This window comes from Camelina sativa, chromosome 5 (genome assembly GCF_030686135.1).
Source record: "Camelina sativa cultivar CO46 ecotype springtype chromosome 5, ASM3068613v1".
NCBI lineage: Eukaryota > Viridiplantae > Streptophyta > Magnoliopsida > Brassicales > Brassicaceae > Camelina > Camelina sativa.
Genome location: NC_141884.1, coordinates 11,877,536 through 12,001,137, shown reverse-complemented (window position 1 = coordinate 12,001,137; position 123,602 = coordinate 11,877,536). Strand labels below are relative to the sequence as shown.

At 34.9% G+C, this 123,602-nt stretch overlaps 16 protein-coding genes, 3 long non-coding RNA genes and 3 pseudogenes across 43 annotated transcripts; 8 read left to right on the top strand and 14 right to left on the bottom strand.

Annotated features, from left to right (window-relative positions):
• Positions 1–13,881: 13,881 nt before the first annotated feature.
• Positions 13,882–16,616, bottom strand: LOC104786576 (putative 3-hydroxyisobutyryl-CoA hydrolase 3). Its single transcript, XM_010512006.2, has 13 exons — positions 16,599–16,616; positions 16,454–16,534; positions 16,243–16,375; positions 16,075–16,154; positions 15,899–15,982; positions 15,721–15,805; positions 15,523–15,608; positions 15,109–15,230; positions 14,850–14,910; positions 14,642–14,740; positions 14,472–14,573; positions 14,333–14,374; positions 13,882–14,216 (listed from the first exon to the last, which is right to left on the bottom strand). The coding sequence occupies exons 1-13, from the start codon at positions 16,614–16,616 to the stop codon at positions 14,082–14,084; spliced, it is 1,128 nt and encodes a 375-aa protein (XP_010510308.2). The 3' UTR covers positions 13,882–14,081.
• A 1,553-nt stretch (positions 16,617–18,169) lies between these two features.
• On the top strand, positions 18,170–37,591 carry LOC109133083 (uncharacterized). 16 transcript variants are annotated; one of them, XR_015556719.1, is made up of 16 exons: positions 18,170–18,322; positions 18,441–18,521; positions 18,692–18,735; positions 18,828–19,026; positions 19,117–19,331; positions 28,643–28,698; positions 28,863–28,918; positions 29,016–29,072; positions 29,160–29,209; positions 29,291–29,378; positions 29,503–29,532; positions 29,644–29,723; positions 29,852–30,959; positions 34,055–34,132; positions 34,507–37,009; positions 37,300–37,591. It is a non-coding gene; the product is annotated as an uncharacterized LOC109133083 (long non-coding RNA). The 16 variants fall into 16 exon arrangements; XR_015556722.1 differs by lacking the exon at positions 28,863–28,918 and having other exon boundaries at positions 28,643–28,693; positions 28,946–29,072; XR_015556718.1 differs by lacking the exon at positions 18,170–18,322 and having other exon boundaries at positions 18,348–18,521.
• LOC147943631 (uncharacterized) lies at positions 20,293–22,033 on the bottom strand. The gene is made up of 2 exons (XM_087449956.1): positions 20,957–22,033; positions 20,293–20,873 (listed from the first exon to the last, which is right to left on the bottom strand). The coding sequence occupies exons 1-2, from the start codon at positions 21,972–21,974 to the stop codon at positions 20,293–20,295; spliced, it is 1,599 nt and encodes a 532-aa protein (XP_087306082.1). The 5' UTR covers positions 21,975–22,033.
• On the bottom strand, positions 22,118–23,577 carry LOC147943630 (uncharacterized; annotated as a pseudogene).
• On the bottom strand, positions 23,549–25,476 carry LOC147943629 (uncharacterized; annotated as a pseudogene).
• LOC147943628 (replication protein A 70 kDa DNA-binding subunit A-like) lies at positions 31,990–34,126 on the bottom strand. Its single transcript, XM_087512302.1, has 9 exons — positions 33,986–34,126; positions 33,730–33,788; positions 33,510–33,634; positions 33,342–33,426; positions 33,124–33,256; positions 32,836–33,014; positions 32,636–32,759; positions 32,342–32,554; positions 31,990–32,238 (listed from the first exon to the last, which is right to left on the bottom strand). The coding sequence occupies exons 1-9, from the start codon at positions 34,124–34,126 to the stop codon at positions 31,990–31,992; spliced, it is 1,308 nt and encodes a 435-aa protein (XP_087368428.1).
• On the top strand, positions 36,369–38,805 carry LOC147943627 (uncharacterized). Its single transcript, XM_087512301.1, has 4 exons — positions 36,369–36,726; positions 36,809–37,330; positions 37,548–37,729; positions 37,837–38,805. The coding sequence occupies exons 1-4, from the start codon at positions 36,369–36,371 to the stop codon at positions 38,803–38,805; spliced, it is 2,031 nt and encodes a 676-aa protein (XP_087368427.1).
• Positions 38,806–44,108: 5,303 nt separating this feature from the next.
• Positions 44,109–49,405, bottom strand: LOC104786574 (putative 3-hydroxyisobutyryl-CoA hydrolase 3; annotated as a pseudogene). Its single transcript, XR_015556711.1, has 11 exons — positions 49,163–49,405; positions 49,008–49,088; positions 48,782–48,914; positions 48,623–48,702; positions 48,467–48,549; positions 48,297–48,381; positions 47,783–47,868; positions 44,676–44,797; positions 44,528–44,588; positions 44,334–44,432; positions 44,109–44,267 (listed from the first exon to the last, which is right to left on the bottom strand). The product of XR_015556711.1 is annotated as a putative 3-hydroxyisobutyryl-CoA hydrolase 3 (transcript).
• Positions 45,723–47,656, bottom strand: LOC147943626 (uncharacterized). Its single transcript, XR_015556712.1, has 3 exons — positions 46,676–47,656; positions 46,397–46,518; positions 45,723–46,276 (listed from the first exon to the last, which is right to left on the bottom strand). It is a non-coding gene; the product is annotated as an uncharacterized LOC147943626 (long non-coding RNA).
• Positions 49,406–53,842: 4,437 nt separating the features above from the next.
• LOC104786573 (putative indole-3-pyruvate monooxygenase YUCCA5) lies at positions 53,843–55,832 on the top strand. 2 transcript variants are annotated; one of them, XM_010512004.2, is made up of 3 exons: positions 53,843–54,684; positions 54,839–55,210; positions 55,301–55,832. In XM_010512004.2, the coding sequence occupies exons 1-3, from the start codon at positions 54,253–54,255 to the stop codon at positions 55,526–55,528; spliced, it is 1,032 nt and encodes a 343-aa protein (XP_010510306.2). In that variant the 5' UTR covers positions 53,843–54,252; the 3' UTR covers positions 55,529–55,832. The 2 variants fall into 2 exon arrangements, with proteins under 2 accessions (XP_010510306.2, XP_087308220.1); XM_087452094.1 differs by lacking the exon at positions 53,843–54,684 and having other exon boundaries at positions 55,301–55,533.
• Positions 55,833–61,665: 5,833 nt separating this feature from the next.
• On the top strand, positions 61,666–63,266 carry LOC104786572 (uncharacterized). The gene is made up of 3 exons (XR_767546.3): positions 61,666–61,879; positions 62,334–62,457; positions 63,068–63,266. It is a non-coding gene; the product is annotated as an uncharacterized LOC104786572 (long non-coding RNA).
• A 1,078-nt stretch (positions 63,267–64,344) lies between these two features.
• LOC104786571 (callose synthase 2-like) lies at positions 64,345–66,002 on the top strand. The gene is made up of 6 exons (XM_010512003.3): positions 64,345–64,576; positions 64,729–64,856; positions 64,960–65,098; positions 65,309–65,390; positions 65,491–65,575; positions 65,663–66,002. Exons 1-6 carry the CDS (start codon positions 64,447–64,449, stop codon positions 65,726–65,728), a joined length of 630 nt encoding a protein of 209 aa, XP_010510305.1. The 5' UTR covers positions 64,345–64,446; the 3' UTR covers positions 65,729–66,002.
• A 17,482-nt stretch (positions 66,003–83,484) lies between these two features.
• LOC104786570 (putative myosin-binding protein 4) lies at positions 83,485–87,316 on the top strand. 2 transcript variants are annotated; one of them, XM_087449950.1, is made up of 3 exons: positions 83,485–83,656; positions 83,815–84,867; positions 84,961–87,316. In XM_087449950.1, the coding sequence occupies exons 2-3, from the start codon at positions 83,841–83,843 to the stop codon at positions 86,667–86,669; spliced, it is 2,736 nt and encodes a 911-aa protein (XP_087306076.1). In that variant the 5' UTR covers positions 83,485–83,656; positions 83,815–83,840; the 3' UTR covers positions 86,670–87,316. The 2 variants fall into 2 exon arrangements, with proteins under 2 accessions (XP_087306076.1, XP_010510304.2); XM_010512002.3 differs by having other exon boundaries at positions 83,655–84,867.
• On the bottom strand, positions 86,906–90,051 carry LOC104786569 (uncharacterized). Of its 3 annotated transcripts, none has more exons than XM_087449952.1 (9): positions 89,865–89,995; positions 89,570–89,666; positions 89,355–89,443; positions 89,203–89,249; positions 89,021–89,094; positions 88,758–88,886; positions 87,949–88,050; positions 87,416–87,558; positions 86,906–87,093 (listed from the first exon to the last, which is right to left on the bottom strand). In XM_087449952.1, exons 2-8 carry the CDS (start codon positions 89,618–89,620, stop codon positions 87,436–87,438), a joined length of 615 nt encoding a protein of 204 aa, XP_087306078.1. In that variant the 5' UTR covers positions 89,621–89,666; positions 89,865–89,995; the 3' UTR covers positions 86,906–87,093; positions 87,416–87,435. The 3 variants fall into 3 exon arrangements, with proteins under 3 accessions (XP_087306078.1, XP_010510302.2, XP_087306077.1); XM_010512000.3 differs by lacking the exon at positions 86,906–87,093 and adding an exon at positions 88,320–88,333 and having other exon boundaries at positions 87,294–87,558; positions 88,778–88,886; XM_087449951.1 differs by lacking the exon at positions 86,906–87,093 and having other exon boundaries at positions 87,294–87,558; positions 89,865–90,051.
• A 400-nt stretch (positions 90,052–90,451) lies between these two features.
• Positions 90,452–93,955, bottom strand: LOC104786568 (putative GPI-anchored protein At1g61900). Its single transcript, XM_010511997.3, has 7 exons — positions 93,669–93,955; positions 91,717–92,571; positions 91,383–91,628; positions 91,240–91,257; positions 90,996–91,136; positions 90,824–90,871; positions 90,452–90,708 (listed from the first exon to the last, which is right to left on the bottom strand). Exons 1-7 carry the CDS (start codon positions 93,682–93,684, stop codon positions 90,632–90,634), a joined length of 1,401 nt encoding a protein of 466 aa, XP_010510299.1. The 5' UTR covers positions 93,685–93,955; the 3' UTR covers positions 90,452–90,631.
• Positions 93,956–94,582: 627 nt separating this feature from the next.
• Positions 94,583–97,878, bottom strand: LOC104786567 (GTPase-activating protein gyp1). 2 transcript variants are annotated; one of them, XM_087449948.1, is made up of 10 exons: positions 97,491–97,878; positions 97,227–97,371; positions 96,966–97,146; positions 96,811–96,881; positions 96,424–96,561; positions 96,248–96,339; positions 95,864–96,135; positions 95,328–95,413; positions 95,108–95,209; positions 94,583–95,004 (listed from the first exon to the last, which is right to left on the bottom strand). In XM_087449948.1, the coding sequence occupies exons 1-10, from the start codon at positions 97,562–97,564 to the stop codon at positions 94,843–94,845; spliced, it is 1,323 nt and encodes a 440-aa protein (XP_087306074.1). In that variant the 5' UTR covers positions 97,565–97,878; the 3' UTR covers positions 94,583–94,842. The 2 variants fall into 2 exon arrangements, with proteins under 2 accessions (XP_087306074.1, XP_087306075.1); XM_087449949.1 differs by lacking the exons at positions 96,966–97,146; positions 97,227–97,371; positions 97,491–97,878 and having other exon boundaries at positions 96,424–96,539.
• LOC104786566 (acyl-coenzyme A thioesterase 4, mitochondrial) lies at positions 97,861–100,428 on the bottom strand. 2 transcript variants are annotated; one of them, XM_010511995.2, is made up of 5 exons: positions 99,729–100,428; positions 99,388–99,559; positions 98,443–98,915; positions 98,228–98,356; positions 97,861–98,139 (listed from the first exon to the last, which is right to left on the bottom strand). In XM_010511995.2, exons 1-5 carry the CDS (start codon positions 100,209–100,211, stop codon positions 97,990–97,992), a joined length of 1,407 nt encoding a protein of 468 aa, XP_010510297.1. In that variant the 5' UTR covers positions 100,212–100,428; the 3' UTR covers positions 97,861–97,989. The 2 variants fall into 2 exon arrangements, with proteins under 2 accessions (XP_010510297.1, XP_087306073.1); XM_087449947.1 differs by having other exon boundaries at positions 99,657–100,354.
• Positions 100,429–100,600: 172 nt separating this feature from the next.
• On the bottom strand, positions 100,601–101,442 carry LOC147943625 (uncharacterized). Its single transcript, XM_087512299.1, has 2 exons — positions 101,372–101,442; positions 100,601–101,201 (listed from the first exon to the last, which is right to left on the bottom strand). Exons 1-2 carry the CDS (start codon positions 101,440–101,442, stop codon positions 100,601–100,603), a joined length of 672 nt encoding a protein of 223 aa, XP_087368425.1.
• A 1,963-nt stretch (positions 101,443–103,405) lies between these two features.
• On the top strand, positions 103,406–105,505 carry LOC104786564 (protein CYTOSOLIC ABA RECEPTOR KINASE 8-like). Its single transcript, XM_010511994.3, has 7 exons — positions 103,406–103,629; positions 103,878–104,107; positions 104,192–104,318; positions 104,411–104,684; positions 104,787–104,919; positions 105,000–105,086; positions 105,205–105,505. Exons 1-7 carry the CDS (start codon positions 103,542–103,544, stop codon positions 105,310–105,312), a joined length of 1,047 nt encoding a protein of 348 aa, XP_010510296.1. The 5' UTR covers positions 103,406–103,541; the 3' UTR covers positions 105,313–105,505.
• A 117-nt stretch (positions 105,506–105,622) lies between these two features.
• Positions 105,623–111,873, top strand: LOC104786559 (protein CYTOSOLIC ABA RECEPTOR KINASE 8). 3 transcript variants are annotated; one of them, XM_010511988.3, is made up of 8 exons: positions 105,623–105,919; positions 109,802–109,927; positions 110,079–110,332; positions 110,429–110,555; positions 110,648–110,921; positions 111,011–111,143; positions 111,236–111,322; positions 111,466–111,873. In XM_010511988.3, exons 2-8 carry the CDS (start codon positions 109,834–109,836, stop codon positions 111,589–111,591), a joined length of 1,095 nt encoding a protein of 364 aa, XP_010510290.2. In that variant the 5' UTR covers positions 105,623–105,919; positions 109,802–109,833; the 3' UTR covers positions 111,592–111,873. The 3 variants fall into 3 exon arrangements, with proteins under 3 accessions (XP_010510290.2, XP_010510291.2, XP_010510292.2); XM_010511989.3 differs by having other exon boundaries at positions 105,672–105,954; XM_010511990.3 differs by lacking the exon at positions 105,623–105,919 and adding an exon at positions 109,397–109,654.
• LOC147943624 (uncharacterized) lies at positions 106,227–108,413 on the bottom strand. Its single transcript, XM_087449954.1, has 2 exons — positions 108,116–108,413; positions 106,227–108,056 (listed from the first exon to the last, which is right to left on the bottom strand). Exons 1-2 carry the CDS (start codon positions 108,116–108,118, stop codon positions 106,254–106,256), a joined length of 1,806 nt encoding a protein of 601 aa, XP_087306080.1. The 5' UTR covers positions 108,119–108,413; the 3' UTR covers positions 106,227–106,253.
• Positions 111,874–112,239: 366 nt separating the features above from the next.
• On the bottom strand, positions 112,240–114,500 carry LOC104786560 (cytochrome P450 71A12). The gene is made up of 4 exons (XM_010511991.3): positions 113,913–114,500; positions 113,248–113,739; positions 112,857–113,141; positions 112,240–112,700 (listed from the first exon to the last, which is right to left on the bottom strand). The coding sequence occupies exons 1-4, from the start codon at positions 114,408–114,410 to the stop codon at positions 112,371–112,373; spliced, it is 1,605 nt and encodes a 534-aa protein (XP_010510293.2). The 5' UTR covers positions 114,411–114,500; the 3' UTR covers positions 112,240–112,370.
• Between the last annotated feature and the right edge of the window lie 9,102 nt (positions 114,501–123,602).

Below are 123,602 nucleotides of genomic sequence, written 5' to 3'. Positions count from 1 at the left end.
TTGTCAAGGATTGTTTACTAATGGAAAATGTTTTCTTGGCGTCTGAAATCGTCAAAGATTATCACAAAGAGTCGATCTCTCCTCAGAGTGCTATCAAGATTGATATCTCGAAGGCTTTTGATTCCGTCCAATGGCCCTTTCTGCTAAGTACTCTCTCTGCAATGAATCTCCCTAAACGATTCATAAAGTGGATAGAACTCTGTATTTCTACGGCATCTTTCTCAGTGCAAGTTAATGGTGAATTATGTGGTTTGTTCGGCAGTCAGAGGGGTCTCCGTCAGGGCTGCTCGCTCTCTCCATATCTGTTTGTGATTTGTATGCAAGTTTCATCAACTATGCTTGACAAAGCTGCCCTGCAACAACTGATCAGCTACCATCCTTGTTGCCAAAACCTGTGGCTGACACACTTGTGCTTTGCTGACGACCTTTTGGTCTTCAATTGCTGGCAACAAACTATCTATTGAGGGGATACTGCAGATATTTGATCATTTCGCAGAGTTCTCAGGGTTAAAGATCAGTCTTGAGAAGTCAACCTTGTACATGGCAGGGGTGCGGGAGAGTGACAAGGAGGACATCCTCCGCTGCTTTACCTTTGCTTTGGGTTCTTTACCCGTACGCTACCTTGGTCTCCCATTGTTAAGAAAACGAATGACAACATCGGACTACGCTCTTCTTCTTGAGATAAGGGACAGAATTGGGAGTTGGACAGCTCGACACCTCTCTTTCGCAGAACGCTTACAACTTATAAGCTCAGTGATCCACAGTCTTACCAATTTTTGGATGTCTGCATTTCGTTTACCGAAAGCGTGCATTAGAGAAATAGACAGTTTGTGCTCTGCCTTCCTATGGTCGAGTCCGGATTTGAATAGGAAGAAAGCAAAAGTGTCGTGGGCTGATGTATGCACACCCAAGGAGGAAGGAGGGCTTGGTCTCCGATCCCTTGCAGAGGTGAATACGGTCAGTTGTCTGAAACTAATTTGGCGAATGTTATCCTCTAACTCGTTGTGGGTGCAATGGTTGAGACACTACCTACTCCATAAGGGTTCTTTCTGGTCGCTTAGTGCTAGTTCCACTCTTGGCTCCTAGATGTGGAAAAGTTGCTTAAATACCGTCCTATCGCTGTTGAGTTTGTGTTGTATGAAGTTAAGAATGGACAAAGCGTTTCTTTCTGGCATGACTAATGGTCTCCTTTAGGGCCTCTTTTCGCTCTAACATGGCGGAGGGGCTTTATAAACATGGGAATTGGTCTCCATGACACGGTTTTCCAGGTTTTCTTGACACATAGAACACGAAGACATAGGTCGGACCATCTCAACCAAATGGAAAATTTGTTAGGGGAGATTCGATCAAAAGGGCTAAGGGATACGACTGACGTGGTTCTCTGGAAAGGAAAAAGAGGTCTTTTTAAAGCTTCTTTTAACACGAAAGAGGTCTGGCAGGCAATCCGGTCTGTGCAACCGTCTAAGGAGTGGCATCGTGGGATTTGGTTCACTCATGCCACGCCAAAATACTCTTTCTTGGCTTGGCTCGCCATACATAATCGTTTAACAACAGGAGATAGAATGCTCTCTTGGAACGTCTATGTTAGGCTTCCTTGGAAACACGGGACCACATCTACTTCAGTTGTCCGTATTCACGTGAAGTATGATCTGGCTTAACCTCAAAGCTCTTAAACTCTGTTTTCTCAGCGGAATGGGTTGTTATCATCCAGCTTCTCACTGATACATCATTGGGGGAAGAACGTTTATTCCTACTGCGATATTGCTTTCAACTACTGGCTCATTCACTTTGGCGGGAGCGCAATAACAGAAGACATAGAGAGGGACCAATTCCAGCATCCCATCTAACCAGAAGGCTGGACAAAGATGTTCTGAACAGACTCACCTCCATTAGAGAGCAAGGCGACTAACGATATGAGCAGTGTATGGCGATTTGGTTTGACACAAGATAAGCAGATTTCTTAAACAAATGTTCTCTTTCTTAAAGACAATACTATAGCAGCACTTGATGTAAAAACGTTTATTTTTTTTAAATAAATTTTTTATTTTATTCAAAAAAAGAAAAGAAAAAAAAAATACAATGACTCAAAATGAAAGTTGATAAATAGAAAACGAAGACTGGAATAATCCGTTTCGAATGCCGAAGGTTCCGTGTAGGGAAGATGCCATACATGATCTTTTCAACGTTGTGCAACTCTCTTTCTTTATAATAAAAATATTTCTAAATTGATGGTTCTTTAAAATAGTTTCTCCTTTCTTTGTTTTTCTTGATTTAATTAAAGTTTTAGTGAACTATAATCTATCATTCTATCTCATTAAGCTCTAAGAGGTAGAAACTATTGTTTTCCCTATGAATCTACTTGTACTAACCACATTCCACAATCTACACTACTTTGTGCTTTGTCTAAATTTCACATTCCTACTCTAGCATCAACAAGACATGTGACAACATTAAGACTACTTGTGCCTAATATCCTTCGTCATGATATTAAATAAATGGCATTATATGCGCCTAACCTTTCTAACATGACATTTGCCTAATAACTAAATGACAAAGACATGTGCGTAATGACTACTAATTATTTTCCTATGGATATACTTGTACTAATCACTATCTACACCACGTTTATAGGGGGGTTGAAAGTTGTCAGCTCATACCATTCCTACAAGGGAGTTTTGGCTCAATTTCACAATGCTACTCTATCATCATTAAGACATGACAACATTGACACACTACATGTGCGTAATTAACTCTCGTCATGATATATTGATACATTTTCCTCTGTTTTCAAAAACATATAGTTTTTATTGTATCAGTTTAGTTAGAAATATTTGTTTTACTTCTCTAGTCGACTCATCTTTTGCATTTGCATTTTTTCAAACAGGAAAAAATTACGTTAAGAAACGCCTTTTTAAAAAAAAAAAAAATTTATCACTCATCTTCCTTATTTGTGGGTTGGATTGATGCCTACGTAACACTAAACAATAAAAAGGTGGTTTTGCTATCTTGGTCCAATCAGTCATATAAAGACATATATTAAAATTTAAAAGCCAATCGAGACGCATTGATTAAGGCACTAGGAGGCTAACAGCTAACTGTTAGTGTTAAATCCCGTCAATTAGAATCTGATCATATAAAGCTTAAGGATAAAAACAGCGAATTTCGATAGATGTCATTAGAGGAAAGTAAATCAAGAGAAACAATACATATAAAGGTTTGGACGTTGTCAACATATGGGCTGATTACTTCGGAAAGACCCGTAGGTTCGAACATAAAACAATCAAACCATACAAATAAGAAAATCCAATGGAGGCTTAATTGTGCATACTTAGAGGTGTCAAAAGGGGTCAAGACTAATGAATCAACTCAACTCATGAATCATAATGAATTGAAAATATTGACCCTAATGAGTTAACGAGTTAAATGAGTTGATAACTAAATGAGTTAATGAGTCAAATGAGTTTGGTTATAATAGGTTTATAAGTTGTGACACCCCGGCTTGCGGAGAGGTTTAAAAGAATTGATTTGGCCACCTGTGTCACCAAAGTGGACTTATCTTTTCGGTCAAGGGGCCTGAGAAAACTTCAGAGTTAAGCTTACTTGAGCTGGAATAGTCTCAGGATGAGTGACCTTCCGGGAAATGACTGTCGGAACTGTGCGAGTGAGAACAAAACACAGGGAAAGATCATGTGGTAATTTGTAGGGACGGTAACAAGTCTTTAAAGTCTCCCGGACGTAGCAAACCGACCGTTGGATATAGATGGGCTCACGGGCCTAGTGACAGGACGTGAGGCCATTAAGGAAGGTGGGCCCATGGACTGGAATTGGACATGGGCCTTACTAAGAGGTGGCGGTCAGGGCGTTACAACTTACAAGTGGTATCAGAGCCGAACCCAGACGAGTGTGGAGTTGAGTGGACTCACACCGTCGGGGGAGGGGGGGGGGGGGGCGGGACGCTCTTGGTGCGCAACGAGGACGTTGCGATCTGTTATTGGGGGTGAATTGTGACACCCCGGCTTGCGGAAAGGTTTAAAAGAATTGATTTGGCCACCTGTGTCACTAAAGTGCACTTATTTTTCGTTCAAGGGGCCTAAGAGAACTCTTGAGTTGAGCGTGTTTGAGCTGGAGTAGTCTCAGGATGGGTGAGCTTCCGGGAAGTGACAGTCGGAACTGTGTGAGTTAGGACAAAACACAGAGAAAGATCATGTGGTGATTTGTAGGGACGGTAGCAAGTCTTTAAAGCATCCCGAACGTAGCAAACCGACCGTCGGATATAGATGGGCTCATGGGCCTAGTGAGAGAACGTGAAGCCCATTAAGGACGGTGGGTCCATGGACTGGAATTGGACATGGGTCCCACTAAGAGGTGGCGGTCGGAGCGTTACAAGAGGTAACCACTAACCCATCAATTTTCTTCATTATCAAATCATACTATCATCATCACATACTATCATCATCATCATCATCATCATCATCATCATCATCATTATCATCATCATCATCATCATCCTACCATCATCATACTATCATCATGATGATGATTATCATCATACTACCATCATCATAATTTTCCCGCCAAAAAATGTAAACCATAGTTTTCCTGCCAAAAACATAAACCCATAATTTTTCCGTCAAAAACATAGAATTCAAAGTCATTAAGGATAGATTATTCAGAAATTTAATTTTCGGTCGGGTCTATTTGTTACAATTACCCAAAATTTGACAATCGGATCCAAAATGGGTTTGGTTATAATTCATATTAGATATTATCCTTTTATTAATTTTAATTAATTTAATAAGAATTTAGCAATTAAAAGAGGTTTCTCAGTGGAAAGTCTTATATTTATGAAATTAATTATAAAAATAAGAATTAACCAATATTTATGGAAATCAATTAATATTGTTACCATAAAAGCAAAATTATTAAATTTGAAATTTTATATCTAATGTAAACATATTTAATGTGGTTATATATGTTAAGATATTTATGGAAATCTAATTTAATATTAATAACAAATCATTTTTATTTTTTTATTTTTAAAGTTTTATTATCTAAAATATGATAATTAATTTGGATTAATACGAATATATATGTTACACACTTTCTTCAAACAAAACAAATAATAAAAATTATATACCAAATTAGTAACAAATTTACATTTACAACCAAAATCAGAACTGCTTGAATAAAACAAGCTAAAGATCTGATTGGTAACGTACATGACTTATTGAAATTAAGTTGCAGAGAAAATTATAATTTGATGTAATTTGCAGTAAATATTATGTGGTAAAAACATCAGATGTAATGAATCTCTATAAAAAAGTATACACAATTTCAACTAAAATCAGTTATTCTTTTGATATATATATAATCCTTACTCAAATCGAATATATATGTTATTTAACACAAATGTATGATTTATTGTAATCGACTACACTATAATAAAATAAATATGTAACATATTGAATTATGACAAATATCCGTAAATATTCTCCCGCGCTGTAGCGCAGATCTGGTCCTAGTTGACTGATTAAAATAAAGGCTCGAGATACTAAATAAATGAGAGGAAGGTCATCAAGGAGAAGTATTTTTGTTGTACGTAAAAACCCTAGGAAGATACATTTGTACTATACAATTTCTTGGTGTTTAATACACATTTTTTGTTTCATTTTTTTGTTAGATAAATTTTTGTTCTAGCATCCTTCTAATTGGAGATATCAAGAAAGATTAACTCCAGTTTATGCTTATATTCACACCATTGTCGGAGCCAGATCCCACACTTTTTGATATTAGTGATCGAGCCAGATTTCAAGAAAAAAGTGTGTGAAGAAAATGTGTATTATAGAGTTTTTCCGATGTGGGATATACTCTAACACACCTGTGAGAACTAAAAATAATTCTCTCCTTCCGAAGTGATTTAAGTGTGGAGGAGTTTGACACTGTTAAAAGTTCCGAACTGAATTGAGAGTGTTTGAGTACTAGAAATTGTATTGCATTGCTTTTGGAAAAAAAAAATGTTCGATCCTCTCAAATGACTCCCCCCCCCCCTACATATTTATACAGACCAATTTATTACCCCATTAATGCGTAATTAATGAGACATGATTTCCGCGTCCTAATTAATCCTCTTGAATGCGGGAATCTTTTGTAAGTGCAGATATTGCTGGAACAAGTTTTGAGCTGTTTTAACAGAAGATGAGGTCGAGACGTTACATAGCATATAACGAAACATGAAGACTTGAAGGCCACGTGAGCATGGGCCTTTGTACAAGTTAAGCCCAATTGCTTGTAGAGACTTGAAGTGTTGCTTAAGTCGTCTAGGGCTTTTGGCACTCGATATATATACCAAGAGACGGTGACATGAAGACTTGCGCGTCTAGGGTTTATCGAGAGAGGCACACATGTGTGTGACATTGCCCCATCAAGAAGATAGAGAGATCTTTTGATGGTTTTGTTGAAGATCTATACTTGTCGGAAAAGACAGTAGTAGTTCTTCTTTCATTGTAATTCTAGAAAAGAGTATAGCAATTGTAGGTTGCGGACTTTTCTAGTGAATGGTTTCTGGACTAGGTCCTGGGGATGTAGGTTAACCGACCCCGTTAACAAATCCCTTATGTCTAATTTACTTTATGCACGCACATACACTCGTGAATCATACAAAACTATGACTCTAGCACACATACGTATTTACAATTGGTATCAGAGCGGAAACCGATCTGAGATTACTATCTCTAACAGGTTAGATCTTGGATGTGCTGCTAGATAAGAGATAAGACAAGCTCTATATAGTTTGAGAAGAAAATTCAGAGTATCTTAAGTTTGGTGAAATTGAAGAAACAAAGAGAAACGGAGAAAGATGAGGATGATTGAATTGATGTCAAGTCATTGGAGTTGTCAGTTTAGTCCACCGAAATTCTCCGGGAAGCGTGAATAAGAAAAAAGTAGATGATCGAGGAATTTTTGTGAACTCTGTTGTTTTCTAGAGAGAGTTGCAGGCAAAGAAGATGTCACTGGATGATCAAAGTTGATGACCAGAATCTGGGTTGAGTCCTAGTTCTGCGTCTCTGAAGGTGAAGAGAGAGACAAAGTGCTGTTGTTACTTTCTGGTAAGAGAAGAAGTCGTTCATCTCACGCTCATCGATAGCGCCGCAGAGGATTCAATGTCTGCTTGATTGGTTTTGTGCAATCACAAGTGTTTCTCTTGTTGGGAAATTTACAGAAAGAGTTAATAACACACCCTCATGTTATTTTTCTCCGATTTGAAAAGAAAGAAAGTGAGTCTAGCTCGACAAGAGGTTTCATGTTTGTCGACTTTAATCGAGAAGGGAAAGCAATGAAGCTGAGGATAGTCAGTTGCAAAGTGTGGTGTTTTGTCAGTCGTTGAAAATTATATTTGAGAAGTTTGGTTTTATCTCCACCCATGTTTTCAGACAGAGACAAAGACTTGTGCATACTGCCTTCGATCGTTTTGGATATCTACAGAGGTTGAGCACCAAAATTGGTGTTATTGTTGGTGGTGTGTTCTGCAGAGAAGTATTGGATTGTTTTGAGTTTCTTAAATCAACAATCTCAGTTTTGTGTATGAATGAAAGTCTGTGAGATGAGCTCTGTTTTCTCTATTGAGATTGAGACTTAGTTTTTTTCTTGGTGTGTACTTCATTTCACTTGAAGTTGGTTTAATTGTGGCTGGTTTACTTCTCTTGAATCAAGAAATTGCAAGTTTGACTGTTTGATCAAGAAAGCGGAAGAAAATCGCAGGTTGTGATATGGAAAAACATTGGAACTTGGCATCAGTATTGGTTTATTAGAGAAGGAGCTCTTGTTAGGTTGTGACTCGAGCGTTAGCATATGAATCTTGTCACCATTATGAAGATTCAAGGTTTGGTGCATCTTTCTCTGTGTCTTATGATAAGCATCCTTGGTTGGTTGTTGTTGTACGTGTCATGCTTTTTTTATACACGCAAACAAGAAGGGGGAGAAGAAGGTTAAGAATGCTGAAACCAATAGCTTCATAGTTCTCTTAATCGTCGGGCAGAGATGAAGGAAGATAGGATGGTTGTTTCATCATGGGTTTCTTTGGGATTTTTGGCCCAATATCTTGCTGAACTAAATCAGGCCCAGAAGAATTGGAAACGTGTTGGTTTGGGATTTTTGAAAAGGCAGTGATCTCAATAGAAAGTTGCAGTTAGGCTTCTTTGGTGTTCTAGGGTGTATCGAATCCAAAAGTGAGAGAGAGAGAACTACAATTTGTGAATCTTGATTTGATTCACAGTTTGTTGAGTTTGTGTGTTACATGTGGAATTTTGGAGGAGCTAGGAGATAAATCTTCACAATTTCATCATGAGGTTTAAGGATTGCATTGATGGCAAAGGAGACAACTTGAGCCGGAATAAAATCTTGTATTGGATTCCAGATTTGGTGAGAAGTTTTTGAAACATGGAGAAAAGATTGATAGTCACCATCATGGAAGAAAATGGCGATTTTGTGAAAAAATAGGAGAGATGAATCTCATGGTAGATTCAAATCTAAATGACAGAAAGGAGCTGGTAAATTTCCAAGTTCCAAGCACAGGATCAAAATCAATAATTCTGGATTTCGGTAGACCGTAGGTGAAGAGTGAGGCTCTCAATCTGTGTACACTGGTTTGACGAGAGGAAGTTTTTTTTGTGCTGTTTGATCTGGGAAATTTGGTCGATGTCTTTTGTGGTTCTTGTTTTTCCTTGTTGGTTGAGCTGTTATAGAATCAACGAGAAGAAGTTTTTTGTTCAGTTGTTGGGACTCATAAATCAATTATTTTGGGGCTGTTCTTCAAAGTATTTTCGATAATGAGAGTTCCAAGTGATTATGGTGTCTGAATATTCTTGGAATGTTGGCTGGTTTTAGGATCAATAGAGCTTTGTCGCTGAATTTGAATTTGACAGTGGTTGAGAAATTTTCTGCGGGTATCGTGAAGTTAATTTCAGGTTGCTAAGGACTGTTTTTCTTGGCTGTAGTTTGGCGCTATAGTGTGAACCTGCAATTTTGTGAAGATGATTTCAAAAGGAGCTTACAGTTGGTCTTGGAATTAGAGATAGGAGTGAGATGCCTGTGATATTATTTTCAGAGTCAAAAGTTGTGAGTGTTATAAGCTTGAACGAAATCAGTGTGTAATGTGGCTGCAAAGAAGAGAGGCTGGATTTCAAGAGAAAGAGATTTTTGGTCTTGATGCGACAATATCAATGGTTCATGCTGTAAAAAGAAGAAGAGATGTTCAAAATACAAGGTCTCATGATGTGGTTTATGGCGCTTATAGCTGTCGTTGGTATTTGAGAAGAGATCAGACGAGAGACTACAGTTTTTTTTGATATGGTTCTGTCTTCTGTTGGATACTTTCTTCTTCGTTTTATTTGGCTACAGACCTCAGATTTTAGCTCTGAAAGATGTTCTGAAATCTTGAAAACAAGATCTTTCCAAGGATATAGAGATATTCTTCTGGTTCCTTGTGGTTTGATGGGAAATTTCTCTCAAAATTGGATGCTCGCAGGTCGTATTAGTCTGGATCTGTCTTGGGAAATTTGATGTAGCTCTCAAACCGTAACTCCGAATCGTGATCCGTTTTTTGCTGTGGCTTCGTGTGACTGTTGTTGATATTCCCACCAAATTTTGTAATTTTCTGGGTTGGTTTGCTACTCCGTTTGTCCTCTGCATCGAGACAGACGCAAATGCTTCAGTCAAGAGTTCCCTGTTTTGGAAAATTTTCAATACAAGTCTTTGACATCTGTGGAGTGATGGACAGTGTTTATAAAGGTTCGTCAAGATGTGCTTTTGATACGTTTAATGGTTCTCAGAGTGTTGTTCCAAAGGTTTTTGTGAGGAAAGGTTTTAAAGCAAGTTTTACAAAGGCTCAATGAGATATCAGGTTGCTGCAAGTTAAGAAAGGGAGAAAAAGGCATGAGTTAAGGTCAGTCTGTCAAAGGGATGAAAATCATGATTATAACATTTTCGGAGAGGTTTTAAGTTTGATTTTCCGCTGCAAATTTTCAAGGTTGATCGATGATCCAGTCTCTATGAAATGGCCTTATACTTCTGTTGATATAAGAAGCTCAGTTTGTTGTGATCAAGCATTGTTATGGAAGTTCTACTGCTGTGAAGGATGGTGTTTGGTTTAGTGTCACTCTTGTAAACTCAAGGAGAGCTGTGGGTGACTGTGGTTACAAAAGGTTCCTAGAAAAGAAAGAAATGTCTCTGATTATTGGAAGAAGAAAGAGAAGAGAGCACTCAATTATTGAAGTTCAGGAGAAGGATTCATTTTCACTATTAGTATAAGATGGTCGGGATCAATCTGAGGTAGAATACTCAGAGTTGTGTAACTCCGATTCAGTTCTGCAAGGTTAGCTTAAGTGACATCTGCAAGGAGATGTTGGTCAGGATCAATCTGAGGTAGAATACTCAGAGTTGAGTAACTCCGGTTAAGGTGTAACCCAGGAAGCTGAAGTGTCTTGTAGGTGAAAGTTGGGACATCGCTTTTGAAATTCAAGAAGTTGTTGTTGCTCTAGCACTTAAACTCTGAAGGAATTTATATGAGAATCTGTGTTTGTTGAAGCTGGATGTACACATACTACAATGACAGCTGCTTCAGATTTTGCAATTGCCTGTTTCATTCATTGGCTTACTGTTTGACATGAAAGGTGTTGTGTAAAGACTATCACAAGGTATGTTCATCTGGTTTTTTATCTAACGTTGTTCTCAACAGAATTGTGAATTTCTGGTTGGTCTTGGGTTGGTTTCATTGGCTGTTTTGAGTATTGAACCGAGCTAGAAGGGAGAGATCAAAGATATTCCCATATGCTAGATGTGATTGTGAGAGCAGTTTAATACAAGAGCTCTGTTGGTGATTGTTCTATGGCTTGGTTATAGGATGGTTTGAAGTTTTTGGAAATTGTCTCTGCATTTTGTTCTTAGAATTGCTCTCACATCCGATGAGACTGTTCTGTGCGTACGGCAGGCTTAGATCCTATTCCTATTGGCGACAGCGGTTTCTTGTTGATTGTGAAGCAACTTCTTCTGAGATTTGAAGGTGATGTCGCAGGTGTTTCACAGGTGATGTTGTTGGTTTGACAGTGTTGTATAGCTGCTAAGAGTTGTCTTAATTGTTCTTGTTTACCAGCATGCTGCTTACGTCTCTCTGAGGATTCTGGTCGGAGTATGTTTGCAAAAAGGTAATAAAAAGGGGCAATCTCTGCATGGTTTAGCAGGAGTTTGGTCATGCTCTTGCATTCAAATTTGAGTATATATGCTTAATAAACACTGCAGGTGGGAAAGTTTTGTGTAGTGTGAGGTTTTATCTTAGTTGTGCACTCAAGCAGGGGGAGTGAAAGCCTTGGTGATGTTATGTATTCTTTTAGATAAAGCTAGCAGCGTGGTTTGAGGGGGAGCAAGAATCTCTCCACAGCATCTTGGAGTCGTGATCGGTCTATTGTCTTATAATTCCTGTATGGGCTGCTTGCGCATCAAACTAATATAAAAAGGGGGAGACTGAAGATGGTAAATCGTGTGAGCTACAACTCAGCCATCAAGGGGGAGATTGTTGGTATTTATGTGATGGTGCTGAGTTGTGTAGATGTTGACAGATGTTGTGATGCAACTGCAGTGACAGAAGAAACAAAGACTTTATGTTAGAATCATCACATATGCAGTGACAACTTAGAGAGAGAGAGTATGAAGAAGTATTAAAGCTTGAAGATCATCAAAGTGCAAAGTTACAAGACAAGGGAGTTGAAACAGAGGTAGATATGTGTGTGATTACATAGAGCTTTTTCACGTGGTTGAGCATACAAGCAGGGAGAGAATGTGATGCATTGGTGTAGGGGGAGTGTTATCCATCATGTAGCAGCTCATATGGTTGATTCGGTGTAAATACTCTTGATGGATGTTGATCTTGGTTTGTACTGTTCAGTTAACGCTTCATTGTACTACAAGATTTGGGAGGATGAAAATCTTTGTAGAGCTCAAAGGGGAAGGCGTTTCTGACAATGGAGTAGAGGTGTTTGACAATGGAATATGCCCCAATAGGTATGAGTAAGCTTCTTCTGCACTTAGAGTTTTAACAGAGTTTTATCACTCAAGCAGGGGGAGATTGAGAAGGTTATGGAACATAATTTAAGCATGATGGTATATGATTAAGGGAGAGCTTTATATCATGTTTATTGATTGGTATGCGTGTTTGACATGGAGAGCTTGAGTTGTAAAACTCAGTCAAAAAGGGAGAGATTGTAAGTGCAGATATTGCTGGAACAAGTTTTGAGCTGTTTTAACAGAAGATGAGGTCGAGACGTTACATAGCATATAACGTAACATGAAGACTTGAAGGCCACGTGAGCATGGGCCTTTGTACAAGTTAAGCCCAATTGCTTGTAGAGACTTGAAGTGTTGCTTAAGTCGTCTAGGGCTTTTGGCACTCGATATATATACCAAGAGACGGTGACATGAAGACTTGCGCGTCTAGGGTTTATCGAGAGAGGCACACATGTGTGTGACATTGCTCCATCAAGAAGATAGAGAGATCTTTTGATGGTTTTGTTGAAGATCTATACTTGTCGGAAAAGACAATGAGTAGTAGTTCTTCTTTCATTGTAATTCTAGAAAAGAGTGGTGGATGCCATATAGCAATTGTAGGTTGCGGACTTTTCTAGTGAATGGTTTCTGGACTAGGTCCCGGGGATGTAGGTTAACCGAACCCCGTTAACAAATCCCTTATGTCTAATTTACTTTATGCACGCACATACACTCGTGAATCATACAAAACTATGACTCTAGCACACATACGTATTTACATCTTTGACCAAGCTCGAGCTGCGAGCTAACTAGCGCAACGCTCCTTCACGCTCTCTTCTTCTCTCCGGGCTTGACGGGCCAACCAGTGATACGCCTTTGGCCCATTAGTCGTTCTCGGCCCAGGCTCTTTGCCTATTTCCCGAGATGACGAATCGTGGGTACAACAACACCCCCCTCATGCTCAAGACTGGACATATGTAGCGTAAAGTTTGTGGGATTGGACATCTACGGGTGGTAGTCCACAATCGAGAAGAATAGGCCTTAGCTCTGATACAATATTAGTAATGGACCTAACTCAACACCCAAAAGCTAGCTCAAGGGAGGAGGGTTGCCACATATGCCACATACTATATATATATTGCCCAAGGAACTCTGTTTCTTCCGTGGGATATACTCTAACAACAATGGCGTATATTTACAATTATTTCACTAATTAAACACAACTATTCTCCATTAATACGTCTGTTTTGATCCTTGCATTTAAATCGTAACGTTTGAATCTCCGACTTGACCGAATCTCTTCATAACACAAGAATCTCTCTGAAATGCCGGACTTCTCGGATTCCTCGGTGTCCGAACTCGGTTCTCAAGTTGAAAGGTATCGAAGTGAGCCACCTCATCGTCGAACTCAACGTGTCCAAAAAAGGGGACACAAAGTCAACAGTTGGGCATGTGACCGAGAACCCGAACCCGGAGGAGATTTTGGTCCCAACAACCGTTTTTGGAACCGGATCTTACATCCACCATATATGCACGGATTAATACCACAAATCGTGATGATCTACTTAAATCGATATATGTGATTGAAGGATGATTGGTTTTGATACCAAAAAATGAAATGAAGGTTCATATATGTGATGAAGGATGATTGGTTTTGATCAAAAGCGAAATGAAGGTTCATATACCACTTAATCGACCACCAATCAATGCTTGTATAAGAGAACAAGTATACACGATTTCTTTAGGACTTATTTTTGATGTTCTATTAAGTAGTGAACTTGGAAATAGAAGTTTCTACATACATGGAAGCAGATTGCAGAAAGGGAAATAATTGAAACGTGAGATGCTGTGCTCCTAGAAAGGAGGACACAAAGCACGTTTATTCTTATTTGCGACAACATAAGAAATAACGGAAGAATTATTAAAATACTTAATCTTGATATTTTCGGTTTGGTCTTCTTGCTTGGTTTGGTCTTCTTGCTTGGTTTGGTCTTCTTGCTTGGTTTGGTCAATGGTTTATATGTCTCATTACGCATCCTTTCGTGTCTTTACAGCTTTGCAGCGATTGATGAAGCATGCAAGTTGTTCCTTGGCGGAAACTTTAGATCCTCCAATCCCTCCAATCTCTCAAAGTACTGATCTACCATTCTATCCTTGATGTCCTCAAGTCGCCTTGGCTCCCACTATAATTTCAGCAATATAACATTATATCAACAATATGACAAAATATATATATATATATATATATATATATATATATATATATATATATATATACCAAATAGAGAGATTTTTTAACCTGTGGGTTCTTATCTTTGTCTACCAGTATGGCTCTGTACGCCTATACATAAGTAAGACACGTTGTAATTACGTCTACAGAAGTACAATATGATTATATGAGGAGGAAGATATATACAAAATGGAACAGCCGACAAAACCTCCACTACATCTTTGCTTAAATCTCCCTTCATCACATGACAAACCATTCTATACTCACGGACAAGGCACTCCCCCACCCCCTGCAATCGTCCTTCTCTTATCTGAAATTTATAAACACAATCAGTTTTTTTTTCTCTCATTATTGCATATGACACATTTGGGAACTAACCGATCTAAGAGAAATTTTAAGACTTAATGGTGAAGCCTTCTTCAATGCTTGAGTGGTATTTGAGATCCAATCATCTGGTTTCTGAGTGACCTCTCTCTCCTAACCAATACATATATGATATATGATGGTAGAGTGCAATGTAAAAGTAACTCAGTGAACTCATGATCCCAAGTCAACATTTCCTATATAATTATAATGAAAAACTTACAAGGGCAGATATAATTTCCTCCACTGTTCTTCTCGAGAAGCACCTATCAATGACATCTAACCTGTGTAAAGAAACAAATTTTCCATTGAAGATCTTCTATGACATGGATTCTATGAAAGCTGATACCAATAAAGGTTGAAATTAATAAAACTTGTAACGTACTCATAACCAAGAATAGAGAAACTGTATTAGCACATTACTTAGAATGCTTGTGATGTTGGAATGACAAAAGATATTCGGAAAAATAATATACACTTGCCTGTGGTAAGCACTGTTCTGTTGAACGTGCGGATGCTCAGTGTATGCATCAAGAATTGTTGACGCAAAGCTTGGATCACTTGAACCAACTGTGCAAAGACCTGCTTCTAGTGCAGTTAACCTCTGTGGAAAGGAGTACTCTTACTAAGTAACGATCCTTGCCGAAGAAAATAGTGCTTTACATTACAATAGTAGGTATTATCTATAGAAAAATTTGAAGTAAATAGTCTTTTATAATGTCGGAGGAAATAGAGACAATAAGATATTTTACAGATGGCAAGTTTGCCACATATTTGTAAAGTGTTGCTCCATATTTATTTTAAATATTACGAGAGCCCTACTTTTAGCCTAAACATGGCATTGTTGCCGACAATAGGGAAATACTAATTACGATGTAAGAAAAAGAATTTCATACTGTTGAATGCACAAAATGAGTTGCAAGACCACAAGCAAGCATTTCGGCACCATCTAACCTAGCTCCTGTGAGGCCAACATACTCTCCTAGTATAAATCAAAGAAGAAGACATGAAAGATGAGACGTCTATATATATATATATATATATATAGGCTCGAATTTTTTGGATATGGAAAACATATTAATGACTTTTGTTACCAAAAAATCCAGGTAGCCTTGACAAGAAATAGGAGGCGCCTACATCTGGAAAGAGCCCAACAGCTGCCTCAGGCATGGCAAAAACCTTGGAGAAACGCATACGATATGGAAGTGAAATGAGCATATTTCAGATCGATATCCATTTGTCATCCATGCACGGACATATATATTTCAGTACCGTATTCTCAGTTGCAATGCGAAATCGACCATGGATGGAGACACCAGCTCCACCCCCCATGACAATACCATTTAAAATTGAAACCTACAATTCCAAAACAGCATGGAAAACGAATTAATGAGCTTACACACTTTGAGTAGACAAATTCACTAAAAGGACAGTATGTATGCTGAGACCTGAGCTTTGCTATACGTGGCCAGAACATAGTTGAGCGTGTATTGATCATAGAAAAAAGCGGCACCGAGTCTCCATTTGCCTAGTCCACGTAGTATGGAGAGTTTAGAAGTTTAAATAAGCAAACGGAAACAGAAACATGGTTATGGGAGGGTGATGTTGATACATACCTTGTACGATGTTATTAAGAACAGGCGGAATGTCGCCACCAGCACAAAAGGCTCTTCCCTGACCCTTGAGAATGACAAGTTTCACACCAGGGTCTTCCTCATATGCAAGGAACAGTTGTAGCAACCGAGAGATCTAGAGAAGATTGATGCAAGCCAATATGTAACTAGTGCACGAAATGGAGGAGGAAACTACAAGGGAAAGATGTAATACCATGTCGAAGCACAGAGCATTCAGCTGCTTGGGTTTGTTTAATGTCAAGATTCTAACACTCGATTTCTCTTCCGCCAAAACCTGTGATCAATATTGATTCAGAGAGAGAAGAATTGATTGTCGTAGTTAAGAGGATAAAACAGACCTTAGACTGAGAGGCCATCTTGTTGGACGTCATCTTCTTCTCCTCTTCTTTCTTAGGGGTCCAAAATATATATTATTTTTTTCCGTACGTTAAATTTAAAATACTCTTCTTTTTTTTTTCTGTAGAAAAATAATTGTTTCGCCAACACATCGAAATATCAATATCTACACAAATAATTGAATATGCATGGTAACATGTCTAGATAAACATAAAATTCTATTACTTATGCAACACAATAACCAATTGAATATGCATGGCAAAGACAACATGTTAAATTAGGGTTTAATATGGGCTTCCAACTCAAAACTAATTGGCAGAGTGGAGATACCCTAACCCTTTATATATACTTAAGTTCTTTCACATCTATCCGTGGAATCTTTTCTCCACAATCCCCCGACTCTTCTTGCCATTAATCTTGACAGAATCCATCATGTCCCCTTAAGATAATATTTTATTTTTTCAGCTATCTCGATGGAATTGGATCTTCCTTTGGGCCATCAATTAATGGAGTGATCTAGCTTCTTTCTAGGTCGGATTAATTAACGGACCAGCATGTGTAGGCTCTGATACCATGTTAAATAAAGATTTAATATAGGCTTTCAACTCAAAACCAATTGACAATTAATTGGAGAGACTATAACCATTTATATATTACGGAAGTTCTTTCACATATGATGTGTGATCTTTTCTCCACACAACACAACAATAACCATTATTTCTTTTCTTTTTTTCATATGACCCTATAAATCCAAACTAACATGTTTTTTAATTTTTTCATATGATCCGAGAGACGTTGTATCATTCAGGGATATAAATTTTTACTTGATCACTACTTCTTTCTTATTTCTTATCATGTGATAAGAAATTACACTCATTGTATTTTACATTTTTCTCATTGTTTAGGTCTTATTCTTATGTATTGGTTTTGGTACAACTGTTATAAAAAAGAAGAACAAAGTTATCGGATCAAACCAAAAAGATAAGATATGATGGTAGTCACAGGATACAAATTATTTTGGTTTATGGAATTCAATAATTTGAGAGAAAGTCTGTAAAATACCATACATTTTGGTAAAGTGACGAATGAAAAAAGGTAAAAACATGTTAATTTGGATTGTGAGATATTGTTGTTGCCGGTGCCATTAACGGAAGTATTACTGCTAAAGGGACGTGAGCGACAGACACATGAAAATACAGCCATGATTCGGCCTGACAGGCCCATTTGGTTTATAAAGCGTCGTCATACACGCTTGTGACATTGTAAGTGTAACATTTTCTTTGAAATTAATTTTTCTCATCTATATATATGTTCAAACGGCCCATTAATATTATTTCATATGTAATGGATTTCATTTGCTTTCCTACAAATTATGTTTCTATTGGGCCAGGCCTTTTTGGTTATTAGCAAATTAAATAAAAATTAATAATTTTGTAAGAAAAAAATAGTAAGACAAAGGGAAAAAAGAATTGGGAACGACACTATCTGTTCTTGTTTCGACACTATCTGGTCTGATTTTACTTTTTAATTTACATAATTAATTTTTAAAATAAAAAATAATATTATTTTTTTCAGGGGACCAATTGTGAGGGACACCAATGCTCATACCAAAATTAAGAAACTCTAAAAATAAAATTAAAATATTTGAAGGACCAAATTTTTGTCCCAACCAATGCTCATGGTCTCACCCTCTTCTTCCTTCCTCTTTTCCTATTGATTTAAGAAAGTAAGTTCTCTATTTCGTTTTAATTATTCTGAAACACTCCATCGATTTGCTATATCAGAAAACTAAGAAAGAAAATTTTCCTTCTATCCAATACGGTGCTTACGGCTACATCATCTAGACGATCGATTTGAACTAAATCGGTTTAAATACGGAGGTGTTTTGGGATTTTGATAATTCAGGGAACCAATCGATCATCTGGGTAAGCAACTTATCAAATCTTTCTGAATAATCTCTACTTGTACGATTTTTAGCATTTACGGTTATATTGTGGTGTGCTCACCGATTTGAATAAGACTTTTTGTACCGTTTAATTAACAAAATTGGCTCACTGATTTAACCTGTAATTTCTGTTTTGTTCATCTTCCGGAGGAAACAACTGTTGGATACTGAAACTTTCTATCAACCGATGCTTGGTAATAACTTCCATTTTCTGATAACTATTTTAAGATCTTTCCGATGAATTTTGTGATTATATTCACTTACGACCTGTTTTCTACTGGATCAGGCTCTTACATTTTTTTGAAGATAAACTACAATCAGATAAGTATTTGGGTCGATGGAAATTTTTTATTAACCGAAAGTAATTGCTTATGTCTATTGGAATGCTTACTGGCTGTTTAATTTAAATGTGTAGGTAACAACTGAAAAACTTCTTTAAGGAAACCGTGGAAGACAACTGAGAAGTTTCATCATCATAGAGAGGAGTAAGTTAACTTCATAAAATAAACATTTTAAGCTCTTTCTGGTGAAATTTATGTTTGTACTGACTTAAACTTTGGTTTCTTATCGATTAGACTCTTCCATTGTGTTGGAGATAAACTACAATAAGATAAGTATTTTGATTCTTGGAAAATTTATATTAACAGAAGTCCCATGCTCATCTTCTTATAATAATGCTAAGTGGCTGTTAATTATATCTTTGTAGATGACCAAAATACATAATATAATTACCTAAATCAAAGGCGTGGAACTTGCTTCATCATAAAGAGGAGTAACTTCATTTCAGAAGGTTCGTTTTCTCGAACCCTCACTTAGGATAATTGTATCAAACTATGTTATTGAAATTTAAGTTCAATAAAATCTTATTTCTAACAGATAAGTAAATAAAAATATTAAAAAATTTCACCCTATCTAGATGCTTCCACACATCATTCCTCGAGTAAACCTCTGGCCAAACATGCTTCCTTGTATGAGTCGTAGAGCACACCATTGTAGGTCCTCAAATCTTCATCATTCCTTGGTCCCTTCAAATACCTGAAAAGGAGTTTCAAACAAACATTACCATGAAGGTTGCTTGAAATATCTGTTGTCCTTCGTTTCCCGAGTGTTAATTGCTTTCTTTCAAAAAGTTTCAGCTTCTGTTTCCATGAAAAAAACTGAGGGATTTCTTCAAAAGTAAGATCTCTAGCCTCCGAACACGTAACATTCAGATCAAACCAAGCCCGAATAAGTGGATCTTGATTGTTTTTCATATTATTTGTTCTCTTAGAGAGGAAGAGGTTTACTTTTTTTTTTGCTTATGTGTTTGATTGTTAGAACCTTACATAGATTTTTATACTATTCAGCTTTTTAGGGTTTTATTCCAAATTTATTTAAAATTAAGCAGGATATACCGCAATTTCAATCGGAATAAAATATTCTACAACGATTTTAGTAAACAGATTTGGTGAGAACGTAATAATAGGAAAACAAAAAAAGAAGGAAAATATTTTGTTGATTTTTCTGGTAAAGGACAATATTTTGACGAAATTATTTCCATCTGAGTATTAAGATAATTAATATTGGTTTATAATGAAATTTTCTTCTGGGTTAAATACTCTAATCTTTTTTAAAAAACATCCATATCTCTTAACGATTCATGAAAACCTAGACCAATGTTTTTAAAAAATAAAGACTTCGCTTTCAAAACTCATACATAGCTTTGTTTTAATTAGATTCTGAAATCTGTTAACCGATGTTGGATACCCAAACTATTTCCATAGATTCTGAAATATTTCCTTGAAAACGACATTCATTGTCTGCTTCTGTGGCTCCCCTTCTTTATCCACGATAAGCACTTTCAAACCCTTCTTTGATGTCACCCTTGACAAAGTTACGTATAGCTGTCCATGAGAAAACACAGGTCGAGGAAGAAACAAACCCACTTCTTCTAGTGATTGTCCTTGACTCTTGTTAATTGTCATTGCAAAAGCCACTGCTAATGGAAAATGTCTTCTCCTCATCCTAAAAGGCAGCTTAGTATCTGATGGTTTAATTAAGATCTTAGGAATCAAAACTTTGTCTCCAACTCTGTCCCCTGTAATAACGCAAGCTTCTAAAACATTATTCCCCATTTGTGTAATCTGCAATCTTGTACCATTGCATAAACCACCTTTAGGATCAATATTCCGTAGCAACATGACAGGAGCACCAATTTTAAGACGTAAACTGTGATTTGGCAATCCAGATAGTCTTATACTATTCAAAAAATCAGAACTGAATACTTGGTTGTTTAGTGATTCGCTATCCTGAGGATCAATACTATCAGCACTTAAGTACACCATTTCTTCTCCTGTATATAATAAATTTAGAACATATTTATTATTTCATGAGCAAGCTGCTGCAAAAAAACAATATAGTTGAGTATTTACTAACTTTGAAGCTTTTCAAGCAATCGTTCATTTATAGTGTGAACATCTTTGTTTGTTGGACATAAGATGGCTCTGGTCTGAAAAAATTTAGGATCCTTTTCGTTGTGCAACATTTCCAAATTTCCATACACGGCTCTGCTTATAGCATCGATCGGATCACCAACATTCTTGATTAGGAATTCATCTGGAATATCAATTAGAGCTTCCCCATCGTTAGGCTCATTTATTTTCCCATCCCCAACTGCTAATATCCAATCAGAAAACTCCTTTATACTTTCTGCTTTACTATCAGACACTCCATTTGACATAAGCCGCATGTTCTTTGTCAAAGTTAGAACCTTACAATGTTCCCACAGATATGATGAATTTAAAGAGGCTAGAACAATTTGAGCCCTACCAGCACCGTTGATAACTGGGAGAACTTGTCTGAAATCACCTCCAAACACAACAACCTTTCCACCAAAGGGCTTAGTATCACCATTTCTCATAATATCTGACAAACTTCTATCCAAATTCTCAAAACAATATCTGCTCATCATTGGTGCTTCATCCCATATGATCAAAGATGTTTCTTTCAACATGTTAGCAAGATCTGAAGTAGGATTGATATTACACATTGAAAAATCATCAGGGTTTATTGGGATACAAAACCTTGAATGTGCAGTCCTTCCACCCTCCAACAACAAAGACGCAATACCGCTTGATGCGACATTTATTGCTATCAATCCTCTATATCTCACAGCAGCAGACAAAGTTTTCCACATAAAAGTCTTTCCAGTCCCTCCAAAGCCGTATACAAAAAACACTCCGCCATTGTCTTTCAAAACAGCACACATGATCTCTTCATATATAACTCGTTGTTCTGATGTCATCTTACTTATCCATTCATCATGTTTCTCTTTCAAATAATCACGATTGTAGTTCTTTTCTTCTGTAATGAGACGGTTGGAATGATCAACACCCATATCAGTTGGCTTAGGCATATCGTCGAATGCTTGTAGAGTTCCACCATTGCTTAACATCAACTCTTCTATCTCATAGAGAGTATAATTCTTCTTCTCATCCTCTGTTAAATTCAATGCTGCAGATGATATTACATGTTAGTGATATAATAGTTGGCACAATCTAATTCTTCCTAGACAGACCTATAATAACTTTAAAACTCTTATTTAAAAAAAAAACAGATTCTCAAACCTGGATTATTGTATTGTTCTCTTTTCCTGTTCTCGATGTCTTCTGATAATACTTGCCAAGTTGTTTCCCACACATGCTCAGGTCTTGATAAACAACCATCTAAAAGCATCATTGTAAATAAATTACGCAGCTGCGGTCCAAAAAACCATGCCCTTGCTTCTAAAATACTGTCTATATAAGCCTGGTCGTCTTCCAAAATACTACGTGCCCAACATGCTTTTTTGTATGTATCATAGACAACACCTCTGTATGTTCTAATATCTTCATCACTTTTAGGACCAGTCACTATACCAAGAAGTATTCTCATGTAATATTCAGCTTCCATCTTCTGTAGTACATAATTGATTCTTCCTATAGAGAAACCTCTCTCTCTAAGCTTCCATTGCTTTATTTTACCATCCCAAGTAAAATATTTTGGTATTTCAGCATAAGTGAACTGTCTAGCAAACTCGTTAACCTGATTCAGTTTAAGGTAGGCCATGAACATAGAATCCACATTAGCTCTTCTTTCCAAAACATCTTCAATGTTCTCTTTTCCTTTGTAATAAACTGGTTGCTTTCCTGGAGGATGGAATGGAAGTTTCATCACTGGTATGCTTCTATACTGTATTGGAAATTTGAAAAGCCTCCAAGCTGCTTCCGAAGCTGAAACATATCTTTAAAAAGCCAAAAATGTGAATATCAATTTTTCTACACAAACGCTCAATAATCAGTATATATTTTTAAATTTTTAAAATAATGGGGAAAGCAAATACCTGCAATCAAACCAATGTTTTACTTCATCTTTCTTCTTTTCTTCGAGATTTATAGAAGATGAAGTATGTCCAGTCCCTGCTTCCTTTGTGATGTTAGAACCATTACCCTCGCCATTATCAACTGAAGTAGTTTGTTTTTTAGGTTCTATCACAAATGCTACACGATCTTGTCCCTTGTTAATATACTTAAATAAGTACTTGATGGAACCAGATTGGTTGCACCACTCAACATTGATGTGAGCCCGATAGCGCAATGATAGGAGACGATTATAAGGAACAACATATCTGTTATCACACTTTATATCATTCTTCTCTACATAAGTCGTAGATACTCTTCTCCTATAAACTGGATATCCATCTTTGCCAACACTTGTATCTTCAACATGGACCTTAGGGTAAAATTTAGAACACTTTCCATCAACCATACATGGTGAATTTGGTTTAGCAGCACCACACGGTCCGTGGATCATGCAATCCTTGACAACATCGTATAGTTCAGGATCTTGAAGCTTATATGGAATCTCAGCAGATATGATCTTGTTAATATCATCGCCTGTTGGTAATTTACAACTTTGATCCATGAATAGAAGGATATGAGCATGGGGTAGTCCTCTTTTCTGAAATTCAATGGTGTACATTGCTGCATTAGTAGCAAACAGATTGTTAGTAAAATCTTAGACCAGAATTTAATTTAGGAAGCTCAACAAAATACTTACCCGCTGTAGTCTTCCCTAGTATATGTTCTTCTGTTAAATCTCTCATAAGAGACTCAAGTTTTATCTTGAACATCCGGCACATAATGTATGGTCTATCATCTGAATTCAATTTGTTCTTCTTCAAGTACCTTGTTATTTCTGGCCACTTGGGATTACATGTAAAAGTAATGAATAAGTCGGGAAACCCATACTGTTTACATGTAGTCATGGCATCATAATAACTCTACAACATATAGCGAGGTCCACCAGTAAAAGAGGCAAGGATTCGAACTTGCTTCCCTTGCTCTTCCATGTTATTGTTTCCACCTTCGGCCGCTGCTTCAAGAGATGCGTAATTATCACATCTTAGATTCGACTGGTTAAATTTAATATACTTCAACCTGTTTGATTCCAAACTGGTGTATGCATCTACCAAAAACTGTTGGAATAGACGCTTAGACGTTAACAGAGTTTGGGATTCATTCTCTCTTTCTTGGATCCTGAAAGCAAACCACTGTCTAAGACTAATAAACTTTTTTTCTGTATCTGTTTTGTCACCTCTAAAGCCCTTCTCTATTCCAATTCTGAAACCATCTTCACCATAGGGAAAAATTAGAGGATATTGTAGTGCCAAGTAAGAAACATGTACTTCACTTATTCTTTGTAGCCTTCCACTACTCTTCTCTTGCACAACAATATCACGTTCAGGCATTTCAGGACGAAAATCTCCTGGAATCAATGCAGCAACTTCAGATGCAGTTAGCATATAATATGTTCTACCATCCTTGTAACGCCCCCGAACCGCTCTATGACCACCAAGGTCATCGGGCAGCCACGAGACGCCACTTGCGGAACTGCACCGAGGTGATCCGGCCGAGGGACGGAAGCTGCAGACTTCCCGACCGGTCCTCCCTAGCACAATACCACCCGCTACCGAGGTTACTTAGGCTTTTCAAGCCTCGCGGCCTGGTGCGTTGTGTTGGTCCGGACAAGGCCGAGTATCATTTGCAACTTGCCATGCTTTCCTGAAAACCGAATATATCACTTTAATAAAATATTTCCTCGAAAATAAATCATCAAAGTAATACATATAGATAGTCGGAAAACTTTACTCTTAGTCGTTTAAGAAAATATAGGGTTTTACAAGAAACACAAGAAAACCCTATCCGGTACCCTAACGTTTGCTCCGGCTCTAGACTCACTTAGGCTTCCCTGCAAAGCCAAAACGAAGAGTCATGAGTAATCTAGGATTACTCAGTGAGTCTGGGTACCCCCTTCTATCCTAACCAGGATACTACTCTTCCCAAGCCGACTACCCCGGCAACCAAAGAAAGCTAGCAAGCCACAAGCGATAACATCAAAGCAACGCAACAAAAGCTATAGCGGAAGCTTTCTGTCCACTACCAATGACCATGCAACAGAGATTAGATCACCACGATCTGTCTCGAACCATTCCAATCTGCCACCAGCAGAGGAAGGCAATTCTTAAGCCACAAGAGAAAATCACTTGGGTCTTAAACTCGTGTCTCCCACACGCAACTTACTAAGACGTCTAATTCCAAGACTCTTAGACATCACACAACTTACTAAGACGTCTAGCATAAGACGCTTAGACTTCACACCACCACACGCAACACGCAACATGCAAGGACGACTAGACATAACAAGAAACACTTAAATACTCTAGACTCTGTACTCCTAGGGCCCTTCGATACCCTGTTCCATTCCAACACCTGCTCCATGCCGAGACCACACAGGTCACCAGCATGAGCCCACACACACTCATGCCACATCGTCATGCAGCAGTCACGCCGGTAGCTAGCCAGCCGTGATAGTATCCCTGCGCGAGTGGTCTTCGGGAACTCACGCGTGACACTCATAATTGGAACAGCGGATCGATACCTTACTAGCTAAGACTCAAGAAACGATTTCAAGAGACTAAGCTACCACCACACCCACATCATGCTCAATTCAAGCCGTGATATATCAAGCACACCAGCTTTATATCACGCAAGAAAAGCTAACATAGAATAATCCATAAGAAGCGAGAAAGCAAATCAAGCAACTTTAAGATTATTTTACATGCATGCACCCTTCATGCTTAAACCATTCAAACCCACATCTCGCATGTAGATTCAGTCGCTTTAGCCACTTACATCCCTTATAAGCAACTCACGCATGCGATCAATCTCAACCAAATTTTATGCATCAACATGCAATCCACTTTACTTATCAATTCATGCATGAACCCGATTTTAAGCAAAGCTTAATATTTTTGAATCCCTCTAGATTCGATCATGCATGTAACTCTTAAACCACCTTTTAAGAGTTTAATCTACCCAATCTCTTCTTTAACCGCACCTCAAGTGAATTCCCCTTATTCACCGTGCAAATCACTTATTCTCGCATGCATGCAATATCCTTTAACCGCAACAAAAAGGGAAGCGACTCTACATGCTTACCACAGACTCACCTTTACGCGTCGATGATTTCCCTCGGACTTCACTGCACCTCACGATCAGACAGCTTTTCCTCTTGATCACCTCGATCCACAACCAACTCCTTGACACCAATGCCTCTCCTTCGATCTCTTCCTCGATCGTTCTCGACCTCCTCCTCGATAATTACTTCGACACAATGTCGATGATTTCTTTCTCTCTCGATGATCTCTTCTTATTTCTCTCTCGAAATAACTTAAGAGCTTTTGAGTGTTTTTGTGCTAAACACCCAAATGAAATCGTTTGCCTTGTATTTATAGGCAAACTTTCGAGGCTTCCTCCTTAATGCCCTTCGACAAGTGTCACCTACACCCCTTGCATGGGCTGCGTGAATCCCACCTCCAATGGGAGCTCGCCATTAATCCACTAATCCCCCTTGTATTAGTGCATGAAAACTCCTCCATTAGTGCATGTAAAGCTTCTTATTAGTGCATGTCACTTAATCAAGGCTTAATCTTAGCTCTCAGCCAATAGAATTCTGCCAAATCCTCTTAATCAGCTTGATTAAGTTAATCCTCCCACTATCTCCTCTTAATCACCTTGAATTTTTAATTCTCCCACTAACTCTTCTTTGATTATTTTAATTCTCCACTTTCCTCAATTTTTATTGGTCAAAATTTTGAGGAAACACTATTTTCCCCAAAATATTTGATTCTTCGTCCGGCACCTTCGACGTTCCCTCCGGTACTTCTCGACTCGGTCAGATCATTTTCTCGACCGTCCGGACGTCTGCTCGGTACGTGCGGCAGTCTCTCGGGCAGACCATACGCCTCGGCGATACGTCTCGGGCAACTTCGACTATACGTCTCGGATATCTCGACACTTTCTCGAGTCATCGGCAGATTCCCTCGAGCTTTCGACAATTTTCTCGGGTACTCGGCAACTCCCTCAAGTCTCGACAATTTTCTCGAGTACTTGGCAACTCCTTCGATCCTCCACAAATTTTCTCGTGTCCTCGGCCTTCTCGGCCCATTCTTCTGGCTCCTGATCGGTCTTAGGGTCTCGGTCGTACGTCCGGTTACTCCGGTTTTTGGCTCGGCCATTGTCCAACTTACGAATATTTTCTCGGACTTCCTTGGGCCATTCTCCTTTATTTCCCTTCTTCTTCTTTCTTACGTCTTTTCCGGGCCATTTCTCTGATCTTTCATTTTAAGATTTCTACTCTTGGTGAGGGTCACTATAATCCTTCCCTACACGATCACTAAGTATGCGCAAATGGAATTTATCTTCTTCATTAGCATCAAACTTATCTTTAGCTTGTCTAAATGCATGGACATAAGGGTTTACGTCATCCAACATTTTAATTAGTCTCGCAATGAGTTCCTTTCTTATACCCTTTTTCCCTGTGAATCTTTCTCTTTGTTTTCCTTTGCTATACATTTTAAAATGAGCTCTAAATTAGATTATGCTAAGAAGATTATTAATTTGATAGTACAATAAAACTTAAAGTAAATTTAATAGGATAAATGGAGTTTGAAATTGGTGTACCTCATAACAGATGATTTGTTTTCAACCTCATTCTCTGTATCTACTATATACAGCTGTGAAAACTTTGCATAATCTCCATCTTCTGGTTTCATACTTCCAATTTTGTGGAAATTCTGGCCATGTAGTTTGAATTGCTTAGTACCTTTACCTTTCTCAACTGTACGATCAACTTGACCACCGAGAGAAGTAAATGCAAAGAGCATATTATATGCTCGTATATTTTCTCTAAAATGCCTACTTAGAGCATCGTCCTTACTAAGCAATTCTCTAATGAGCTCTGGTGCCTCTCTAAGGAATGGTAATTTGACTGTTCCTTGTAAACAACAGAGAGAGAATTTAGGTTTTCTTGATCTTCTTCGTTTGTTTACTCTCTCATCATACCACATCATAGCTCCACAGTAAGCACACTTGTATGTTGGATCTCCATGATTTAAATATTCAGTTCCTACATCACGAATCAGAAATTATCGATTAGATTATAACAAAACTTTAAAAAACAGCGGGTCCTGTTGTTATTATTTCTCAAATATTACCTTCTGGTCTGTTCTGAGATATATTGTCACCTTTTGAATTCAATTTTCTGGATCCACCTAAAGACAATGATTTAACATTGAAACCTTTACGTCGTCTCTTATATCTCTCGCTAATTTTCTGGACCATCAGCCGAATTTCTGATTCAATGGAGACGTCACTACTGGCCACTGAATTATCTGAGTCACTGTCTTCTTGACTACTAACATCAAAGTTCTGTTCATTATCTGTCAGATCATAACCGCTTATTAAGTATCCAAGTCAACATTGTAATAGATTCATTTTTAAAATTGCTTTTCAAATAATCAGATTCATTTAATTTTTATATTACCTTCACTTGAAGAAGCATAAGTAGTTTCCTCAAGAAAATCCTCCAAATTGGGAGCCTTTTTTTTGTTTTTTCTCACTTTATGGTTAGAACCATCTTGTACATGCATATCTATTGGTATATATTACAAAGTCAATATTACTCAAGTGACTGTTGCTATGAAGATAAAAACAAGCTCATACATTTTACCATATATCGCAGGCTTTTAGTATTACCTTTTGGAGGATTGTCTTCACTCTGTCTTCTCACAAAGTGAGGTTGGTTTGTAATGTCTTGTAAAACCCGATTTACTACTCTTTTATTCTTGCTTTTACCACCTTGTACTTGCATATCTATCAGTATATATTTGTTGTCAATATCACTCAAGTAAATGTTTCAATCAAGCTTAAAACAAACTTATCTCTCAGACAATATTTTGCAGGTTTTCCGTATTACCTTTTTCTGGATTGTCTTGCGTATGTCTTCTCATAAAGTGAGGTTGGTTTGTAATGTCTTCTAAAACAGGATTTACTACTCTTTTCTTCTTCCTTTTACCCTCATTTTTGTTGGGCTGACGGGTTGTCCTTACATCTAGACAATATTGAATAAGGATCATTTGAGCATGATTGAAAAATTCCTTTAGTAAAGAAAGGTATTTAACATACCTTCAGCAATTACAGTTTCTCCAGACCCAAATAGATTAGTACATAATCCAGGGTCATCTCTTGCGAAATTGTAGTGTGTCTTATGTAATCCCTCTTCGAAAGTAGCTGGTTTTGTACAGTAAAGGTTAGGGAAGCACTTAAACTCTACTTCTTTTATAAACGTACTATACATGTTTTGCTTACATTTTTTAGCTTCCTTTCGCAGATCATCAATACGATGGTTTGTTCCCACTGGAGTGTAGTATTGTCGTATATGAACGACAGACAGATTAGAGTTACCATCTGCAAAACAGGTAACTACCAGCAAGCAAACATTTGTGTAATCTCCTTTATTTTCTTACACATTTATATTGTAAGAAAGTAATTTACCTTTCTTAGAGGTGTTTCGTATTGACTCAAAGAAATCATGATCTGCAGGTGATGCATATGTTTGGTTTATCTTCACAGGTGTGTAATTCCCATAAAGATCAATGTTTTGGTCTACCCCTGTCACTTCAAAAATTACAGCTTATGTTATTTAAACAGATTGACTTGAACAATTAAATTTTTTTATGGTAGATATAGTGGAATACATACACGTTGATGATGGAGTTGCTAAAGTATCTATTTGGAAATTTGCTCCACCCATACTCGCTAAGGTAGGAGACTTGTATATGTTGGTATTGACTGGACCTAAACTTTGTTGGATGGGAATTGGTGATAAATTATTGTTTTGATCTTTTTTTTTTTTTTTTTTTGTGCACCAAATTCTTCATTCAAACTAAAGAGTTACAAGAGGATAAGCTATCGGACACATCCGAATCGCAGTCTTGAAAAATAAAATACAATAAACCAGCAAGTAACAAAGATAGAGACACAAGCATAACAATGCTTGATAGAGAACCAGGAGCAATGTCAAACACAAAGACCTCAACTGGTAGTGCGGGGGAGTCACCAAACATTGTGACTTTAATACAGATTTTGAGCCGATACAAGTGGCTACAGGTTGAAGGCAACCTCGATGAACACCAGAAGCAGAGCCGGTGATCAAGCATCGTCCAACCGGTACGGAATCTAAACCAACATCAGTGGTACTATATTGAAGGCTAACTGGACCCGCCGGAGAAGTATCCGATGCAGGCAGAGAGGAGCAGGAGAAGTATCCAATGCTCTGGGAGGTGATGGCGGGAGGAAAGGGGCAGAACAGAATGACACTTTGGTTGGACCAGAGACCCAATAGATCCACTAAGGAGTCAAGAGTAGCAGAGGCCGCGCCAGAAGGCATCTGGTTCTTCAGGCTAGGAGCAGAGGCGGAGGCTGAAATGCTGGAAATTGGGAGGAGGCATATCCGGAAAATCACAGAAGTAGCCCAGAAGGAGAGAGGCGGTTGAGAGCTTAGACGGGAGGCGGAAGCCGACGGGTTGGGAGAGGAAGGGTCTCCATAGGCTCATCGAGGAGATCTCAGCCCCAGAAACTGACTGAAGAGCGAGAGCAGAAGGGCAAACCCCGGAGAAGTATCCGAAGAACCCACAACACCAATAGGCGAGCGGAGGTGAAAGGCCACCAGAGGCGAGAGGAGGAGACAACTCACGACGGAAATAACGCCGGAGAAGACACCGCAAGTGCGGTTTAGACGAGATCTTGGAACGAGACGGACTTGGATTTGACGGGAGAACAACGGAGCAGCAAGACGAGGACAAGGTCCGACGCCGGCAAGCTGAAGCTATACCGGCGCCGGAGAGCGGAGGCTCTTTCGTAGATCTGAAAATGACGGCTAGGGCGAACGCTACCGAAGAGAGAGAAGAGAGAGAATATTGTTTTGATCTTTAAGAAACACATTTCCTACAGGTACCAGGGATACATTAGCAAAAGTTTGTGGACTAAAAAGATAACAGGTAAACACAATAAACTATTTACCTTTTATTCCTTGATTACTCTTGTTTCCTGTTGGATAGATTGATTCTTCAATAGAAACCGTATTTAACTTAGCCAAATCTGTGAAAACCCTTGCATAAACCCCTTTAAGATTGATAGTATAGTTTTTTTTTCTTGAATAGTATTAGAATTCTCATGAATAACCACGCCTTCTCTGGTTTTAGATGAACATTTCCTCTTTCTCTCTTCACTTTCATGATCAACTCCATTGCCTGACAAATCTCTCTTCTTCTTCATTCTTCACTCTCTAATTTGTTTTACTAATAATCTCATTAAAACAAAGTTGATAGAAGTTCTTTTCCAATGATGTTGTTTAATGTTTTAATAATATCTATATACAAATCCGTAATTTAAGCCCTAATTTTCTTTGATTGAATTAATACTGAAAATATATCTCAAACGCAGTTGAAGTATTTGTCTTGTTACAGATTTGTTTGCAAATATATTTTTCAGTTTATACAAACATGGTATACTATTTATGTGCAAGATTAGTTGTGTAGATATTACTGTTCTATTGCATAGATTTTCAAGTAATTCTATTTTTAATTTATTTCTATACTTATACATAAGAATATAAATCTATACTTATACATAAAAATATATATATTATAAAGATTTTATGTTTAGAGTAATCTAGGTCAGGATTAATTATCTTAAACTATTAACATAAAATACTATCCACGGAAATTCTTTCTTACTAATTATATTAAATGGTACGCTAAATTCTTTTAGATATAGAGTCAAACAATTTGATGTAACTTTCTACTGCTATCACGTTCTTAAAAATGTTTGAAATCAAAATAATCTTCGAAAAATAAGCTTCATGAAAACAAAATGTATTAATTTGTAAGGCAAACGATAACAAAGGGGAAACCAAGTAGCAGATATTATTATGAAGAGATTCCAAACCATAGAATCAATTATTTCATACTTAAAAAGGAAATTGAAACTGCAAAGTCAAAGCTTAAACAAACAGTAATTGTGACCATGTCACTTCTTCTCGCCAGCAGCCCCCTTGCTTCCTCCATCCTTCCCAGGAACAGCCTTCTTTGCCGCAGCCAAAAGCTCAGCCTTTGTGAGCTTCTCCTTTTTGATGTTAACAACGTTGATGTGGTCCAAACAAAGTTTCTTAGTAGCTGAAGATGTTTCGACAGGAAGTTCTGGATGAACACTTGATCTCTTTGAAGAAGGAGTTGTAGACTCAGAAACATCTTCACTACTTATAAGCAACAGGCTTGCCTAATAACAGAATAAAAAATTTATATTACAGTTTTAGAAAATCTCGTGATAAAAGATCATAGAATACGATTTAAGTTTAATTTTAGGGTTGGCATTAACATACCTGATCACCGGTGCTATCATCAGGTGGATTATCTCCACCATTGGAGAGGTCATTCACATCATCATCGAGAACTCCATCTTTAGAAAGCACTTTTGAAACCTTGTAGGTATCATAGTCATTCCACAAGTTGTCATGTTGAATATTCACCAGGAATTTAAAGGTTTTTCCAACCAAACTTTTGATGGCGGATGGCAAATTTTCTGGATCTTCCATCTGTAATAGTTTAGATTACTACTCTAGTATATATATTTCATGTCAATGGATTTGAAATCTTACTTTCTCAAATAAGGTTACCTCATCAAAAGGTCCATCAATAAGATTATTGGCTGGACAGCCAACAATCTCAGCAGCTGGGCTATCAAAAATAAACAGTTTCATCTCTCCTGTTTCGTCCATGACATTGACATGTGTCTTGTACCTAAACATATGACAACATTTTTAACATAGTGATAATTAATTTAAAAGTAGGTGTATAAGTAGTTCAGTTGTATTACCTAGCTAACACATTGATCACTTGTCGATCGCAAGTCTCACAATACCATTTCGGTTTGCCTACCAAGGCAGCACTTCCAGCTGTGTTTGGCTTCACCTTAGTCACCTTCTTGTTACACTTTTTACATGCTATGTAATACCACGCCCAATCACAGTCGATAGCATAAATAGTACAGACCAGCTTCACCCTACCAACTTATGCCATTATCGAAAACTCTTATTTTCACGGGTTATAACATATGATAAAGCGCAATTTCTGTGAGTTTTATATGAGGGTTTTATAGGAATACCTCGTGGGCTTCTAGGATTTCTTTGATTGTCCTACTCGGAAACTGTTGGTAGAACTCTCTGTTGTTGGCTAACTGTAGTTCACGATTTGGATTGCCCTCAAGGATAGTGAGAGCAAGTCCATCATTTGGCAACCTACATTAAGAATTTCAATAATCAAATAGTATTCTATGCCTTCGTGACAAACATAAAAAACATTTCCATCTTCATTAATACTTACTTTCCCATGAACTCTATAACCTCAACGTAGTCTGGATTAATAATAAGTTGAGACGCATGGAACGCATTTGAGATAGTCCTCACATCTATGAAGGCGTGGTTAACAAAAGCAAAATTTAATCTTGGAATATATTATATCCAACAGTTTCATAAACCAGCAAATACTCACCATTATAGAGTCTGATCTTTGCAAATCTAAGAAGACAAATCACCCTGTGCACATCAACTTCTTGGCAAGCAGCATAGATTTGAACAGCAAATGATGCCCACAAAGTACATGTTATCCTCACATCACTATAATTTGAAACAAACTATTATTAGTTTAAATGTAAAAATCAATCAACTATAAGCCGCGAGGTTTACGAGTCGCTAATACGCATGCTAAGTACCTCTCATCCCTGAGTTCAAAGTCAATCTTGTGTGTGGGCTTGTTATTGACATCTATCGTCTGCATCTCACCAACATTAACCACTTGACCAATAACCATTGTCCAGCAGTGAGCCTGTTCTCGAACCGGCAGATGAGATCTTTTTTGCACGAAGCATGGATTTTTGTCCCCTGTAAATGACCCGCAAATAAATTAGGAATATGTATATGGTTATTATATGTGTACATATTAGAAAAGTATATGATCTTTATACTTACTTGGACATCAGCGAGTACCATGTCAAAAGTTTCACCAAATTGTGTGGTGTATGTTTTCCATATATGCAGGACCCTAACCTGCACCTTCCACGAAGTCTTGAAAGGTTTGATGTCGCGGAGGAAAGCGTAGGAAGCAGCCATTGTGAGGTTTGTGTTTGAAACTTTGTTCTCGAGAAATATTGACTGTGAGATAATTTAGTTTATGCGTTTGTTGACGATATTTATAGGTGAATGGGTAGATTGCATGTATAAAGCATAAAATCTTAGATACGTTTAAGATCAAGGTTTATTTGGTTGTTAGGTTTGATATAAGGGAAGTTTAGATTATGCAATACTAACATTTAGGGATTTTTGGAGATTAAGATGCTATAATTTTTGAATGATTGATTGAGCGAATATCTTTTATTAGCGATGATAAAGCCGTGATTGTTGTGGTTTGAAACTGACGAAGATCCTCAGAAATTATGAAACAGTTTGGAAAAATATATTTTCGTAATGGGCTTTTTTGTTTTCGTTTGCAGGCTTTTTTGGGAGGAATTTTGTTATGTACGCCCGGTCCAAAATAACTACAAAGTCGGGTTTCTGGAAAAAGACGCGGATCCTCATCCAAGCGGGTCGGGTAATCTTTTTTATGTATAAGCCGAAGAATTTGCCCTTTTTAATTTTTAGAAACGTTTTAGTTTTGCCATAATTGAGTGGCAATTTGAGTAAATATAAGGAAGATTTCGGACATTTATCCAAACGTACTCCTCTTTTAATTATATAGAGATTGGCAAAGCTAACACAAATCAATGATTTCACACAAGTTGATGTCAGTTAATCACAATTACTTGTGTAATAGTTAAATCTTGCTAACTATTAGTAGTAAAAGTTAAATGATATTTAAAAGAAAAATACTCTGCATGATTTTGTACAAAGCGAGTCAATATTAATTGTCTTTGTTTTGTTACGTTACATTCTTTATTTAACTTCAAAACAACATGTATAATGTTTAATGAAAGATATTTTTTGAATGAGAAACTTTCCATTAGCTTTTTTTTTTTTTTTCAACATCAACTATTCATTAACCAAGAAATTACATTCAAATCAAAATTACTTAACATTCCACTCTAAAGAATTGGACCAAATGCAATGAATCGGTCAAATAAAACTCTGAATCACTAGCAGATCCAACGCTACCTAATCTGAGAAATATTGTATTTTTCTATCACAGACAGATAACACACCACAATTCGGTGTGCTAACTTTCCATTAGCTTTTAATTAGGATGTAGATTTTTTATTTGGCTGTGTATATAAAAACTAATATTTTTAAAGCAAAAACGCGAGTCAATAAAAAATCTTTGATTGGAAAAACGACAAAACCTCCACTATGTCTTTGGTGGCTGCGTCTCATACCGTCCCATATATTCTAGTCAAACTAATTTTGTAGACTTGAAGAAATTAGAAACCCACAAAATTTGGGATGTGGGTTTGAGTATTATATATATTATTTTGTAGACTTGTAGTAGACGTAGTGGAAGTGCAACTGTATAATTAAAAAATTCAGAAAATATATAATATATCTAAAGAAATACTTTGTAAGAAGTTGATCATCTGAATGGCAGTTTTCTTGCCAAGGATTGTTTAATAGGTTAAACATCAGTATCAAAACAAGTTATTAGGACTAAGATATATGTTAATCTTCTATTTCCTATATTTACGTGGGTACAAAGTTATCTCCTAGTTAGGCAACTACGATTGTATAGATACTTGTTTCTTCTATTGAATATACACACAGATTTGCACATTACTTTTTCTTATTTGCTATCGAATCTATAACCTAATTTTTTTTTAACAAGCCGCCGCCGCTGTTGTTTTTACACAACCGCCGCCACCGCACAAGAACTCTTTTTCTTTTCTTGCCGCCGCTGTTCTTTGTTCTACAGTCGCCGCAACATGTCTATTACCCCTCAAAACCCTTCCACACAGGTAGCTGTTGCAGCACCACCTTCTCCGTACCAGCTAAGTCCTTCTGACAATCCAGGAGCTTTTATATCCTCTATTATTTTGCAAGAGGATAATTATGTTGAGTGGGTTACGGAATTGCAGAACTCTCTTTAAGCAAAGCATAAGCTCGGTTTTATAGATGGATCTACTCCAAAACCGACTTCTGAACCTGATCTCAGCATGTGGCGTGCGGCCAATTCCATGATCGTGGGTTGGATCAGGACCTCTATTGATCCTAAGCTTCGTTCCACTGTTTCTTTCATTGCCGAGGCGTCAACCTTGTGGGAGAGTCTTCGGTCTCGTTTCTCTGTTGGTAATTAATGGAGTTCGCAAGCAAGTTCTCAAAGATGAGATTGCGGAGTGCAAACAAAACGGACAATCAGTGTTGGAATATTATGGCCGTTTGTCCAAACTATGGGAGGAGCTGCAGCACTATAAAACGGGTTGAGTGTACCTGTGCTGCCGCACCAGATATTGCCAAGGAACGTGAAGATGACCGTGTTCACCAATTCCTCTTCGGTCTTGATCTTCCCCGGTTCAGCAACATCTGTTCTACAATCACCGGTGAAGATCCCAAGCCTCCACTCACTCAAGTTTATTCTCGTGTCATCCGTGAGGAACAAAATCTCAATGTTGCACGGTCCAAAGAAACAACTAAAACAGAGGCGATTGGGTTCACGGTGAAAACAAAGGTTCCACCACAAGCGGTTGCCGTCTCTGCTCCTCGCTTCCGTGATCGCTCAACTCTCTCGTGTACTCATTGTCGTCGTCAGGGACACGATGTCTCTGAATGTTTTCAACTCCGGGTATCTGGAGTGGTTCTTTGAACAAAAAGGCAGACCTCTTTCCGACAACAACCAACCATCTCGGTTTGTTCAACGTGGTGGTCGTCCAACAAGGGGGTCTGGTCGCGGAAGAGGTCGTGTCAACGCGGCTCGTGTGGTCTCTCCGTCCGACTTTGGAAATACTCAAATCATGCAGCTAATCAACCTTCTCGAAGCTCAACGCTCCAATACCTCTTCCGAAAAACTGTCTGGTAAAACTCACTTAACCGATGTAGTCTTAGATACTGGCTCCTCTCACCACATGACTGGTGATCTTTCTATTTTGGTGAATGTGTTTGACATTATTCCTTCACCGGTTACTAAACCTGATGGGCAAGCCTCTCGTGCCACTAACTGTGGTTCTCTTCCATTAAGCTCAGCCTACCTTCTGACTGATGTGTTGTTTGTTCCGGATTATAATTGCACTTTAATCTCCGTCTCCAAACTTTTGAAGCAAACTGGCTCCATTGATATATTTACTGACACATTGTGCTTCTTGCAGGACCGTTTTTCGAGGCCTTTGATTGGAGCAGGTAGAGCTTGAGGGAGTGTACTATTTTATGGGACTCTTGGCGTCATGGTCTCCCAAATTATCGGTTCATCATCTTTCATCGAGTGCTTTGTGGCATCGCAGACTTGGCCATCCTTCTCTTGATGTTTTAGTTTCTTTATCTGAGTGTGTTCCATCTCCTAGAAATGTTGGAGATATCAAAAGTTGTGACATTTGTTTTCGTTCTAAACAAATAAAAGATGTTTTTCATGATAGTAGTAATAAAGCTTTTGATTGCTTTTCACTTGTTCATTGCGACGTATGGGGTCCTTATCGCACTCCTACGAATGGTGCTACTTATTTTCTTACTCTTGTTGATGATTATTCACGGGCCGTCCAGACTTATCTCATGACTCCAAATCTGAGGTTCCTCAGCTCATATGTAATTTTTGTGCAATGTCCACACGACAATTTGGCAAACTGGTCAAATCGTTTCGCACCGATAATGGGACATAATTCATGTGTCTTACGTCTTATTTTCAAGAACAGGGTATCTTCCATCAGACTTCTTGCGTAGATACTCCTCAACAAAACGGTCGCGTTGAACACAAACACCGTCATATCCTTAATGTTGTGCGTGCATGTCTTTTCCAAAGTCATATGCCAGTAAAGTTTTGGGGCGAAAGTGTCCTTACTGCGACGCATTTGATAAACCGAACACCATCGTCTATCTTGAAGAACAAGACTCCGTACGAGTTGTTGTTTGGCCAGCACCCGTCGTATTCTATGATACGAATGTTCGGTTGTTTATGCTACGCGCATCTACGCTCCCGCGATAAAGACAAGTTTGGTCCTCGTAGCCGGAAATGTGTTTTTGTTGGGTATCCCTATGGGAAAAAGGGGTGGCGCCTATTTGATCTTGCCTCCAAAAAAAATTTCGTTTGTAGAGATGTACGGTTTGAAGAAGAAATTTTTCCTTTCATGCATGTCGAGTCTCCTCATTCGTTACCCGTACCACAACCTGTTGTTGTTGATGATGACTGGGTCACACCTTCTACTTTACCGTCCGGTGCAGTTGTTCCTCCAAACTTATCTCGGTCCGACCTCAGTTCGACACCGGATGTTCCACCCACAGAGGAACCCACTACGCCTACTACACCGTCACCTTTGGTTCTGTCTCCGCCTACGGTTACGGTTCTTGTTAAAGATTTTGTTGTCCCTCCTGTACACTCTTCCTCTCACGCTATTGCCACTGATCTCTCCGACTTACTGTCCTCGTCTACGGTCTCGGGTACGGTTCTTTATCATATCACTAAGTTTTTGTCTAATGCGGGTTTCTCTGCGAACCACATTGCTTTTATGGCTACGGGTTTAGACAGTAACAAGCCAAAACATTTCAAGGATGCAATAAAGATCAAAGAATGGTGTGAAGCAATGCGGAAAGAAATTGATGCATTGGAGGCACCGACTTGCCACCAGGAAAGAAAGCAATCAATAGTAAATGGATTTACAAGTTAAAATTTTGAGCTGATGGTTCTCTCGAACGACACAAAGCGCGACTCGTTGCTATGGGTAATCATCAAAAAGAAGGTGTTGATTTTAAAGAAACATTTGTCCCGGTGGCAAAGATGGCTACGGTACGGTCTCTTCTCGGTGTTGCCGCTGCCAAAGACTGGGAGGTCCACCAAATGGATGTCCATAATGCTTTTTTCCATGGTGATCTCAAGGAAGAGGTTTACATGAAGCTCCCTCCAGGTTTTCAGTCGTCTGATCCACACAAAGTGTGTCGTCTCCGTAAGTCGTTGTATGGTCTTAAGTAGGCACCACGGTGTTGGTTCTCAAAGCTCTCCACTGCTCTTCACAAATTTGGTTTTAAGCAAAGTTACCAAGACTACTCATTGTTCTCTTTCATCCGTGGGCCGATGGTGATTCACATCCTTGTCTATGTGGATGATTTTGTTATTGCCGGGAATAATCTAGAAGCTATTGATCAGTTCAAAGGTCAGCTCAGCCAGTGTTTTCACATGAAAGATCTTGGTAAGCTGAAGTATTTTTGCGCATTGAGGTCTCTCGTGGCAAAGACGGATTTTGTTTGTCCCAGCGGAAGTACACCCTCAATATCATTCATGAGGCTGGTCTGTTGGGTACCAAACCAGCTCCAACACCAATGGAAATTAATCACCAGCTTGGATCGGTCAAGAGTCCTTTGTATGCTGATCCCGAACAGTATCGTCGTTTGGTCGGTCGATTCATTTATTTAACTATCACATGATCTGATTTGAGCTAACCTGTTCACATCCTATCTCAGTTCATGAAGACTCCACTTGTAGCTCATTGGGAAGCTGCACTTTGCCTTGTTCGTTATCTCAAGGGCACTCCTGATCAAGGCATTCTTCTCCGCTCCGATAGACTCTTGACTCTAACGGCTTATTGCGACTCTGACCTTTCTGCCTGTCCGCGCACTCGCTGCTCCCTGTCCGCTTATGTTATTTATTTGGGTGATTCCCCCATTTCTTGGAAGACCAAGAAACAAGATACTGTCTCAAGTTCCTCTGCTGAAGCCGAATACCATGCCATGGCTTACACTCTTAAGGAGATAAAGTGGTTAAAAGGACTCATGGAGGATCTAGGAGTGGCACCATCATCTCTGATTCCTCTGCATTGTGATAGTCAGGCAGCCATCCACATTGCTGCTAATCCTGTTTTCCACGAACGCACCAAACATATCAAACGTGACTGTCATCAAGTCCGTGATGCTGTACAAGATAAGTTGATTACTACCGTTCATATATCCACTCATGACCAAGTTGCTGATCTCTTAACCAAGGCTTTGCCTGCTCCTCAGTTTCAACGGCTTATGTCCACGTTAGGTGTTCGAGATTCATACACTGACTATTAATCAGTAGAGGGATCTTCAATTATACTAAACGCAACAGTATTAATAACCCAATTGCGCTGCCTCCACCAGTTACAAGAGCGTTCATACCTCGAATACTCCATCTTTGATCCATTTTTGTTTGCTGTGACCTGTGAGTATCAATGGCTAGAGATACCACATAATATATAGAGACAAATCTATACTAATAAAAGTTGAAGCTATAAGCTCCTAATACTGTCCACATGGGATTTTAAACCACCAATAGGAATTAGACATATCACTAATTAACATTTTTGCTTAAGGTGTCCACATAGTATTAAAAACAATTAATAGAAATTAGACAATTCATTTATTAACATTTTTGAAAATATAGTAGTTTTCTGTATTATCAAGTTGTTTTAGAAAATGGAAAAATTTAAATCTATGAAAATAAAAGACATATATATATAACGTCCCATATTGGCTAGAAAAGTTTTAGACAATGGTTCAACACCATTATAAATAAGACTAATATGCTTTCAACAACGAATAAACAGAAAAGCTTGATTGATTTATCAAGCGACTAATTCTAAAAATTTATCGGTTTAATCTGATGTTTTATTTGAGCAAATAAAAGCATTAAAAGTTTCTAAATATTAGTATAACATTTAAAATTTTAAAAAGTTTAAATATTATAAATATTGAAACTTTTAAAAGTTCTTAGCTTTTACAAAATTTTAAAAATGAACAGGAAGCTTGATTTATCAGGCATCCAAATTTAAAAGTTTAATTCGGTTTATTTTGGTTCTTTATTCTAGAGAATTTAAACTTTAAATATTATCAAAATTGAAACCTTTAAAAGTGAAGCTTGATTTATCAGGCATCCAAATTTAAAAGTTTAATTTGGTTTATTTTGGTTATTTATTTTAGAGAATTTAAAATTTTTAATATTTAAACGATAATAAAATTTCCAACAATTTAAATTACATATACAACTGATTTCCTGTTCTTTATTATAGACAATAATAAAATTTCTAACAATTTATAACAAAAAGTAAGTTGTGTAGTACTTCCAAAACAAAAAGGTTTTGAATGATTATTCAGTGATAGAAAATGAGAAAGCAGACGAGGACGAGGAAGAATAAAAGTATAATGAAAAAGCGGACGGAAGTTATGTGGTAATTTAAAACAAAATGTTCTCAATAATTATCCAGTGGAAGAAAGCGGAAAATCAGACAAGAAAAAAAAGAACAAGAGTATAACGAAAAAACAACGGTGAAAATAACGATTACAACTACCATGCAAAATTGAAATGAAGATGATGAGAAAGAATATAAAGAGTAAATGAAAAAAACACAAAGACATAAGTGGTGGTTCACGATTCTTTTGATCAAATTTTCTTAACTTAAGATTTTCTTATTAAAATTATTATCTAAATAATTACATAAAATTTTTAGAAGTTAATATTTTATAATTGTCAACAATTATATATAATTTCATCTAAATATATTAAATAAACCCACGTGTAGCGTGGATTCAAAACTTAGTTAGATAAAATACTAGTAGCAAATGACCTTTCGGAGAGTGAAGACATGACGCAGCAACTAAAGAAAAATGCCAGTGACTTAATTAAATAAAAAGAAATTAAATTGAAAGTAGTTAAAACACAATTTGCTAAAGAAAATATCAAGCAAACAGATTTTTTAGAATAGATATTTCAATATTCTAATTTTTCTTTTCATTTAAATGTTTCAGAATATATGAATTTATTTTCTGTGTTGTATTATTATTTAGTAAATGTCAAATTTTATTTCTATTTCCACTTTCTCGACTTTGAACGCACAAACTCTAATTTCCATTCAGCTAGTTAATCACATGTCTATATAACAAAATATTATACTACGAAAAAAGTTACATGTCATATAATAGTGAAATAAATATACACGCAAATTTCCAATGAAATTACTTCAAAGCTATTAGAATATCTTGTCATATTAATAATTAACTTACGAGACAAAATTTTTTTTTACTTAATTTAGATTTTTTTTTTAATCTCTGCAAGTACCATAAGATTTACTATAATAAACTAATTTATTTTAATAAAAATTTAATTATGTCACGCTTATAAAATTACTTCAAATTTATTGTTAAAAATTTGATAAACCAAAAAACCTTATTTTTAATCTCTGCAAGTATCCTAAGATTTACTCTAATAAACTAATATATTTTAATAAAAACTTAATTATGTCACGCTTATTAAAATTTTTTTATTAAACATAAATTTGTAAATATATCATTTTCTACTTATTTAATCTTCGATTTTCCTAAATAAAAATCATAGATATTCGTTGACAAAAAAAAAAAAAAAAAAAATCATAGATATTCGCTCATCTCCAAATTAAGATTATATCATTATGGAACAATGATTTTGACACATGTTAGCTTATTAGATATAGAAATACGTTCAGCATCCATGAACTATACATATTTTTAAAAAGTCTAAAAGGCATAAATAAATAATAGTTTATTAAGCTATTGTTTCTTGTACGATACTTTCGTCTACATAATAAATCATACATGTATAACTCCCAAATGGCCAAAAGTTTATAGGAAATTAGGAATAATAGATAGTATGTATTATCTGACACTATTTTCCAAAACAATCAATACATAGGTTAGGTGTGTACATAGGGTAAAATGGTACATATGATACATAGATTAGAGACGCCAAAATGGTACATAGGGTTAGTGCGTGAACGGAAAAATAAAGCAAAGTGTAATAGCAAAAGAATCGAATAAGTGAAAAAAAAAATGAGAGAACTTCTATCATAGCAGTTCTTCTATGTGAAGATGAGAGGAGATAAAATATTTAATGACGACTTAAACATAGATAAGTAACATGCATGCATTGGTCAAGAAAAGTAGAAAGGAAGACTCAAATGATCGAAAAAAATAAGAAAAAAATATTTAAATGGAAGTTGACAAATAGAAACTAAGACTGAAAGATCGGTGTCTATAATGCAAAAGGTTCCGTGCATGAAGATGCCACGCAATCTTTCCAATACTAGCTAGAGTTTGGAGATTGAAATTTAAGTTGACCAAATTAATCAGTTATATGACGGGTCATAATTTTACTCACACCAACTTGGAATTATGGATGTTGCATCGGGGCGGACCCACATAGGTTGGAGGGGGTGCAACTGCACCAGATGACATATAAAACTTGTTTGATTTTTCATTATCATTGCTGATATAAATGGTCTAGTGGTAATTTGATATTCTGGTTATTACCGAAATATATGATGAACGATTGGCGCTTTTGATCAAAAGCAATGAATATAATTGATACGAAGCGTATAAGAACAAGAGCCTCCATTCAAAACGTATAAGAACAAGAGCACAAATATTTTACCTTTATTTTTGTTTTCTTTTCACTAAATAGGACATTTAGAAGTACAAGTTCCCTACATACACATGAAAGAAAATTGCATATAACAAAGGAAGAAACAAGACACGTCTATTTTTTCTTTGCTAACATAAGCCATAAAGAACTAAAAAGAACAACAATTGTTCAGACACATAACCTTAATATTTCGGGTTGGTCATTGAAGTGGAAAAGAACATCAATCTGCTTTTCCACTTCACAGCTTTGCTGCAATTGCTGACGCAGGCAAGTTGTTCCTTGGTGGAAACTTAAGATCCTTCCATTCCTCCTCTTCACCCATTCTCTCAAAATACTGATCTACCATGCTATCCTTCATGTCCTCTAGTCGCCTTGGCTCCCACTATAATTTCAGCAATACGACCTTATATTAACTGTCATTAGTATGACATGATAGATATATATTTATGTATATATAGAAGAAAAAAAAATGAAGAGATTTGTTATACCTTTGGTTTCCTATCTTTGTCTATCAATATGGCTCTACACCCCTGCATAAGTAAGACATGCTGTTTTCGTAATGTCGGCAACAACAAGGACAATTTATGAGGAATATACAATCGAGAAAGCTAAATTAACCTCCAAAAAGTCTTTACTGATTTCTCCCTTGAACACATGACATGCCATTCTATACTCACGGATAAGACACTGCCCCACCCCTTGCAATCTTCCTTCTCTTATCTGAAATAGTTTATACACACATTCAGCACTTTCCCATCATTGCATGTGACGCATTCTAGAACTAACCAATCGAAGAGATATTTTAAGGCTTGATGGTGAAGCCTCCTTCAATGCTCGAATGGTGGTTGAGATCCAATCATTTGGTTCGTGAGTGGCCTCTCTTTCCTAACCAACACAGACGATAGTAGAGTGCATTGTCAATTGTAACTTAGGTTCGTATAAACTCGTAGGTCCAATCTATTAATGAAAAAAACTTATACAAGTGCAGATATAATTTCTTCGACTGTTCTTCTCGGGAAGCACTTATTGATAACATCTAACCTGTTAAAAAAACGAACGGAAAGATAAGCAACAGCGGACACAAAGGTACAAGAAAGAGTAAAAGAGATTAAATCATATACACTTAACATGTGGTAAGCACTCTGCTGTTTCAGGTGGGGATGCTGAGTGTATGAATCAATAATTGTTGAGACGACGTTTGGATCGCTTGAACCAACTTTGCAAAGATCTGCTTCTAATGCACTCAACCTCTGTGAAAAGGACTAACCTTACTCAGTAACAATCCTTGGCGATGAAAACATTGGGCTTAATAGTAGTAGCTAGGTATATGAAAATTTTATAGTAAATAGTAAAAGACACGCAGAGAAACCTTAAACAAAAAGTTTTACATTACCAGTTGTAGTTGTGATATCAGTGTACGGTTTTTTTTTTATTTTTTGGCTCTGGTTTCGGTTTCAGTTTTACAAAAATTGAAACCATATGAAAATCATATGTATCTCGGTTTTATTTGGTTTCGGTTTGGTTCAAGTTTTAAAAAAAATATATATATATATATATATATATATATATTTGATGCATAAATAAAAGTAGACTTAAAATAGAAATAATACATCAATCAATATGTTAAACATAATTCAAAGAATATAATCTAATTCTTGTTTTATGAACCCAAGTAATATAAACCCAAAAAAACTAAAAGAATAGAATCCACAAAATATATTCAAATATTTGTAAGACAATAAATAAAAATTTGAAGAACATTATTAAACACAATATAAACTCATTATTCCAAACTTTTAGCAAACCCAAAAAAAAGAGCATTCGGTTTTATGGTTTTTAATACCTAAACCGAAAAAACTAATGAAAATGACAACTAAGAGGGGGTATTGAATTTAACATTCTAAAAGATTTTAAAGTATTCTTAAAATCATTTGTTATTCAATTGATGATTTTTAAAAATCTTTCAGAATCCAATGTTATTCAAGTTGACATTCATATAAAATCATTTAAAATAATACACAGTCTTTTGTTATTCAATCAATAATTTATAAAACTTACTTGAAATCTACTGTTATTCAAACATTACAACATTTTTAAAAAAATGTTATTTTGAATGATTTTAAGAGACTTTATGTTGTTTTTTAGTTGAAAAATATGAATGATGAAATCATACCCTTTTAGCTAGAATTTTGATGGATTTCAAAAAGAAAAACTATCACAACTTACCTCAAGCAAAGTGCAGAGAGACCACGGACAGGTAATTTGGTTTCTCTTTTTTTACTTACTTGTTCTTCTTCTTCATCTCTCTCTCTCTCCCAAATCACTCACGCTCGAAAAAATGTAAAGGCAAAAAAAAAAAAAGATTTGGCTCTCCTGATATGTTGATGCTCTCAAGTCTCAACTGGGTGACGATGATGGTGAAACTTGAATATGCCGCACTGTGCATGATGTTGTTACACAAATGCAGTTTCTTTTGAAATCTGTTGAACATTTGGCCAGCCGCGGTCATTTGCACGATGCTTTCAAAACCTTTTCTCTTCTTGTCTTCAATCTTATTCGTATGCAGTTTTGAGATGACCTTGTTCTGCACTCCGCGACTTCCCTCTTATCCGCCTGTATTGATGTTCGTGCATTTCTGCCAGGGCTGCAAGTTCACGCTCACTGTGTTACATCGGGTGTTGAATACCACTCTGCTTTGGTTCCAAAGCTGGTTGCTTTCTGCTTTTAATCTACACAGTGAAGCTCAATCGATTAATGAGAACTCACACATTTTGCATCCCTTGCCTTGGAATGTACTCATATCTTCGTATGCCAAAAACAAGCTATTTGAGGAGGCTGTTGTTGCTTACAAGAGAATGGTGAGCAAAGGAATTAGACCTGATGCCTTCACCTTTTTATCTGTTCTCAAGGCTTGCTGGCTTGCTGGCTTACACTTGCTAGCATTCTCCCTCTTTGTGCTCGGATTGCAAACCTACAACATGGGAAAGAGTTTCATTGCTACATCCTAAGGCGCAAGTGCTTGAAGGACAATACAATGCTTTGGAACTCCCTTGTCGATGTTTATGCAAAATCGGGAAAAATCGTAGCTGCAAAGCGAGTATCTAACTTTATGAGACGAAGTAACATACACGTCCTTGATAGATGGATACGGAATTCAGGGTGAAGGTAGAGTTGCATTGGCCCTGTTCGAGGAGATGATCAGTTCCGGTATTAAACCTGACCATGTAACTATGGTTGCAGTTCTATCGGCCTGCAGTCATTCCAAGTTAGTCCATGAAGGCCATAAGCTGTTTATGAAGATGGAGTGTGAATATGGTATACGTCCTTGTCTTCAACACTTATTTTTTTGCAGATAACTGATTGGTTGTAGAGGTGACATGAGCAGAGCATGGACGAGACCAAAAAGTCATGACTTGATAAGCTCGTCAGTACAGATCCAAGCTTCATAATGTCACCCAAAAAGACGGTTTAGTTGAAGCGTCGTTACCTTAGAATTAAAGGAGCTGATAATGTCAATAATCCTACGTAACTCGTTAGAGCATATTTGCTTATCTCTCTCTCAAGTTTGCCTCTCTCTCTATCACGTTTGCTTCTCTCTCTCCTTACTCTGTTTTTGTGTTCTTGTCTAGATAGACAGTCTATGGAGTTTAGTGATTAATTAAGCTAGAAAAAATGCTGAAGCTGGAAGGTGGAAGCCATGATGAACGTAAAAGACTCGGCAAAACAAAAAACAGTGGCCGGACAGCTTTTTAGCTTAATTACTCTGTTTTTGTTTTTGTTCTGGTCTATATAGACAGTTCTTCACAAATAAGCGATTAATAAAAATCAATAGCAATCAAAATCTCATAAAATCTGATAGAATCACATTTCATTTTCTAAAATAAAAATAAAAATAAAAATAAATCTAAAATACAATCAAATCTCCCAAACATCTCCTAAATCTTACAAAATTCTAAAATATTAAAATCTTACAAAATCCTTAAAACAAGTTGAATACCCCCCTCTAAATGGGGTTTTAGGCTAAACAAACCATAACCAAACTAACTTATTTCTATATGTTTAGTTTGGTTCGGTTTTTGGGTTATGGTTTTTTACTTTTTTTCACCCCTAACCAACTTTCACAGACCACTAGTTCCAAAAATAAAATTTAAAAGTCATTTTTGTTTTAGCATCTTGTTAAGTTGGGGAGTGGGCCAGTGGGGGACACTAATTACGTAAGCAAAAGAACTTCTTACCATTGAAGGCACAAAATGAGTAGCAAGCCCACAAGTAAACATTTCCGCGCCATCTAACCTAGCTCCTGTGAGGCCAACATACTCTCCTAAACAAGAAGACAAGACGACAAGAACGATGAGAGAGAGGGAAATAAGAACTTTTGTGGACATGCTAAAACCAGGGCCAGCCCTGAAGATAAAGATTCCTAGCTAATGCATTAAAAAAAGAAAAAGAAAAAAATACTTCAGAAACTCAGTAAGAAACAAAGTCAAATTTTGGCCAAAAAAGAAAAAACAAAGTCAAACAAAAAAACATTGTCCAAAAATCTATGACATAATATTAGTTTATGTTTTAAGAAGTATATTAAAAATTTGACAAGTATTACACTTAAATTGAGGAATGCATAAAAAAATCTGTAAAACAATGTCTATAAACATGGATTTTGCGAGCTGTCGGCAACGGCCAGCCTTTTGCCAGCTTTAGGCAACGGCCAGCCCTACAAATTATATAAAAAAAATGGTTTAATATTGTTACCAAAAAATCCAGGAAGTCTTGGCAAAAAGTAGGAGGCGCCTACATCTGGAAAGAGCCCCAAAGCTGTCTCAGGCATTGCAAAAACCTTGGGGAAACTCAAAAGATATATATAATCATATTTAAAAGCTATCTCTATTTTTCATCCATGGACATGTATAAGAAAAGAATACCGTGTTCTCAGTTGCAATAGAAATCTACCATGGATGGAGAGACCAGCTCCACCTCCCATGACAATACCATTCAAAATTGATACCTATAATTTCAAAACGAATTAATTAACGAACTAATTAAAAAAATTGATACACTATGAGTATATATGATGAGACCTGAGCTTTGCTATACGTTGCCATAACAAAGTTGAGAGTGTACTGATATACTATGAAATCAGCAGCGAGTATCCATTTGCCTAATCCACGCAAATATACAGAAATAATACGTAGAAGCTGAAACTCAGCAAAAGGAAAACAAAAAATATATTGATATACCTTGGACGATGTCACGAACAAGAGGTAAAACGTCGCCACCAGCACAAAAGGCTCTTCCCTGACCGTTGAGGATGACAAGTTTCACACTAGGGTCTTCCTCATATGCAAGGAACAGTTGCAGCAACCGAGAGATCTAAAGATGGTTGGTTCAAGCCAATTATGTAATTACTTGCTAGTACACAAAATGGATGAATAAACAAACAAGGGGAAGGATCGGATTCAATACCATGTTACAGGAGAGAGCATTCAGCTGCTTGGGTCTGTTTAATGTCAAGATTCTAACACTTGCTTTCTCTTCCACCAAAACCTGTTATAAAATTCATTGAGAGAGAGAGAGAGAGAGAGATAAGTGATGGTGGCAATAAAGAAGACAAAACAGACCTGTGAGTGAGAGGCCATCTCAACTGCTCTCGTCTCCTTCTTCTCTTTTTCTTCGCCTTTTAATCATATACACTTAACATGTGAGAGCATCGATCGACAGGATCCATGGAAGTTTTTTTTTTTTTAATTTTTCTCTTCTCCTTAGTAAATTATTTTTTAGAATCAAAATAAATATTTCAGATAAGCACAATTACTTTAATCCTCGGGAAAATATTTAGTTTTTATTTTATTTTTCTTGACAGCGTTTAGTGTTTTTTTGGTTTGTCTCTTTTAAACAAACTAGAATATGACCGTGCTAGAGAGCACGGGTTAAAATTCCTTCTTTTTGTTTATTTGGTAATTTTTATTTAAAATATTGTATATATGATTATTTTATTTGTTTTATAAGGTTTTTTTATGGAATATTATGGCATGAAATCTTATACTGAATATGACTTATGAAAATAACATCTATTATGTAAGATATATTCTAGTATATCTAGATTTTAACCCGTGGTATAACGCGGATTAAGTTGTGTAATAAAAAAATCAATTTTTGTTTGTTAATTTTATCTGATTTGTTTACTGTTTAAAATTATATATTGTATTTTGATTGTTAATTTTATGACTTAACCTATAGTATAACACATATTAATTCTAGGACCAAATATGTAACGTTTGTCAAAATCATCATGACTGAGAAAGCCTACCAAACAACATTATTTCAAAGTTAAATTTAATCTAAGAAATCATATTTTTGAAATTTTAGCCCATGCTCTAGCAAGAAATCATATTTCTTGAAATTTTTTCATATTATATTGACATATTATTGATCTGTGCTATAACAAATCAAATTAGAGTTTTTATAATTTTTAACTTTTTGATCTATCATATATTTATGATATTCTTAAAAATATCAAATTAAACTATTTTTAAAGATTCCAAATTAAATTATTTAAAAAGTTTATTATAGTATATAAAACTATACAATTCAACAAAAAAAATATATGAAATGAATTTAAATATTTAAATTTTTACCTGTTACCCAGTTATAATTTTCTGATAAAGTTAGGTAAGACTTTTTTTTTTAGTATAATCGGAAATGATTTATAATGTACGGAGGAGTGATTAATTTCTATTACATTCTGAGATTTTTTTTGTCTATATATAGTTAGTTCATTATTATTTGAGATTTTATTTTATTCTTTGGAATATCTTTTTAAGAGGATTATAATCCTAAATCTATATAACCTATCAAATAATAATCCATATAACTTATCAAATAATTAATCTTAGTTATAACCTACATTAATATTATATGGTCTACCAAGTTGAAGTTACTTCCCTTTTATTAAAGAGGGGATAAGTCAACTCTTGTAGTATAATGAAGGGCTATATTAATCTGTAACCCCAGAAGAAAAAAATAAATTATATCTGTAGCCCTCTTTATTTCATATTTAGTTCTCTCTTCTCTCTTTGTTTTTTTTCCTTAGTTATCTTTTTTTTTTTATGTTAACTACAGAAATGCCATTAGACACAAAATTATTTTATCTCTTTATAAAATCGATGATATGATATCAATAACACTGTTCCGGCCAATAATACTGTTCTGGCCAATAATACTGTTCATCTGAGATTGTCAATTTAATTATGTATTCAGTTAACATGATAACAAAATATATATATATCAATAAGTTTACGTGTTACATCAAATTATATCGCGATATATTTATCAATAATGTGATAAACTTATATTTATCGCAGTAACTCATTTGTTATATCATATATATAAATAACGAGTTACATACAATATAGTATTTGTGTGATAACTATTTGATCAACATGTTAACAAATAACAATTGTTGTAGCGTAAAAAATCATATATTATTTGTTAAATGTATAATTATAATGTTTTAGTAAGAACATGATTATTTATTGGATTAACACGATAACAATATATATACATATAAGTTTATATATATCTTGTTAAGTCTTTTTATATCGTGATAAGTTTGACAAAAATGTTCATGAAATACATAAGTAAAGATATAGAATTTAATTATGTATTTAGTTAACGTGATAACAAAATATATATATCAATAAGCTTACATATATATCGTGTTACATCAAATTATATCGCGATATGTTTATCAATAATGTGGTAAACTTATATTTATCGCAGTAATTCGTTTGTTATATCATATACATAATATAATGAGCTACATACAATATAGTATTTGTGTGATAACTATTTGATTAACATGATAACAACTAACAATTGTTATAGCGTAAAATTTCATATATTATTTGTTAAATGCATAATTAACATGTTAAAACAAGTTATCATATTAAAGTTTAATAATTAAACCATGGATGCACTGGATCCTAACCAACCGGATCAGATATTAAACAGCCAAAAGAAACCTATGAAATCTGGTGATGAAAATAGCATCGCAATTATCTCATTCTCAGGTTTTATGAGTAATAATTAAAAAAAAAAAAAAGAGTATCACATATCTATGAGGACCACTACCGTCGTAATATTCAACAATCACAGCTCCTCCGTCGTCATCTCTCTGCACAATTCCAATCGGAATTGGAACCACCACCGAGATTTGAACTCGTCACGGCCACCGCTTGGCCTTGATCTTCATGGAATCCAAATTGTACCACCACCCTGTCACCACATCTTCGCTTGATCTTCATGGAATCAAAATCGGAACCACCATATCAACCTTCTCTCCACCACAAATTCAAATTCATGATCAAAATAACATAGATGGCAAGAGATTATGATTTATTTGATGCTAGTGATGTTTTGCCGGAGAAGACAAACACATAAAAGAAAAAGAAAAAAATTATGTATGAGGGTGTAGTTGTCTTATATTCATGTATGTATATGTCAAATAGTATGTAAGAAAGAGAACTAATTATTAGATTATCTAGGAGTACAGATTCATATTACTCAACAGTGAACTAATTGTTTTGTTTAATTTAATTCTTGGAAAGATAACACTAAAGTTAAATGTCTTTTAGTAGACCGACAAGTCAACCTTCATTTCTCCTCCGCCTCCGTCGCTAACAGTGGTAAAATCAATGAAGGCACCGTTGGCGTTGGATACATCTCTCCTTAAAGAGTGGACAATACTAACTCTAATAAATGAATTCAGATAAATAATGTTATCTAATCATATTGTTGCACGAGTTATCTCCATGTAGAAAAAAATTCTTTGAATATTTATAGTTTAATCCTGTTTTTCCTTTTTCTTCCATTGAAATATAATATTATTCGAAAGAAAATATATGTTTTCGTCCCTTCAACTACTTAATTTTACATCTTTTTAAAAATTATTATTTGAATAATTAAGAAGTGTTTGCCCACGTCCATACATTTTTCTAGGCCGGAACCAAACAAATTTACATAATTTTTTTCTCAACTACCAACTCGACTCAGTGATTTTTAGACTTTGACTAATAAAGTATACTTTAATAGATGAGTAACTTAATCTTACATAAAAATGGAGACACTGGACCGGCCTTGATATCATGATAATAATTTCCTCGCATTTCGAGACATCTGTTAGATTTATAATTGATATCTGTTAGGTAGTGTTGGATCCGCTAGTGATTCAGGGTTTTATTTGATCGACTCATTGCATTTGGTCTAATTTTTTAGAGGAGAATGTTAAGTACCTTTGATATAATTTCTTGGTTAATAAATAGTTGATGTTGAACAAAAAAAAAAAAAGATATGAGAGCAAAACAAAAGCAGGTACAACTAGTAATCATAGCTAATTTAAATAAATCAAAACACCAAACCTGAAACAAAACCGAAAACCAAAAGAAATAGACTTGAACGCTACATTACATCCGCACACAAGTCTCAGCTCAAGTCAAGCTTGTGGCTTATAGGAGAAACAATTGAAAATGAGACCTCCATCCACACAAATATGAATCTTCTCCCTTTAAGTAGTACGATACATATTTAATAATTTCAAATTATTTGAGATCAAACACGTTTATATATGAATCTTTTCCATATATATTGTGCTTCCAAGAAGTTATATATATATATATATATGTATTGATGTTTTTTTAAAGAACTAAATACAATCATAACTCGCCCATCGTAGTACATATATACATCCACTACGTTCAATAAATTAGAGCACTTGAAAAAGAATTTCCAACTTTTCCATTTTGAAATGAATTTTTTAATGGAAGAATCATAGAAAGTGATATGAAGCGAATAATACTAATATTAAAGGAGAAAAGAAACTATAAATAAGAAATAATAAACCTAGCTAAGTTCGTATAAATTGACCAAGAATGGTTATTAAAAAATAGTGTAAACCTGTGATGTGTGCTCGATCATCTTAACACTTGTACACTTCTACTATACATATATTACAAGTAGGTTTAAACTTTTCAATTATAAGTCCTATAAAGCTCATGGCTCATGTGTACGTACGTAGTCTATTCACATTTCAATTAAATTTTAAACTATATCTTTGTAATACCGAAAGCTATTTAATCAGTACCGCCACAACATTTATCACCTACTACATTTTTGAAGAACTTTTTGCATTTAGTTAAGGGGTTAAAGATATGCACTTTCAACGCGCAACGTCGCAGATCAAATGCAGCTTCCTCATTGTTTGTTGTCCCACTATATAAACACACCCACACTGCTTCTACTTCCAAACACAGTCCACGACATCTCAATATTCTTATACAACGAAAACAAAAACCTTATTCAATTTCACTACCAACAGTTTTCAATTCGATCAAAAGCATCCCCAAACTTTATTCTATATACGCTGCATATATATTTTTAAGATTTGATCAGACACGCCCTTTTAAGAATGGACAACATGTTTAGACTCATGGGCAGTGAAGAGTTCTCCGACCGAAGACGGTGCATTTGGGTTAACGGTCCAGTTATCATCGGCGCAGGGCCATCGGGGCTAGCCACGGCCGCTTGCCTCCACGAGCAAGGCGTTCCCTTTGTGGTATTGGAGAGAGCAGATTGCATAGCTTCTTTGTGACAGAGACGAACTTACGACAGAATCAAACTTCATCTACCCAAAAACGTCTGTCAATTACCTAAAATGCCCTTCCCGGAAAACTACCCTGAATACCCAACGAAACGGCAGTTCATTGACTACCTTGAGTCTTACGCAAACCGGTTTGACATTAGTCCGCAATTTAACGAGTGTGTTCAATCCGCTCGGTACGACGAGGTTAGTGGTCTCTGGCGGATCAAGACGACAACGACATCATCCATTGCTGGATCGGAGATGGAGTATATTTGCCGGTGGCTGGTGGTGGCAACGGGAGAAAACGCCGAGAGAGTTGTGCCGGAGATCGATGGGCTCACGACAAAGTTTGAGGGTGAGGTGATTCACTCTTGTGAGTATAAATCCGGCGAGAAGTATAGAGGGAAGAGTGTTCTTGTCGTGGGATGTGGAAACTCCGGTATGGAAGTTTCGCTTGATCTCGCTAATCACAATGCTAATCCCTCCATGGTTGTTCGTAGCTCGGTAAGTGATTATACAATGCTTAAGTATAGAATTGCTTTAAACTCAATTCTCTTAAAAATTTTAAAATAAAACTTAAATGATTTATTTATTTAATATTTCTTTAAAAAGTACTTTCAAGCTTAGAGCTAAACTGTTTATTGGGTATTTCGACCAGGTTCATGTCTTGCCGAGGGAGATTTTTGGCAAAGCGACTTTCGAAATCTCGATGATGCTGATGAAGTGGTTACCTCTATGGCTAGTAGACAAGCTTCTGCTGATTCTTGCATGGCTAATTTTGGGAAATTTGACAAAGTATGGGGTAAAGAGGCCCAATATGGGACCAATGGAGCTCAAAGTGGTTACAGGGAAGACTCCGGTGCTTGACATTGGAGCTATAGAGAAAATCAAATCCGGTGATGTAGATGTCGTCCCTGGAATCAAACGGTTCTATCGTAACCACGTGGAGTTTGTTGATGGCCAGAGATTAAATCTCGACGCCGTGGTTCTCGCCACTGGTTACCGTAGCAACGTCCCTTCATGGCTTCAGGTGAGAAAACACTTTGAATTTGGACAAGTTGATTTGTTTGGTTTCTTGCGTAACAATCAACTGACTCTGTCTGTTTTGATATTTTTCTAGGAAAATGATTTGTTTTCCAAAAACGGGTTTCCAAAATCAGCGTTTCCAAATGCATGGAAAGGGAAATCAGGACTTTACGCGGCTGGGTTCACGAGGAAAGGATTGGCTGGAGCATCAGCAGACGCCGTTGACATCGCTCAAGACATTGGCAACGTGTGGAGAGAAGACTCCAAAATACACAAGATGAGATCACGAGTGGTTTATCGTAGATGCATCTCACTTGCTTAGGCTTCAAGTTAGGGATGGGGTAAAAACGAAAGTGTTTATTTATTCTTTCATTTTTTTGGTCGAAATTTTATTAATTCATTTCATTTATTCTTTAAATTAACTTTTTAAAAAAATGTGTAGAATATAATAGATATTGAAAGAGAGAGCCATCTCGTCAAAAGACCCAACGGTGTTATTTTTGAAGGCTGGGTTCTGTATAACTAGAGTGATGTGGCTTTTCACTTCGTTTTTTTTTTTTTGTAATGAAATTATATAATGTAATAATAATAATAAATTGGTTTCTTTTGTTCCTACCAAAAAAAAATTTGATGCCAATATATGTGAACAATATCTACGTTTGTTCCTACACATGATCGGAATTGTCGATGGAAGCCTTAAATCCGTAACATCAAAAGACCATGCCTTGCTGACTTTTCCTACTTTGATGGAAGCTATGCGTCCCTCGCCAATTTAATCTATGCCCTTTGTGAACTGGACTTCGAGAAAATTTGCATTTCTTTTCCCGTTCGCTTATATTTTGATTGAGCAATGTTTCAGATATGTCACATACATAGATTATAGCTCTAAGACCATCTCCTCTACTATAGCATGTAGACACGAAGCAACCATTAAAAAAATATATCAATAACATAAATAGAACAAAAATTAAAATTTAAAATACTTGAATGAAAATTTGGTAAAAGGAAATAAAGTAAACTGACTGATGTAAACACGCGTGATTCAATTTTGAGGGTCGATTGATGATCTGTGACGCCCGTTAAACACTGTTAAACCGTAGATTAAAATCTAGCAACACTATAAAGATTAAATACTTTTAAGCCAACGATAATTAAATGATGTATTTTTCTTCTAACCAAAAAAATCGAGGTATTAAACGTCCAAATAAAATATTTTTTGGCTTTTTAAAACTTTACTATATGTTTTAACTTATTCATCAACATAATTTTGTAAATATATCGTTTGCCACTTATTATATTAAAACTCTCGATTTTGCTTAACAAAAGACAAATATTCTTTAATTTCTTTCAACTCCAAATTAAGAGTATCTCGTTATTGGAACGATGATTTTGAAATATATTAGGTAATTTAGATATATAAATACGTTCTACCTCAGCATACCACACATATTGTGAAAGACATAATAAATAATAGTTTCTAATGTTATTTTATTGCAAAATACTATCATATATATTAACATTTTTGAATTACTATTATAAAGAAACCTTTATTTTGAATAATATTCAGTCATTGGTTTAAATGTAAAGCTAGAGTTTAACCCGCGGTACACCGCGTGACAATTTTTTTAAAAAATAATAACATTTTAATTTTTATTTGTTTTTTCTATTTAGTTTGTTTTGTTTAGTTAAATAATAATTTTGTTTGGATTGTCAGTTATTAGAACAATAATAGTGGGAATAAATACATAAATATGTAATTTATAAGCTATTGTCGGATTAAGTCACAATTTTACCAATGATTTAATTGTTTTACAAAATTTTAGTTAAATTACCCTGATTTAATATGTTTAATATTCTAATATTAGTGGTATTGACCAAATGATTAAATGAAGATTTAACCCGTGTTTCAAAACCAAATTAATAATATTTTATATTTTTACTAATGTTAATTCAAACCGTTATGTTAATAATATGTCCTGCCATATAAAAACAAACCGTCATATTAGTGGTTTAACCCGTGTTTTAAAACCGTCATATTAGTGGTTTTGGTTGTTGGTGTTGTGTTTCGTTTGTGAAGTTGATATTTATACATGGAAAATGCTTGATGAGCAAGAAGTTTACGATCCGTAGCAATAAAAGAGAGATTTTAGTATTATTAACATAATTTTATTTGAGTTGATAAAATTATCGCCAAATAATATTCAGTTTCTTAACGTGATATATATTATATTAAATATATTTCTTGATGCTAAAATTAAATATACCCGGTTACTGAGTTTCTAAATTTGAGTTTCTGTTTTTATGAACTTTATTAACGTTATAATCTATACTATTATTTTTGCAGCAGTTTTTGCTCAAAAATACTAATAAGGAAAGTTTTAGCAATTAATGCTACTAATGCAATTAATTCAGTGACCTCTAGCAATTTTATATGGACCTCTTAGTATTTTATGGGCCTCTTGATAATTCATAATTTAAGGGCATCCATTTATTTAGGTTGTAGACAAAACGATGTCCAAAATTTTATAGAATCCGCGAAAATATACTCTTTTGCTAATAATCTAGATGAAATTTCCGGAAAATGAATTTGTAGACAAAATTTCAGGAAAATTATATTGCAATAACTACGACATTAATGTCTCAATTGCCAAAATAATTCTGAATACAAATGAATAGACTCTTGATTTATCAGGTATTCAAACTTTAAAAACTTTTATTTGGTTTATTGCGGTTTTTTATTTTAAAGATTTTTAAAAGGTTAAATATGAAAAATATTTAAATTTTTAACAAGTTAAATATGATAATATAATACCGTAGATACACAATAAATATTAAAAGTTAAGATGATATAGTGTGAGTTAAAATATCTCGGAATGGGGTTATATAGCGGGATGGGTTTTATCGATATTTATATAAATTAAAAAATAGCAGTAATTCGGTGTTACACGGGTAAAACATCGTTTCATTATTTTGTTAACACTGTCAGTATCAGAGAATAGACATATCTAATAAAATTTAAATTACGATTACAAAAAATTAATTATATTGCGGTATTATATTGTTTATTTAACAATTATTATATAATTATAACATATTTAACCAACAAATACAATTTATAATTTTAATATTTTAATTATAAATAATTTTTCCCCGCGATGTACCGCAGGTCCTAATCTAGTAAGTATTGCGATTATAATCATTTGTTACTCAAATTCAGCTGTGTAATTTAAATTTAAGAGATCATACAGTCTCTAAAGATCTATTAAATAGTTTTGAAGATTTTATGGGATTAAAAATTTAATGCGTAGAGTTGTTTTTTGGAAAAATCGAAATATATAGATGTTGTCAAGCTATTTATGGCAATAAATGTATCAAATTAAGTCGATTTAAATAGTTCCATTAATTGAGTTTCTACGAAATGTAATTTTAGAAAAATCGTTAGGGGTTAATGTTGTAAATAAAACAAATTAAATATAAAAAAAACTTAAAGGCCGTAAACCAAAATGTACTTAAAAAATGTTAATATAGATTCATTTGCAATTTCGTGACAAAAAAAAAGATTCATTTGCAATTAAGGGTACTATGGGAACAAAATAAACAAACCTTAAAGGAATCAAGTCATTTGACCGCATGTTTCTAGCGGATATTAACATAAGCACATTTCTTAAATTCGCATATACCATTAATCACTAAATTAATTTCAAAATTAAATCTTAGTATTCATTCTTGGTAAGATTTCAATAGAAAGGATAATAGTAATTATCATTTAATTAATTAAATATATAATATATGTGTTATTTATTACAATTTTTATGCATAAAATCAATAATATATAACAAACAAAAACTAATTACTTTATATACTCCTCATTTGTTGTTGCATTACATGGCATACCTAAACAACTCATTCTTGGTATGATTTCCTAAGATAATGAAAACAATTATGACAATTTGATGCAAAATTAGTTATATTTATAAAATTAATTACTCTATATATACCACTAATTACTCGCATTTTCATACCTAAACAACCCATTCTTGGTATGATTTCTTAAGATAATGAAAACAATTATGACGATTTGATACAAAATAATCTATATTATTAAAATAAAAAAATACTTTTATTTTCCAGCTAATTATTGCACTTAAACCCTTGATCCATGGCATATTCCTTATATTCATTCAAGATTTTATATTTTGTTCTTTAATTATGATATTTTATATGATTTCGTTGTTGCTCAGTAAGATACAAACAACTAAGATAAAAAATGTTCTTAAGTTTATTTTCATATTCAACTTCAACAAGTATTTTTCCTGTCAGCACTTTTGAGGTTTGTGTAATCTAGGTACAATAATGTTCTTGATTGTTGTATCTATATGGTCAGTTGTATCGCGTTCTTAATGGTCTTCAAGGAGAAATGTGGAAACATTCATCTATTCTTGACTCCAAACCTCTTCAATAAGTTATTTCGTCTCAATCAATCATGCATGTTGGTTTATTCTTAATGGTTTTTCCTATGCTAATGGTGATTAGCGTTGAGAAAGGATTCCCTAGAGCGTTGTTTGACATTATATTGATGCACCTTCCTCCCATATTTTTCACATTTCACTTGGTAAAAAGATCATTACTTTGGAAAAATATTGTTGCACAAAGGTGCTGAATGTAGAGCTATTGGTCGTGGCTTTGTGGTTTTCCATACCAAGTTTGCAGAAAGCTACATGTTTTATTCCCGTAGTCACTTCGTCAAGGCATTTGAGCTAGCGATCCTTCTACTTATGTACCTAAAGGCCAATAGTTTTTTTTTTTTGTCAAGCCGAATGGTTCTAGAGTGGCTTTTTAATATAATATTATTAAACATATTACATAGATCAATTTTTATCTATTATAGTAATTAGTTTTGTAATATAATATTATTAAACATATTACATATTTCATAATAAATTGGTAAGAAATGAGCTTCGTAATAAATTGGTTACACAGTAATTTCCTACCATATTTCCAACTAAAAACATTCTATTAATATTCTTTTCAATTTCATATGATTATTGTTTTGTAGTAAAATTTCCCACAAAATTATTTCGACATTTTTTTCCTTTCATATTGCTTATGTTTTGCCTACAAATTTTCCTACGACAAACTAATGTTTATTGTTTCGTTTATAAGAATTAGAATGAGTTTAGTATGATATTTATTAAGATGGTAACCATTTATTATAACATTTTATAAAACTTTTGTTTCTTATAAAGTTTAAATATTTATAATATTTATAATTCTTATAAATTTTAATATTTATAATATTGAAACTTCATAAAAGTTTAAATATATTATTAACATTATTAACATTTTATAAAGTTTAAACTTTTTATAGTTGAAATATTTATAATATTTAAATTTCTTATAAGGTTTAAGTAGCTATCATATTTGAATCTTCATAATAGCACAAATCTTATTCATATTTTAAATTTTTATTAACTTTTTTTTTCAAGCGATGTGGAATATTGTACACACATTTTTTTATTTATCGATTGAGTAATTTGTGTCCGTTTTTTTAATTACATCATATGCAGAAAACTCACATATTTTATCAGCTAAATGTATTATATAATAATTAAAAATAATTTGAATATAAAATCATGTAAAAGTGAAAAGACAGTCCATATATATATGTTTGAATTAGGTAGATAAATATTCTTATCTTTTAGGATATAATATTACATACATAATTGATTTTGAAGTTTTGGTAAGTAATACCTTTTATTATATTTTAAAATATTACATATAATTAGGTAGATAAATTTTCTTATCTTTTAAAGTCAATGACATTGTTTGCAATTGTGTTGAAAATGAAAATTTATTTCAAAAATGTACTTCAAAAATACTAGTAATGATTGGTTTACTATTTGATAGTTTGGTTTTATGTGAGGTATTAGATCGACAAAGATTTCAGTCTTGAAATCGAATAATGGTGGTAGGGTAAATTTTAAATCTATAAAATACACCAATTAAAAAGTAAATCTTTGTCTTCCTATGAGGGAGAATCTGAATTCTCTCTATAAGTTTATGGTGATTCCATAAAATCTGGTCGACCTTTTGCCCAATACGAAATATATTTTTTTTTTAAATGTGGAGAAAGGTAACAATTATTTAGGCAAACCCAAAACAAATCGTTAAACAAGTTTGGTTGATGTCACCATGGAACATGGATAAAACAATAATTTAGATTGGCCACACTATCCTGTTAGTAAAACCTAATACTAGAGAGAGAGGTTAAGACAAAACCACAAGCATAATTTAGGGGCCTTAGACCATGTTTATCGGTGGGATATAAGGGGTTGTTAGTGGGATTTTAAGTATTTTTTGGAGAAAAAATAAATCAGAAACAAAAAAAAAACTGAAGAGATCCTCTTATATAGTAGACTCTCTTCGGGTGTAAGAGACGGTACGTGTCTCTCTTTGGTTGGACGAGAGAATAATAGAGAAGGCTAAAAATAATTTTTGTTTCGCGAAAACTTTTTTGGTTTCTCTCTTTCTCTCTTTCTCTCTTTCTCTCTTCGTGTCGCGATAAAATTTTTATGTCGCGGTCGGAGCAGATGCGATTGAAGTCCCGAAAAGACAAAGATTTGAATTTGGAGTCCACTCAATCGGACGAGATTGAATCAATTGGAATCAGAGGGTAAGTTTCTCAATACAATTAGTGATTGAATCAATCCCGATTAGTGTTTTATGATTAGTGTTCTTTGATTTTGGATCGCAATTTAGGGTTATTTGATGTTTGTTAGTTCATTAGGGTTCTTGGTGTTCCGATATGATCCATATGATTAGTAGATGTTGTCTTCTTAATCTCTGGTTATGATGAATTTGAAAAGATTTGGCCTTCATGTCTCGCCGATATGCTGATTAAAGTTACTAACTTGATTCAACAGAAGATCTTCTGATTAGTTGTTTTTGGTGTTGTTATTTGTGTAAGCTAATGATGATCCGTTTTGGTTAAGTTTAGATAAAGTCTGAAGATGGATATGTTATATAACTGATTTTGTCAAAACAATATCTCTTTCAATATCACTGATTTTGTAACTGTTTGTGTTCTTGACTTCATGATTCTCTTTTCTCTTTCAATACCACATCAGCATTATAGCTAGCATCAGCAGGATCATGAAGAAAGCTTTGGCCTTCTAATGGCAAGATTGGTAAAGATGCTAAAGACATTGTTCAGGAATGCGTCTCTGAGTTCATCAGCTTCATCACTAGCGAGTATGTTTTTCTCAAATTTTTTATTGAAAAGATTGAAGCTTTGATATGTGAGATATGGTTTTTCTTAAACTAGCGACGGATTTGAGTTTAGTTCAGAGAGTCTTATGATGATGGGCTTACCTAAAAGCTAGTTGCTTTTATATGGATCATGTTTGCAGATTATTTCATTAGGCTTCTACTATGTTGTTGTTGTTATATCTGAACTCAAACAAAGTGTTGGAATTTGTTTCCTCCTTGAACCGAACCGTTAGTTCTAGGTTGGTTTTTATGTAGCTGTATGATTTCAGGTTGTGCAACTACATCATTGAATATGTAACTGAGTTATAATAGTGTTGTCCAAGAATCCATGTTATATATCAATGAGTAACTTGTGTTTATTTACCATCTTGATTGATCCGGTTCCAAGATTCTTTTTACATGTAGGTTCTTTATCCAGCCTTCACTTATTAACAACTGAGGATAGTATAGGATAGTGAGACATGTCTTGTTTAAAAGTCTTAAATTATAAAACAACTTCTACTTGCTGATCATGTTGACCTTAAATTGTTGTCTTGTTGTGACTGGATTCCAAAACGGTTTGAATAACGTGAAGTTCTCTAAAATGGTGCAGGGGATATTAGAGATCAGTGTTTTGTTTATATTTGAGCTTAGCTGATCGACGACCATTTTCGGGATTACTCTCAAATTCGGTTGTGTTAGTTTGAACTTTTGGTTTTCCATTTCTGGTTTAGTTGGTTGTATTTAAAGATTTCGATATTAGATGTGAGAACAGTTTCAATGAAGGAAAAATTTGTCCATTTGTTACAAAATCTTTCAATTTATAAGTATGTCCAGTAATTATCTTTGTTTTGTGCATAGAATAGGAATACATTTAAGGCAGTTTGATTGTTTCAAATATATACTACAAAAGATTATAATACAATAATTTTGTCAAAAAAATAATTAAAATGCAATATTTTCTAATTTTATAAAATCTTAAATGTTTACACATTTATACTACTTCTATTCTATTTAAAAATTTTAAATTTAAAAAACAATATTTTAAAAAATAAGAGACCCAAAATAAGAACCTACCAATAAAAGAGAAAATTTTATCTAAGAGATCATGGATTCTTATATTCCAAACAGTACACAATTAATTCATAAAAAATTTAAGAACTCCCCTTCTAACCTATGATGCACGGGTACGTCTATTTGGTAGCCGTCCCCGTACCGGGGACATGTTGGGGATGGAAACTCTACGGGGACTCTATGGGGACGTCTTAGATGCTTTAGGGGAAGATAACATCGAATTTTTTGATATTTGCATCCATTTCATTTCATTCAAAGCACTCATATCATAAGCATATTTTCATTTCTTTATATTTTTCTACTTTCTAGACTTTTTCCCCCTCTCTCCTTTTCCTATTAGCTTTACTAATCCCCTCTTATTCAAGGTATGGGTATATTTTCTTATACATTTATTGAAGTACCCAAGCCGTACCCGTATCTACTAATTTTTACTTTGCCGTTTTCCGTCCCCGTTTCCGTACCCGATTCATGTTTCTGTACCCGTTTCAGTGCAACCTAGCTTCTAACAACCCACCAATAAATATGCTCTTAAGTATAGGAGCACCCAAAAATCGAAGAAACGACTTTACTTGAGAGCAGGGATTAATGTTTTAGTCCAAGTCTTAACAACATACCACCATCTCTGAAATTTAAAGTTGTCTGTTGGGGATTTAGCCTAAGAACAAAACACCTTCAAGACACCAAACCCATTTCAAAAGTTCACAAATTGATCACACAAACACGTCACAAAAGGGTATTTACGTCATTTTCTGTAGTCGAGAATCTTTGACACATATGTGTGTGTTATATATTACACAAGTCTGTCAGATTGTAACCAGAATCCGCGAGAACCGACAACCCTAGAAGATCAAAAAAAATAGGGAGGAGAATTAAGGAAGATCTAAAAACTCCTTTTGCGAAACCTACTAGATCTAAAAGATGTCAACAGAGACGACGACTTGTCTTCCGCCGGATAGTGAGATGGTACCATCGTCTCATACCTCGTGTACTCCGATCCTTGACCTGGCCCATCGCTTCCATCTCACCCATCCTCGGATTGGTTATCTATGTGAGTTTGGAACAAATCTCTCCAAGAGTAGTGATATAATAGGCTTGCGCATGTTAAATCTCATTATATATAATCTCTTAATTAAGATCATTAGTAAACACCCATATACAGTATTGTTTGTTTGATGAGATGGATGCCCTTCTATGATCAAGGTGTTCATGGTGCGCATGAGGAGTCACAAAGGCTTTACCCCGCATCACGCATGAGTGACATATTTCGTTTACCTTTAGGTGGTGGTGTTCTAAAATTTAACTTTACCCTTACGTATTGGATCAGAAGGGTAAGTACACATATAATTATCTCTCTTTATATCATCCACCTTGTTGTTTTCTCAACATCTTTCTCTCTGTATATATATTTTCATCATTTTCCTTTTGACTTAGAATGATGAAACAAGTGAACAAGGGCAGTTTCAGCCTCATACCGATTTACCTCATTTGCAAAGTTTCTGTCTAGACTTTTACGAGAAAAACATCATAGCTGTGATCAAGATCATTGGCAACCAATATACATATTTGAAAGGTAAAGGTTTATCTATTTTTGCATTGCCCGTTGATCATTTGGCAGGTCTAGGAATACTCTTGTAATTCTCTTATTATTATATGATCAATATATATATATATATATATATATATATAAAACAAATTAAGAATGTATCATCCTACAAGTTTATCATAAAAGCAATATGTGGAATCTTCTCTTAATGGTTTTCATTATGCTTTTTTTCAACAGAAAATGATCATTCAAGAAGAGACGCTGCTTACCATGCCCTCAAGGCCGCCTTTCCCACTTATGAGTGTCGTAGATCTATCGAGTTTGTGCTTATTAATAATTTTACAAGTATCGTTTTTTCAAATTTCTCTATAGCTTCTTCTTAAATATCTTTCTCTTCTACTTTTTTTTGTTTGTTTTAGTCACATTATAGATGCATGTGAAACTGCTCGTGATCTCTTCAAAGTCTTGGAGCTTCTTTCCAAAGATGTACAACTGCCTTCTGAGGTATTAGCATATATATATACTGTCGCATAGATTACCAAAAATATATACTGCTTTTCAATAATTTGTCTTACTTTAATTTTGCTGTAGATTTTGGAAGCCCATACTGACACTACAAGAAAACAATCGATTTGCGATGGAAGAATATCTAGCTAATCCCTCGCAAAACAACTATAGCAAGGGATTTGCGAGGAAAGTCAATCCCTGGCAATTCGCTTCTGGCAAATTGGTCAACGTTGCAATTCTCTCGCAATATTTGCTAGGTATTAAATCTCTCGCAAAATAATCGTAAATTGCGAGGACTAAAAGCAGTAGCAGATTCCTTGCAATATTGTTCATAGTACATCCCGCAGATTTTGCTAACGATTTACGAGGAAATTTTTGAAAAAAAAACTATATATTTTCTTAAATAATTTAATATATTTAATTTTTATTATATATTAGATATATATATATATATATATATATATATATATATATTAGGTATATTTATAGAATTAGTGACCGCATGACAGATTAAAATAAAAACTAATATTAATAAACCACCCAAACCGGGAATTGGTTAAGAGTTACAGAATTGAACTGGTTACAAAATGTTGGTTGAACCGGACGTTAAAATCAACAAACAAAAAAGCCCTAATCACACGCAGCCGCAACCAGATTCCGTTTGCCGACGAGCCCACGTTGCCAGCTGCTAGTATGTCGGCCTCTTGGCCAATTAATCCCTCAAAAATGATCTTCAAACCAAGCAGATTTTCAACCAGGTGGAAGGGAAGAACCAGCACTCCACTCGCGACACAAGCCTTTTGCACCGCCACCGTCTCCTTTAGCACTCTTTTTCTGTCGCCGGATTTCTTTTTCCATCTTCAATTATGGATCTTTGGGTGGAGTTCGGATTCAGGGATAGAGGAGGAGTTCGTATTCAAGGATCTTCGGGCAACAGATCTAGATCCTAGAAAGCAGACGTAAAATTAGTTTCACCAAATCAAAATCAAAACGAGAATTATACGAGGAAGAAAGGTAGGTAAGAGGATTGTGAAAACCTTGACGACTTGTTCAAATTCAGATTGCTGGTCATGAGATCTCGTGATATGGGTATAGAGGGACAAGAAGAGATATTCGATTGCTCGAGGAGGTTGGTGACGAAGAGGAGAAAGGAAAAAAAAAGAAAAAGTACGGTGCATGATAAGCTAAAAGACCAATCCATGTCTCTATGAACTAACCAATGGGAACTCAGCATTGTTTTGGTTTATTAATTTTGTAATTTGGAGTATTATTTGGTATATTATACGTAGACAAAATATCTTAAACATATTTGTAAATTCATTAATTTGCATAGCTTTTGTGTTAAATATATATGCATGTTCATTAATTTGCTTAACGTTTGAGTTAAGCATATTTACAAAATGGTTCGATTTTTTATTTTAATAGCTTTAGAGAATTTTGATTTTTTTTTTAAATTTGAAAACTTTTTTTTTCTAAGTATTGGATTTTAGTTTTGAATATATTTCATATTTGAATTTTGATTTACGATTTAATTTCTAAATTTCAAAGTTTAAAATTCTAAGGTTTAAGGGTTTATGATTTAGGATTTGTACTAAGTTTAAAATTTGGGATTATTTGATTTAATTTATATAGTTAAACAGTCACAAAACAATCACAAAAGAGTCATATATATATTTGAATTTTAGTTTTGAACATATATATATAATAACTGAATTTTAGGTTTAGAGATTTAAATTTATAAGTAAATATATATATATATATATTAAAAAGATTGATTTTGTGTAAAGTTATATATATACATATATTGTTTTAAATTTATGATTAGGATTTGTATTATTAGGATTTTTAAAGTTTAAACTTTACTTTAAAGTTTAGAGTTTATGATTTAGGGTTTTGAGTTAGGTTAAGGGTTTGGGGTATAGGGTTTGGGGTATAGAGTTTGGGGTATAGGGTTTGGGGTTTTTGTTTGGGATGTGAAATTAACAAAACATATAAACACATAAGTTAATTTTTCTTAATTTTTTGAAAAGTTTAGAAATTTATTTGATGAACCTATGAACACTCAAATGTATTTGAAATAAAATTCGATTAAATGTTATAATTACTTTTTTGAATTTTATTTTCTTAATTTGCAATGGATTTGCGATGACTCTTGCAATTCCGTCGCAAATCCCTTGAAACTTTGCAATGGATACTGTCATCGCAAAACCGTCGCAAATTTGCAATAGATTTACTAGAAATACTAATTTATCTCGTAAATTCCTCGTAAATTTGCGACGGATTTCCGAGGACCCACTCCCTCGCAAATTTGCGAAGAATTGCTAGTGACTTTATGTTTGTAGCAAAAGCCTCGCAATTCTATCGCAAATTTGCGAGGGATAATTTCCCTCGCAAATGTTCCTAGCAAATCGATTGTTTTCTTATAGTGTGAAGTGAAACAACTAGCTAAATTTTAGGCCTTACAACATAATTCCATGCTATATTTTTTCAAATAACTACCCTTCAATAAAGAGACTACCTGAGGTTATTTTCAGAGACTTTAAGTTTGCTCTCTTTCTTTGGGTGTGAATTTCTCTTTTGTTTATATAATTCGAGTCTAAAGTGAACAAATATTTGTATAATTTTGCAGCTTCCAGCTGCTGTGACCGCACTATCTGCATATGGATGGTGGTTTATATAATATAACCCCAGCCCTGCCCGAAACACCGCGGAAAGTCCAAGCTTGCTGTACTAAAAACATAAGACCTCGGTTATGCCCAGATTATAATTATTATTTCTTTCTTCAGTACTATGTTTTCTTCGGTTGTAATTTTAGTTGTATAATAATTCTGCGCTTAATTTTGACGAGATTAAAAAGGTGTCGTTTAAACCTTTTTTCAGCATTGGTTGTATGACTGCAGAGTAGAGTGCCAAGAAAAGCATCTAGAAAGCATAACTAATCCACGAAGAGTAAACTCACATGTAACAAATATGAGATTCCTACCAATCAATACATCAAGTTTGAAACTAGAAGTGCTTGGTAAATAGAACAATAGAAAAATAAATGAAAACTAAACATTTTAAGAAAAACATGTAAACTCATCCCTTCGCCAAATCATCTCTGATCATATTTTATGAACTCATCCCTTAACCAAATCAGCTCCGATCCATGGTAAAGATCAGCTCCAGTCTGATCTCTTATAATCCGGACTCTCCCACAATAAGATGATGCATGATTAATCCACGAAGAGTAAAACTCACATATGTTACAAATATGAGACTCCTTCAATGCAGTACCAATGAATACATGTAGGTTAAAAAATGAAAATTTAAAAAAAAAACGAAATTTGTTTTACAAAATCGAAAATCTAATATATTTACACAATATCTCTTTTAAAAAAAATGGAAGATAAATATTAGAATATATTATGAATATTTGTTTAAAGAAAATTTCTATTTTTTACAATATTAAAATGGTAAAGATAATTATGACGATTTTCCTTCTAAGCTATATATATATATATATATATATAGAGGCTCAGCCAAAACAGTAGAAGTCGGATTCATAAAGCTAAACATATATTTTGAGAGTATAATGTTTCTTTTGTATTATTTTGGTTCTAATGAATCAACTTTACTATTGTATGATTTTGATTTTTTTTTTTCATGTTGATGTACTATCCATATGCTTTGGTGCTTTGCATGATTAATTTTTATGCTGCTATAGTTTTTAATTATTATGTTGAATCATATCAAAAGTTTTACTCATTTTGTACTGTTTGGTTGTGTTTTAGGTGTACTTCCATTGACCAAGAATGTTTTTTGTATATCAAAAACAAGATTGGACGAACAAGTTGATGAAGCAAGCAAAAAAATCAAATCGGTAAAGTATTTTTAATAATTGTTTTTATTTGTTTTTTTTATAGTGGTGATTGTTATTCAATTTTATTCTTTTGGTTAAACATGATCATATTTTTATTCCATGATTTTTTATTCAACAAGCAAATGAGCAAACACAACTTTTGACAATTTTATATGATTCATCGGATTCTATTTTTTATGCTTTTTTTTTGTAGTGGTTGTTTGGAAAGCAAGATCAAGCAATCATAGACTTTGTCTATGGATTCTCCATCTTTAAAAAATATAGGTTGTATTATTTTCTATATTTTGTTTTGTAGTTTACTAAAATTTTATATGTAACCTAATAAATATTTTTATGTTTCAGTGGAATTCATGGATGATCATTGATCATAATTGAGGATCTACAAAACTGAATATAATGAAATACAGGTATTAATTTTTGCTAATCTGAATCTTTATTTTTTTTAAATAATATTGTTGCTAATGTTTTTTTGTAATAATTATAGCTGCAGAAAAATTATGGTGGATTTGTTCATAGCAAATTTATGGTAATCTTCTAAAAACTTGGATTTTTTTCTGTTTACAAAAAGATTTAAATTATAATTCTATTTATATGTAACCTATTACACAATTTTTTTTGTTTCAGTTGAAGTCATGGATGATCATTGATCATGTGGATCTACAAAATTGAATATAATGAAATTCATCAAGTATTAATTTTTGCTAACCATAATCCTCAATTTTTTAAAATAATATTGTTGCTAATATTTTTTGTAATGATTATAGTTGCACAACATTATGGTGGATTCTATTCATAAAAAAAAATTATGGTAATTTTCTAAAAACTTTGATTTCTTTTTATTTACAAATAAATTAAATGTTTGTTATGACTAATATTTAAATAAATTTTTGTGACTAATATTTGTGACTAATATTCCTTCTTCCTCTTAAATTGATAGAAAGAAGAAGAAAGAATATTAATTGGATTCAGGACTTTATATCTCAGAGATTTTCAAGAAGGAAAGAGATTAAGGAAGATTAAGAAGAGTTTTTTTTTAACAAGTTACAATTAATGTTTATTTGAAATTGCTTTGGATGGATAAATAATATATAATAAATAGTAAATTTCCCATTTTGTTTAATAAAAAAATTAGAAATCTAAATTTTATGCCTGATTTAAAATTTAAAAGTAATAGAAAATAAATACTATAATATATTACAAATATTTCTTTGAGAATATCCCTATTTTTTAAATTAGTAAATTTCTACAGACATTTTGTTTCACTTTAAATTTTTTTTTTCTTTTTTAAAACGAAAATTAGATGAAAAAAAACAGAAATCAAATATCATATCCAATTTATTTATTTTTTTTAAATGGAAAATAAATATTTAAATCTTTTGTTAATATTTGTTTCAAGAAAATTTATATTTTTTAAAATGTTAAATTTCTATAGATAATTATAACGGTTTGATTTGGATAGAAGGAATTGAAAATCTCGAGAGGATATACTACAAATATCCATTTAATTTGATGATATGACACAATCTTTTGTGATCTCGACAAAATCTCATAGGGTTGATGTTAATCTCCGGAAATCCCATGTTATTCCGGCTGGATACTCTATCACCAAAAGGAAGAACAAAGATTCTAAATAAGACAAAAGGTCCTGACAATTAAAATGTATATATACTGAAAATATAAACGTAATTTTAATAAATTATTTTTCTTTCACTTTTAAAAATAAACTGTTTAAAAGACGAATTATTATCTTTTTAACGAAAATTAGAAAATCTCAAAAAAATAAAATAATTGAATCCCATTTTAAATTATTAAAAATGGAAAATAAATACTATTTTTGAAGATTAAATTATAGCTTCTCTTTTAGTTAATTCTTTTCCATTTACATTTTTGTTGAAATCCTTTTTAACCTTATAATTAATTTACTTTTTGATTTATTAAATTAGTTGAACTATTATTTAAATATATATTTGCCTACACAAATTTATAAAAGAATTGAATTAGTGACAGTTTAGGCATTATACATTGTATAATTCCTGTTGTTTATGAGGCTTATATATTCCTGTTGTTATACTAAGGCTTATACAACTCATTGTATAATTCCTGTTGTTTATGAGGCTTATATATTCTCTCATCTGCGATAAGCCTATTTACAAAGTTTCCTTTTCGTATAAGGCTACGACAGTTTCCTGTTACTGTGGCGTTTGCAATTACTATAAACAAAAGTCAAGGTTAGACGCTATAACATGTTGGATTGTTTCTACCGAAACCGGTTTTCACACATGGACAGATTTATGTTGCCTTCTCTCGAGTCACAACTAGAAAAGAATTAAAGGTGTTAATTACAGATAAAGATGGAAAATGCCAGAATAAAACACTTAAATGTTGTTTTCAAAGAGGTATTTGAGACTGTATAATGATGGTTTGTAGTTGGATAATCATTTTGGATATTTAGACTTGAATTATATTTCTTCTCTTAAATATAGTGATTTTAAATATCTTTAACACTACCTCTATTTTATAGTCAGATATAATTTTTCACATTGGAGAAAACCATTTTCTAATTTTGACTTATTCTATATTATAAAATAATAGATAAATACATTGTAGATGGTCTAAGAACATATTATTTAAAATTTTCACATGATTATATCTTATTTAGTTTCAACAATGTTGTTTGAAAACATATAATTGTTAGCTGTATCAAAAAGTGTATACATAATTTTACATCATATCTATTAACTACAAACTTTACCTTTAATCTGTAATTATATATACTAGGATGTCAGCCCATACGTTATCGTACGGGAAAATGAAAATTTAAAATGATTAACTTTATGGTAATTCTTTAACTGTATAGTATAAAAATCATAAATAATGACTAAGATTAATCAACCAAATAGTTAAATAAAATATTTGTTGTATATATAAAATGAAAAATTGATTCAGTGAAAATAAGAGAATAATGTTAAACATATATAAATCTAAGTTTACAGAATCGTACTCAGATAATCAATTTTGAAAGATATTCACATTAAAAAAAAGTTTAATCATTATTCTATCGAAATTTATAAAAAATAATAAGAGAATCACGGAGAAAGAGCTATAGCTGAAACAAACTAAATTGACTAAAAAGATAAATTTTTAAAAAATTAGAAATCAAAATTAATTACCTAAATTAATACTTGAAAGAGATGATCAATACAGGTAGATGGAAAACGACACCAAGTAAAAGTTAGATGAATAAATCAATAAATAAAACAATTCAAAAAATTTTAACAAAGATGAGTGGATCAATGTTGATTAATAAGTTGAAAGAAAATAATACTTATAATTTTTAAATTTGGAGGTGTTAAACAATACTCAAAGAACAAAAACTCTTTTCAAGGTCAATAATATATATATATATATATATATATATGTCCATAATAAATGTGAACATTGAAAGTTGTGAATACGGCAAAAAAAACGCAATTGTTGGATCAAAATATTGCAACTTTTAAGATCATTAATAAATCTAAACAGTTAGATGAGATAATAAAAACAATTTATTCCTTATATTTAAATTGACACCTAAAAGTGACTTTGCTATAATATATAAACATATAAATCTATGAAAAATAAGAAATAACAATCAATTACCTAGATTAATAATTGGAAGAGATGATTGATGCATGAATAAATGGAAAATGATACCAAACAAAAGTTAGATGAATGAATCAATAAATAAAAAAATCCAAATTTTAATAAAGATGAGTGAATCATGTTGATTGATAAATTAAAAGAAAATAACACTCATAATTTTTAAAACTTGGAGGTGTGAAATAATACTCAAAGAACAAAAACTCTTTTCAAAGTCCATAAAAATCTGTATATATATAAAAACAAAAAGTTGTGGAAACAAAGAGGTGTAAAACAAAAAGATGCGAAAACTAACAAGTGCAAAAATTGAAAGCTAGGGATACGACGAAGAAGACCATATTTGTTGGATTAAAACTTTGCAACATTATATAAACAAAAAGGGAAAAAGCTTAAAAATACCTCATCTATTTTTTATTTGGAAGTTTAATACCTCGTCTTTTTTGGTTGGAAGAAAAATACCTCATTTAATTAAAACGTGTGATTTAATACTTAAACTAATAAATTTTGTTAGTTTCATACTTACGATTTTTTGACAAAAATAAAATTCCGTTTTTACCCTTAGTATATCAATTAATAATTAATTTTAAATGACATAGTATTAATTTATGGACAATTCTTGGATTCACCCCCACTTAATTAAGGAAACAAATTATTAATTAAAGAAACAAAATCTGTATATCATTCAATTTTAAAGTTATTAATTCTAAACATTATATTATAGTTTTTAATTATTATATGTAAATCTAAATTACTTTTTTATAAATCCAAACCGACATATAATTTTGTTTAATTATGTAATTTAAACCCTAATCATTTTTTATAAACCCAGATTGAAATACAATTTTGTTTAATTGTAAAATCTAAACCCTAACCACTCTTTTATAAACCCAAACCGACATATAATTTTTTTAATTTTAAAATCTAAACCCTAACCACTCTTTTATAAATCCAAACCGACATATAAATTTGTTTGATTGTAAAATCTAAACCCTAAACCACTCTTTGTATACCCAAACCGACATATAATTTTGTTTAATTATAAAATCTAAATCCTAACCACTGTTTTGTAAACCCAAACCAACATATAATTTTGTTTAATTGTAAAATCTAAACTCTAATCACTCTTTTGTAAACCCAAGAATTTTCCTTAATTTATAGGCTTATTTGAATTAAAATTAAGTTTATTTAATATTTCTTTTTATTAATTTTAATTCAAATAAAATTATAAATTAATACCATGTCATTTAAAATTAATTATTAATTGATATACTAAGGGTAAAAACGGAATTTTATTTTTGTCAAAAAATCGTAAGTATGAAACTAACAAAATTTATTAGTTTGAGTATTAAATCACAGGTTTTAATTAAATGAGGTGTTTTTCTTCCAACCAAAAAAGACGAGGTATTAAACTTCCAAATAAAAAATAGATGAGGTATTAAACTTCCAAACAAAAAGGTGTAAAACAAAAAGGTATGAAACCTAACGGGTGCCAACATGGAAAACTGGAGATGCGATGAAGAAACACAATTGTTGGATCGAAACTTTGCAACTTTTGAGATCATTCACAAAAGGAGAGATAATTAATAATACTCAAAGAACAAAAACTCTTTTCAAAGTCCATAAAGATATGTATATATATAAAAAAAGACGTGTGAAGACAAATAGGTGTGAAACAAAAAGCTGTGAAACAAAAAGATGCGAAACTAATAAATGCAAACATTGAAAGGTAAGGGTATGACGAAGTAACACAACTGTTGATCAAAACATTGCAACTTTATATAAATAAAGAGGTGTAAAACAAAAAGGTGTGAAAACTAACGGGTGCCAACATGAAAAGTTGGGGGTGCAACAAAGAAACACAATTGTTGGATCAAAACTTTGCAAATTTTGAGATCATTAACAAAGGGTGAGATCAATAATTATACTCAAAGAACAAAATTGTTGGATCACAATTGTTGGATGACAACTTTGCAAATTTTGAGATCATTAACAAAGGGTGAAATCATTAATGATACTCAAAGAGCAAAAACTTTTTTCAAAGTCCATAAAAATCTGTATATATATAAAAACAAAAAGGTGTGAAAACAACAAGGTGTGAAACATTAAGGTGTGAAACAAAAATGTGCAAAAACTAACAAGTGCAAACATTGATATCTAGGGGTACGACGAAGAAACACAATCGTTGGATCAAAACATTACAACTATATATAAACAAATAGGTGTAAAACAAAAAGGTGTGAAAACTAACATGTGCCTACATGGGAAGTTGGGGTGCGACAAAGAAACACAATTTTTGGATCAAAACTTTGCAACTTTTGAGATCATTAACAAAAGGTGAGATCATTAATAATACTCAAAGAACAAAAACTCTTTTCAAATTCCATAAAAATTTGTATATACCTAAAAACAAAAAGGTCTGAAAACAAAGAAGTGTGAAACAAAAAGATGTGAAAAGTAACAAGTGCAAACATTGAAAGCTAGAGGTACGAGAAGAAACCCAATTTTTTGATCAAAACATTGCAACTTTATATAAACAAAGTTATAAACAAAGAGGTGTAAAACAAAAATTTGTGAAAACTAACGGGTGCCAACATGGAAAGGTGGGGGTGCGACAAAGAAACATAATTTTTGGATCGAAACTTTGTAAATTTTGAGATCATTAACAAAGGGTGAGATCATTAATAATACTCAAAGAACAAATTTTTTTCTATCAAAGTCCATAAAATTATGTATATATATAAAAACAAAAAAGTGTGAAAACAAAGAGGTGTGAAACAAAATAGTGTGAAACAAAAAGATGTGAATACTAACAAGTGCGAAAACTAACAAGTACAAATATTGAAAGGTAGAGGTACGACGTAGAAACACAATTGTTGGATCAAAACATTATAACTTTTTATAAACAAAGAGGTGTAAAACAAAAAGGTGTGAAAACTAATGTGTCCCAACATGGAAAGCTGGGTGTGCGACAAAGAAACACAATTGTTATATCTAAACTTTGAAATTTTTTAGATCATTAACAAAGGGTGAGATCATTAATAATACTCAAAGAAAAAAAACTCTTTTCAAAGTCCTTACAAATCTGTATATACATAAAAACAAAAAAATGTGAAAACAAAGAGGTGTGAAACAAAAAGGTACGAAAACTAACAAGTTGAAACATTGAAAGCTAGGGGTACGACGAAGAAACACAATTGTTGGATTAAAACATTGCAACTTTGTATAAACAAAAAGGTGTAAAACAAAAAAGTGTGAAAACTAACGGGTGCCAACATGGAAAACTGGGGATGCGATGAAGAAACACAATTGTTGGATCGAAACTTTGCAACTTTTGAGATCATTAACAAAAGATGAGATAATTAATAATACTCAAAGAACAAAAATTCTTTTCAAAGTCCATAAAGATATGTATATATATATAAAGTTAAAGACATGTGAAGACAAATTGGTGTGAAACAAAAAGATGCGAAAACTAACAAGTGCAAATATTGAAAGGTAAGAGTATGACGAAGTAACACAATTGTTGGATCAAAACATTGCAACTTTATATAAACAAAGAGGTGTAAAACAAAAAAGTGTGAAAATTAACGGGTGCCAACATGAAAAGTTGGGGTGCAACGAAGAAACACAATTGTTGGATCAATGCTTTGCAAATTTTGAGATCATTAACAAAGGGTGAGATCAATAATGATACTCAAAGAACAAAATTGTTGGATCACAACTTTGCAAATTTTGAGATCATTAACAAAGGGTGAGATCATTAATGATACTCAAAGAGCAAAAACTTTTTTCAAAGTCCATAAAATCTGTATATATATAAAAACAAAAATGTGTGAAAACAAAGAGGTGTGAAACAAAAAGGTGTGAAACAAAAAGGGGCAAAAACTATCAAGTGCAAACATTGAAAGCTAGGGGTACGACGAAGAAACACAATTGTTGGATCAAAACATTGCAACTATATATAAACAAATATGTGTAAAACAAAAAGGTGTGAAAACTAACAGGTGCCTACATGGGAAGTTGGGATGCGACAAAGAAACACAATTGTTGGATCAAAACTTTGCAACTTTTGAGATCATTAACAAAGGGTGAGATCATTAATAATACTCAAAGAATAAAAACTCTTTTCAAATTCCATAAAAATTTGTATATACATAAAAACAATAAGGTGTGAAAACAAAGAAGTGTGAAACAAAAATGTGTGAAAACTAAGAAGTACAAACATTGAAAGCTAGGGGTACGAAAAGAAACCTAATTTTTGAATTAAAACATTGCAACTTTATGTAAACAAAGTTATAAAAAAGAGGTGTAAAACAAAAATTTGGGAAAACTAATGGGTGCCAACATTGAAAGCTGGGGGTGCGACAAAGAAACATAATTTTTGGATCGAAACTTTGCAAATTTTGAGATCATTAACAAAGGATGATATCATTAATAATACTCAAAGAACAAATTTTTTTCTTTCAAAGTCCATAAAATTCTGTATATATATAAAAACAAAAAGTGTGAAAACAAAGAGGTGTGAAACAAAAAGGTGTGAAACAAAAAGATGTGAATACTAACAAGTGCGAAAACTAACAAATACAAACATTGAAAGGTAGGGGTACGACGTAGAAACACAATTGTTGGATCAAAACATTATAACTTTTTATAAACAAAGAGGTGTAAAACGAAAGGTGTGAAAACTAATGTGTCCCAACATGGAAAGCTGGGTGTGCAACGAAGAAACACAATTGTTATATCGAAACTTTGAATTTTTTAGATCAGTAACAAAGGGTGAGATCATTAATAATACTCAAAGAAAAAAAACTCTTTTCAAAGTTCTTACAAATCTGTATATAAATAAAAACAAAAAGTGTGAAAACAAAGAGGTGTGAAACAAAAAGGTGCAAAAATTAACAAGTGCAAACATTGAAAGTTAGGGGTACGACGAAGAAACATAATTGTTGGATTAAAACATTGCAACTTTATATAAACCAAAAGGTGTAAAACAAAAAGATATGAAAACTAACGGGTGCCAACATGGAAAAGTGGGGGTGCAACGAAGAAACACAATTGTTGGATCGAAATTTTGCAAATTTTGAGATCATCAACAAAGGATGAGAACATTAATAATACTCAAAGAACAAAATATTTTCGAAGTCCATAAAAATTTGTATATATATAAAAAGAAAGAGGTTTGAAACAAAAAGGTGTGAAACAAAAGAATGCAAAAACTTACAAGTGCAAACATTGAAAGCTAGGGGTACGACAAAGAAACACAGTTATTGGATCAAAACATTGCAACTTTATATAAACAAAAAGGTGTAAAACAAAAATGTGTGAAAACTAACGGTTGCCAACATGGAAAGCTGGGGGTGCAACAAAGAAACACAATTGTTGGATCGAAACTTTGCAAATTTTGAGATCATTAACAAATGGTGAGATCATTATTAATACTCAAAGAACAAAAACTCTTTTCAAAGTCCATAAAAATCTGTATATAAATATAAACAAAAAGTGTCAAAACAAAGAGGTGTGAAACAAAAATGTGTGAAACAAAAAGGTGCGAAAACTAACAAGTGCTAACATGGAAAGTTGGGGGAACGACGAAAAAACACAATTGTTGGATCGAAACTTTGCAACTTTTGAGTTCATTAACAAAGGGTGAGATCATTAATAATATAATACTCAAAGAACAAAAAATCTTTTCAAAGTTCAAAAAAATATGTGTATAATATATATATATATATATATATATATATATATATATATACAAAAAGGTATGAAAACGAAGATGTGTGAAATGAGGGTACGACGAAGAAACACGATTATTGGTAAAAAGACTTGCAACTGTTGGAATCATTAATTATTCAAAACCGTTAGATAAGATATTAGAAACAATCTCATCCATTAGATTAAAGTTGACCCCCAAAAGTAGGTTTGTTATTGGATCAAAACATTGCAATTTTATATAAACAAAAAAGGTGCAAAACAAAAAGGTATGAAAACTAACGGGTTGCCAACATGGAAAATTGGGGGTGCGACGAAGAAACACAAATGTTGGATCAAAACTTTACAATTTTTTAGATCATTAACAAAAAGTGACATCATTAATAATATAATACTCAAAGAACAAAAACTTTTTTCAAAGTTCATAAAAATCTGTATATATATTAAAACAAAGATATGTGAAAATAAAGAGCTCTGAAATAAAATATTGTAAAAATTAAAAGATGGGGTACACGATTATTGAAAAAAACTTACAACTGTTGGGATCATTAATAATTCTAGACTGTTAGATGAGATAGTAGAAACAATCTCACCCGTTAGATTAAACTTGACCCTCAAAAGTGAGTTTGCTATTATATATAGATAATAATAAATATTAAAATTATTTAATAGTCAAACAAAAGGTGAGATACTAAAACGATTAAGACGCAACGTTTAATCGTGACTATTTGTATTCTTACAAATCCGGAATCCACTTTTCGTTTTCGATAACAAAGAAGAAACAGGAAAAACCCTAATTTGAGAAAATCATGAGATTCGATAAAATTGATGATCTTCTTCCCGGAAGAACTAATTGGCGTATACACGCCAAGGTCTTACATTCTTGGAGTATCAGCGAGTTCTTTACAAAAAAAGTACTGCTTCTTATGGATGTAGAGGTTAACGTCGTTAATTAACATCATTCTTACTTAAATTTCAATTTTTAACAGTTCTTATATATATATGACTTCTTACACAATTTTTATTAAACTGTGAAGGGTAACACAATTGAAGCTACTTTTTTACCAAATACACTCGCTAAACTCCGAAAATATATCGACGATGGTGACTGATATGATATTAGAACTTTCAAAGTAATCAATCCAACCCTGAATGAGAGGAATACTCATCATCCTTATCAAATTAAATTCACGGACGATACCACTATGACGATGGTCCAACAATTGAGTCCAAAGAATTACTTTTGATTCGAGGATTTGGATGATATATATCGTGGAAGAATAAATCATCCCATCTCTTTTGGTAAGTGTTTTGTTAATTAATTTAATATTGGTATGGTACAATCCGTGAGTATAGTTAATTGTAACTTTGTGTTCGAGAATCTAGAATCTTTATAGGATTTGTTGTAACTTTGTGTATTGGCCCCTCCCTTGTGAATTAATGTTGTAATCTTTATAACTTTGTGTCCTAACTTTGTAACTTTGCAACACTTTGGAAAACTAAATTCTATCTTTTCCCCCAAATTAGATGTATGTGGGTGTATAGTAGATGTGGAAGATAAAAGAAGACCTGAGAGTGCCATTAAAAGTAATGAAGTTGTTTTCACGTTGTTGAATTGCAGGTAAAAGACATTTACTCTACCTTTAGGACAGTTACGTTTTAAGATTGTCTCTGTTAAGATTTTTTTAAAAATTTGATAAACATGTAGGAATGAAACTGTGAAGTGTCGTGTCAAAGATAACTACGCTTCTGAATTCATGTCTAAATGGCAATCAAACAGGTGTCATCTCATATACAAATCCGAACATGAGTTTTGTGTAATGCGGTTTGTGAAGGTCGGAGAATATGAAGGTATGTAACATAAAATAGTTCTGATATAATCATCATAAGGTAACTAATATATTCACTCTGCAAATGTTTATAGATGCACCATGTATCGAAAACACATTGGCCTCTTCGAAGATCTTTATAAACCACAGTTCGAAGGACTGGTAAGATTTGATTATGTAAAAATAACTTTATACACTTTATATATGATTATGTATGATGTTAAAATAATTTTGTTTCATACACTTAATATATTTACAGGTCTGAGTTTGCTGGACGTTATTACATAAACCATGTAATGGAGCATCAAAGTGAGAGCTCGGAGACTCAGTCATAAAGAATGGACTCAGAAATGAAGATACGGTGGCTTAATGAACTTTTTGTATATGCAAACTTTAGTATAATTTTGAATGTTTGTAGTACCAAATAAAATGGTCTAAACGAAAATATATTTATGGGTTGCTTAAAATATTATTTTAGTGGTCTTAAAAAATTACATATTATATTGTCCCAAATTATTATATCAAAGTAATTAAAATTGACTGTAACAATTGTATTTGGCTCATTTAAAACTTTGTTATGGTCAATTTGGGCTTAAACTTTATAAATGGATTTTAAAATTTCAATTAAACTTAAAAAATGGACTTTAAATTTTCAATTTATATTTTGCATATGTAGAGTAATACTATAAACATTTTATTAACTATTCATTTTATTATTTTTAAAATGAAAAAAAAAATATTTAATACGAAACTTACAAAAAAATAATTTATGTCTGAACATACGAACTACTATAAAAATTAAAAAAATTAATCAGGTTTTTAAAATATAATTAAATTAAATTTTGATTCAACATTTTAAAGAATTAAATTAATTTTTTTTTATTTAGTTCCTGCCCGCACAAGCGTGCGGGTAACTCTCCTAGTCCATGGTAAAGATCAGCTCCAGTGTGATCCCTTATAATCCGGACTCTCCCACAATGAGATGATGCATGAGTAATCCACGAAGAGTAAAACTCACATATGTTACCAATATGAGACTCCTATGAATTTAGCATATTGTGTTTCATCCAGTGCTATGAATCCTGCAAATTGGTACCAATCAGTGTATTGGATTCACTCACCTCTTCAGTATATAGTGTGGAGTTCATTGACTTCCAAATCCCCTGTAGTGCTGATTCTCTGATATCGAAATGGAATAACCTTGGCAAGCTACAATACATAAGCGCATTCTTTTTCAGTAACAATCTACCCTTGAAAAATTCAGTTTGATTGGCCAAGAAAAGATCACTGTAGGAGAGGCTTCTGTCTAGTAGCTAGCAACATGGAGATAACTTTATATAAAGTGTTACAACAACATGGAGACTTCTCTCTCTCTCTCTCTCTCTCTCTCTCTCTCTCTCTCTCTCTCTCTCTCTCTCTCTCTCTCTCTCTCTCTCTCTCTCTCTCTCTCTCTCTCTCTCTCTCTCTCTCTCTCTCTCTCTCTCTCTCTCTCTCTCTCTCTCTCTCATCTGATGTAGGGAAGGAGGACATCAAAGACGTTCAACTGAGGAGCAACACTGAAGGAGAGCAGATAAAAATAAAGGAGCTATGTGATACTTGTGACGATTGATGGCTAGCTGACTTTGCGGATTTTGGTTTTACTGGAATGACTCAAGTGGTTTGGAGGGTTTAAAATAAAGGAAGAAAATAACAAAAAAAATATATGTGCAATCTTATCATCATATTCGTATGTTAACATGTTATGTGTTTTAAATGGTGGTCACTTGTTGAGAAGTCATGGGGAATAGTTCAAACATATCCGCAAGTCCTACCTTTCTACTCATATTTTAATCAGGTGAAGTGAAACTCTGTTCCCAGTGAACAGATGCAAATGACTATAGTTATTCTCTGTTCTCCCAAGTTTTGAAACTCTCTTTCTCTTGGTTATCATATAGGGCCTTGGTTGGTTCCCATTTTCTCTTGGAGGTAAAAAAAACATTGTCATACGCTCCCTGGTATACAATATTTCATGCCAAAGTCTGCAGGTGTAGTGGTCACTCATTGTTCTAGACTTTTTATGTGCATTATCTCTTTTCCTTTTCTGTCACATTCTTTATCTGGACTAATATCTGCATGCCAATTTGATCTTGTTTTCTGTTGTGTTCTTTGTGATAGCCACTCCTAGAATTTCACGAAGGAAAGAATTCAGATATCATGCAAGTCACTGTTGAGTAACTTGTGACCCTAACACTAGCCACATATTTGATTTTCGATAAGCCTAAAAAAAAAGAAAAAAAAAATGAAATTTGACATCTAACAATACAGAACATAAATATGGTAGTGGTGGAGAAGCATCTTATAATGGAGGAGGGTACGTCAGTTTCAGAGAAAAACAAAAGAGAAACGCACATTTCACAGCAAGGCTCTTCAAACGTCAGCTTCAGCTTTCTGCTTCTCCCATCTCAATCTGATTTTCTGTAAGTTTCTGCGCCTCATAGTCATAGCAAATATGAGATTCCTACGAGACTCCTGCAATGCAGTACCAATCAATACATGTAGATTGAAACTAGGAGTGTTTGGTAAATAGTAGAATAAAAATAAATGAAAACTAAACATTTTAAGAAAAACATGTGGGCTTGATAGCAACAATGACTCTTTTTAATATTTAGAGAATTAGTTACATTTCCATAATAATTTGATTGCATGTGAGGTATTTAATCAACAAAGTTTTGATTCTTTAAATCAATTGATGAAGTATGATAAACTTGACCTATAAAATAATACATCTAAAGTTTATGGTAATTCCATAAAATCTGGTCAACCTTTTCCTCATACGAAATATGAAAAAATATATATATATATAATAATAATACGTGGAGAAAGGTAACAATTATTTAGGCGAACTCAAAACAAATCGTTGAACACTAATTTAGGCAAACTCATAAACAAATCGTTGAACAAGTTTTGGTTGATGTTACCGTGGAACAAGGAAGAGTCTTCATTTTCCCAGATTCCTCCTCCTCTCTTCTCTCTTTTGACCAAACCTCCATTTCCCAGGCAAGACTTCTCTCAAGTTTTATGATCCCTTTTACGTTTTTGCTTCCATGCATGCTCATGCAAATCTCAGACGCAAGATTCTGAGTTTTGCCCACATTTGCTCCATTCTTTTCTCTTTGTTGTGATAGTTTTTTGAGATGAGTTTCAATGTTTTTCAGGATTCATCATCATCACCAGTTTGAAGATGGATTCAAATGTTATATTTGATCAAAAGGTCACAAACGGGTTCACGCCTGTGTTAACGTACGCAGCCTGCGAATGGTTTCTCATATTCCTCATGTTCATCGATGCTCTTCTCTCCTATCTTCTCGTCTGGTTCGCTCGTTACTGCAGATTGCAGATGCCATGTTTCCTCTGTTCCAAGCTTCTTCACCCTCTACATTGGAGATTCTTGCTCTGCAGAAACCACAGATCAGAGGTTTCATCTTACATGTCGTGTCAGAATCACGGCAACAACCTTGCTGATTGTCGAAGCATGTGCGATGATTGTCTCTTGTCGTTCACCAAAATGACTGGTCCGAATCCAGACATGAACAGATTACTTCTTGGTAAATTAGGGTATGATCTGCTCTCTAAAAGCCATTTTGCTCACCCTAGATCATGTTCTTGTTGCAATAAACCATGGAGGACTAGGCACCATACACAGAGACTGATCCGGTTAGGCTCTCGGGGAAGAAACTCCTCCGGTAAACCAAACATTCCCGCTCCAAGGCATCTTAGTCGCCGAGGAAGCAGTGGAAGCTTGAAGAAGATGAGAGATCATAAGACAACAAGTGGTGCTGAGTATGCTGATGTTGGAAGCCGCAGCGATGGCATGGCTCATGTGGGTTACTCAGAGCTGAAGATTCACTCAGATTCTGATTCCGAGTTCCTGTTTTCAGATGATGATGCACTCCTCCAAATAGCAGATTTCAATGCTGAGCCATCTGAGAAACGTGTTCACAACGCTCGATCTCGGAAATCGTTTGAAGACAAGAAGATGTCGTATCATAAACAGCCTGATTTGCGAGAAGACAACCAGGATAAGCACATAAGGAAGACATCTTCAATGCTTGAGCATAATCTGGTAAACAAGACTCGGCAGGAACGACCTGTTAAAGCAAAGAGGCATGATGATGCCCTCTCTGAGCTTATAAGTATGAGTGAAGCTCGTCCGTTTTTACTTGGTTCACCTAAAAAATTGTATGCTGTAGGAGCAGCACCACGATATGGTATGCTTATTATTTTGGCTTTGCACGACCGCTTATGTCCGAATATATGCAACGTTTCATATTGGTCTTTAATTTTGATGTTGTTACTTGCAGAAAATGAAGCTGAGGTAAGTGGCAAGTCATCTCCTGCTGGTGGGGAATTCTTGAGTCCTTCTGGAGATAATGGTACCTCTCGGGGAATCCAGAATGAAGAGCACGATGATTCGGCAGATTTTGCTCAAAACATCCCCAGTTCAGCCGTGGAGACAGAAGAATTTGAGGCAGCTATGGATGTGTCTGGTTTTGTTGAAAATGAACCTTCTAGTGATGAGGAGAATGGAGTTGAAGGAGACTCCAAGCCTTTGGCGTCGAATGACATGTCAGATTCTTTGGAACAGGAGCAGTCAAGTGAGGAAGAAAATGAGGTTAAGGAAAACAATGTTGCAGAAGAATACTTCAGTAATGAAGAAGAGGATGAGGTCAGTGGACATTTTGAGCCATTGACATCAAAAGATTCATCTGCTGAAGAACAATCCAGTGAGGAAGAAAGAGCAAGTGATGGCTATTCGAATGCAAAAGACAATTCCAGTATTGAAGAGGACGTGGATAATGAAGAATCTGAGCTACTGACATCAAACAATGCGACTGGTTCTGTCACAGACCAATCCAGTGAGGAAGAAGAAGCAAGTGATGGCTATTCGAATGCAAAAGACCAATCCAGTAAAGAGGACGTGGATAATGAAGAATCTGAGCTAGTGACATCAAACAATGTGACTGCTTCTGTCACAGACCAATCCAGTGAGGAAGAAGGAACAAGTGATGGCTATTCGAATGCAAAAGACCATTCCAGTACTAACGAGGACGTGGATAATGAAGAATCTGAGCTAGTGACATCAGACAATGTGACTGGTTCTGTCACAGAACGCTCGGCTGAAGAAGAGCATGGGGATCATAAAGAGACTGAACCTTTGACGTCACCAAAAATATCCAAAGAAGAATCTGAGCTAGTGACATCAAACAATGTGACTGCTACTGTCACAGAACGCTCGGCTGAAGAAGAGCATGGAGATCATAAAGAGACTGAACCTTTGACGTCACCAAAAATATCCAAAGAAGAATCTGAGCTAGTGACATCAGACAATATGACTGGTTCTGTCACAGAACGCTCGGCTGAAGAAGAGCATGGAGATCATAAAGAGACTGAACCTTTGGCGTCACCAAAAATTACCAAAGAAGAATCTTCATTAGAGCACAGTGATAGAGATTCCTCGAAGGTAACAGAGACTCGTAATACTTCAAATGAATCACCGGAACTAAAGCACTCTGCCTCTGTGGAATCTTTGGTAAGCATTAGCAGTGACATCGAAGGCGAAAACCGTGTTGATTTGTTAAAGCAACAACTAGAACATGACAGGAAATGCCTAAGGGAAGTGACTAAAGAATTAGAGGAGGAGAGAAGTGCCTCAGCTATTGCTACAAACCAAGCAATGGCAATGATCACACGGTTGCAAGAGGAGAAAGCAGCTCTTCATATGGAAGCTTTACAGTACCTGAGAATGATGGATGAGCAAGCAGAACACGACGTTGATGCACTTGAGAGGGCAAACGATGTCTTGGCTGATAGGGAAAAGGAGATACAAGATCTTGAGATGGAGTTAGAATATTATAGAGCAAAGTATCCAGATGAGCCAAGAGACGAAATTCTCGCTAGCATGGGAATTCTCGGTAATGTAGAAGAAACGAGTGGCGCCTCAACTGATGAGACCAGCAATAAAGCTTCAACAGACATCAAACTTACCGGTTCTCCCACGGCAGGAAATTAAGAAAGAATACACATTTGAGAAGCTACATCAACTTGCTGGAGGAAGAAAACGCCAAGAGTGCTGAAAATGGATTTCTCAGGCTTGAGAGGCCTTTAGTAGTGATGGTCACAGGAGACCCAACAAAATAATCTGCAGAGGCATAAAGATAATATACCAGCATTCACTGCAGAAACATATGGTGAAGAAAGCAATTCCCAACATGGAAACTGATTCTTTTGAGCATAGTACTCACAGGAAGGGCAAGAAGAAGTGGATTACCTTAGCGAACGAGGTTTCAATAGAGAAACATTTAGAGACACAAAAGGCAGAGCTTGTGTTTGTAATAATAGGAAAATGAAAAGGGGTAGAATTAGTTGAAAAGATAGTTGGGGAGCTTCAGGAGTCACACAATCTTGGGATAGTAAGAAGATGATTGATTGATTGCCTGTAACATGGAGTGCAGGTGCGGTTGGAAAAGTCTATCGTCTATGCAAGAAGAGAACTAAACATGATCCATGTTAGGAAGTGTAACCGAATCATTCATTTATTCTTTCTTTTTAGTTATATCATTTGTGTGGCTACCTTATTTTTTTGGAGAACCCACCAATCATATCATCAAAACTACAAGATTTTAGGACCAAGATATAACTGAAGTTTCAAACTTTTATTACCAGAAGCTTAATCCAAATGTGATAATCCTTTCCTACTCGACAAGAAATCTAACTGTTACCGGAGAAGGTAAAAAGACAAATCACAATGATAAGTACCTAAAGGATCAACGCTTTCTTCAACTCATTTCTTGAAGCTTTATTATAGCATCAAAGCTGAAACTCTCACCAGGTTCGAATGTTTCTTCAAGATCTTCATAGCTTTGCTCGACAGTCAATTCTTTGCCAACCTTTAGGTCTTCCTACGTAAGCATCAACAACCAAAATCAAGCCCTTTTGAACTCCAGCCAGAAAATTTTCTTACTCACTGATTCAACTGGTTTTACACAATCAACCTAAGGCTGTTGACGATAATTCCAATTCTAGTAGCTAAATCTGATAGAGAGGGTGGACCTTCAAACAATGACCTAACTTAATAGGTTGGCTTCAGGTCACTCCTCATTCCTCAGAAAGCGCTAGCGTGTTTCTAAGTATGAAATGTTCTTCGGGTTCACATTTCACTATCCAAGTATCCACAATTTAGCACCTATCGGATTCTAAGTATGAAATGTTTCAAAAATGTTCTATTTATTGAATTTACAATGTTGCCATCTGAAATATAGTCTACTGAGAAGCTTGAGCATATGAAATACCTGTTTAACATAGTCTTCAATAGCAGAATTGATTAATCTCTTTATCACCTGCCTATAGACTTTAGAATATCCAAGGATCTCTAGCAAAATATCTTTGGGTATCTGCAAATATAAGGAAAGGGGGAACTTAAGCACAGGCCAAAGAACAACTCAAAGAATGTATTTAAGTGAGTTTGCCAGCATATAAGATCAATCCAAGAACTCTGAATCTAACGAGTATCACTACAGTGCATCGCATGATCTTTGGCAGATAAGTCTAATCCCAAAAATAAAAATACAGGTCCCATCGCCAAAACCACTTGATGGTTAATATATTTTACCTTAATGCTAAACTAATGGGTTCTCTAAGATACACTGAAGCAAGAACTTACATTTGGGGTCTTTCCTGGAGTTCCAAGGTTGATAAGCAGATGCAGGAGAGAAAAGAAAAGAAAACAGAAATAACAAAGAGTTAGAGTCAGCAACTAGTCATCAGTAACAAACCATATTAACTACAAAGAAAAAAAAAAACAGAGATTTTCCAGAACTTTGTGTTATATCTATGAGCATTGTTATAACTTAGATGTCCACCCTATTTATCCAAATCTTTCTAAAGCCAATAACGAAACAAAAAAGTGCAGAGAGTTGAAAGAAGCATGCAATCTAACTCTATATCAAACAATTTGCACCCTCAGAGTAAGCTAAAAAGACACCCAATACATGTTTCTAAGCCTAAAATCTATCCAGAGTGAATGAATTTTGGATTGAGAGCCCCAACTTAGACAATAAAGTTTATCGAAAGTAAGTTTTCAAGATCACATAGCTAATACGGCAATTTGTGATGTCGTACCTCCTTTGACTCTTCGGAACCCCGGAATTGGCTGAGCTGCAGCAACCATTCTCTCAAATACATTATTGAACACAGTTTGAGTCTTCTCTCCTGATACATGTACATGCACCTACACTCAGCCAATAAAGGAAACATAAGGTAGAAAGCAAAGTCTCAAGACACAGATTACATCACGAGGGTTCAGTGTTATCCTTGTTCCCACTAATCAATGCTTCTTTTAACGCAGAAACAACAAAAGCATACCTTAACTTCATTGCTGCTTGTAGTCTCCACTTTGGTAATCAAAACAGATTCATCCTTAGAAGAAGTCTCTACATCTACGAAAGGGAAACCACATTTTCATGTCAAAGAAAGAAGCTAAAAAAAAAAAAAAAACAAAAAAAAAAAGTAGAGAATCATATATAATTAATTATAAAGTTAAGAACCTGATGGTGCTGCACAAACTGCGATAAACTGTTTATTCGTCGTAGCTCTGTATTATTTTAGTTTTGATTACAAAAGCACACATCTAAGAATTGAATATTGTATTAATCTAAATATAGCTCTGGAATATTGTATAGTTCTTGAAAGGTTTTACCTTGTACAGAGTTTGTGTTGCAGTGAATAAGTTGAAGGAGGAAGAGTAACAAAAGAAGAAAACTGAAATCTTGGCTTTGGATCAATCAACTGCAAATAATTAAACAAAAGTGTTGGAACAAAATTACATAATTCCGAATTAAATAAATAAACAAAGGAATAGAGAGTATAAGAAGAAGAAGAAGAAGAAGAAGAAGAAGAAAGGAGGGGCTTAACGGTGGAGTTAAAGCTGCAAAACGAGAGATTGTGGATTATGATTGTCTGCATTCTCGATTTAGCTTTGTTTGTTGCTTCTCTCTGGCGTCTTTGTGCTCTAATAAGATTAAAGAAGACAAAACATTACGAAAGATTTGGTAAATTACTTTTTTTTTTCTTCGAGAAAGAGTGTTTTTTGTTTGCCCGGAATTTTTGAAAACTGAAGCAGAGGAGTTCGCCGGAAGTTTGTACAGAAGCATAGAGTATAAAAAAAAATCGATAGGAGATTGAGAGAGAAAGAGATGAGAGAGATCACCTTTGTTTTGAGTGGAAAGAGTTCTTCTGTGAGAGACTTCGGGAGATGAATAAGGAAGAAGATAAACTCACTCAGGGAACGATGATGATTCTATCTTTTTCTTCGTAAGCCCCTTTTGAATTGAATTGTTTACGACTTTTTCACTCTATTAGTCAAAAAAAAAAAAAAAAAAAAAAAAAAAAAAAAAACTCAAAAACATATACTATTAACCAAAAATCTGTATATCACTCAAGAATGTTTACTCAATTTTTTCTAAATTTTACTTGTATTTGGCTATTTATGCTTTAATTCCAATTTCAAGTTTGATGTTTGATTAGATTTTTTTTTTTTCATTTTCTTTTATCGTTTAATTCTGAATAAGGTTTTAAAACTTCAAAATAATCATTTTGTTAGACTCATCTGAGAAATTGACAAATAGGCTTTGGTTGGATTGGAAGATTCATTCTTTTGTTTTTGTTACGTTTTTCTCACAGGACAAAGCTTTTTTTCGGCTTCGGATAGATTCAGAATCTGATCTTCAATTCCAAAAGTGCAAATGAATAACCCAAACAGAAGCAGAGAACTTTGGAGAAACAGAAGCAGAGAAATAAAAACTGCTACTACTATACATGAGATTGAGAGAAAGATATTACTACTACATTACCCTTGCCCTATTAAGATTACATATACAGAAGAAAATTGAGCATGCCATTGTTTTTTTTATCCAAAGTTTCCTCACTGACTACCAAAAACAAAAACAAAAAAACCCTCCTCCTAAAATCTCAATTTTAATGTCTCACAACAACATACAGTAGAAATACCAAACTAATGAGCCGCAACGCTCCAAACCCACCATCACGACACCCTGCAAATTACGAGTTGAACAAAATGCACATCTTTGAGTTCTCTTCTTAAAATTTGTCCATGGACTTTTTTACTAATAAGACTAGAGATTACACTGCCAAGGAAACTACACATACCGTGATTTTTAAGAGTCTGGGATGTTGGCAAGGCAGGTAATGACATCTCTGCATATTTAAGTAAATTGAATAAGAATATGCAAAACTCTTTTTGCAATCAATTTTTTTTTTAGTTTTCTGGTACTACCAACAATAAGCAAGAAGAGAACAACAGGTTGAGAGAAATGATTACCAGGAGCACACAGAGACAAAGACGACATTGACGATGAAGATGGCCATGGAGCTGCAATGTTGTCTGTCAAATCACATGTAAAGCTGTAGCCTGTTGTGTTGTCAAATATCAAGTCTGCAGGATAGCTTCTGAGAAGACAACCTATATTCACATTGTTACCCAAAAAAGATCGTTAACACTTTTGCTTAATCTTGGGAAATAACTATCTAAGCACCTTTGGAATATAAGATGAATCGATGCACACCTTGTTGCATTCCATATGCTGCTTATTTGCCCACAAGCATACCCAGAAACAGAAAAAGAGGGCAAATGTCAGGAAGGAATTCAATCAAAAGGTAGAGGATTAGACGATACAGTTGTTACTTGGGAGTCTAAAACAAAAGTTACCTTGGACACTGAAATCTTTGAGATCGACATCACAAAGCTCATAGATATTTGTCATCACACCACCTTTCCGCAACATGGAACCAATGACTGTTGCACAGACTATGGCCTGCTTGTTTGTTATTAGCATTTGGTTCTGTATACCAGAAATGTATGCATTCAACGAGCTACAGCAAGAAGGGCTTGGCGCAGCCACATTACGGCAAGCCTTGATTACTTCGGTTGGCTCCTTAAATTCCAACGGGCAAGCTGTAACACAATGTACAGTCAGAATAATTTCCAAGACTATCTAAGGAAGATCAATATGAAAGATAATAGGATACAGTTAAGAAAGTACCTTTGTTAACTTTGCAGGACGATAAAATTCTAAATGCAGCGTTTGCTTTGTCTGCCGGAAGCTTCCTGGAAAGATATGAATAGACCACATTTTTGCAGTCATTAATTGCATTGAGGTTACTTGATCCTCCTAAAGGGAGCTTATCGCCAACTGTCATTTGGTGTCCCGAAATAAGAAGCGCAGCTTCCATAATTGCAGGTTGGCAAATTGGCCTACAACACTCCTTAAGAGGATCAACAGTGCGACATGCATCCAGTAATTTGCTACTGTTAACAACTTTCTCCAACGTTGTGACATCTGTTACTGGACAGGAACCTCCAGTTAGATTTGACGATCTTACAGAGCAAAGTGCAGGTATTGTCATGTTGGCTCTTCTGCTGACCAAGATACTAACGATATCTGAAAAACAATCTGTAGCAACTGCATCAGGCAGAACCAACTTATCTGACTTCACGTTGTGCTGTCCTTGGAAAATATGAAGTAAGCTTATAAACTGCGGACAACAGATCACGTTCCCAACAAGTGCAGCGAAAGGTTGGGAACAATCAGAAGCTGCTGTATCGATAACACTTGAAATTGCTTGAAAGTCTGTAGGACAATTGCCGGTTAACTTGGGTTCATATGTATCAGGAAAAGTAGGGTACATTGGTGGTGTCCAAGGTAGAGCAGGGGATGCATATTTGGGGATGACTGACGGCGATACTTGAATGGGACCAGATACTCCAATACCAGGTGGATTTGCCAACTCAGAGGTTGTCGATCTACTACTATGCTCATTAAGCTTATCATGCGCAGCTACATCTTGGAAGCTTGATAACCAGATAATAAATAACAAGAAGCGATAAACCAAATAGCCTGATAAGAGAAGCAAAGTAACCCATTAACAAACAGCTTTATACAGTATATTTACAAAACCACATTATTGCGATCACAGAGTTTGAATCAAGTAAGAGAAACGATCTCCCAAGCAACAAATTGTTTTCTTATGAGTTAAAACCGGAAATGTGTAATGCTGTTGCTTGGGGAAAACATTGCCAACATAAAACTACTAAACTCATTCCAACAAGTCTGAAAAATATAATTAATCATTGCAGTGAACTATGGAAACCCAAAAAAACAGGTCGTGAACCTACTCTAATGATTCTTGTTAGCCACAGAAAACATAAACTTTGTCTCACGACACAAACAAGAATCAAAACTCAACATGAAAGAAAATGAGAACTAAACTTACTCCCCTTAAGCAAACAAATAGTTTCTAAAGATTCCATAGCTAACTTGCCCCGCAACATTAATTAGTTTCATCAAAGGCACAACACAGTAGTCAGATAAAAGCCATGACCAGTACCAAGGCTAGCAAAAAAAACAACCTTCAGGAAAAGGAACAAAACCCAAAAAAAAAAAAAAAGTAAGTGACTTTCAATGAACCCATTCGAGACAATGAAACTAATGGACATCTACAGGGAATAGACCAACCACATCACTATATACACCTCTCTTATTCATGATACCAACGAACATTTGGGGTCTTATAAAGTATTCCTCCAACTAGTAACGAACATAAAAGAATCCAAACCCTCCAACATATAAAAATAACATAAAAGAATCTATAAATCTAGTGTTCTTCCACCAACTATTTTTGTTTTTTGGCATCTAACAAACCATTTGCTCTTTTTGTATTCAAGATCCTAAGTTATTCCGATCCACCCAAAAAAAAAAAAAACATTATGTTCTACCCAGAAAAATAAAACACACACAAGGGTCAATACCCAATCCTTCAACACTCTAGATTCTACGAAAAAAAAAAAAAAAAAACTTACAACGCTCCAAACTGAAACCATCAAATTAGACCATTCATGTAACGAAACCATAAAATTACTCGAATTGGCACTGATTTCTACACTTTCAAATCCCTAATAGAAGAAAGGGATAGCTAAAGGAAGACGAAACTACACCTGCAAATTTCACCATCTCTAACAAAAAATCAAACCATTTTTCTCTGAGCAAAAAGGTAAAGAACTAAGTGGGTAAAAAGGAGCTTTTTCCCCCAGTAGAAACACTTCCTCGAGAAAACCGAAACGATGGCGAAGAGCGTTATAGAAGAAGAAGAAGGAGGAAGACTGAGAGATGATAAACCACACAAAAGGGAAAGCAAAAGAAAGAAAAAAAAAACTTGAGAGTTCTTTACTTTACCTTTCTCTCTCTCTCTCTCTCTCTCTCTCTCTCTCTCTTAACTCTTCTCACTGTGTTTTTTTTTAATGTTTTTTTCTTATTTCCTTAAAACTCCTTTTTTCATTTTACCGTAATTAGGCATGGGCTTAAAAAAAGTGATGACTCATCATTACAATATTTTTACAATTTTATTTCTGTGAATAGAATACTTTTACTATAAATAGTGAACATAATGCTCAAGTTTATATAGCGTAACATAACTTTAAATTTTACTAGAAATAAAGTACTCCTATATCTGTTTTTTTTTTTTGGTGTGTTTTTTTAGTTTGTTAGAAAATTATATTCCTTATCAAATGTATAAAGACAATCATACCACAAAGGTTAATAATAAAAAAGATGCAAATAATCGACCAAAATTTGATTGATGTTGACTTTTAAAATATATATATTATTATGCTTAGGAATCCAAGACAAAAGACATCATCTCTTTTTTAAGTAGATTTGTTGACAACGTTGCTCATTGTCCTCATTCTATGTTGAATTTTTAGGTTAATTAATCATTAATCTTTGTATTATCTCCTCCTACACAAAATAAACAAATGCAAATTGCAAACAATATAATCGGGTCAGGCGGGTTGATTCGGATTGGCATGGATGGATACAGCGAGAGTTTTATCCGTTTCAAATAAAAGACTAATTGAGACAGGCAAATAAATTAGTGAGAAAGCTACAAAAAAAACATATTACAAACACTCAAACTGATGACCGATTCAACAAGTGCGGCATGAAAAGTTGAAAACCATACATAAACTAATAACAATTAACAAGACAAGAATGTTAGCATTTACCATGAAAAAAACACAAAAACACCAAAGCTGATTTCGACAAGATGAAGAAGAAGAAGATAATATAACCAAGGAAAAAAACAGCATCATCATGGATGGAGGAAAAGTCATATCAGCTAGCCAAATGGTTTGGGGAATTATTGAACATACTATGCCACATGTAAGCTCTTGACAATACCATTTCCAGCTCTTGGTCTGACCAGTTATGTGTAGGAAGGTGTTGCAGGAACATTACCATCTCTTGAAAATCTAGCTTCTTCAGCTCATCAGACCACTGCAAAATGTTCACAAACACAACTTGTATTTGATTCTCGCGATAAGAAGAAGAAAACAATTCCACAAACAACATAAATCGTATATGATTCAGTGTTTCTTACCGTCAAAAGAAAGCTAGCATATATGTACACTAGGAAGTCTGGCAACGCATCTCCTTCAGCAAGATAAGTGTCCCATAGGCGGTTGATGAGATTGAAAGGGATCTAGAAGGTTCAAAGGTTTTGTCAGTTACCCATAAATAAAATAAAACTCTACAAAGAGTTAACCGGGATTTACGAATCTGTGGCATTATATTAGTAAGAATTCAAAATGGTGTTTAACCTCACGAATCAGAAGACAGTTATACCACCGGAAAGCAAATTGAAGAAACTCCAGCCCATGTTCTTCCATGTGTCTTGAAACAGGTTCTAGTACATAACAAAGCCAGGGAAAAATGAGACAGTGTTAACTCTCTATATCATAAAACAATAACCAGTATTAAATTGGAAGATAGACGGCTGGTTTATTATGAATTCATGAACTAGAAAATGAAGTACAATCGCATCAAGCACCATGAGAAGCTAATTAGCATCCCTAGATCTCACTCTATGACATCAACTCATCAAAAGATTGGATATAAGCCAAAGCGTGATTACACTAAGCCAAACTCAACAAAACACTGTTAAAGACACTAACTTCAAATTTAAATGCAGAAGATGTAATTTCAGAACTTAATGGCAAACAAGATGGTAAACGAACGGACTCAATGCAGGTAAAAATGATTTTGTAAAGTGGAGTCGTGTATGTCATAAGTTGTTCTGCTCAAACAATCACCAAAGACAATACCAATTACAAGAGCAAGCTTAGCAGGAACCTACCATCAATACGCCTGACCAGTTCCTTTAGCTTAAACACAAGTCTCTGGATTCCAGGTTGAGCAAACGTGTAATGATCTTGCATACCATCAAGTAGCTTTGTTAAGCACCAGTAGCAATCAGCTTCTACATCTGAGACTTTTTCAGCAGATAAATCAGACATTGTCCAACTTTCTACTCCACCATCTAGATATTCTGACAAGAAAATAACTAGAAAGGGGGTGACCAGGTCATTTATTCCTTGAACGTATCCACTCGCTGGGTGTCTAATGGCCCTGCAAACTCAGCAAATTAAATTTTCGGATTTAGCTTTCAACTTAATTTTCCAACTGGTTGAAAGATAACCCGAAAAACAACTATAATTATAGCCTGCACTCCCTAACTCACCACGTGTAAAGAATACGCTCCAGTGATTTCTGCACCTGTTCTTGCTGAAAGAAACTGACATCTGGTACAGTCCTTGGACAGTCGACAGCAATCTGAGAAAGAATACTGTTTCTATGAGATTTTTTACCAAATTTTGTACGTTGTGTTAGAGAATCAGTGAGGGTACGAGGAAAAACCTGGCGAAGCATATTGATCTCATCATCAGAACGTTCAGAATCTGGAAGGTCATAAAACTGGCCAACAGATTCAAGATATTCAAGACGTTTTCTTCTCAGAACAGCCTCCCTTCTATCTGAATTAGGTGGTGCATATCCCTGTTGTCAGTTTATATTTAAATTCAAATAGACAAAACAAACCAAAAACAAAAATCGTTGCTACAGAGAATGCTGATTGGAAGAGCTAATAACATAAATTATGTAACTAGTGCAAGCGTGCCCTCATTCTGAACTTATATAAGCGAAGATACTGTAATTGTACATAATAAAACAAAAAAACGGATTACAAGTCAAAATGTTCAGAACTTTAACACTGGCTTTGCTTATAAATGAAGTCCTAAAACATACCAAAAGAAGCCGCCAGACATCAGGTCGCATATAGTGTGGGACACCATTCCACGCTAGCTCCCGCAGTTTCTCTGCAGGTACCAAGAGGAGATTTAAATATCCATATCATAGTAAAACAGAGTCTTTTCATAGAGCTAAGTGAAAAGTAAGAGTACCTAAAATGACAGTAGTTTCAGAAAGCACTTTGTTGAACTTCATAACTCTAGCAGAGTCACTTGATCTAACACCTATCTTCAAGTTTTGAACTTCTTTCACACTCCTCTCAGCACTAGAGTTTGATCGTAGCTTACCAGCATATGTGTTATCATGCTTCTTGCTTGAATTATGATCTTCCACCTACAAAATAAGCTCTCTTCAATGTTTCAATTTCATTTTCATTCAGTAAGTCATATTCCACAAACAAGTAGTATTATTACCTCGACGGATTCCTCGAATCGCTCGTTTCTCCCGGCGTCATTCTCAGATAAGCTCCGTTGATATGTTGGAGAGATTGGGTAAGGAGGAGGATCTGATCTCCTAGTCAACAATACCTTACCAGGAATACTCCTACCTTTTAGAAACCTATACCAAAACAACAACACACACAAATCAAGCAAAGCAAAAATCTAAGAAAGTTACAGATCTAAGACATTGGAATCGGTAGAAATGCAAGATCGGAGGAGGAGGATTGATTTTGGTACCCTTGGACGTTCTTGAGAGTTTGATTGAATCTGGAATCGTCGCGCTTTTGTTGCTCGTCTTCTCTCTTGTCCATGGTTTCCGATGTTCAACAACAAGACAGCTTCGTGCCCAGAGAAGTGAACAAAGATAGTTTCTTCTTCGATTGAGAATTTTTTTGGATTTTATTGCTTTCCATCGATTTCAATGTCTAAAGGAAAAAAACGATTGCTGCTAATTAATTAATAACCATTTCTTAGCAAAAAATTATGATCAAATGATGGATTTAGGCGTTAACTTAATTTACTGCATATTATTATTCGGTAATAAAAAGCAATTTGACGGTGACTTTTCTCATATGGTTTTGGGTTGGTCATACAAACACATGAGTGATTGGTTGACAAAAAAATTATTAGAAGGTTCATCAAATGATTAGAAGTTTTATTCTTTCGTATTAATCAATCCTTTCTTATTCATAATTTAAGTTAGACTGGGGTTTTTCTCTTGGTTCTAATGAGGTGATCAAGGCAATGAGATGGGTCTCTCTGCGTCCATACGCTCGATCACTCTTCTAGCTTCTTCTTCTGTTGCTGGAACCACATTTCTTATTCTCAATCCATCTTTCATGGCCTCAGGTCTCACACTGAAGGTGAAGTAGAACCTGTTGGATACCTATCACACCAAAAATCACATCACCATAAACCCCCTTTCAAAATTTTGAAAATGATATGTGCATAGTTCGAAATATGTGTACACTTACTTCGCTGGACCTGAGCTCTGGACTTGTAACGTGAGCTACAACCTCAATGTTTATCAATGGTTCAGCTGAATTGTTAGCTTCTGTGTACAATACGCGTGACTTGAAACGAAGGAAGTTTCCAACATCCACCTGCATCATAGGAAAAAATGCCATATATATCCCTGTCTTTTCCCCACAGTACACATCAATTAAATGAAAAGTGAGGAAGGACTCACTGGTTTGATAAAATCGACACGATCAACTTCAAGAAAACGTGGTGAAACTCCAGCAAAGGTGTAAGCATTGGAAAAGGCCAGCTCAAAAGCTTTGCGCATCAAGAAGCCTCCAAAGATTCTACCATGAATATTTCGTTGCTGTGGCTGGCATATCAATGAGTATTCATGGGAAGTATCTTTAATTAGGATGCTATTCCGATCTGCAAGAGCTGGCATGTCCATGAAAACTCGTCCTTCTGCTAATAACTCATCTAGCCTCTCTAAGTCCTTTAACTTCTCATGCTCTTCTTTAATTTCTGCTCTCTTTTGTTTTCGTAGTTTGTTCCTTTCTTCTGCTTCTTTCCATAGCAATTTTTCATGTTCAGTTTCTGGCGAGACAGGGTTAATTGGGGTTGACTTGCCTGTCTTTGCGTCTCGAGCCACAAATGTAAAGTTTGCCTCAAGGGCAACCGACTCTGAGGATTCGTTGGCATCTGCAAAACAATTGTTAGAAGGAAGATTCAGCAAAACATGAAGTCGTTCGGATATGACAATGGTTGTTAGTGGGTATTACTGAAGTTTGAGAGGGGGAAAAAACCATAACACAACGAGAGGTATCAATTTCATTGAATGAAACAGAGATATACTGAGTTAACAGGTATCGTGAAAGCAATAATTTGTTCCAATGATGGCAGAACGTCAGTTAGCTGTCTACCATACAAGATAGGTGTAGTTCAAATTCAAATACATCTCACAATGCTTCAACTGGTAATTCACAACTATATGTCTTTGTTTGCCATCTCATTGAAATTCAAAGCATGACCTTTCTATTTTATATGAAACAGTGAAGCAAGCCTCTCAACCTAACATCAATCAGAACTTCATTCTTTCTTCCTAGCAAAACGAAGCGCCAACTACTCGAGTGTCTATCATCTATGTAATCACAGAAAGAAAAAAAAATGATACCTTGACTTTGAATTACTTGTAATTGCATCTCCATGGATGACCTTCCAACCCATGTAACAGCACCAACAATACTGAGGTCAACATCCACACGAATTGGTCTTTTCATGATAATCCTATCCACTGAAGCAGTCACCAAAATCATTGATCTTGCACTGCTGTCACCACCGCAATGCTGTTCAGTAAAATCATACAAAAGGCCGATTATCTCCAAATACTCAGGATCACAAACACATATGTGAAGATAACATATCAAGAGGCTCATCACTAACTTATCAAGGTCAAATCTTTTCATAGTCCATAGAATTACTAAAGCTCACTACATTACGATCAGGAACAAGAACCTTGAAGGAGATAGTTCCAGCGAGAGCATCAAGATCTTCAACCAATTTACCAGTACGAATCTCATTCCAAGGATTCCTATACTGTTCTCTAAGAACAAAATCAGAAGAAAACTTGTAGAGAATCGAAGTCCGGCTCCGCGAAGGAGACTTAGCCGTCAATTTAGAATGAGACGACTCATCTCCATTAGGGTTTTCGAACATATGACGTCGAGCTTCCCAAAGAGCATTAGTCACCGGAGAATGATACATCCCAGGCCACAAACTAACTGGTTTCCGCATTGAAGATCCTGCGTCGATCGAGTTTTTATCGGAAGTTTCGTCTGACGACGGTGGCACTACTGTTCTAGAACTCCACATCTTCTGAGACTCGCACGACGACGACCTCGTGGCCGGAATCCGAAACCCATCGCCACCTCCGGGAACAAATTTCCCGCGGTTTCTCAAACGCGAGAGAAGGAGAAGCTTTCCGGTTGAAGATCTCATGGATCTACGACGACGGTGGATTCAAAGAATTCGGCTTTTTTAACGGATCGAATTACCCATTTGGTTTCTCCTTTTTTGGCTTTTCAGTGTTTGTGATCTCTTCTTCTCTCAGCGAGCTTTAGCTTATTAGTGCTAATCACGCTACAGTGTTTTTTTTTTTAGCGAAAACTTATGAGAAATTTTTTTTTTTTTTATTTTTTTTTTTTTGTTAAAACTTATGAGAAAATTGGAAATAAGGGATAAATAATTGAATTATTGGTATTTATGTATTTTATATTTGTGGTTGATCATACATGCTTAAATATTATTTTTTTTTCCGTCTAAAAGTAAATTATATTAATGAATTAGTATAGTCTGAATACAATTGTTGCATTAGCCAAGCACGTAGTCTAAAGCATACAGTGCATACATCCAAATTTAGCCAAAAGATGAGGAACAACATTGTACGATCTCTTACAAAAGTCATATTGAACAAAGTTAAACTTTGTTTCCCACCATTTGATGTCGTCAATTATGCCTTGTATATTGATGTCTTGATGAGTATTGTGAAGTATCTTTGTGAGGAGTTGACAGTCACCTTCAAAGCAAACAGATGTATGCCCCTTGATCCATGATTGCTGCATTGCCGCCAATAATGATTTCGCCTCTGCTGAGATTGCTGTTCCAAGTTTATGTGATCCCCAGTCTTTTGAGATGCCATTTTCATCCTTTACGATCCATCCTCCAGTGACTTGATTAGTATATTTATCAAACGCAGCATCATAGTTACATTTCACTATTGATGCTAATGGTCTCGTCCAAGTTGTTGGATATTGTCCTTGAAGTGTTTGTTCTGTTGGAGATTTCGAATTGCGGTATACCCAATCCTCAACATCACTCTTAGCTCTATGTGAAAGTACCAATGATTGTACTATAAGACCTTCAAAATGTATTTGTTCCTTGATTTCCACAAATGCCACATTATCCACAATGGTTGTAAAGCTGTAAATTCTGTCATTTCATCCATATTTTTCATGTCCAAGAAACTCTCTAAGATTCTTTCACTATCATAATTCATCGCTAGAAAAATATCTATAGGTATATTGGATAAATCCCAAACCTCCTTAGCATAAGAACAATAAAACAATATATGATCAATTGTTTCATCACCTTGAAAGCACCTTGGACATACTGGGTCGAGATTCTTTCCTCGAGTGTTGAGGCGAGTAATTGTTGGTAGGGATTTGGACATCATCTAAATTTAATTATATTCTTAAAAAAATTTGCGCAACTATTAAAATTTTAAATTAAAAACTTATTTATTTTGAAAAACATTTTAGACAATATATAGGATCAAAAAAATATACATTTTAGTAAAACCTCTATAAATTTATAATGTTGGGATCATGATATTGTTTTAATTAATAGTGATATTAATTTCTCTTTTTCGTTCAAAAGATATCAATTTTAATCTATAAAAGTATTTTTTTAATTGTTAAAATTCCTGAAATATATGAATCGGAAAAATTTCTAAACAATAAGATTAGTATTAATATGTTCTAAATTTTTTAGTTTTGAAATTTTAATATTTAAAAAAATTATTTACCAAAAATTACAAGTAAAACAGATAAAATTTACTTATATACTTGATTTAGTGACTTCAATTCTCATATATTAACCATCTATAAGACTTTCAAAATGAAAATTAAATAACCTTTTAGAATTTGAATCTTAAATAAAATTTTGATTATTTTTATGACCTGTTATATATTATACTACAAGATTATAGTTTGAAAATAACAAAATAATTGTTTTCCGATTCTCTTGCTTACAAAACTTGAGTTTTCATATAATTGTTTTATCCTCTCAAACAAGTCCAAATCAAATATTTTTATATCAAACTATTTGTTTTCTATTCTTCTTTCATAACTGTTATATAATTTTAAATTACATAGAATTTGTTTTCTATTTTTTGTAAAATATATAGAAAATTAAAAAAAAAAAATGCTTTCTAACAATTTTAGAACATGAGTAAATGTTAGAAAATATATTCTGATTTTTATAGATAAAGAGTAAACTATAAAATATGTATTATAGGTTTCGTAAAAATTAGTATTCTAATATTTGTTGAACATAAATAATTTCTAAATTTCGTAGAACATGTACAGTGTGTATAATACTTTTATCTAAATTTTGTAGAACATCTACAATATATAGCATACAACTAGAATGTGTATTCTAAACTTTATAGATCATATTTTATCCATTCAATACCGCAACAAAAACGACATATTTTTTACGTTATAATGATCCTAATATCAATTTCCTAAAAAAGTATCTAATTTTTTTTTTTTGAAAAAATGGCTAAATCAATTGTAAAAGGTAATTTAGAAATAGTTGACATATAGTTATAGAATGCATAAATGGACAATAACTCAATTATTTAACATTTATTTCTAATTTCTCCAATAATAAATGGACACTGCTCAATATTTCAAAACAAAAAAAGAAAAAATAAATTGAAGAATTCAAAATCATTTATGAAGAGAGAAATTTCAATTTAGAATGTTGAATTATTGATACAAATTTCAAGCAATGAATAAATATGACTTTTGGTATCAATAAATTATGATAAAGTTCTGAATAATACTTAGTTATAGTTGTATGCACATGGTGGAATCAAATTTGTGTCTTTTCAACGAATTTAGCTTTTTATTGATTGTTTTTTTAATTTTTTCAGATCTGATTTTTCTTAAAAATTATTTTAAAGTAGATAAAATTTTATTTTTTCTTCTAAATTGGTATAAAATGGTTATATATAGTTCAATATATGCATGGCATTAATCAATAAAGACATTATACTTTAGGTAAACTTAAAATGAAAAATTAAGTATACTTTAAAATATGATAATATTGTAATCTATTAATATGATGAAATAAATCCTCGCACATGGTGGAATCAAATCTGTGTCTTTTAAACGAATTTAGCTTTTTATTGTTTGTTATTTATTTTTTTCAGATCTGTTTTTTTCTTAAAAATTATTTTAAAGTAGATAAAATTTTAATTATTTTCTTCTAAATTGGTATAAAATTGGTTATAGCTAGTTCAATATATGAATGGCATGCATTAATCAATAAAGATATTATACTTTAGGTAAATTTAAAATGGAAAATGAAGTATACTTTAAAATATGATAATATTGTTATCTATTAATATGATGAAAGAAATCCTTGTAAAAGCTGAAAGAAATCCTTGTAAAAGCAAAATGAAATACTTTAAATCTGTGTCTTTTGTTGAAGTGTTGAGATTTGCGATAAGAAATCTATAGTTTTCACGATAACATAACAAGGATGCGGAAGTGGATTTGTTGTGCACCTAAACAAAAAGTCTCGGATTCGTCAAATGATGGGTTACATCTGAAAAGTACTCGAAATCATGGTATGTTGTAGACAAGAGATCACCTAACTTACTGCATAGTTCCTGTCTATGTATAAGGCTAATTTGATGATCTATTTTGGGTTGTATTGTTTGTGTACTTAAGCTTTCAGGCTTTGTATTATTTGTATCATAATAAGCGCACTTAAGGATTAGGAGTAGAGACTGTTTTGAAAGAGGGAACTTGAATGTTTTTTGTATGTTTCTAATTAATAAGAAAACGTTTTGTTTGTTTACATGACCATAATTAGCTGCTGCGAAGCCTGAGGAGGCACAAAGGAAGCCTCTTCCCATTCAAGTTCCTCGCTTGTCAATAGATGAGGTTAAAGAAAAAACTGATAATTTTGGATCAAAGTCATTGATTGGTGAGGGATCATATGGAAGGGTATATTATGCAACTCTGAATGATGGCAAGTCAGTTGCTTTAAAGAACCTAGATGTTGATCCGGAAGGTGAAACAAACGCCAAGTTCTTGATTCAGGTTATAAATTTTGCTTCAATCTCTCTTCCCTCCTTTGTCATTCAAGAAACGTAACATGCATGTCTTTACATCCTTTTTTCTTAGGTTTCCATGGTTTCAAGACTGAACCATAAGAATCTCATTCAACTGGTTGGTTATTATGTTGGTGAAAACCTTCGTGTCCTTGCTTATGAGTTTGCACCTATGGGATCACTTCACGACATTTTGCATGGTATAGCTATAATGACTTCCCTTATGAAACTATTTTTTTTTTGTTAGAATTGATATATATCTCCATGCTTGTGTAATGTGCTATTATTACAGGCAGGAAGGGAGTCCGAGGTGCACAGCCAGGTCCAACACTAGACTGGATAACGAGGGTGAAGATAGCCGTTGAGGCAGCTAGGGGTTTAGAATACCTTCATGAGAATGTTCGGCCTCATGTAATACATAGAGACATAAGATCTAGCAATGTTCTTCTATTTGAAGACTATCAAGCAAAAATTGCTGATTTTAATCTCTCAAATCAAGATCCTGATAATGCTGCTCGTCTTCAATCTACAAGAATCTTGGGCACCTTTGGTTATCGCGCTCCAGAGTAAATCTTCTATAGTTCCATAAACTTTTTTTTTTTTTTTTTTTGTATAAAGATGATAGTATGAAGGAGCTAGGCAGCTAAAATGTGTCATCCCATTTGTAGATATGCTATGACTGGACAATTGACACAGAAGAGTGATGTGTATAGCTTTGGGGTTGTTCTTCTAGAGATTTTGACAGGGAGGAAGCCTGTAGATCCTACAATGCCACGAGGCCAACAAAGTCTTGTAACTTGGGTATGTGTTTTTTTTTTTTATATCTATACTGCCTTGTCCAAATATGTATCTTGCTTTGCTTTTAACGTTTATTTATTTAGGCAACACCGAGACTCAGTGAAGGTGAAGTGATGCAGTGTGTTGATCCAAAGCTAAAAGGAAAATATCCTCCTAAATCAGTAGCTAAGGTAAACTATATATGTTACATCTCACGAGTATCTTTAATTATTTGAACATTGAGATAATATAACTTAATTATAAAATATGATCTGAAAAATTTATGAATCTGTAATGTGATCAACGCAGCTAGCATCAGTGGCAGCATTGTGTGTGCAATTCGAATCTGAGTGTAGACCAACGATGAGTACAGTTGTAAAAGCTTTGCAGCAGCTTCTTAAACCTCGAGTACCATAACAGTGTTGGATTCTTTGTTCATACAAAGTGAGATATACTCTAATTTGGGAGAAAGAAAAAATAAAGTACTGTATATAAGATCAAATCTTTGATGATCTTTTTGATCTATCAATTAGGAATATAATATACTATATTATATGTCATTAGTTGATAGTTATAACTAAATTAAGAAATAACATCATTGTCTTCCAAATTAGTTGAAGATTTTTTTTTTTTTTTGGCCATTTTACCAATCTTCTACCATAAAATATATTTTTTTATATAATTTATTTAAATTTTAAAAATGAATTTTGAGCTATGCATCATCATCAAAAATTAGGTTACATATATAAAAGATTTAAAAGTTTCAATATGTGAGTGATTGAAGTTCTCAATTATAAAGGAGAAGAAAAAGGTTTCACTTTTGGTAGTTTTATAATCTCTTCCCCGCGTTTTGCCCATCTGTCTTCTCTTTCTCTCTCTCTCTCTCTCTCTCTCTCCGTCTTCATCATCAAGCAAAGCCCCTCTTCTTTCTCCCACTCACTCTCTCTCTAATCCACAGACGATACTCTCATCATAAGCAACGAACCCTAGAGAGAAAGATCCAGACAAGTCCAAAAAAGCTGAGGTACGTTTTTGGAAAGCCTAGATTTTTTTTTACTGGTATCAATCAATTCTCTCGATTTCTTTACCTTAGGGCTTCTTCTTTGATTCGTTCCCACTTTTGACCCATCTCTTTGCTTTTCTTTAACTTCTTGATTTCGATTTCGATTCATGTATCCTTCGTTTTTGACGATCTTCCTTTTCCAACGCGATTCTGATAAGTACCGAAGTAGCTTATCAAGGAGATAACAGAATTTGAGATGAGAAGCAGAAGAAATAGAGGTTGAGGTGAATAAATCAGAGGGAAGAAGGAAGAAGAAGGAGAGAGACGATGAAGGAAGAAGATGACATTGTTTTGATTAATTTCGATAATGTTTTTCAGAGAATGGAAGTGAGATTAAATACAAAGAGACTTCTAAGTATTTTGGGCTTAAACAATAAACTAAATAATCAAGCCCATTAAGGCCTATTAAGCTTCTTGAGGTCGTATCAATACTTCCCTCTCGAAGAATCAACTTGTCCTCAAGTTGAAAGTCTCTCGCTAGTCTGCACAGTCCATGCTTTACACGATCATCTCTCGAGTTGGATAATGTCCCTGGAGTGATGTAGTAGTTTCTCAACCGTTTCTCATAAACCTGCAATGACGACACTCTCATGATCACAATAATTGTGATCACCCAAGTGCATAAGAGACATACACCTATGATCATCTTTACTTCAGTCCAACCCCACATCGCTTTCTTTCTTTTCTCTTTCTCGCTATAGGCACAATGCTCAGGCAATCCAGTTAGGCACCTAAACCATGAAACTTCTTCACTTGGTTGTAGCTCCGGTGGCCTCAACTTGTACATAATGGGATCATCCTGCAAATCTTTTTCTTCCCCGTCAGACTTGAACACTCCGATTTCAAAACATCTTACAATTATGTCTTGAATACCAGCTTCCCATTTTGTAGCCTGCTTATCACGGATTTGACCTTGAAGGAAATACCACCTCTTTAATTCGGATAACACTATAGTCATAACATCTAGGCTTCTATCCTTTTTTCCTCTATCAAATACCAACCATCTACACCTACTACTACTCGCCCCTGAAAGATCCATCTTGTCCTCAAGATGAAGTGACAAGCGCTGATTGTTCTGTAGCAGCGATGCTAAAGCTTCCAAAATTACCCAATTACACTCACTATCTAGCTTTTGTGTCTTCTCCTTGGGTCCATTTAGGAACATGTAATGACTTTGCTGTATCTTCTGGCTTGACACTAGAAACTCCTTACCAAATGTTTTGAATCCCCAAAACTCAGCAATGTCCAGTTCAATATGTATACTACTCTTCTCGAACCAATCCCACAGAAGCTGACTATCTTCTAAACCACCACACTCGCATACACGATTAGCTTTTCCATGATCCATTGGTTCTTTAATGTCGTTGCAAACTTCAATATTAGCATCGTGAACAATTATATCACGACCAAAGCAAACCACTAACCAATCTAGTTCAACTTGTGCAGCTGAGATTCCACCTGGTTCCCAATTAAAGTTAGCAGGTACAAGGTTGTAATGTAGTGTCTTGCCTGTTCCAGCTTTACTTGCAGAAGTAAGAACCTCAGCTTGACGACATTGCAGATCCTGAGATGTTGCTTGAAACTCCTTGACCCTACTAATGAATTCATGAATCCTTCGTAGAAGTAGATTATGATTCCCATTAGACCCTTCACCGATTGTTCTTCCATTAACATCATGGACAACAAGACTCACTTCCCCAAGCTTACAATATATTTTCAGTCTCCTCCGTAGATGCTTAGCAACATCAACCATTTTATCAAAACCAGAAGATTCCACTAACCAGTCATGTAGAGCTTGGCCAGCTAAGAACCCACCAGGTTCCCATACTTGGTTATCTTGAAATAAATCATTGAACAGATTCTTTTTGGTACCCACTTGAACAGAGAGACATCTGACATAAGCCACAAACTTTTCCAACAGCAGACCTGAGTCATTCTTTGTCATAATTGAAACGGTATCAAGCTTGAAACTCTCTTCTAAGCTGTTTCCATGATTAGCTAATTCTGCACCAAGCTTCCCCGACACATAATTCTTAGGAGGGAACCAAAGTAATTCCTCTTCTTTACCCGCTCTCTTCTCTTGAGAAGGACCCTTCTCCTGCAATTGTTTGAAATGAGTTCTAGATTTTGCAGAACAAGTATAACCAAATCGCATACCATAGTTTGCCAAACATGTTGCCAACGCTGAACTTCTCTTTCTTGATCCCCTCTCGCATTCGAATCTTCGTTTCATTCCATTATTTTTCACCTTTGGTAACGGCTTTGGAGATGTTGCATAAACTTTGGAATCCGGTGTTGATGCCGAGATAAGGTCATCAACACTCACATTCAACTGATTCAAAGGAGGGAACGCAAACAATTGAGAGCTGTTTTTCACCTTTTTCTTAGCAACTACCCAAGAGTAATGCTTCGATCTGAAGGAGGCTATCACCACTCGATATCTTTCTCTTGACCTTCTTTTCTGAAACTCGTGGAATCGATGCTTGAAAAGAGCTCTTCGAGTTCCTCTTTGTTGCTTTTCCTTTGCCATAAGAACTGCTATCGAACGGAACCTATCATCACCTAGGTACAACTGATTCCGTGGTGAACGAACTCGGAAGGCCAGATGCAAAGAGTGATAACGATGATCCTTCTTCATATTTCTTTTCCGAGCCTTGTGATAGCTTTGCCTGAAGCGCATCCTTCGCTTTCTGAAATTTTTAGCAACAAATGGATCCTTAAAGGTCCAATCTGTGTAATAAGCCTTTTGGACTTGAACGCCCACCACTTGTTCAACAGATGTCCCAAAAGAGATTTCTGAGGTCCTTTGCGGTGTAGGATCTGAGGGTGGAAGATATAGACTCGTCGTGATGGTTTGTTGCCGAGATGGTGGAAGATCCGGATTCACCATGGTGATTTGAGGAACCGATGATGGAACAGATGAACTCGCCGTGTCGCGTAACCAGCGCACATATTCATCGTACTGCGCCCTCAGCTTCACCCGGAGCTGTTCGATCGTCTCGCCAAGCTCGGCAGAAGACGGCGACTGAACGAGACGAGCAGCTTGAGTAGTATAGTTCTCCATTGTTTTTTTTTTTTAAACTCTCAACGAAAGCACCAATTGATAAGTACCGAAGTAGCTTATCAAGGAGATAACAGAATTTGAGATGAGAAGCAGAAGAAATAGAGGTTGAGGTGAATAAATCAGAGGGAAGAAGGAAGAAGAAGGAGAGAGACGATGAAGGAAGAAGATGACATTGTTTTGATTAATTTCGATAATGTTTTTCAGAGAATGGAAGTGAGATTAAATACAAAGAGACTTCTAAGTATTTTGGGCTTAAACAATAAACTAAATAATCAAGCCCATTAAGGCCTATTAAGCTTCTTGAGGTCGTATCAGATTCTCAGTGTATGATTTTTTTTTTTACAAAACCCAAACCAAGAAAAGATAGTGAATTTGAGTACTTCTTCTCAAATCTGATTTGAAATTTTAAATTTTTTTTTTCAGTTTCTGTAGTAGTTGACTACTGCGCCGACCTTATCTGTCTGGCAAAAGTTTGTCCCTTTCTGATTTTGTAATCTTGCAGTAATGGAATTGTGGATTTGTTGATTTGAGAATTGTAATTTCGAGAGTTACCAACTCATAAATCATTGCTAGGGGACATTTATAGTGAGCTGTGAAAGCAATAATAGCTTGAGAATGGACTATTTCATAGGGTAGCTGCAATTCTTTAAACTTTGTTTTACTTACTCTGGGATTGGTCTAGATTTGCTGTTGGGAATCTTATAGTGTCACACGAGTTTATAGAAGATAGATAGTTTCTTTTATGCATATGCATATTCAGTTGCTTTGATTGGTTTCAGGAACTAAAAAGCTGTGAGGATCTATAACAAGGATGAGGAGGTGGATCTGTTGTGGTGATAAAAATGGAGAATCAGATTTAGCTAATGAGGAGGTGCATCTGAAAACTCCATGGCAGCAATCTGACGGTATGTTGCAGACATTAATTCACTCAAACTAACTTAAAATTCTTAGTCTTTTTTATGGTTCTGACTGCTGAGAATGAATCTAGTTGACTGTTTTATAGGAGGGAACTTGAAATATTTGATGAAACTCTTTTCCTTGTTATCATATATGTAGCAAATCAGAAGAATCAAAAACCGCAAGCTGTTGCAAACCCTGAGACTCAGAAGGAAGCTCTTCCCATTGAAGTTCCTCCATTGTCTGTGGATGAGGTTAAGGAAAAGACAGACAATTTTGGATCAAAGTCATTGATTGGTGAGGGATCTTATGGAAGGGTATATTATGCAACTCTGAATGATGGGAAAGCAGTTGCTTTGAAGAAACTAGATGTTGCCGCTGAAGCTGAAACTAACGCTGAGTTCTTGAGTCAGGTCATAAATTTTTTGCTCCAATTTTGCTTCCCTTCCATCCCCTCCTTTGGTCTTCAAGAAAACTGTTTTTACATTTTCTTGCTTCCTTCTCTTTAGGTTTCCATGGTTTCAAGACTGAAGCATGAGAATCTCATTCAACTGGTCGGTTATTGTGTTGATGAAAACCTCCGTGTTCTTGCTTATGAGTTTGCAACAATGGGATCACTGCATGACATTCTACATGGTATGTTGAACTTCCTCGCCCATTCTTCTTGCTTGGAAAATATAGAAAACAGAATTGATTTGTCAATAAATGTTATGTGTTATTTATTACAGGTAGGAAGGGAGTTCAAGGTGCACAGCCAGGTCCAACTCTTGACTGGTTAACGAGGGTGAAGATAGCCGTTGAGGCAGCTAGGGGTTTAGAATACCTTCATGAGAAGGTTCAGCCTCCTGTAATACATAGAGACATAAGATCTAGCAATGTGCTTCTTTTTGAAGACTATCAAGCAAAGGTTGCTGATTTTAATCTCTCCAATCAAGCTCCTGATAATGCTGCTCGTCTTCACTCTACAAGAGTCTTGGGCACCTTTGGTTATCATGCTCCAGAGTAAGCTTCCTTAACACCTTAAAGAATTTTGCATCCAGATGAAAGCATGAACGAGCTAGGCAGCTAAAGTGTGTATTCCCATTTTGTAGATATGCTATGACTGGACAGTTGACACAAAAGAGTGATGTGTATAGCTTTGGGGTTGTACTTTTAGAGCTTTTGACAGGGAGGAAACCTGTAGATCATACAATGCCACGTGGCCAACAAAGTCTTGTAACCTGGGTATGCTTATTATATGTGCTCTGTCCAAATTTGTAACCTTCTCTGTTTCTATCTCCTGTCTTACGAGTTGAAGTTTGCTGTCTATTATTCAGGCTACACCGAGACTCAGTGAAGATAAAGTGAAGCAGTGTGTTGATCCAAAGCTAAAAGGAGAATATCCTCCTAAATCAGTAGCCAAGGTACACTTACTTCATCCCACGAGTATCTAAATATTTAGAGATAGGAATAGCAACTCATGTTGCATAGAAACATTACATGTCTTTGGTTTTTTTAAATGACAAACATCATCTGAATATTTTGAATCTGTAATGTGGCAACGCAGCTAGCAGCGGTGGCAGCATTGTGTGTGCAATACGAATCTGAGTTTAGACCAAATATGAGTATAGTTGTAAAAGCTCTGCAGCCACTTCTCAAACCTCCAGCGCCAGTCCCAGTACCTGAATCCTGAGTATATGCGCCTTTTAAATACCTTCCGGTGTCTTCTTCGTGTAACAGAGTTAGATTCTTTGTTCATACAAAGTGAGAATTTTACTCTGATTTGGGAAAGAACAGAAAAGTATAATAAGATCATAACTATGTTTTTTTTTTTTTTTTGAGGGGATGGAGTTATTATTATTAGTCGGCATTTTGGTTTGAAACAAGAGTGTATTCTTATTTTGCATTTTGTTTATGTGCTGTATTGGAAACAGGCTTTGCTTGATTGGCGTGGAGAACAAAAGATGTATTGCAATTTGTGTTCTTTCTTTTTCCTTTCTAGATAAGTACAGCCATTTGAGTTTTGGTCCCTTTACAGTCAACAGAGCGCCTAACAAGTTGTGTATAATATTCAAGTTGTGCATAACAAGTCTTTTTTTTTTTTGTGCTGGGTCAAGTTTATATGGATCAATGATCTAGCGGTGAGAAACATGATCTAGGACAAAAACAAAAAGATCTTGTTAGGTTCTCTGTTGACTGAGTAAAGGGACAAAAAAAATCTTGCTAGGTTCTCTGTTGACTGAGTGAAGGGACAAAAAAAGTACCTTTCAAAAGGGATTGTCAGGTCAACTAAAAGAAAATATACTCAAAGGAATTAAGTTTGGAAATGTACGTGAGGACCTTATCAAAGTACATGTTTATTAATCGTAGAATATATATATTTTTGGTTTTCCAAAAGGAAAGAGTTATTTTTTTTTCTTACCAACTCTTCTAAAGTATTCATGAATTGCACAAGGCAAAAGAGAAAGCATATTACATAACAGAAGATGGAAATGCAATGAGAGGGAACTTGCGGCAAATATCAAGACCATGGGATTCAGCTAGATCAGGTTGATCCCCATTTGGACCAGCCTCTACCTTCCAGTCAAATCGGCCTACAAGGTTGGCCACTGTAACCTCTACCAAACCCAAAGCAAGTCCTATTCCTGGACATATCCTTCTCCCTGATCCGAATGGAATGAAGTTCAAGTCTTTTCCATGATAATCCAAATCTGAATTTAAGTGTCTCTCTGGTTTAAATTCTTCGGCATCCGGTCCCCATACCGCAGTGTCTCTTTGGATTGCCCAAGCATTGATGATCACCTAGACGCCAAACATGTTTTTTATTTTCAGTTGACTAAGACGTGTTTGTTAAGTTAAATGTGAACAAGTTTGAAGATTTGTATATAAGTTTGACTGCTAGGTTAAGAAAATATTTACTTTTCAAATAACAAGTTGATTGGATAGAAATTAGTGTACCTCTGTCCCTGCGGCAATGTCATATCCCTTCACTTTGACATCTTCACTTAATAGTCTTGGAAGTATCAGAGGCAGAGGAGGATGAACCCTGAGCACCTCTTTAACCACGGCGTTTAGGTATTTCATATGCGCAACTTCTTTTTCCTTCACGTATGTAGTATTTGGCGTCATGGTTGACCGAATCTCGTCTTGAAGTTTCTTCATACACTCTGGATTTCTGATCAGCTCCGTCATTATCCATTCAAGTAGAGTTGAACTTGTTGACGTCCCTCCTATAAACATATCCTGATATGATGTAATGAAAAATTACTAATTGTCATTACTCAATATATATAAACATGTGACAATGGATATAGTTGTTAATGAATTGGATTATAATTAAATGACTTACCAAGATCATAAATTTGATGTCGTCTCTTTGAGCTTTTAATCCAATACTCTTCTCGCTTTCGATTGATAGAAGTATATCGACGAAATCCTCTTTATGATTACCTGCCTCTACATGTTCTTGTATCACTTTGTCCATAAGATCGCTAAAACCTTGACTCACTTCCTTAATTCTATTATTGAAACCGTTGATCCTATCTATCCATGCCAATTCCGGGATATAGTCCCCGGTCGGGAACTCGCCTAAAAGCTCCATGATCTGCCTCACTCGCTTTTTGAGAGCCCTTGCAGTTTCGTCCGCGCTATGTTTCCTTCCCAAGGCAACTCTACTTGTAACATCGCTTGTTACAGCAATAAAGATTTCGCTCAGATTTTCTGATGAAGAAGACGCACTTGCTTTCTCTAGCTTCTTCAACATATCCTTTAACTCCTCTTCTCGTACCGTCTCAAATGACGCAACCATTTTGTTGGTGAGCAGATTCAGAATGCATACACTCTTCATCCCAAACAAGATTCAAAACCATCATTAGTCAATTAAATAATATATATTTTAAAAATATAAATAATCTATAGTACTAAATAAAAGTTAGTACATGAGTGGCGTGCAACTTGTAGAATAAAAAAATATAAAGAGGAATTCAAAAGGAGTAGTAGTGATTAGTGAAGTACCTTCATCTGTCTCCAATATTCTCCATAGGGACCAAACACCACATCACGACCACCGTTAAAAAGCCCATTAACGGCTTTTGACTTAGGTCGGTTGGCAAACTTAAGATCGTGTGTTTTCAATATCTCCTGGGCTGCTTCGCTGGAGGAGACTACGAGTATGGGGGCACGACCAAAATGAAGGAGCATGAGTGGTCCATACCGGAGGCTGAGGGATTTGAGGGCACGGTGAGGGTGGAGGCTGAGCTGGTGGAGGTTTCCAATCAACGGTAGTCGCCATGGAGATGGTGGTCGGTTCACTTTGGTTGCGGTTCGTTTGAGGAATTTTCTAAGCAATAGAAGGGTTAAGAGGGTCGTTAAGCACAAAGAGATCATCAACATCATTTCCATTTCTTGAATATTACTCATGTAGGAAAATGTTTGATCTGTGATTTCCAACTCATCCTCTCCTTGTAATTTATAGGAGGAACTCATCGTCTTTTGTTGACAAGTATGAGCCATTATTTTAGTTTACATATAATAATGTATGTAGTAGTATTCTGATTTGGTACTTGCGTCCTTAAAACGTAATAATAATATTTTATATTTAGTTTGTAACTGGTGGAAGTCTATACCTCTTGTCTTTTTTGACAACTAGTCTTTGCAATCGGTCGTATTATTTGTAAGAACACAATTAAAACTTTTTGTTTATTATCGTTAAACAGTTCCATATGATGATGAGCATCATTTTTAGTTATATCTTCTTGTTTTTTTTTTTTTTTTTTTTTTTTTTTTGCATTTCTGTTTATATAGAAAAGAAAAAAATAGACTAAAATCTAGTTTTTGGAATTAGAAGTAATTTTTCTTACAACTAGTATTCGAATAAAAATCTAATAATTGCTGATAGATATATAATATAAATTATAAAAATTGAGAATAAAAAATTTGTGTATATGAAGAATAAGAACCTTCTTTATTCTTAAAATCATTTTAGTTACAAATTTCATGGATTGGATTCTATTTTTGCTTACATAGAATATATATATATATATATATATATATTGAAGCTAGTTTTATAAATTTGATCATGTGATAAGAATACAACATAAATCTGAGACTAATGAATTTATTTATGTATAAATTTTTATTATCAACTTATCATTAAAATCAATTTACAAGTTAATTATAGTATGTTTTTAGTAAAAAACTTAATTAATCGATGCAGTTAATAATATATATTATATTGTAGTTGTGTTTTAACATTTTGAGAGAAATTCGAAAATTATTCCAAAGTTATCTATAAATTATAACTCATGGCTTTTAATTTATAAGATTGGTTAAATCGGAAATAACCAAAATATCATAAATAAAGTCAAACATATAGGATGGTCAGATAAGGATTTTGACTCGAGATGCTAAAAAATCGGATGGTGACATATTGATATATCTTTCCTACTTTCTTGTAAATTTCTAATATCTCTCTCGTGTCAAGAATGTAAAGCTATAGAGGAACAACACCACAATTTCCTGTTCAAAAAACGCCAAGCAAACGTTATTAATATTTATTCTGATGAAACTTTTTAACCGGTTTACAAGAATAAGATTAAGCACACCTCTCTTCTCTATCTAAACTCTCACCAGTATAGATCTAAGAGAACAACACTCACCTTCTTAGCTTTATTTTGTTAGCCTTGAAGTTACAATCTTACGCAAAGGTTTTCTCAAGTGTTCAAAAGAAAAAACCTATCTCACCCCCTCGATCTTTTTTATATTCGACCATCCCTTAACCCCTAAAAAGATATTCGAATCTTTAAGTAAGGCAATATCTTGTTTGCCACAATCCACTTTCTTTATTCATCGCACATGATATTCTCTAGATATTCTCTCCCTCGATTATGCTTTATCTTCTCATAACATCTTGCCCAGACTTGCCAAGTCAGCACACGCAACTACGTTAGCAACCCGGCCTTCTGTGATCTGAAGCAGCTCCCTGATGACACAATACTCAGCTCAACACAACGACTTGTTCCTCTCAGCGAGTTGTTGCATAATCTGCACTTACAATCTCCCCCTTTTTGACTGAGTTCGACACTCAAGCATCTCCCTAGTTCAACCTGAAACGACATCTCAACAAACACCAACAAGGAACAGCACAAACAACAACTAGACCAGACAGTCAGATTAATTCATTAAGTCTCCCCCATAAACAAAGATCTCCCTATCATTAGGTTATACCAAGCAACAGACACTCTCCCCCAGCTTGAGTGATTAACTAAGTCAAAAACTGACATGGGTACTGAGTTATGAGAGCCACTTACCTGCTTGCAGAGCAAGAATCAACACAGAGATCTCGTCACACGGCTGGAAGGACCATCATCCCAACACAGATCAGCACTTCCTGGTACTGTAGACACTCAATTAACAGTTTAGTGCAACACAACCCTTTCTAAGCAAGGAAAACGCAAACATGAAAGTTATGCAACTCAACATCAAGATCCTGTGTATACCTCAAGGAGAGTTGTTGAGGGACCCAGAAAGAGATCAGACCATGATTTTTTAATTGTAAACACACGAAACATACCTGAAACCCTTCTCCTTGTGAGATCATGTCACTTGCTTGTATTGGTACACATCTTAGATACTACCACAACCTCTTGGATTGTCAAAGATCATCAGTCGCCAATGATGGCTAGACTTTCACACTGTCATGCCTTTAGTCCTTTTGATGCCTACCAAACATGCATAGCACTCTGATTATCACAATGAATTAAAATAGAATCAGAAACAATACCATAATCAGCGGCCATCTGCTTCATCCACATCAGTTGCGTGCAACAGCTACCCAAGGCTATGTACTCTGCTTCAGCTATTGACAGAGATACACTGTTTTGCTTCTTGCTGTGCCATGATATGAGATTGTTGCCGAAGAAGAAGCAACCACCACTCGTACTTCTGCGGTCATCCACAGAACCCGTCCAATCGGCATCACAGTAGCATGTTAAACTGGTGGTAGTGTCCTTGGTATAATAGATACCCAGTTCGATTGTGCCTTTGATGTACTTGATGATCTTCTTCACAGCCAGGAGATGAGACTTCTTAGGCCTGGCTTGATATCGAGCACACACGCCAACTGCTAAGCAGATGTTTGGACGACTTGCTGTCAAATACAGAAGACTACCAATCATCCCTCAATACAGCTTCTCGTCCACATCTTCTCCTGCTTCATCCTTCGAGGGTTTGTCATTCACCCACAGGTATCTTGGCCTCCTTACTCGTTGTAAGACTAAATCTAGTTATCAAGCCTCTCGCATATGTGCTTCGAGACACGAATATACCATCAGCTGACTGTTGTACCTGCAGACCCAAGAAATAAGTTAGTTCACCACACATACTCATTTCAAACTCATCAGTCATATTTTGGACAAACTGATTAACGAGTTGCTGGCAGGTTGACCCAAAGACAATGTCATCGACATAGATCTGTACAAACATCAGGCCATTGTCAAGACTAAGAACGAACAGAGTCTTGTCCACATTCCCGCGAACATAGCCTTGTTCCATAAGGAATGTTGTCAACCTTTCATACCAGGCTCTAGGTGCTTGTTTAAGCCCATACAGAGCTTTCTTCAGCTTGTATACATGGTGCGGATACTGTGGATATTCAAATCCTTTTGGTTGCTCAACATAGACCTCCTCTTGAAGGATCCCATTAAGAAAGGCACTCTTGACATCCATCTAATGTAATGTGAAATTTAATGCACATGCCATGCCAAACAAGAAGCGAATGGATTCCAATCTCGCTACTGGTGCAAAGGTTTCATCAAAGTCAACTCCTTCTACTTGTGAGTAACCCTGAGCAACAAGACGAGCTTTATTTCCTACAATGCATCCATTTTCATCACTCTTGTTCTTGAAAATCCATTTGGTTCCTACCACATTAACATCCACCGGTCTGCGTGTGAGTTCCCATACATCACTCCGAGCAAACTGTTCAAGCTCATCTTGCATGGCTGCTATCCAAAATTCATCAATCAGTGCTTCTTTATGATTTCTTGGCTCAACCGAGGAAATGAAACATGCAAACTGTACAACTTCAGAGTCCTGAGGCACTTGCTGAATTATTGATTGCTGTTTCTTTCCAGCCAGATGAAGAAAATCAATTTGTTTCCCTCTGGTAACTCTTCCCCCCTGAATCTCGCCAATAACGTCATTAGAGGAGTGATTCTGATGCACCTGAGAGACATCCAGAAGAGGACACACCTCAGAAGGAACACAGGGAGGTGCTGTGACGGCTGGCTGTTCGAGAACACGAGAAGGAGCATCAGTTACCAAGTCATCAGGAAAAGGAATTGGTATGAGCGAGACTCGCTGGAAAGAAATATCATCAAACACCACATTAACAGTCTCCTGAACAGAACGCAGGCGCTTGTAGTACACACGGAAAGCAGTACTATTGCCAGAATAACCCATAAATAACCCATCATCGCTCTTGGAATCAAATTTGCCCAGCTGATCTTTGTCATTCAAGATGTAACAAACACAGCCAAAGACATGAAAATAGCTGACTGATGGAGTGCGACCCTTCCATAATTCATAGGGTGTCTTGGAGGTCCTTGGTCGAACATACACCCGATTGATAATGTAACATGCAGTATTGACAGCCTCATCCCAGAACTATTGTGGAATCTGATTCCCATGAAGCATTGCTCTTGCCATCTCTTGCAGAGTTCTGTTTTTCCCTTCAACCACCTCATTTTGCTCAGGAGTCCTGGGTGCGGAAAACTGATGCATAATCCCCTGAGCCGTGCATAACTGACTAAACGGCTCATTCACAAATTCCCCACCACGATCACTGTATATTGCCTTGATGGCGCACTTCCCGCTCTTGATTTGAAGAGCCAAGATGTGAAAGCACTCAAGTGTATCCGATTTTTCCCTAAGAAAGTGCACCCATGTGTAACGAGAGAAGTCATCAACCAGAACGAAAATAAATCGTTTTCCTGACAGGCTATTGACACGAATTGGACCCATAAGATCCATGTGCACCAAATCCAAAATACGCTCAGTACGCACATCAGGAACTGCCTTGTGTGACACCTTCACCTGTTTTTCTTTGTTGCATGGTCCACACACAAAGGATTGATCAGTCTGAAGTTTAGGTATTCCTCGAACAATGTCTTGGTGTGCGAGTTTTTGCATGGTGCGTATGTTCAGATGACCAAGCTTCTGGTGCCACAACTCAGTGTCGGTCCCGGTGGACGCATGAAAGCAATGATTTGTTGACTTCCACATATAGCAGTTATTACCTGATCTCTTGCCTTTGAGATTCACAGATCCTTGTTGTGTGCTTTAAAGTGACTTAGATTTCCATAATACCAACAGCCATTCCTCCGACTTCGTGAGACTTGATATGCCGGTCCAAATGCCTGACGTAGTGAGTAGTGATTTGCAGCCAAACCATATGGATCAAATGACTGAGTCACATGCATAGCTCTGAAGGGTGCTTGGTACGAAGCCTGAAATCTTCTTTGAGGATGAACTTTTCTTACTTGATGAGAGTCGGTTTTGATCGGGACTGCCGCTTGTGTCTTTGATTGGATGAGTGTAGCTTCTTTATTTTCTGCATCAAGACCCTTGACAAATTTTGTGGAAGTTGATGCATTGTTACCTTGAAACCCAAGTCCCCACTTAGCATTACCCATCCTCCCACTACTCAAAATGGTGTCAAGATCCTTTGTTCCTTTGCTCAGCATTCTGATGTTTTTGAGCTGCTCTTCCAGTTGTTTTTCTAATCCCTGGGACTTAGCTTTTTCCTCTTCAAGATCTGATGACAGCGAGTTGAATTTTGCCAGTAAATCTGTTTTTTCCGCCAGCAGCACATCATACTCCTGAGTTTTCTGAACCAGACTAGAGATTAGCAGGGTAACATGTATCTCAGGGGGTAGATCTGCCTCGTCATCTTCAAAATCTGACACAACAGCTGATTGATCTTTTTCACCATGTTCCACTACTTTATCCTCTTCTATGAGTCCCAGCAGAGCCACATAGTTATTGAGAACTTCACCCTCTTGCTCGTTATCATCAGAGTCACTATTACTCCAGGCTACAAACGATTTGGATCTACTCTCCTTAGTAGGACATTCAGCCTTGGAGTGACCATATCCCTTGCAACCATAGCACTACATCAACCCTCTACGTTTGTAGTTAGGACACTCTGCTTTGAGATGTCTGTATACTTCACACTCCAGACATTGGCGCTCCTGTCTATCACCCCTCTTAAAGTCCCTCTCTGAATCACCTCTGACTACAGATGAGGATCCTCTATACTGACCACACTCCATCTTTTTGAAGAACTTCTTAACAAGCAATCCAACTTTCTCTTCATCTGCAGCCTCCTGTGTCTCAGCAATCTTCGGAGTTTCAACAGCCTTTAGAGCAAATGATCGTTCAGCACGATGTTCCTTTTTCTTAAGTTGCATCTCAAACGACTGCATCATCCCAACCACTTGACTGAACTTCAACTCATCTAAGTTCAAGGAAACATCGATAACAGATCTATGTGGTTGAAACTTGTCTGGAATGCTCCTAAAAAATTTCTTCACCAGCTTCTTGTCCTTGTAGCGTTTTCCCGTGATAAACGCTTCTTGTGCGATAGCGCTCAAACGACTGTTGTAGCTTGCAATGGTCTCTCCTTCTTCCATGGACAGATTCTCGAAATCTGAGGCCAGATTGTCCAGGCGTGTCCTTTTTACATTGTTCGTTCCTTCAAAGGTAACTTGGAGGATATCCCAAGTTTTTTTCGCTTCTACACAGCCCTGGACACTGTTGAACTGATCCAGTGGCAGGGAGTTGAATATCACCGACGAGGCCTGAGAGTTGTGTTTAGCCTCAGCCTTTTCTTCAGCAGTCCACTGCTTCCGAGGTTTCGCCATCGATTCACCCTTATCATTTTTGACCATTGGTTTGGTCCAGCCATCTTCCACTGCAAACCAGGCCTCCATGTTGATACCTTGAATAGCCTGTTTGACCGACACCTTCCAATGCCCATAATGCTTTGGATCCAGTTTCAGAACTTTCGGTATCGCAACAAAAGTTTGTGGTTTCTCCATACCTTTTGTCACAAGATCTCACATGTTGAAAAGATAAACAAACTTTTATCAGGTGTCTCCTCTGATACCAATTGTAAAGGTATAGAGGAACAACACCACAATTTCCTGCTTGGAAAACGCCAAGCAAACGTTCTTAATATTTATTCTTATCAAACTTCTTAACCGGTTTACAAGAATAAGATTAAGCACACCTCTCTTCTCTATCTAAACTCTCACCAGTATAGATCTAAGAGAACAACACTCACCTTCTTAGCTTTCTTTTGTTAGCCTTGAAGTTACAATCTCACGCAAAGGTTTTCTCAAGTGTTCAAGAGAAAAAACCTATCTCACCCCCTCGATCTTTTTTATATTCGACCATCCCTTAACCCCTAAAAAGATCTTCGAATCGTCAAGTAAGGAAATATCTTGTTTGCCACAATCCACTTTCCTTATTCATCGCACATGATATTCTCTAGATATTCTCTCCCTCGATTCTGCTTTATCTTCTCATAACATCTTGCCCAGACTTGCCAAGTCAGCACACGCAACTACGTCAGCAACCCGGGTTTCTGTGATCTGAAGCAGCTCCCTGATAAGTGATAACACAATACTCAGCTCAGCACAACGACTTGTTCCTCTCAGCGAGTTGTTGCATAATCTGCACTTACAAAGAATTCTAACTTTGATACAATTTGACATATGAGATGTTACAATAATCTTTGTGTCAATATATCCTGCAAAAGGTATCATTTTTCTATTCTTACAAAAGTTCTGATTTCGACGATTTTGACTTTTTTAATTTATTTAATTCGGTTTTGAGTAAATAAAGTAAGAAAATCAGAAATGGCAAATGGTCATATAAGTTTTTATTTTTAATTCGGTTCTCAGTCAAATAAAGGATGGATTGTCAAATCAAAATGAGTTTGCTTGAAAGAAATACTTAGAAAATAATCGAATGGGTTGTATAGAAGTAGTAGTCATAAGTAGGTGATGAACTTAGACGGTTTTCAAAACTAATATCGATGAACTTAGACGGTTTTGTTCTAAAATATAAAGTATATCTTATATTAGATTTTTTTTTATACTGTATATATTTGATATTTCTGTTATTTTATAAAGGTGTTCTTGTATTATCACTTGATAAAAAAAATAATTTTTTTTTACAATACAAGTTAATATTCGTATTTATTTGTTATTATTATTTCATATAATATTTGAAAACTGAGTATTTGTTATACATTATTTTTTTCTTCCGCGACTTCTCTATTATTATTTTTTCTTCCGTGACTTTTTTATTTATACCAACCAATTATGCTGTCAATTTGGCCGTCATTTTGGTTCACATGCAACGAATGTATGCATGTGCAGCAATTACCTTTGCAAGAGCAAGACTATTGACTTCAGGTTCAATAAAAAAGGTTTTAAGAAATGAGAAATTTCTCATGACGTGGATATTCGTTAATTACAAAAAGAAAAGATATAGACTATTTATGTCATTATAAAGTATAAACACATCATATATGTTATGTATTTATTTGAGAAGTGTTTTCTTAAAATGTTTTGATGTGTTACTCCCTCAAGTTTTCTGCAAAATAAAAAAATGACTAAAACCCATTGTTTTTTTGTAAATACTAGGAAACAACCTTCCTAGATGCTGGCTATATTTCTGGTAACAAGCCAAAATAATATTTGTGTGCCATAATGTTTTTAGGAAAATGCATATATGAAATAATATATATTTTCCTAACAACATAAACGTGGAATGTGATTTTATAAATTTAGAAGAGTATATATGTTCTTAAAATATATAAATTCATTACTAGAACTAATCATATGTTATTAAATCTTTGATTTTAGAAAGTCTTATCAAAATATATATTATTCATTTACTAATTATTAAATTAGTAAATATTACTTAACATCTTGTGTTTTCGTTTAATAATTGATTGTTGGATTTTAAATGGATTTCAAGTGAAGGATAGAAATCATATTATGTCAAAAACCCATGTTTTTTAAATTAATGAGAATTTTTAAATCCATATGAAATAATATTTAAACTGCGATACAGGAGATGACAAAATTTAATTATCTATTATTTATAATAATCTACTATTTATTAGGTTTTAATATTTTCATTGTTAAGTGTAACAAGAGAACATATTAGCTCAAGAGAGCCATTGAGAAGAAACATTGTTTACATAAGTAACTTGATGCAGAACTAAACGAGCACGTCGCGCCAGATTATCTGCTTTACCATTTTAAGAGCGGAAGACTAAAGCTAAGGAAAAAGAACATAACTCCTCTTTGTCAACTTGAATCTCCTCTAGATAAGCTTGAAAGCTGGCCACTCAGAGGGTGAAGATACCATCTTCACCAGATCAGAGCAGTCGGTAAGAAAGATAACATCCTGATTGTCTGTGCCAATCATACACCGTATCGTCCAAATAAGTGCTTCCATCTCGGCATGAAGAGGCGTGAGACTACGACGGAGATTGGAAGCCCCCATGGTGGGAGCCTCCCCCACTGAAGAGGTACAATACCAACCACGACCAGCATGTTTGTCTGTTGCTTTCCAAGAGCCATCTACGTCCACGACTACCCAGGGCTCGCGGAACACCGTTCGATG

Bases quoted from the DNA above. Each gene is read 5' to 3' on its own strand.
- LOC104786571 (XM_010512003.3), top strand. From the start codon at position 64,447: ATGTCAACAGAGACGACGACTTGTCTTCCGCCGGATAGTGAGATGGTA. The intron at 64,857-64,959 runs GTAAGTACACAT...CTTTTGACTTAG, and splicing joins TTACGTATTGGATCAGAAGG to AATGATGAAACAAGTGAACA. The intron at 65,099-65,308 runs GTAAAGGTTTAT...TTTTTTCAACAG, and splicing joins CCAATATACATATTTGAAAG to AAAATGATCATTCAAGAAGA.
- LOC104786568 (XM_010511997.3), bottom strand. The intron at 91,629-91,716 runs GTACTTTCTTAA...ATTGTGTTACAG, and splicing joins GTCCTGCAAAGTTAACAAAG to CTTGCCCGTTGGAATTTAAG. The intron at 90,872-90,995 runs GTAATCATTTCT...TTAAATATGCAG, and splicing joins TTTGTCTCTGTGTGCTCCTG to AGATGTCATTACCTGCCTTG.
- LOC104786573 (XM_010512004.2), top strand. From the start codon at position 54,253: ATGCCCTTCCCGGAAAACTACCCTGAATACCCAACGAAACGGCAGTTC. The intron at 54,685-54,838 runs GTAAGTGATTAT...TATTTCGACCAG, and splicing joins CCATGGTTGTTCGTAGCTCG to GTTCATGTCTTGCCGAGGGA. The intron at 55,211-55,300 runs GTGAGAAAACAC...ATATTTTTCTAG, and splicing joins ACGTCCCTTCATGGCTTCAG to GAAAATGATTTGTTTTCCAA.
- LOC147943631 (XM_087449956.1), bottom strand. From the start codon at position 21,974: ATGTTAAGCAATGGTGGAACTCTACAAGCATTCGACGATATGCCTAAG. The intron at 20,874-20,956 runs GTTAGTAAATAC...TATTATATACAG, and splicing joins ATTGCTTGAAAAGCTTCAAA to GAGAAGAAATGGTGTACTTA.
- LOC104786560 (XM_010511991.3), bottom strand. From the start codon at position 114,410: ATGGCTCATACTTGTCAACAAAAGACGATGAGTTCCTCCTATAAATTA. The intron at 113,740-113,912 runs GTACTTCACTAA...TTTGGGATGAAG, and splicing joins AATATTGGAGACAGATGAAG to AGTGTATGCATTCTGAATCT. The intron at 112,701-112,856 runs GTACACTAATTT...TTTGGCGTCTAG, and splicing joins ACATTGCCGCAGGGACAGAG to GTGATCATCAATGCTTGGGC.
- LOC104786564 (XM_010511994.3), top strand. From the start codon at position 103,542: ATGCGGAAGTGGATTTGTTGTGCACCTAAACAAAAAGTCTCGGATTCG. The intron at 103,630-103,877 runs GTATGTTGTAGA...GACCATAATTAG, and splicing joins GAAAAGTACTCGAAATCATG to CTGCTGCGAAGCCTGAGGAG. The intron at 104,108-104,191 runs GTTATAAATTTT...CTTTTTTCTTAG, and splicing joins ACGCCAAGTTCTTGATTCAG to GTTTCCATGGTTTCAAGACT.
- LOC104786576 (XM_010512006.2), bottom strand. The intron at 15,609-15,720 runs GTAACAAAAGTC...GATTTATACTAG, and splicing joins AAGGCTACCTGGATTTTTTG to GAGAGTATGTTGGCCTCACA. The intron at 14,574-14,641 runs GTTAGTTCCCAA...TATAAATTTCAG, and splicing joins TTAAAATTTCTCTTAGATCG to ATAAGAGAAGGACGATTGCA.
- LOC147943625 (XM_087512299.1), bottom strand. From the start codon at position 101,442: ATGTCCAAATCCCTACCAACAATTACTCGCCTCAACACTCGAGGAAAG. The intron at 101,202-101,371 runs GTGCTTTCAAGG...ATGAAATGACAG, and splicing joins CTCGACCCAGTATGTCCAAG to AATTTACAGCTTTACAACCA.
- LOC147943628 (XM_087512302.1), bottom strand. From the start codon at position 34,126: ATGGCTGCTTCCTACGCTTTCCTCCGCGACATCAAACCTTTCAAGACT. The intron at 33,789-33,985 runs GTAAGTATAAAG...GGTGAGATGCAG, and splicing joins TGGTACTCGCTGATGTCCAA to ACGATAGATGTCAATAACAA. The intron at 32,555-32,635 runs GTAACCTTATTT...AAACTATTACAG, and splicing joins TTGATGGACCTTTTGATGAG to ATGGAAGATCCAGAAAATTT.
- LOC104786566 (XM_010511995.2), bottom strand. From the start codon at position 100,211: ATGAGATCTTCAACCGGAAAGCTTCTCCTTCTCTCGCGTTTGAGAAAC. The intron at 99,560-99,728 runs GTTCTTGTTCCT...TTTACTGAACAG, and splicing joins CTGGAACTATCTCCTTCAAG to CATTGCGGTGGTGACAGCAG. The intron at 98,357-98,442 runs GTGAGTCCTTCC...CCTATGATGCAG, and splicing joins GTGTCGATTTTATCAAACCA to GTGGATGTTGGAAACTTCCT.
- LOC104786567 (XM_087449948.1), bottom strand. From the start codon at position 97,564: ATGGACAAGAGAGAAGACGAGCAACAAAAGCGCGACGATTCCAGATTC. The intron at 96,882-96,965 runs GTACTCTTACTT...TGGTACCTGCAG, and splicing joins TGAAACTACTGTCATTTTAG to AGAAACTGCGGGAGCTAGCG. The intron at 96,562-96,810 runs GTATGTTTTAGG...AACTGACAACAG, and splicing joins ATGTCTGGCGGCTTCTTTTG to GGATATGCACCACCTAATTC.
- LOC104786559 (XM_010511988.3), top strand. From the start codon at position 109,834: ATGAGGAGGTGGATCTGTTGTGGTGATAAAAATGGAGAATCAGATTTA. The intron at 110,922-111,010 runs GTAAGCTTCCTT...CCCATTTTGTAG, and splicing joins TTTGGTTATCATGCTCCAGA to ATATGCTATGACTGGACAGT. The intron at 111,323-111,465 runs GTACACTTACTT...GTGGCAACGCAG, and splicing joins CTCCTAAATCAGTAGCCAAG to CTAGCAGCGGTGGCAGCATT.
- LOC104786570 (XM_087449950.1), top strand. From the start codon at position 83,841: ATGGATTCAAATGTTATATTTGATCAAAAGGTCACAAACGGGTTCACG. The intron at 84,868-84,960 runs GTATGCTTATTA...TGTTACTTGCAG, and splicing joins AGGAGCAGCACCACGATATG to AAAATGAAGCTGAGGTAAGT.
- LOC104786569 (XM_087449951.1), bottom strand. From the start codon at position 89,620: ATGCAGACAATCATAATCCACAATCTCTCGTTTTGCAGCTTTAACTCC. The intron at 89,444-89,569 runs GTTAAGCCCCTC...AATTATTTGCAG, and splicing joins TTTGCAGCTTTAACTCCACC to TTGATTGATCCAAAGCCAAG. The intron at 89,250-89,354 runs GTAAAACCTTTC...AAAATAATACAG, and splicing joins CAACACAAACTCTGTACAAG to AGCTACGACGAATAAACAGT.
- LOC147943627 (XM_087512301.1), top strand. From the start codon at position 36,369: ATGGCCGTTTGTCCAAACTATGGGAGGAGCTGCAGCACTATAAAACGG. The intron at 37,331-37,547 runs GTAGAGCTTGAG...AACAAATAAAAG, and splicing joins GAGGCCTTTGATTGGAGCAG to ATGTTTTTCATGATAGTAGT. The intron at 37,730-37,836 runs GTAATTTTTGTG...TTTCAAGAACAG, and splicing joins TGAGGTTCCTCAGCTCATAT to GGTATCTTCCATCAGACTTC.